At 25.4% G+C, this 122185-nt stretch overlaps 4 protein-coding genes across 4 annotated transcripts; all 4 read left to right on the top strand.

Annotated features, from left to right (window-relative positions):
* The first annotated feature begins 2221 nt into the window (after nucleotides 1-2221).
* On the top strand, nucleotides 2222-5074 carry LOC145841683 (uncharacterized). The gene is made up of 7 exons (XM_082949034.1): nucleotides 2222-2343; nucleotides 2654-2820; nucleotides 3116-3406; nucleotides 3668-3804; nucleotides 4145-4301; nucleotides 4542-4644; nucleotides 4960-5074. The coding sequence occupies exons 1-7, from the start codon at nucleotides 2222-2224 to the stop codon at nucleotides 5048-5050; spliced, it is 1068 nt and encodes a 355-aa protein (XP_082805160.1). The 3' UTR covers nucleotides 5051-5074.
* A 3240-nt stretch (nucleotides 5075-8314) lies between these two features.
* LOC145840982 (uncharacterized) lies at nucleotides 8315-9917 on the top strand. Its single transcript, XM_082948342.1, has 3 exons — nucleotides 8315-8510; nucleotides 9323-9458; nucleotides 9609-9917. The coding sequence occupies exons 1-3, from the start codon at nucleotides 8318-8320 to the stop codon at nucleotides 9883-9885; spliced, it is 606 nt and encodes a 201-aa protein (XP_082804468.1). The 5' UTR covers nucleotides 8315-8317; the 3' UTR covers nucleotides 9886-9917.
* Nucleotides 9918-13217: 3300 nt separating this feature from the next.
* LOC145840513 (syntaxin-16-like) lies at nucleotides 13218-17549 on the top strand. Its single transcript, XM_082947798.1, has 7 exons — nucleotides 13218-13502; nucleotides 14419-14468; nucleotides 14922-15071; nucleotides 15473-15598; nucleotides 15895-16027; nucleotides 16444-16598; nucleotides 17170-17549. The coding sequence occupies exons 1-7, from the start codon at nucleotides 13320-13322 to the stop codon at nucleotides 17333-17335; spliced, it is 963 nt and encodes a 320-aa protein (XP_082803924.1). The 5' UTR covers nucleotides 13218-13319; the 3' UTR covers nucleotides 17336-17549.
* A 916-nt stretch (nucleotides 17550-18465) lies between these two features.
* Nucleotides 18466-106833, top strand: LOC145840954 (uncharacterized). Its single transcript, XM_082948311.1, has 16 exons — nucleotides 18466-18573; nucleotides 19037-19118; nucleotides 22253-22442; nucleotides 23452-23629; nucleotides 24017-24114; nucleotides 24915-25016; nucleotides 25933-26117; nucleotides 26601-26692; nucleotides 27064-27194; nucleotides 47412-47483; nucleotides 47707-47841; nucleotides 48796-48885; nucleotides 52512-52572; nucleotides 104698-104840; nucleotides 105639-105821; nucleotides 106082-106833. Exons 1-16 carry the CDS (start codon nucleotides 18507-18509, stop codon nucleotides 106232-106234), a joined length of 1962 nt encoding a protein of 653 aa, XP_082804437.1. The 5' UTR covers nucleotides 18466-18506; the 3' UTR covers nucleotides 106235-106833.
* Nucleotides 106834-122185: the final 15352 nt, after the last annotated feature.

The following is a 122185-nucleotide window of genomic DNA, read 5'->3' on the forward strand; positions in this document are numbered from 1 at the left end:
TAGACTGGTTTTTTAGATAAGAGTAAAGTTTTAAACTTTTATTTTTTTGAAAGTAACTTACTTTCTTTTGATCAGCAGTCAAAATGCTGCATCACGAATAATTTATAAAAAACATCAAATAAATTTTTACAGTTGTGTTTTATAACTTTTTTTTGTATTTTTACATTTATATTAAACTGTTCAGCAATTTTTTCATTTTAATTGTTAACCTATTGAACCTACACATAACATTCTACGCTGAAGAAAATTTTTTAAACTATCAAGTTTTAATGTTTTCGTACTAGTACATCTGAGTTTGTTCCTTAAACATTTTTTGTTGAATTGGTCAAAATCTAAAGTTTTACTTTTTGAAACCGTCTGCTTTCTTTTTAAATTTTTTCGAGTTAGGACATAAAAAACGTTAGAGATCTTCAAAGCTCCGTTAATGTATTTTTTGTTGATCATTTTTTTAACATGTGAGTAGTATGTCAATCAACACGTTATGTAAGTTTGTGGCTTTGTACTTATTTTATTTTTTCTAAAGAAAGTAGTTTTGTTCGATTACAAGTTTTACGATTGTGGTACAACATATGATAAAATTGTTTACTCCTGTAGTATATATTCATGTTTACGTAAAATCTTCTTTTTCTTTTTTTCTAATAATTTTTACTAAAAAGGTAGAACATTTGGTTTGTGATTATTACTTTTTTAGAAGCTTGTAGTAAAACTTTTTTTTAGAAAATTAAAATGTTAGTTTATTTTTTGAAGTAGAGATAAACATTTTTTTATAACTAAGTAATCAAAGTTTTGGATTGAAAATAGTTGATGAATTAAATAAGTTTCAGAAACTGTTATAAAAATTTATGTTTTTTTATATAAAAGTTTTTAAGCGGCTGAGTCTTAAAATAAAAAACAGTTTTTACAATAAAATTAAAGTCACTAAAGTTATTCGATAAAACAAACTTTTTAGGTCATCTTACTAAGGTCAAAATTTGTTGCTTAAACTTTCTTCATTTTTTTGTTAAAATGGTAGAAATACAAAGCTATATAAAAACAGAAATATCGGAAGCACTGCTCATAAATTTTTTATAAGCTATGTATGACTTTTGACAGTTTAAAATGTTTTTGAATTATTAGCCCAAATTCTCTAAACATAACAATAAAATAAATACGGAAAAAAAAAAAAGTTTTAGCACTTAAAACGACCAAGTTTACTATTACTTTCTGAGGTTACTTAAGCTCTGACCTTACACAGAAGTTAGTTTCCATTTAACCAACTTATTGATTTTGGTCTTATTGATCAGAATTAAGCTGTTTATAGAGAAAGGTTGTAAAGGTGAAATGCAACTTTTTATATTGTATTAATTTGTATAGTAGTTTTTGCGGTTTTTAAAGGCATATGTTTAATGTTTGTTTTGGTTAGAGTTAGTTATGAAAGTTAGAAAAAATGTTTCAATATTTGCTGATATATAAGTTTGAGTGTGAAGAACTACACATAAGGCTAAGTTTATCTTTCAAAAAAAGTTTAATAAAACAATTTTTTTTGATTTTTTACAAGTTACAATAAAACAGATAACTTAAAGTTTGTTCAAAACTAATAGGTTTAGGTAACCTTGAATTTTTCAAACTAGAAATAAAAACTAGGCCTAGTTTTACGCTTATTTGTTACTTTTTGAACACAAGCAACATTGTAAAACGTTTTAGAGTGAGATTAAATTAAATGGGTATTCTAAACTACAAAGTTAAATATTTTTTTTTCAAACATATCAAAACTTTACGTTAATGGGGTTGCAATTGTGCTAAGGTAAATTTTCTTAATTTAATTTATTATGAGTCAAGTCACAAGTTTTTAATTGCATTAACTCACTCTATAAGTTTTTTAAAATGCTTTATAGTAATAAATTCTCTTAATTAGTTTTGTTTAAAGTATACTTTTTGTTATTCTAGTTTGTAAATGTTTATTTTCACTTTTGAAAATATTTCGATGCCAACGCAGAAAAGTAACGTTTTGAAGTTTTTGTTGAACAATATCTTTGTTAGAATAATATTGATGCTATTATCTACAAACTTTACGTTTATTACTTTATTTATAGCAAGCAAAGGATCTGATTTATAAATACCAAAACTACTTGTTTTTAACATATAATTTAGAAGAAGTAATAAAGTTGATACACTTTACTAAAAGGTTTTAGTTAGTTAATACTTTTTTCTAACAGACGTTAAATTTATTATTCCAGCAAACATGGGACAAACAAACTACATTTTACCAAGATACAATTCTTCCTGCGAGATTGTTATGGCTTTTTGCAGCAAAGAAATAGTTCAGTACAACAACACAAAAATATCAGAAGGCACTTACTGCAAGTAATACTTAATATTAATGTTTAAAGTTTTCAACGATGTTCTTTTAAACTAAACTAAAGTGATAATCATTTCTTTTGAATAACTAAACACGAATGTTTTATGAATAATTAGTAATTTTCATAAAAGTATTATTAAATTTTTATTGGAAACATGTTAATACTTCTGTGTTTAATAAACTTAAAGTTTCAGTTTGTTAAGGTACAAATGCTGTACTAAAATTGTTTTATAAGTGGTATAATTTCGTTTCAGATCAATAAATGTGGTTATTTATCTCTTTTAAGATAACCCGCTTGAACTCGATTTTTTACAGTGTGACGTCAATAAAGAACTTTTTAGTGTTCGTAGTAGCATTGAGCTCGGCGATTATTATTTCCAATTTTGTAATTATCAAACAAAGCTGGAAGAAGTTAAGAATAGAAGAGGATAATTGTTTTACAACTTTGAAACTGTCTCTGGCTGTCTGTGATCTTATAAACGGTAGTTATTATTAAAGTCTAAGATTTTGTGTAGAATTTTATTTTGTTAAAAATGTTCCAATTTTATTGTACATTGAATAGGGATAGGCGACTTAAGTTTTCCATTTAGCTGTAAAACAAAAATAAAATACATAGTTGAAAACTTAAATGTTTGAAAAGTTTTTAGCTTTTTATAAATATAAATAAATCAACCAAATATTCAAACAAAAATTTATTTTTTTAATCAAACATGACTTAAGTCTAAAATATACAAAGTGATTAATATACATAAATACTATTCGTCATTGTTGTAACAGGACTGAACTTGGCCATAGTTGCCATCCCGAACATAATTCTCACACTTAACTCCACTTACTCGGAGCTCCGAATGAAAAAGGCCATTTTGGACGAAGGAGCTTTGGCGGTAATTTCAGCCACTGTTCTGCTGTTCTTATTTTCTTCTCACTGCTACCAACTAGCGCTTATATCGGTATTGAGGCTGTACGGAGTAATGAAACCATTCAGAAGTAACGTGATTTGCAAAAAAAGAATTTCATTTTATTTAATTGTGACGTGGATTGTTGCTTTCATTGTTGCTACAATACCAAGTATGTTCCATAAACTTGTATTTAGTTTAAGCAGTATATTTTACAAGTTTAAATCTGTTTGATATGCCTCGTTATTTATATTCGTTGTTCACAAAAGCGTAAAATAAATATAGTACTTAGCCTGAAGGAAATTATCAAATTTATATTTTATTAAAACTATTTCAATTAAAATTCAAATTTAAACTTTTAAGGTTAAAGCCGTTTCATTGATATAATTTACAAATAACTAAATCCACCATTAGAGTTATTTAAACTTTCCAGGCTGGTTCAAGAAATACTTCCGACTGGAATACCAATTATCAACTTTTCTGTTTATGTCAGGGCTTAAAATGCACGAAGACAAATTTGGCTTTTATATTTCACTGGTCTTCATTGTAATATTTCCTTACATTGTGATGGTAGTTTTTTAAATATATATTTTAGTTCTACTTTTAATATTTGTTTATTTGTAATATTTTCCTACATAATGTTGGTAATTAAATATTTATAAGTATTTGAGTACGTTAAAAGAATACTACATTTGTTTAAATAGTATAGCTATGTTGTTGTTTTTTGTTAAGTTTTATTTAATTTGTAATATATCCGTTCACATTAGTTTTGTTGCTTGTATATTTTCATAGTCTTTTTATTTGCTGCGCGTTTAGGTAGTTTAATAGCTTTTGAATTAAATTTCTTTTTTAGTTTGAAACCAATAAAAGTTTTCATGGTGTGCAATGCAACATTAAATTTTGCTTTTAGGCAACTACAACATTATTAACATGGTGCATAATAAGAAAAAAGAAGATTGACGAAAGTTTTTATGTTGACAAAATTTCAGGTAAAGTTGTTAAAAAACGAGATGACAAAATTTCCAAAACAATTGTTACTCTTGAAGTTGGCTTTGCTATCACTACTTGTTAGTTTTATTACTTGGATTAAAAAGTTTTACATTTTGTTTTGTTACATACTAATTGTTTATTTTTAAAATATAAAAACTGTTTAAAACTTGTTTTATAAAGTTCTTGGTCAAAATTAAGCATTTTATTTAACTAAATACTTTTTGACTGTTTTGATCGTAAGTTTCAGTTTTTTGAAAACCAATTCGTAGGATTTATGTAAAAAAAACTATTTTTTATAATCTGTTTTATTTCCACAGTACCATACCTAATAACACTGACGTTAATCAACAACGGAATATTAAATTGCGATACATTACCAGTACCAAATCTTATTACTTTTTATCTTTTCTACGCTAGAAGGTGAGCTTAACCTGTTTAAATAATGCATATTTTTACATAGTTGTTTACTTTTTGTTAAACAAGCACAAGTTTTACTAAAAATAACTTATAAAGTTTTAACTTAATTTTCAAAATAAACACTACTGTTTTGTTTCAAAATTTGGTTAAATATAACATAATATTTGTTAAGATATGCTGTAAAATAACGTTGATACTGAAAATCTCAAAAAATATCAACTTAAAGTTTTTAAACAGAACTTTTGAAAATAGTTAAAATCTTTATATTGAAGTAGATTAGTAAACATTAAAGAATATAATACAACACAAAACGTCTAGCCTTGTAAATGTGATCGTGTATTCAATATCGAGCAAGAATATTATGAAGATATTCAAAAACGAGAAAGTAGAAAATGAAGCAAAAGTATAGTAGAAAAACAAAAATTCTTTTTTTAATTTAAAACAATAAATTTGCAAAACAAAAAGTAAAAGCTTTTATTTGCAAATGACACCTCATAATAAAGTATTACGTTTAACTTTTAGTTTTTAAATACACGAGTGCTGATTTTTAAAAAATAAAGTATGCAACCTTTATAGATTAAAGTATGTAATACATTCTTTTGCTTTATAAGTGTTTAAACTTTATCTATGTACAAAAAAGAGTGAAGTATTTTTGCTGGTTCTAAAATCCAATAGTAGTTTTTAAAAATAACTAGTTTTGTATTTTTTGATGCTGTTTTTAATTGATTAAAAAAGTATACGTAAACATTAAGTGATAACTTTAAAAAAGTACACTTTTCATTCACGTAATGTTTTTATATGTGATCAACAGATAAATTTTCCAAATAAATAGTTTTGAATGTAAACTTGATAAGTATAGTTATGTTTCCTATTATCAGTTTTAAGTTAACCATCGACTTGTTATTTAAAGAATACATATAGTAAATTGTTTGTTCTATAACTATATAATAATATTAGATTTAAGTAATTTTAAACCAAACCTTAGCAATCATTTAAGAAATATTTACAAATAAAGTATGAAACCGTTTTAATTAAATTGTTTTTTGATTAAACATTTAAAAAAGTGTTTTACAGATTTCTAAATAAAACAACTGTAGTTTTTAATGTTAAAGTTGAGGGTTTCAAAACTTGCATACAGATTACACTAAACATTTTATTCATTAAACAATAAAACAATTTCTATAGAATAAAAAAACTTTTAAAAAATATGCATGTGTTTTTAGTCATTGAAATAAACTCAATTATACAAAATATTAGTTACTTATGTTTACATTAGCTAATTTATTTTTTTTTAGAATTATTAATTGTTATTTTAAATACAAATACAAACAACTATAATTTTAAAAAGCAAAAACAAATAAAAAAATTGTTGATATTTAAAAAATAAATCTTTAGAAACTAAAGTATTTCAAAGTAATAAAGTGGTTTAATTTCATACTTAAAAAAACACATATATTTCAAACTTAATATCCTGAGAAACACGAAAAAGTAATATTTGTTACTAACTACTTATAAATTACTTAATATTACTTCTTAAAACTTTTTTTGGCTTAGCCTAGATCGAAATTCCACAAACTATTTCATAAAAGACTTTTCTCAAACTAAAATATATTTATATATAATCGCGAAATAAGTTGAAAAATATATTTTAGATTTGCGTTAGTGTATTTGTAAAACGTATTTATGATATTTTTTTTGATTTTTTTGAAAATCAGATATCTAAGATTTATTCTATTTATTTTTAGACAACTTGGTATAGCAATTTGTAGTTTTGATAATTTACACAAAATTTTGAATAACAATTGTGTTGAAAACATATATTTTAATAAAAAGGTTTTCAGTTGTATACCCAGATAACAGTATTTTTAATAGACAGTTTAAACATATTATTTAGTTACAGCAAAAAAAAAGCAGTCATTTGGAGTGTTAAAAAGCATATACTTAGTTTAGTACAAAAATAAACTAAATATAAATGAATTAAAACGTGGGTTTACTGCAGTTTTTTCTTTTTTTTTTCTTTGTAGTAAGTGCTGTAAGATGATAATTCTAGCTACTAGCGCTAGACATAGTTTCATTTTACCTTATATGAACTTTTCCTGTGTGAACTTAATCGCACGAAAATCATTCACGAATTACATTATTACGTCATAACTAGGTGTTCTTACTAATTGAGTTTATAATCTTTTCCAAAGCTGACAAGTGCTTAGTATTACTTTCAACTTTTGATTGAAGCAGTTTGTTTTCATTTAGTTTTTTCAAATAAATTAATAGAGTTTTATCATAACATCGTTATAAAACATAGAAGAAACTTTTTTATACTTTTGTTTTATTTTCTCATGTGAAATAAAGTGTTTTATTAACACTTTATAAAAATAAATAGAGTTTAATTTTATTTTTACTTTTTTATGAGTTTAATTGACAAAAAAAAACTGTTATATTTGGTTTACATCTGAATTAGTGTTACTTGTGAATTTAGTCGTTAATTCTAGTAAAATTCTTTTAAATAAAACTTTTTAATAAAATTAAACTGTTAGAAACACTAAAAACTTGTTGCTATATTGCTAGTTTTTGATAAAAAATTTCAAATCGAATAAATTTATTTCTATATACTTAGTTTATAAGGAAAACTAAATAATTAAACCATATTGCTATTTGGTTACTTTATTCAGAGCAACTTTAAAATATTAAAACCTGTAGTAAGTAAAACAAGTAGATTTGTCTTAGATTATGTTTGTTTTAAAATGAAATCACAATCTTATCAACTAAATTAAACTAATATGTAATTTGCATATAAAAACTTGTTTTTGAGGCTTTGTCATTCTTTTGCTCCCCTATGGCACCGCCAAGTAGGGAATTGCTACTTTTCGAAAGCTTAAGCAATTTGCAAACAGAAAAATGTATAAGAAATATTAAAATAAAAAAATTATTTACATACAAACATACGCGTCTTATACTACAAGCATTTAACGTAAGATCTAAAACGTAAAAGTATAGTTGTTATATTTCTTTATTGAGAAATACAAAAACACAGTGATTTTTTAAAAACATTATAAATTATTTTAAGTATACTATCCTTTTATTTACACTTAATAAAAGTTTAACTTACCTGTTTATATTTTAATAAATTTAGTGAGTGTAAGAATAAAACTTTATTGCAAATATACTTTGTTTGCAACAATTTGTCATAGAAACTTTAGTAATTAAATAAAGTTAAGTAAATTAAAAGTGGTAAAAAGGTAATAATTCGATTTCTAACGTATACTTTTAATAGACAAGAATTGAAACAATACTCAAATCTGTTCAGGACTCAGTCAAATCAGTTTTTAAATAAAGTTTTATTGACAAAAAGAGTAAAGCTCTTGAAAACATTTTGAATTTGAATGTGCAATAAAAACGTGTAGATTTAAAACAGGAAGTCTAATGAAATAAAGTTGTAATGTTTTTTCTACAACTAATAGTAAGTACATTCAATAAAACAGTCGCTAGTACAATTGAGATCATGACAATGAACTTACCACTTCTCGCTTTCTACTCAATTACCTAATTAAATCTAAAGTTCTACGAAGGATTATACTGAAATTATCTATAAAACATTAACTGTATATTAAATATATGATAAAAAAAACAATATCTCTTTAATAATTTATCTATTTTTTCTACAACCTAGGTTTTAAAAATGAAGTATTACTTACCAGTGCTCGTCTTCATACCGTTTGTGACGTCACTCAAAATAAAGTGCTACGAAGGTCTTGATTGGAGCGAATCGAACGAGAAACCGCAGTTAGTGGAGTGTGACGCCACAAAACTCTGTTTGTTCGCCAACGCCACTTTGGAGAGGGTGGACCCGGTCAACAGCGAGAAAGTTACACGTTAGTTATGACGTAGTTTTCGGTTTTACGCGTTATGACGTAACGGATATTTAACATTTTCATGTTAAAAACATTAGGCGAATAAACATTTGATATAGGTTATTTAGGTATGTATGTAAATTGTGTTTAAGATAATTGTTTTTGCTCTATTTTTCAATGGCGTCATTACGCTTCGCCCTATGACGTCATATCCTTATGACGTCAGATTCGTTTGAAAATTTACACTAAATATAAAATTGTTAAAGTTAAAGTTGTGAACGTGTAATCTATATACATGTAAGGTATTTAGTTTAATTTAAGTTTAGTTAAATAATGTCATCTGAAATGGGCGATTAAACCGATTTAATTGGGTTTCATACTGATCTTAACTGTTTGAGTAATTAAACTAATAAAGTGGCATCGCCATGAAAAAATTTGTTTACAAGTTTCATAGAAAGTTTAGAAAGGTGTGGCGATAAAAATTAAAAAGTAATATGTATTAAACGTTTTAAATATATTTTTTCACTAAATCTTAGCGCTTTATGAAAGCAAAACAAAAATGTATTTAAACAGTGTTTTCATCAAAATCTATATATTCAATACGTTTTCAAACGAGTGAAACATTGTATTGTTAATAAAATTTAAAATTATCATTCTCCTTTTATTTAAGTTGAGAACTTTGATTGCCACCTTTAAAGTATAAAGTCCGCAAAATCCATATATTAACTAATCTGTTTATAATCAGTTTGTTACAAGTTTAAAACTATAGGTTAGTTAATTTTTTTAATGCAATTTTTATTCTGACTCATTTTATTCAAATTTCATCCAAACAGTCGAAATACCGATGGTGGGAAAATGCACCACAATAGACCAGTGCACCAACTTGGACCAATTACAAGTCAGTGACGTGGCCAGTGAAGTTAGCAGCCAGTTCAAAATTTTCTTCCATATTGCTGCTTATTCTGTGAAGTTAGTTGCTTTATTAGGTTCTTAAAAGTACAATAACTTATACATGAAAAATAAAATATTAAGATATATTACTTAACTTTTACATAATAGAAAAATTTTCATAAAAACTATAAAAAGTTTCAAACAAATCTAACTCTGTTTCATGTTCAGAGAGCAACACTTTCAATGCTGCGTCAATGACTACTGCAACAGTATTGAAAACATAACCAACGAAGCAATTGTTCCTCAGACTCCACCGAAACCTGTTGTGACTCCTACAACCACGCTTAAACACCAACCTACAAGTTCTACTGCCGAATATGAGGCTGAAACCATAGCAAGTGAATATGAAGTTACTACAAAAAGCAGTGCTGCTTGTTTGAATACCCAGTACAATATTTTATTTTTAGTTACTTTTTATTCAACTTTTCTGGTTTGTTTTGCGTGAAGTTGTTTTATTTGTAATAAATAAACTTTAAAAATGCATCTCACGTTTGTAAGTTTACCAAAAACACGATTTTTAACTTTAAACATGTCTAATTTCATATTTGGAATTTCAAAACAAAAGTTGTACAATTGTCACTTTGAATTAAAAAAATTTAAATACTCAAAATCAGCTTAACAACTAAAAAATCAAAACACTGTTCTTAATTTTTGTAAATTTGTTAAGACAGTCGAATGTTTTCTCATGATTTAAAGCTTATAAAGTTCTTACTTTAACTGTAAATTAAAAACAGTTTTACTTTGCTATACGATGGTGTTTTAATTAAAATTTTTCTCAATAAGCAAAATAGAAACTATATTAAATTTATTAAAACGAAGTTAAGTTTTTAGTTTTATCTAATATATTTTATACACATTACTATTATCTTACTTCATTAATACAGAGTTTTTAAGAAAAAAATGTTCTAAAGTAAACATAAATAATTTAAACTAGGTTTTGTTTAGGACTAATATTAAAAACTTAACAACCAGGTAGTTAATAACAAAAATATTTCTAAGATATTCTATTTGTTGTTTATTTATCAAGTTTGTTTTATTTATGAGAACAATAAACTTTTAATAAGTTATAATATTCTAAAAGTTGAGCAACAAATTTTGAAAAGTACAACAAGTAAGGATCTTTAAAATGTTTTTAGTTGTTTAAAATAGATAAGTATAATAAAAATTTTACATAAATAAACCTATATTAGTATGAACAAAAATAAAGTTTTTAACAATTTTTTAATTTTATCTAATTTTAAGAGAATTCAAAGAAAGTTCTGTTGAAGCACTTCACTTCTATAATTTATATAGCTTTTACCTTTTTATTTGTAAGTTTTCTTAAGTTTTTAGTTTTTTTTAAATGAAGTTTTTATGGTTTTTCAATTTCCATAAAACTTTCTTTATATTGTCTTAATTTGTGCACAGTGTGATTTGTGATAATTGCAACACGTAAAAAAAATTCCAGCTAAAAACTCTAAAGGTGCATTATGTAGTTTGCATTAGGGTATGTAGTTTAAAAAAGTCGAGGGTAAAATTTTCTTCAACGCATCTGAAGTTTTGCACAGGGTGTTTTTACGGTATAACTCGGCCAAATGTAAAAAAATTGTAGAAAACTCAAAGATCGCCGTATTTATTAGCTTCCTTATGTACGTAACTGTGCCAATTAAAAAATCTCGCAACTCTAATGAGTGTATAAAATACAGTCGTGAAAAAATTTTATTATTTAATTTGGTGTGTAGCTCGATGATCGAAAAGTATTTCTACTTTTGACCAAACAATTGAGAGTTTTTATACTGTCAATAAGCTAAACTACTTATTCAACTTTTAATTTCTAAACTTTGCTTGTTGTAATTGTAACTTTTTGTAATTAGTTAGTTTAAAAATGTTAAAATTTTCCATTTTTATATAATGTTAGAAAAAAAAACTTAAAAAACACGTGTGTTTAAGTTTTGCTGTAAACATATGTAGATAAGGTAAGTTGCTAATAAGCTTTTTAATTGTAAAAACTTGAAGTTTGAACTCTAAAACAAGTTTTTTATTTAAGGGAAATTACCCTTTTTCATGTAACAAACAAATATGCAATAGTTTCTTCAGTTGAACTTTGATAAAAAGTTAAAATAATATTAAATTAAAACATTAAAAATAAAAAGAAGGTGTAAGATGAGCTAAGACAAGTGGAAAGATACGCACTAATTAATTTTTATTATACACCCTAGCATTAAAAGATTAAAATTTAGTTGAAAAAATAACACATATATTATAAAAAACTAAATGAAATTACTTATAAAAAGTTTCTTGCACTAAAAATTTTTATTTTCTTCTTCTTTATTTCTGTAATGCTTAAAAACATCAGTTTAAAACTGTATAAATTTTAACAAGTGTTACATAATGTTTTGTTCAAATCAGATTCTAGGCCACTGCCTAGGTTTTGTGTTTGATAGAGTTTTTTTTAATTATCAAATAAAAAAGTTGATTAAATAAAATCCATCATTTTAACCCCTACTCCATAAGGCCACACAATTAATTTATTACGTTAGCTGTATTAAAATGTATTTCAAGTCAAAAGTTTTAATTAAAATAGCTAACTTAATGTAAAAATCATAATAAAAATTGCTGTTAAGTTAGACTAGTAAGGAAATATAAATAAAGTTTTTGAATCTGTTACATGTTTCAACCTGTTTACAAACGTTTTATGTTGACATAATTTATTTTAAGTATTAAAATTTAAAGTTGTATATAAAATATAACCTACTATATTTTAGTCATATTAAATAGTATTAAAACAAATTTTATTGAGTTAAAGTGTTTACTTTGATAAGTTAATATTTAAAGATCAAAAAAAAAAAGAATTGTTTGTAAAAACACAATAATAGAGTAACAAAATATGTTTGAAGTACTTTAACATTTGATTTGTCAACTGAAAGTAAAATTGTATGATATTCAAATATAAAAACTTTACTACAACTGTTTTTTCATATCATTAATAAAAATATAAAAATTCACCAATAATATGAACGGAAACAAAAACAAAGTGCATAAAAATTTTGAATGAAAATTTTTCAATAAAAACTCTTGTAAATAAAAAGGTATTAATGCTTGTCAAAAAGTATTAAAGCTTAACAGAAATATTTTCATCGTAAAAGAAATGATAAAACTTTGTTTGATTATTATTTCACATAGGTATACACTAGTTTTTTATACTACACACAAATTGTATTGAAACTCATTTTAATGTGAAAATTAGATTGAACTAACCATTAAGTAGCAAAAATTAAAATAATCATTAACAGCAAAAATTTAAATAAAAATAAAATAAGTCTATAATAAGTAAATTCATACCAGGGAAAAGTGTGGGATGTAGCAAATGGTCCATCAATAGTATGAAAAACTTAACATATTAGAGTAAAACTTCTAAAGTTGCTATCTCTCCAAAAGTTTTTGATAAAAAACAATTTGTTTTAATTGTAGTTTTTTTTAAATTTTCTAAATTAGTTAAAAAAACATCAAATTAAGGTTTATTTTGAAAACACTTTTATATTTTTTGCACTTCTAATAAAATTACTGCTTTATACTAAAATAAGTTTACATTTTTTTTCTCCTACAGAGCTCAAACTTCAAGTAAATTTCCTTACAAATTACAATCTTCAAAAAGCGTTTTTAATTAGTTCAGAAAAGAAATTTGTTATAATTTTAATGATCAATTGAACTGTACAAGTTATACACTATACTGAAACAAAGTTTGATAATAACAATTAAACCAAGTATAAAGTAAGTGACAAAACAATCATATTTAAGATGATATAAAATAAAAATAGGGTCACAAGATAATGTGTACATGATTAAATTTAACTTATATAGACATATATAATAACTTTTACTTTTAGTATAAAAAAAACTATGGCCACAAGGTCCTTAACATCAGTTTTTATAATGATGCGTAACAACGCGCTTCAAAACAAAAACCTTCAAGGGGGTCCACGGGGAGATGGTTACTATGACTACGACGATGATGATGACACTGTGGCGTTGGTTGGAACTGGAAAGCAGAAGTACAAGAAATTAAAACAAACAGAAATACAGGTTTTTTAAGTTACATATTGAAAGTGGCACTAGCTTGTTTAGTTGTACATAAAGTAAAAAAAAACATCTTACTGCCTTGTTAAGAAAGAGTTTGTAATATGTATAAACTAACAACCAAAAATGTAAGAAGCTGAAGAAAACAGAAGGACAAGTTTTTAAACTTAAAAAGTTGTACAAAATTACTTGTGCAGTAGGCACCTTAGAAAAAATGGGTATTCAAATAACTATTCAAATTCAGACAATTCAAGTTCAAACAATTAAATTTCTTTAAAAAAAGTTTTTTGGTCAATAATAAAAAAGTAATGTATATTTGTAAAATATAAAACATAAATATGTAGGTCATATTAATATCTACAAGCCATTTTTTTCATTTTGCAAAACAAAACATTATTTTAGATATGGCTTAAGTATAGTAAAAATTATAGTTATTTTTAGTAATTTTAAAGTATTTAAAAAATATTTTAGGTTTTGCAAAAAATAAAAAAGTGGCTTGTAGATATTAATAAAATCTACATATGTATATTTTATTTTCTTCAAATTTATATTGCTTATTGAGATATAGTTTTTAAAAAATCTATTTAAGAATTTGAATAGTCCGAATTTGAGTTGTCCGAATTTTAATTGTCATGTAACCAGAAAAAATAAATGTTCAAAATTTTTTTAAAGTTGTTTAGATTTTATTTAAATCTTCAAAGTTGGTTGTACATAGTTTTTAAAATAAAAATAAGTTAGTTACTCATATGTTCTATATTTTTATAAACATTTTTGTACTAGTCATTGTTATGAACTTTACTATGCAAAAAATCTTGCTAGAAATTCAGATGCAAAATCATAGTTATCATATTACATATCGGTTTGTAATTTCTAGTATGTCATTTTTGAGTTCCTTTGTACTTAATTTTTTTTTTCCACACAGATAGAGAAGCCGGCTTTTGTGGAGTGGGCAGAGAAGATGAACATGATAAAGTTTGTAATACAAAATTTTTAATTTTTCCAGCTTAACATCATACATTTATCTAGCTTTATTTGAATGGTAAGATAACACCAAAACTACTTACTAATCTACAGACTTGAGTAGATCAGTTTGTATCTACCTATAATTTTTTATGTTAGCTTTGATAACTTTCTTTGTTTAGGTTTTATTTACTATGATCACACTAATGGGAAAAAGATTTGTCGTTTTTAAATTAAATATTTTATATACTTTGAATAGTAATTGAATAGACTATGAAAACAAAATATTTACTGTTTTGTAATATTAAAAGTGGTAACAATTTTGATATAAATTATTGATAACTACACAACCAATATTGATAATGATTTTGTTATGTTTTGTTACAAGTCTCTGAACTTTTTATCTAAATTCGAATGTGATCAGATACTGGTGTTGTGTTTTAATTTCTGAACTTTTATTTCCAGGTTTGAATGTGATCAAATAACAGACAAGATGGTCGAAATGGAGGAAATCCACGGGAGTCTTCTGAGGAGACCCGGGTTCAGTGATGACAAAAACGAGGAAGAAGAAAAAGTTGAGAGGATGACCAGAGAGATCACTCAGATATTTTTTAGGTTTCTTGAGGAATTACTCAGATATTTTTAAGATTTTTTAAACAATATACCAGAGATATTTTTAAAATAATTGTTAGTAAGTGACTCAGATATTTATCATGCTTGTTGGAAATTACTCAGATACTTTTCAGGTTTTTAAGGAGATTACTAAGTTATTTTACTGGTTTGTTGATAAATTATTTTGAAGTTCTTAGATATATTATTAAAATTATTAGTTTTTAGGTTTTTTTAAGTAATGTTTGGTAAACTATGTGTTCCTCAGGTATTTTTTAAATTATTAGATGTTGTTTGTGTATTTTTTTTGTTAATCATTTTTTTTTTTAAGTTTTAAAATCACTTTGAAACTTTTATCTGAGTGTCAACTATAAGTTTAAGCAAGCTTATTGATGTAACTTTAACAGATGCAAGAACACAGTAAAAGTGTTGGAACAACGCAAAAGAAACCTGCAGCCCCACGAACAAACCCTTGCGCAGAACATGCTGTCATCAATTGTATCCAAACTTCAAGATCTATCTACTGAATTCAGGTAGCTTAATAGTTTTTTGAACTAATAAAAGAGACCTTAAACTATATGGTAGTTATACTCTTTTTTACTTAGATGTGTTAAATTTCAAATATTAAAACATTTTTCCTCTTGGAAATTTGTATAAGTGATGTTTTCAAAGTTCTATAAACTTTTATATTCCTGAAGGGCCAATCAAAATACCTGGACAAGATAAAGCAAAAAAGCATCTTATTAGCTTACATTCTATATTATACTAAAGTGTGACATTATAACAATCAACTGAAACTAATCTTATTTTAATGGTATTGTACTTCTAGAAAATGCCAGTCAAAATACCTTGACAAAATAAAATCTCGTGAGGAGAAAAGTCATCAGTTCTTTAGTGATGTGGATCACGATCTCATGATTGGTCAAGAGGAAGACGACGAAATTGATGACATCATGTTCCAAGTTAGATTTATTTCAATTAGTTTTAAGATTATTATATTTAGATAATAATAACAAGAAGATGAGATCGATGACATCATGTTTCAGGTGATTCAAAAATTATTATTTTATTAATTTAGTTTAATTACAGAAGAAGATGACCGCATCATGTTTAAAGTTAGATTTATTTTATTTATATATATTTTTATCAACATTTTTTTTTAATAATCAAACTGAATTTTTGATAGTAAAATAATCTTCAAAACTATCGGTGTCATCTTGTTTAATTGATGTTGATGAGGGGTTGATATTATGTTCCATATAGTTAATATTTTTATTTTTTTTTATTGCTAACATATGCTTTTTGGGTCATTTGTATAACTGAACTATTTAGTTTTGTCCAATTAGTTAATCTTATAGTATAATATATACACCTACAGAGAGGGATTAATACGCAGATAGTAGACAAGAACACTAAGTTAATTGAAACGAGGGAAACAGAAATACAATCTGTGGTGAGGTCAATCACCGAACTTTCAGAAATATTTCAGGATTTGGGATCCCTCATCACTGAACAGTCGGGTATCATTGACAGGTGAATAAAATTTAAAAACAAAGTAAAAAAAAATATACCGTTAAAGTAGCCATTAAGGTATCACTAACAGACTATTGAAATTGTATGAATATTTTGTGAAATAAATTTTAACAACTATATTTTAATGAAAAACAAAATTTTTATAGCCGTTTTCAATCATAGACTTTAAAATTTGTGGTTTTAAAAACTTTTAAAAATATATTTAAATTGCAGTTATTTAGTATTTTTAGCAAAATGTTTGTATTAAAATAGAAATAACATATTTAAAATAAATTTAAAGCTGTTAATATATTTTGAACGGTTATGAGTCTATGCTTATAGTTGTATTAATGGACTTAAAAGATTGCAAAAATCATACATCTTTTTGTTCAAAGTTTTTAGTGTTCATGTGATCTATACTTACACTAAAAGTTTTCAAAAGGTAATAAGTTTCACTTATTTTTTATAAGTAAAAGTATAGATCACTTTACCAAAACAGATGTACACCTTGTAAGTCATTGTTAGCTAATTAATTTTTACAAAAACTACATAAAAGTAATTTTAAATTTGACTTACTAAATGTAATTTACAGAATCGACTACAACATCGAGAACACGGTTGTCCAGACTGAAAAAGGTTTGGATGAGCTGAAAAAAGCAGAAAACTACCAAAAGAAGAGCAATAAAATGATGATAATATTTGTCATGGCTATCATATTAGTTGTCATGTTTCTCACACTTGTTATAAGCAAGAGCTGATAAAATCAAAAAAAAAAATGAAAAGAATAAATAAGAGAGACTATTCAAACTCATGTTTTGATAAATTATTGCTTTTAAATACTGTATTTCTTACCTAAAATATAGTAGCTTTGATACACTTTTTTAACGAATAATTTTTTCTCATTGAATAAGTGTTTAATAATAAAAAATGGTGTTAATTTTTATTAAAAATAATGTTGCAAACCTATTATGAGTGTAAATACACTAAGATGTTCAAAAAACATTCAAAAGTTTCCACAGTTTTTTAATTTTCAAGTAATGTCACTTAAAGCTGTAAATTTTTTATTGAGTTTTATTTTTACAGGTTGCTATGTTATTTATTAGTTTTTTGTTATTAAGTTGCAATTTTTATAAAATTATAAAAGCCTTCCACAGTGTGTATTAGCTATTCATTTATTTTTATTTTTGTCAAGTTATGATTTCAATTAAATTATCTTAGACATTCTTTTTGTAATTTTGAATATAAGTTCACTTATTATGCAAGCTTAGTTGTCAAAAACTGCTTAAAAATCCAAGTATAAAATAATTACTGCATTTTAATATAATTTTAATATAATTATATAATTATATAATTTAATATAATTATTAAATGATTTTTCTTCAAAGTTGCTCAAAATAATGTATATATTAGTTTTTTCCAACAAACTTCACAGACTTATGTTACAAATTTTAAATGTAAATTTGTTTAAAAAGAAAAGAAAAAACGCTTAAGTTTAACAATTGAATTTTAATATTTCTATTTATTTTGTTTTCTGCCTACTACTTGATGAAAACTAAATTTTTCTATCTTAAATAAAGTTGTTTTTGCACATTCTATCTGGGTACTAATAAATACTTATTGATTTATTATTAATTTTCAATATTATTGTCTACTAACGGTAAAAAATCTAAACACTTTATCTGTGCAATAATTAACACCTCTAAATTTATTATTGTTACGTTTATTTTAGAAATTTTGAGTTTTTTATAGAACTAAAAATAAGGATTCCAAATATAATTTTGTTGTTTTAGTGTACTGCTAAAAAATTGAAATAATTATTTTTGACCGGATAGCTTTTTATGTTCTTTTTTTGTAAGAACCTTTTGTAAGTTTCTAATATAATTTTTCACACTGAAATTGCAAAAATTCTTCAAAACAGAATCAATTAAAATGTTATCAAAACAATTTATTAAATTATCAACTGCAAACAAGTCTTTGCTGACAGGAGCGTCTAAAAGTTAGTTTTGATTTATATTATAAATTACTAAAAATGTTTTGACTTTATAATAAAAAAGTTTATAGTATTTTATTGGTGTTCTTTAAATTAATATTTGTTTTTCAGTATAGTGTTTTATTCCACAATTAGAATGCTCTAATAGTGATATTTATTACCTGTTTATTTTATTTTTTCATTGTAGTTTAAAAACAGTTTTATAACAAAAGTTCATTCTATTAACATTTTTAGTTTAAAAAACATTGTATAACATTAAAACTTACTTAAAAAAAAAGTTAAGTTTATCTAAGTTTTATAAAACTTAAATTTAATACTTTACCCAAAAAAATGTTTTACTATTTTCGAGTTAAGGGATTATGATTTGCATATGCTAACTGTTCTTTTTGTTTTCAAACTTAGACATTTCACTAAACGTTTGTTTTCAAAACATTTACAGATTTATATATTTAATTAATTTTTTTTAAAGGATTATTTGCCACCAGTGGGGTTGTGAGAAAACCACAAGAGAATGTTAAGATTAACAACAAATTGCCACCAGAGCATTTAAGGTAATATTTTATTTAAATAATTTTTAATTTAAATACTTAAAAAATGTTAAAATAAACAACAAACTGCCTCCGGAACATTTGAGGTTATCTGTTTTATTTAAACTTTAATACAAATAATCAAGAAAATGTTAAAATAAACAATAAGTTACCTACAGAACAATTGAGGTTATCTGTTTTATTTAAACTTTAATACAAATAATTAAGAAAATGTTAAGATAAACAACAAATTGCCTCCGGAACATTTGAGGTTATTCATTGATTTGTTTTATATATTTAAAATTACGTGATTAATAAAAAGTTACAAAAATAAAGAATAAGTTGCTACCTGATAAATGAAGGTTATTTATTTATTTTATGTAAGTTTTATTTTAAAAGTAAAGAAATTGTAAAAGTAAGTAACAAATTGCTACCAGGACAATTAAGGATATATTTTGATAATTTAAACATCAGACTTTATTTTATATTTTTTTAATGAATAAAAGAACACTCAAATTTTTTGATTCCAATATATTTCGTCAAATTCTCTTCAGGGAAACTACAATTGAAACAATAAAATAAAACACAACAAGTATATATACAAAATAATATTTTTTTTTTACAAACTAATTAACTGATCAATTAAGTAAACATAAATGTAATCAACGAAAATGTAATCAACAAAACTTTAAAAATCAACACAAAATGGTCTTAACTAAATAAGGCTAGGGTGTAATCAAATTCTTTCTTTTTGCATAAGTTTGGTTTGTTTAAATGTATTAAAATGGCTTCAAGTCTGATTAATTCCAATGTATTTGAACATTGTCGCATTACACTGAAATTAGATAATGCAAATTTTTTTCCACAACTTGGATTATTCACAAGGTGTTCTGCTATTGCAGATTTTTTTATTGCATTTTTGACTGCAATACTCTTTTCGTCTTTTTCATCTTTAATATATGAAGTGATACACTTGGGAACATGTTCCTTTATTCTAGTTGTGAGGTGTCGAGAAGTTTGACCAATGTAGCTGCTGTCACAGCAGCATTTAAACTTGTAAACTACAAGACTCTTTTCTTGAGGTGTCATTAGGTCTTTTCCCGAACGTTGAAGTATTGGTTTTGACATGAACAGAACCCTAGGATTTACCGCATGATATGTTTTACTTGTTATATCCACTATTTTCTTCTCAATTAGTTTCGATTCGACACCAATATATGGAAGTTTTGACAAAATTGGGCATTTATCCGGTCCATAAGGTTTGGCTATATTTGAATTGGTAGATTGTAACTTAATTACTCGGTTTACCAGCATTTCGGGATAACCATTGAGTTTAGAATTGACTTTATATTGTTAACTTCATTGGATAAGTATTCTGGTGAGCAGATTTTTTGTGCTCTACTGTATAGAGTCTTAATCAAACCAATTTTTCTACGTTTACTACAAAATGATTGGAAGTTTAAGTAGTTGTTGTTGAAGGTAGGCTTTCTGAATACTTTAGTTGTGAATTTTCTATCTTTCTTAACAATCAGAACATCGAGAAAAGCTAATTGGTTACTTGTTTCAGATTCTTTGGTAAACTTAATGGATTGATGTGCTTTGTTTAGTTCTAGGAAAAAAAGATTGTTTTCTTCTTCACTGGTTGTTATTATGAAACAGTCATCAACGTACCTCATATATTTGGTGTTTGGGTGCTTAGTTATGAATTTGGGTATCACTTTATACTCAATATATCCCATTAGGATATTTGCTAATGTCGGTCCTAGAGGGGATCCCATTGCAACTCCATCAATTTGAGAGAACATTATGTTATTGAAACTGAACTCGACTTTATTCGTGGCTATTTTCATAAGCTGAATGAAACTTTCTTTTCTAAGTAAAGGTTTATCAATTTCATATAACTTTTCCAACTGATTTCAATTATCTCATTTAAAGGAACATTGGTGAACAAACTCTTGACGTCAAAAGATGACATAAAAGTATTTTCAGCATTTAGCTTTCGAATGATTTTGTTTAAATAAATTCTTAAAAATGTAAGAATAAAGACATTTTCTTTCTAATTCAGTTGTGATCATTCACTATTTATTTATTATTTTGTTCTTAAATATAAAAAGAGAAGAAAATAAGTACTGAATTACCTTCTTATTGTTTTTTTATTTACGAATCTAAATGCATAGTACAAAATAAATAAATGTGATCCTCAGTTTTTAGTTGTAGTTTTTTTAAAATATTAATATTTTCACAAGACCCAGTTAAAAACCAAACAGTTTTTAGTTTAATGGAAACTAGGTACTTATTTTTGTCTAAAATTTTCTTGAGTTGGTGTAAGAAAGTTGTAAGATTATATTTTAAACATAAACAAAATAGATTTTTAAGGTTTTGTAACAATCTCAGTAATTTATCATAAATACTCTAGGACTAGATAACAGCAAAAAGATAAACAAAAAGGGCAGCATTAAAACTTGAGGATTTTTTACTTAATTGCTTTATCTAAGCTTGGATTTCCCAAACTTTTTTTACAAATTGACCCCATTAAAAAGTTTAAAAAAACTACTGCCCCCTCCAAAAAAACTACTCAAAAAGCTACCATTTAAAACACTCAGACCGTTTTTTTGCCCTTCATCTGCAACTCAAGAATGTCTAGTGTAGGTTTTACAATTTTAAAATCGCCCCCTTTTGCCCCTTACTAATTATTGCCCACTTTGGAAAACCCTGATCTAAACTGAACAAAATTCTACTTCAAACTACCTTATATTGAAATAAAGTATTAATTTAATTTGATGTTTTTTAAATATAAAACAGCAAACATACAACAAAAATTTAAGTTGTCTGACAGCTGCTTGAAAATTTAGTTTATAAAACTCAAAAGTTATATAATGTACAAACATACACTCTTATAATGTTTTTGAGAAATACATTAGAATCAAGCTATTTTGAAGTTTAGTTTAGTTTTGAAAGTTTTGAAAATTTTGATGTTGAATTAAAATAGCACTAAAAGTTTATTCCTCCACAGGCAACTAAAGAGTTCACTTATTAAAAACCAAATGAAATAATTGAAATTTCAAATTAACCAAATATTTTTTCCCAAACAGCACCGTGTACAATGGTGAAAATTTTAATTAGAAAATAAAAATTAAAACAAACAACTCCCCAAACAGAACCGTCCACCAGGGGGAGCCGATTATGGACGTTGAAGCCATGGCAACCCTGCTGGACCATGACAACCACCAGATGCGTAGTGATTTCAGGGATTTTGTTTCGATCAAGGGGAACATGGAACCCAAATACAACATTCCGCTGGTTGAAGAGAGGGACATGGCGTTGGAGAGACTGCAGAGAATTTGCGATGTTTGATATTTTATTAATTATTTAAAACCATATATATTAATTTGATTTTGTTTTTTTTAATAACATCGTACTTTGTTTAGAGACATGGGGAGGTAGAAATATTTCAGAGTATTTGTGTTGTTTGACTTAATTATGTCTGTGAACTAATGTTGTAAATATACTATATTTTAGAAAAAAGACATTAAGATTACAAATTGTTTTATGAAATTTAATAATTTGTTTTATTTTTACATGTTTATTAAATTCTTAAGGGTGATATTGACTTCCAACTTCGTTACTACTTTGTGCTGAAAATTAAATTAAGAGCGCATATCGAAGTATATTTTATATAAAAAAGCTCAAGTTTCGCACAAAATTTTTTCAAGCAAAACGTGAAGGGCCAGAGATTTTTACTTAGCGGGGGTATGTACCCAAGCCACTTTAATTCATAATACCTGAACAATTTACTTCTTTCAAACTAGTTTTCAATTTCCTTTATACAACTTGATGATACCAGCGAATGATTTAAAAAATAACTTTTTGTTACAATCAGATATTAAAAAAAAAGAAAACTTTACTTTCTTTTCAAAAAATTTTATATGAATGACTGAAAAAAAAGGAAATTGTTTATTATAAATGTTATTTGCATATTTCAGTTTAACTTTCATTATTCCACAGAACAATTTCGTAGTCATACGAGTTGTTTAAGTAATTTTTAGTTGATAAACTAAGTAATAAATTAAATAACAAAACATTTCCACAGAACAACTTCATATAGGTGACTGATTTCAAGTGACTGATAATATAATAATATAATACTTCTATAAAATTAAGTTTTAATTACGTTTGCTAACTAGCTTGACACCAGCGTCTAATATTTAAAACAACCATAGTTGTAATAATAATTTCAAACTGATTTTTTTTCAACAGAACAACTTAAAAGAAAATAAAATATGTATATATTATTTAATAAAATCATTAATATTCCACCAATTTAAAAAAAAAATCAAATAAATAGTTTTTTCCACAGAACAACTTCATATCGGTGACTGATTTCAAGGACAACCCGTACAGAATATTCGCCTGCCACGAACTTGCAGCCATTATAGACCCAGCCATGACTGTCAAGATGACCGTTCAGTTCAATTTGTTCGGTGGTACCGTGTTCAACCTGGGCACAAAGAGGCACCACGACCAGTTGTTGAAAGGTTAGTTTGTTACAGAATATTATCAGTATAATTATAAGTAATGTTTTGATGACTGCTCGGTTCAATTTTTTAACTATGGTTCTAAAAGACATCACGTTCAGTTGTTGAAAGGTTAATAAACGTTTTATAATAGATATACATATTTTATAGTGTAATTTATAAGTTATAAATTGTAAACTGTTTTCAACCTGGGTACTAAAAAACATCACGACCAGTTATTGAAAGGTTAGTTTATTTAAGATGACCGTCTACTATTTGTTTTCCAAATGGGCTTGGCACTAAACTTACTTGACTTTTATAATTTATAGATAGCTTGATGTGGATCTATTGTGGTCGTTTTTCAGGAAAAGATAATTTAAACTATATTAAACTGAATAATTTTTTTAGGTATTGATAACCTTAACGATGTTGGTTGTTTCGGACTCACAGAGTTAGGTTATGGTAATAATGCTGTTGAAATGGAGACCACTGCTGTATATGATAAGGTAATTAATAATTTATTATGTATATTACATAATAAAATATTGCTATAGAGGATAAGATGACTCATTTAGTTAATATTTAATAATGTGCTGTTGTATATAATACTACTGGCAATACTGCATTTTAGATGGAGATCAATGCTTTATTTGATAAGTTAATAAACTTTATAGATTTAAAATATTAACATTAAATACTGCTGTATATGAAAAGGTATATTTTGAAAATATAAAATTGTACACTGCTAAATATGATAAGGTAATAAAATAATGTATAACTTACAAATATAAATTGTAAGTTTAAGATGAAATTGATGCATATAATTTGATTTTGAGTTTTATGAAATTTGTAGTACTGTCAACGATAAGTTTGTAATAATATAAGTTTAATATATTTTAAACTAAATGATACTTGTAATTTTTAAGTGTAATTTTTTAGGAAACTTAAAATCAAACAAATATGTTTTACTCTTTTTTTGTAAATATAAATGTAACTTCAACTCAATTAAGTTAGTTAGAAAGGAAATATTTATAAATAAATAACTAACACAAAAAATATATTATAAATTAACACAAAAGTATGTGAAAAATGTATTTATGGTTTCAAAAAAATTATAATATATACTTTATAGAAATTTTAGAATTATATTTAAGTATCCAAACCAAAATGTATGATAAATATTATACTTATTTATTTCAGCTATTGCAAATATTTAATTCATAATCAGTACACTAACAACTCTAGCACAAAAATATTGTATAAATATACATATAATTTTTTCTTAATCATTATAAAAATTTTATAGGAAACAGAAGAATTTATCATCAATACACCAAACACTCTTGCACAAAAATATTGGATAACCAACGGAGCCGTACATGCTAAACATGTAATTGTATTTGCACAAGTAAGTAAATATAATTATTTTTAAAGTTATTGGTTTTATTTGCTAAACATGTTATAGTATTAGCACAAATTAATTAAGTTAATTATAATTATTACTTTTATTTTAGATGCTAAAAATGTGATAGTGTTTGAACAAGTTTGTATAAACGTTATAAAGTTATTTAAAAAAAAAACTATATGGGTTACTAATAATCCAAAAACAATAGTAATTAGAAATATCAGAAAACAGTCATTAATTCATCCGCTTGGGCCTGCTAAGGAGTTGTTTCACTGTAACGCAGTCTTGGGCAATCGAAGTGACGTCTTTCAACGACTAAATAATTTATAGTAAAGTTCTTGTCGTTTATCCTTTAAACAAGACCGAGCAAGCGAAGCCCTTACTGGCTTACGGTGGTGTGATGATAATGTAAAATAATGATAATTACAGCTCCAACAATCGATTCAAGGTATAAAACCTTTGCCGTAAGTTAAAAATGTTTCTGTTTACATCTTCAAAACTTTTTAATTTAGATTTTGGGGCGTTAGCTAGTGAGGCAACAAAAAATTAAATGGCTAGTTGACTAGTAAATTGACTAGGCAATTATTAAAAAAAAATTCTTTAAGGGACCGTCTCAGTCTACTGAGAGCTTGTGGTCTGACAGTCGAATTGGTATGGTTAAACCTTGTAAACTTGAGCTTGTCTCACGGCATATGAAAGTCCAGGCTTCTGTTCTGTAGACTGTCGCCAATGTTTTTGTTGGTTGTAAATATGATAATATCAAACAACTTCTATAAACGGAAGTGGGCAATAATGACAGAAGTATTCATGCCATATAAGTTAAAAAAAAGGAACACAAAATAAACTACAAATATAATGAATATGATTTAAAATAAAAGAAACACAAAGTAAATTATAATTATAATTTAATATTTTACAGATGGAAGTAGCTGGAGTAGACAGAGGTATCCACGCCATATTAGTGCGCATCAGAGACGACAATTTGCAAGTAGTACCCGGTGTTAGAGTGGAAGATATGGGCCATAAAATGGGATTGAATGGGGTTGACAACGCTAAATTGGTGTTTGACAATGTGAGAGTACCAAGGGAAAATTTGTTGAACAGGTTATAGTTTGTTTTGTTTATATTTTATTAATTTAGTTATTTATATCTTAATGGAATGGATGATGATAAATTGGTTTTCGATAACGTGAGAGTACTAAGGAAAATTTGTTAAACAGGTTGTTATTATTAGTTTTGTATTTAAAACAGTCTTTTATTTATTTTAATTGTTATTAATGTGATGGATAATGCTAAACTGGTATTTAATGATTTTAGGGTTCCAAGATTTTTTTTAACAGGATACTATGTGTTTTAAATGTTATAATATAAGAGAGGTTAATATGTATTAATTACTTGTTAAACTTACTTATCTCAAGTTTAGACAAAAAATTAAACTCTGTATAAAGTCACTTACAGTAATTACTTTAACCTTACATAAAAAAAGCTAATGTAATTTTTTTTAAATACCTTAAAACCTCTCTGTGCCTTCAACTGATGAATATAAAATAATTTTTTAGTTATATTATTATACTTATTTAATTACAGATATTCGGATGTAGACGCAGATGGTAATTTCACCTCATCAATTAAATCAAATAGGGCGAGATTTTTGACTGTTGCAGATCAATTATTAGCCGGTTGGTTTGTTTTTATTAAATATTTACATCAATCAAATCAAATAGGGCGAGATTTTTGACTGTAGCAGATCAGTTACTAGCTGGTTTGTTTTTATTAATTAAATATTGTAACTTAACAATTTGTTCGCTGGTTAGTTATTATTATGATATTTATCTTTAATCAGCTATTAGCACGTAAAATGATACTTATTAATTAGTTTGACTTAAAAACTAAAATGAGCGTTTAGTTTACATACGATTCATCAATTTTAACAGACTAAATATTTTAACCAATCTAATTTTAGGGCGGATTTTTATCGCTTCAATGAGCATTTTATTTATGTAAAGTTTACTTGAACTTTAATAAATAGTAACAAATAAAACAATTTAAGGACGAATCTGCATCGCTTCAATGAGCATGGGAGGCGCGAAAGCTTCCCTGGCAACCGCCCTTAGATACGCCGCAACCAGATTGACCGTGGGACCCACCGGGAAATCTGACATGGCGATATTGAGTTATCAGGTTTGAATATAATAATTATTGTATATATATGTATAATAATAACTGAATACAAGCCGGGAAATCTGACATGGCTATATTGAGTTATCAGGTTTGATTGTAATGATTAATAATATATATGTAATTAAATACAAACTGGAAAATCTGACATGGCTATATTGAGTTACCAGGTTTGATGATTATAATTATTAATATATATGTTTAATAATAATTAAATGCAAGCCGGGAAATCTTACATGGCTAGCTTATATTTACAAACCATACACAAAACAACGGCCTTTTATTTGTGAATGTTCTTAATTGACTCGAACATGGCCTGAAGCCGTTTTACAAATAATCATTTTGTGCTTGAAATATTATCGCTTAAAGATTACTTTTTCACCTCTGTGATCACATTTAAGTCCTTTAATTATTACTTAAATTACAAAAACAAAATCCGTGGAAAAATGAGTCTTTACCATTTTAACCGAGGTCAAATTTTTATTCAGGTTTAGGCAATCTGCGGCCCGCAGAGCAAAATTATGCTTTTCATAAACTTTTCAGCTAAAATTAATCCAAAAATATTTTTGTGGTAAAAATTTACAAATATGCTCTTAATTTAAAAACTAGTATTTTTTGTTATCATTGCATGTTTGATCACATTTTGGTTTAAAATAGAAATTTTGTTGATTAACATGATTGTTTAACTTCGGTCCGCGAAAGATTGTTTTATATAAAGCGAGCAAATTTTTATAAGAAAAATTGCTCATTACTAATGAAGGATTCGATTGAAACAAAAGCGATCAGAAATTTTATCGTAAAAATTACAAGTCGACCCTCGGAAGTTTAGTGACGTCATTTAATCAAAAGTTTGATTTTTTTTCTCAAAAATTGTATATAAACTTTTATCTTATTCATTAAAATCATGTCTTGTAAAAACTCAGTTAAAACGAAAACTGGAACTTTCACACCATTTGTAAGCTTGTGTAAACAAGTTATACTTACCCCAATATAATAACAACTAAACTTATTAATATATTACATTCTCACAAGTTGACACTTGCATGGTCTTGTCACGATCACAAAAATTAAACATTTGTTTTAAAAATTCAAATAATGTTGAAATTAAGTTTTAATGTTTACATTTCCACAAGATGTTCATACTTAAGGTAAAGATTGGCTCATAATAGGGTTACAATAAAAACCTGGAATTTTGGCTAAAAAACCTGGATTTTTTAACATGTTAAGTACTAAAATTTCGATTTGACCTTAAAAATTCTATCATATATGCGTTTATTTTGTCATCATCAATTTTTTTTTAATCTGATATGGCTATATTGAGTCATCAGGTATTTTACTAATTTATATAAAAATTTTTTTTATGTATGAGCAAAATTAAGCGGAAAATATAACATTGCAATATTGTGTTATCAGATTCGATTATGATCGTTTATTTTTTAGAAATATAAAATAAAATAGAAATAAAAAACCTGGCATTTACTGCATGGCTATACTGTTTCTATGGTTGTATAGTTTTACTCCTAGTAAAAAGCTGTTAAATATCAACACAGAAAATAGCCAAAAAACACAACATTGACCAGGTTTAATTGCATATATTTACAAACCATACACAAAACAACAGCCTTTTATATGTAAATGTTTTTTGTTGATTTGAACATGGTCTTGTTTTACAAATAATCATTTGGTGCTTGAAATATTATCGCTCAAACAATACTTTTTCACCTCTTTAATCGCAGTTAAGTCCTTTAATTATAACTTAAATTACAAGAACAAAATCTGTAGAAAAGTGACCCCTTACCTTAAAAACGGAGGTCAAAATTTTATCCTGGTTTAGGCAATCTGCGGCCCGCAGAGCAAAATTATGCCCGTGATGTACTTTTCAGCTAAAATTAATTCAAAAATGTTTTTGTGGTAAAAAGTTACAAATATGCTCTTAATTTAAGAGCTAGTAACTTTTGTTATTATTGCATATTTGATTATTTGATCACATTTTGGTTTAAAATAGAAATTTTATTGATTAACAAAATTGTTTTAAATAACTTTGGTCCGCGGATGACTATTTTGTATATAGTGAGGATTTCTTATGAAGAATTTGATTGAAACAAAAGCGATCAGAAATTTTATCATAAAAATTACAAGTCGACTCTCGGAAGTTTAGTGACGTCATTTAATCAAAAACTTGATTTTTTTCTCAAATTTTGTATATAAACTTTTATCTTATTAATTAAAAATATGTCTTGTAAAAATTCAGTTAAAACTAAAAGTGGAACTTTCACACTATTTGTAAACTTGTGAAAACGAGTTAAATATATCTCGATCTATTAACAACTGAACTGTTGTGGTATTTCGTTCTCATAAGTTGACTCTTGCGTGATATTGTCATTATCACAGAAATTAAACATTTGTTCTAAAAATTCAAACAATGTTAAAATTAAATTTTGATCATTTCAACATGATATTTATAATTAAGCTAATGATCGGCTTATAACAGGGTTACAAAAAAACCTGGGATTTGATAATTTTGGCTAAAAAACCTGGGACATGAAAAATTGAAAAAAAACCTTGAATTCTTAAAATGTTAAGTAGTAAAATTTCGATTTGACCTCAAAAATCTGTCATATAGGCATTTATTTTGTCATCATCAATTTTTTTAAAATCTGATATGGCTATTTTGAGTTATCAGGTATTTTACTAATTTAGATAAAAAAAACTTTTTATGTATGAGCAAAATTAAGCGGAAAAGCTAACATTGCAGTATTGTGTTATCAGATTTGATTATAATAGTTAATATTTAAAAGAAAGTAATATAAAATAGTAATAAAAACCTGGCATTTTCTGCATGGCTATAATGTTTCTATGGTTGTACAGTTTTACTTCTCGTAAAAAATTGTAAAATATTAGCACAGAAAGCGGCCAAAAAACACAACATTGATTAGGTTTAGTTGTTTGTATTTACAAACCATACACAAAACACCGGCCTTTTATTTGTAAATGTTTTTTGTTGATTTGAACATGGTCTGAAGCTGTTTTACCAATAATCGTTTGGTGCTTGAAATATTTTCGCTTAAACTAGTAAAATTTTATTGATTACTTTAATTATTCAAAGTAACTACGGCCCACGGAAGACTTTTAATATAGAGTGAGTTCCGCAAGCAACTATTTGTAAGAACAATTGGTTCGTTTTTTAAAAAAGGTTGCCGATCTTTTGATTTAACAAAAATGATAAAAATTTAAATTTCAAAATCACAAGCTGCTTTCAGGCAAGATTAGTGACGTCATTTTAACAAAAAACGAGTATTTTAGTGTCAAATTTTAAATATATACAAAAAGCTTTTTACAATGTAAATCTATTATGAGTTATAACTTTTGCCTTATAATCTTATGTAAATTTGTAAACTTGTAGAAACAAGTTGTATACTTCTAATCTTATTACATTTAACTTTCTGCAAAGCTGTTTACAATTTGACTCTCGGTGATGTTATCATTTAAGAAAGAAACTTTTGTTTAAGAAAGAATTTAATTGCAATTGATGTAGATTTACCTAACAATTTATGATTAAAAGTTATAATACATAATTTGTGTTTAAATATGTTGATCTGCGTTGTCCTTGTTTAAGAAAATTAATCATCAATATTTATATTCAAACGTTCAATTAAATTGAAAGCTCTTTACGCGATAAAAATATAACAAAATTGAAACTCAATAGTTTCTTAATAAAAACAATTCACTTAATGCTTAATTAGTGCAATTCCACTCTTCGAGGCATAGTTGGCCTCAATTTCATAGCCACACCGAAATTGTTTGAAAAGCAGACTTGTTATAAGTAAATTTTCTTAAACCAGACAGTTCTAAATATCGGACTTTTTTTACTTAACTTATCAATACTAGACGATTTCACTTTTTAAAAAACCATAGTACTTACAGCCAGTTTCTCTCTCAAATTTTAAGTTATGACAACTCTTTAAAAGCCCAGTTGCTTTATCAACTGTGTTTCGAAGTTTTATCAAGCTACGGCCCTGACAATTCTGCTGTAGACTTAGTTGCTAATTTCAACTAATTTTCGTTTTTTGACCGCGTTTTTTAGAGTTGTTATTTGCGCTGCTGAAGTCGGCAATTATTTTATAAATTTTCTTCAATTGAAATTTATCAAGCTACGGCCAGCAAAGCATAAAATTCTGCATCCCGCGGTCTACTTTTCAGCTGAAAACATACTCAAAAATTACAATACAATCATGATCTTAATTTAACAATTAAGAGCATGATTGTAATTAGGATTAATTGTTACTATTACTTCATTGTCGTATATTTTGTCATATTTTTGGTTTAAAATAGTATTTTTTTATATCGATTGCTACAATCATTTAAAACAATTGGAGCCCGCGAGAGACTTTTCTGTACACTAATGTCCGCAAGCAACTTTTTATAGGATAATTGACCTATTATTAATAAAATAAACGGTCGAACCCTGTGTTGAACAAAACGGTAAAGTGTAATCGTAAAATTTTCAAGTCGACTCTCGGAAGTTTAGTTACGTAATTTCATCAAATTTTAAATATAATTGTTAAATTTTATTTATGAACCTCGTCAGTTAGACAATGTCGTGCAAGCGTTCTATTGATACTAAGTCTGGGACTTTTACAATTTGTAAACTTGTATTTACAAGTAAATTAATCCTCATTAAAATCATAATCATCTTTTTGCATCTTTAGATTTATGAAAATTGACCTTCGGGCTTATAATGATATTTTTACACGATCGCAGAAATTAATAGGATGTTGAAAAAATTCACAGCAATTTTGTGATAGAGATTTAATATTTACTCTTGCACAAAATGCTTATTGTTAAGCCAAAGATAGGCTGTCTCTAGAATAAAAGTTTGCTGACCCATCGCTTACGAAGTTAATTCACAAAGTCATTATATTTAAAAAAATATTAGTTTAATCTACAATTTTCAGAAAAAATCACTATGCACTTTTCTTGTTTATTAGTATTATAAATCTAGCACATAAGTTAAACCCTGTATTAACTTTAGTTGAGAAGATAATCATAGTATACTGGTTATTCTACCATGTAATTTGTTAGAACATAGAATCGCACAGTAATTTAGTTGAAGTATTTTAAAGTTATTTAAATTTGCTTATATTTAACTCTCCTGTATTGTTGCCACTTGATTGATGTGCGCTTAGTGTTACAATTAAGTAGAAATAAAATTTTAAATGCAGTTGGCCATAGTTTTTGTTAGAACTTGTAAAGTAAAGCTGTAATTTGTAAACTGCTTTGAAAACGAATTAATATATAATATGTGAACATAAACTCAAAATATACTACATACTCAAAAACTTTTCAAAGGTCTATCACTGTTTTACAAAAAGTCACTCGCCGCTTAAAGATTTTTTGCTTAAACCATGCTGTACAGTGCCATTCTGTCAAGCCGATTTGCCGTTTTTGCCCCAATTTTACGGCCAAATTAAATTTGTACAAATCAAAGTCGTGTTAAATAAATGTTCATTCTTTTTTGCAATTAACTCATCAATGTTGTACGCGAAACGATTTTAGTACAACAAACTAATTGAAAAAAAGTTTCAAATTATAACAACTCTGCTACATAAAATCTAGCTGCTTTTACTGCTGTTTTATGAGTACATTACTTTTCAACCGTGCGCTGTTTAGATTTGCATCTTTTGACTCGACTGTCAGAAATTTAGTGACGTCATTTAAATAAAAATTGATTTTTTCTCGAATTTTTTATATAATACTTAAACTTATCTATCACACATTAATGGTTTGTAAGCGTTCTGTTTAGATTTGCATCTTACGCCCTGTTCTGCGGCCCGCGAGCGACTTTTTACAGGATTTATGACCCATAAAAAACTGCCGACCACTAGATTGGAACAAAATTGATAAGAAATTTGATCGTAAAATTTTAAAATCGACTCTCACAAGTTTAGTGACGTCGTTTTAATTAAAATTTTTATAATATTTTCGAGTTTTATATATAATAATCAAGCTTCTCTATTACAAATATGGTTTAAAAGCGTTCTGTTACAACTAAGACAGGAAATTTTACAATTTATAAACTTCTGTAATAACAAGTTGACAACATCTCACTAAAATAGCAACTAATTATTCTCCGGACTTTACAGTTTCTAAGTTGAATTTTACTTGATTTTTGCATTATTTTTCAATGAAGTCGACTCTGACAAGTTTAGTGACGTCATGTTTAAAAACATTGATAATTTTTGTCAAATTTTGTAAATAAACTTTTACCTTTCAAAAGTAATGAAGGTTTGTAAAAACTCAGCTACTACTAAATCTGGTACTTACGCATTTTGTAAACTTGTGAAAGCAAGTTATTACATCTCAGTTTAAAATCTATCTAACTGCTCTCCGATTTTGATAGTTTTTAAAAAGGTTCTTATTTTTATTTAGTATTTCTATACGATTGCCAAAATTCAATAAGTTTATCAAAAAAAACACAATATTGTTTAAAGTTTTAATATTTATTTACCCACAAAATTCTCATACTTAATCCGGTATAAGGTGCTTCTAAAAATATAGTTTTTTACGTGATCATCGCTTTAAGCGTGAAACAGTTTGCAAAGAAATGATCTCATCTAAAAATTTTATTTATCTTTGTTTTAAATTAAATATCCCAATTTGCTTGAAAAACGTATTTTGCGCAGGTTTTTTGAAAAAAAATTGTTAAACCGATTAGTTTGAAAAGGTTACACTTAAAAATAGAAATATATTTCTAGGAACAAAACTATTATAATTAAATTAAGATAAAACTTTAGATAAGTTCCGCAGTTTACTGACCCATGACTTATTTATAAAACGTGTTTTACATCTTCTAAATCTATTTATAAAAATAAAATCTAAAATTCATAAACTATTTTACTACGAGTATTATTTTATTTAGTATTATAAATCTAATAAACAAGTCAAAACAGGTAGTCAATATGAAACTTTACTTGACTAATTCATAAATTTGACGATCATAATACTATTTATTCTACCATGTAGTGTATAAGAATATAGAGTTTAATAGTAAATTAATTTAAGTAATTTATATTCGTTTAAATCTACTTATAATTAAGTTTAAATCATACTAGAAAAACCTTAGAAACACGTTTAGTATTTATTTTAGAACAATAGAGGCAAACTGCACCCCGAAAGCATGTGAATCTGGGCCGTTAATAATTTTTTTTGTAAACTTACGTTTATATATTCTGAAATTCGGAGTTAAGTGTAAAAAAGAATAAGGTGCAGTCTATGAGAGATTTAAAACTTACAATAGGTGTTCTGAGGTTTATGTGTAGAGCAAAAACTGCGACCGCGAATGTTTTTATTTTTTTAATTTGGCCACTCAATGCCTGCTGGCTCCTGTCTTAAAAAGCTAGAAGTTCTTGTGGTTTATTTAAGGTTCTAAATTTAAGTAAGTTTTATTTGAAACAAAAATACTTCAAGAATTCATGTTGACACTCTGACAAGATTAGTGACGTCATTTAATCAAAATTCGCACAAATTTTAGTCAAATTTTGAATATAAACGATCACCTCCAACACAATTATTTATAAATATCTTTACTTTTTTCGTATGTGATGCATATTTAATCTTTTGTAAACTTGTAAACACAAGTTTTTTGAATCATTTCTAATTCTGAAACTAACTTCAATTTTTATTGTCAAGTCAGTTTTAAAAATTTTCTTTTCCGTATTGGAAGATATTTTTTATGAAAATTGAGAACAATAAGTTTTATTCTATGAATAGTTTCAATACGCTTGGTTATAGTTTTTTTTATTTTTTATTATCAGGATTGAAAAAAAACTGGAATTAAGACAAAAATAAAACTTAAAGAATTAAAAAAAAAACCGTAATGTTTAACAATTTTTACATATAAAATAATGATATTTAGATTAAATACAAAAAATCTATCCCATACATTTTTTCTTTGTGCTGTTATAGTTTTTCAATTATAAAGCTTATTTAAAATAGCATTACAGTAAATATTCATTATTTTTATCCATATATTTACGTTAATTATAATTTTATACTAAAATTTTACCTAAAAAAATTTACTTTCAAAAACCTGGAAAAATTTTTGAAAAACGTTTGGCAACCCTGTAAAATTTATGAGATAAATCTACGATTTATAAAACAAACTATCTAGCAAGTCATTGAATCAGTTACTGACATGGACTAACTCACATGGTTTATTTGCACAGTTTACAAAACAAATATATTTATATATTTGAAAAAAAAGAAAACAAATTGTACAGTAATCTTCCTTTATTGTACCAACATATGTTTCTGTGTGTTAACGAATCAACACACTTATACTGGGTTCTGTAAAAAAATATTTACTGGAATGAAAAAATAGAAGCATAGAATAAAGTAGGTGTATACATGTTTTCATTAAAATGAAATAACTTCTACAGGTAATAGTTAATAATAGGTAAAATACTTAATATTAAATCCGACTGTTATAAAATTATTTATAACAGTCGGATATATAATACATTTATAACAGTCGGATTTAATATTAAGTATTTTACCTATTATTAACTATTACCTGTAGAAGTTATTTCATTTTAATGAAAACATGTATACACCTACTTTATTATATGCTTCTATTCTTTCATTACAGTAATTATTTTTTACATAACCCAGTTGAAGTGTGTTGATTCGTTATCACACAGAAACATATATTGGTACAATAAAGGAAGATTTATGTACAATTTGTTTTTATTTATAGTCTAGTGAAGTTATTTCACTAGGACCTTTTGTTAGCAAACGATTAATATATTTTTGAACAGTTATATTTGAAAACATAACTTTTTGTAAAACTTATAAAAAGCTACTTATACACGGCAAACTCAATACTTTTATTTAACCAGGATATCCAAAAAAAACTATAAAGCTAAGAACAAAATAAATATTTTAATTTGAATACATATGAAGAACTACTTCTTCTATAACAGAGGTTTACAGTCTTATATAAGTCGCATGCCAGTTTTTATTTTAAAAGTTGCGGGCTGTACGCTATAGAACCAAGTATTAACCATGTATTTCTTTGGAATTCGGTTGTATCATTGACTATTTTTTCTTAATAGTTATTGGTTTGTTATTATGTGAGTTTGTTTTTGAATTTCATCAAAATTATAGATTATTGAAGTTTGTAGTTAACTTATTGAAAACTAACTATTGAATTTACAATCATTTCAAAATGAAATTTAAATTTATTTTCAACATCAAAAACAAAATAAACATTTCAATTTGAATACCTGTGAAGAACTACTTCTTATATAAAAGAGGTTGACAGTCTTATATAAGTAGCAAGCCAATTTTTAATTGAAAAGTTGCTCGTGGGTCGTACTTTATAGAAACAAGTATTAAAACTTTTGTATTTCTTTGAAAATTGGTCATATCTTTGAGTAAATTATTTTTAATAGTTGTTAATCAATTTTTATGTGAGTTTGTTTTTGAATATTATCAAAACTTATTGATTATTGAAGTTTGTAGTTTACTTATTAAAAACAAACTATAATTAAAATTAATTTCAAAGTGAAAATTAAATTTATTTTTAACATCAATTGTCAAACTAGAAACTACTTGAACATGATTGTTTGTTAAAAGTTTTTTAAAATCTATGAATATAAAAACTATTTACTCAAAATAAAATATTGACAATTATACAATACATTTAAGTAAACACGAAATATTTTTACAAATGTTTTAAACTATCAATTGTATTTACTGTTTACAAATAGTTTTCAAATTACTTAAAAGCAGTAAAGATAGGCAAGAATATTTTAATAAATATTGTTTAAACAGTAGAAAAATATTTTCAGATTGAAGCTACATAAAATCTTTTAATTTAGATCAAAATTGTTCTATTTAAGTAATTCTTAATTAAATCTAGAATTAAATGAAAATTTGGCTCGAAGTTTTTATTATTGTTTACTATCTAATAACAAAGTTAAAAAAAGTGTTTAGTTTCAAGTTTTACTTGACTGTTTCACTAATTGATTTTATATTATAAGTTTTTTTATTTTTTTAAGTGATTTGTATAACCAAAACATAAAAATATTTAAATTAATTTTAATCATCCTTATATACAACTTAAACTTAATTTTAGAAAAATTTCAAAAACTTTGTTTAACAACAAATGAACATAGTTAGAAATTAATGGATAAATTCTCAATACAAAAAAAAACGAATTACGTAAGGTTTATTCAAACAAAACGGTAGAAGTTTTACAAATGAATTCTCTTAGACTGTAAGTGACGTAACTTGAAAAAAAGCGCACATTTTTTTGTCAAATTTATATATAAGCTTTTATCTTCAATCTACAAATAATAAATTGCCCTACAAGTATAACCACAAAGATAGGTACTTTATTTGTGAACTTGTGAAAACAAGTTAAATGGAACAAAACTTAATTAACTACAAACCTATGTAAGTGAACATTTTTTTTTGCATTTTGATTTTTTCTAATGGAAAATTAACGAAAAGTTTTATTTTAGAAAAACTAAATTGCAATTGGTTATTTTTCGAGTTGAAGTCATAATTACAGTTTATTTGTGAAATAGTCAAACAACTAAGTTAATCATAAAAATAAAAGTATCTCAACTGGTTTACTGTTTATGCACAAATTTTGTAAATTCTATTATTTCTTGTTTTTTTATCTAGAATTTGTTCTTTATATTATAATACTAGTTACTTAAAGTAGGATGATGAAAGATGAAACTGCTTTCTTTAAGTAGAAAGAATTGAAAGTTACTTGAGTTTTTTTGTGAGTTTTTCATAGAATTTCAAGGAATACTTTTATACTAGAAAATAGTTGTTTTTTTTGAAAATAAAATTAAAATTGTTTATACTAGAAAAATACTTCTACATTTGTATTGTAATAAAATGTTTTACAGATCTATATTAAAAAAGATAATTAAACCTTACTGTTTACAATTAAGTATTATAATAAAAATGTTTAACTATCAGATTATATATATTTTGTTTAAACTTCCTTAGAATTCATTAACTTATGGACAAAATCATTTTATTTTAATACTTCTTAATTAGATATAAAGTCGTGAACAACTGAAACATATTTTTTGTCGTACTATCTAATGCGCGAGTTAGACCTACTATTTTATATAAAATTTTCTTGGTTGCTAATAAAAATAATGTATCTTATACTTTTCATTCTATTTTAATTAGTATTTTAACATGTAAAATTACACAACATAGTTGTTGAAGTTGTTTGAACTTGCTTACATTTAAATAAACTCATTCTAGAAAATGTTTAGCAAATTTTGTTCTAAGATACATAGTTTTTTTTGATTAGTTTCAAGCACCAAGGCTTCTATTTAAGGTTAATTTTGAACGAAACGATAAAAAATTAAATTTCGAAAAATTTTAAGTTAGCTCTCAGATATTTAGTGACGTCATTTAATCAAAAGTATTAATTTTTTTTGTCAAATTTGTACTTAAACTTATACCTAGTTATTTATGTTGTTACACGGTCAAATGTTTTGTCTATGTATATGTTTATAGAATTGTGGAAATCAAGTTATAAACGCATCATATTAATCAATCAACTTTTATTCTAATATCTAAGTTGACTCTCGCATGCTTAGTCATTTATTTAATTAAAAAAAAAACTGCAAGTTTTGTATCATGAGTAAATTAATTGGTTTCAGTTTATTTATCCTAAATGAGATAAAGCCATAGTTTGTAAAATTGCAAACTAATATAGCAGTTGTGAACATTAATTATTGTGCAATTATTTGAACAATATTTTAAATTAAGCTATTCAAGTTATAGATTAGATATTTTTTGTTTAAACCCGCACAAGCTTCCTTGACTAAGGACAAAGTTTTTCTATTTAATTGATACATCCTAATTAAGTCTAGATTTGTAAAAACGATATAGCAGAACGTTTTTTTAATTAGTTTTTATTGTCTACTAACCAAAGTTAGCAAATTCTTCAAATTTAATTTTCTTTGACACACTTATAAATACACATACCATTTTTTTTAAAGTAATATATTAGCAAATAGAATTTCACAGTAAATTATAATTGTTTGGTTAAACTTGTTTACAGTTAACCTAAATTTTCGTGTTAGAAAGCGATCAGAAAACTTTAATTTGAAAAATAATGAACATAATTGAAAACTATCGAATTGATTTTTGAAAGAAAAGCGGCTTGCAAACGGCTGAAACTTATTTGAGTCAGCTCTCACAGCTAACAAGTTAACTCGCTCAGATTAACAGTGACGTCATAAACTAAAAGAACGGCTAAAACTTATTCGAGTCAGCTCTCACAGATGGTCGGTGACGCAACTTGAAAATAGCGCACAATTTTCTGTCGAATTTTGTATATAAACTTATGTGATAGGTTCACAGATAAATGATTTGTAGTTTTTCTACGACAACCTCTTCAGGAACATTTACATTTTTGTAGACTTGCAAACGCAAGTTAAAATCGATTCATCTGAATTACATGATAACTTTACTCAATATAGGTATTTTACATGTTCTTTGTTATGTTGTTTATTACAAATCAACAGCAAGTTTTATTTTACGAAGAACCGAATTACAAGTAGTTTTAGTTTGTGTTGCAGACATAGTTTTTTATTGTGAAATCGTCTATCAAATTAATCAATCATTGAATCAATTCGAGTCAGCTCTCACAGACGGTCAATGACGCAACTTGATGAAAAACGCACAATTTTCTGTCGAATTTTGTATATAAACTTGTGTCATCGGCTCACTAATTTTATCTAATTCTATAAAAACTTCATCGGGTACATTTTTGTAAGCTTGCAAACGCAAGTTGTTTTGAAATCATCTCATTTAGCTTATGAGTCAATGTTATCCGTACAAGTTTTTATCGCACTTTTAATTATGTTGTTTATTACAAATCAACAGCAAGTTTTAATTTACAAAAAATTTAATTACGAAAGGTTATATTTTATGTTACTGTCATAGTTTTTTATTTATAAAATTGTCTCACAGGTTAAAAAATTATAAAAGTGTCCTATCTTATTTACTTGCAAGGTTTACTATTAATACAACAACTATTATAAACACCTTGTTTGTTCATTTGGAAGCTTTTAAATTATAAAACAAATGTTTACCATACATTAAGATACCCTCGACTTTTTAAATTTTTGTAGAAATAAACTGTAATCTTTGAGTAAAAAGAATTGAAACGTTCTGGAACTTTTTGTGAGTTCGTTTATTGAAGTTCAAAGTTGGTTTTCAGAAAACAAGTTTTTTGATTAACATTTCTCAAAGAGTAGAAATTAATTTATACTGAAGTTCTGTTATTTGCAAACCCAGAAAATCACAAGTTTGTTTTTCTTAACATTTTTTATACAATTTAACTTTAAAGGAACAACTATAAACCATAATAAAAATTTCCATGAAATTTTATTAAAAAAATTAAGTCTAAGATTATTTATAGTCTTTTGCTTTTATTTTTATCTAATAACTAAACTCAGCAGCTTATTATAAAAGCTTATTTTATTTACGCATAAAATGGAGAACCAAAATATTGTTTGTTGTATATTGAGCTAAATATTAATGTTATGAAAATAAAACGGGCTGATTTTGTTTTCAGCTTCTTAAATGAATCTAGAATGTTATAACAACTTTATTTTAATTTTAGTCTTTTTATATAATAAACGAGTAAGGCAGAAATTTCATTATAATGATATAATATGATTGATACATAAAGTTGATAACCGTAATTCCATTGTTTAGTATTAAGTAGTACTTTTGTTATATGACTACACAACAAATTCAAAAAATTTTAGAGTTATTCAAATATTCTCAACTTTCCCATAATAAAAATATAAAGAAATCATTTTATTCTAAAGTTTATAAACATGGTAAAAAATTCTCAAAATAATTCCCAAAAAACGAGTTGCTTGTGTAAAGTTTATTTCAACAAAACGATTAAAATTAAAAATTTCAAATTAACTCTCAGAAGTTTAGTGACGTCATTAAATCAAAAATCGCAAAATTTTTGTCGAATTTAGAATATGAACTTTAATCATAATATATTAATTTATACCTTTGTCATAGATTTTATCTACATGTAAGACGATTTGTAAACTTGTACTGGCAAGTTGCCTATAAAGTATTAATATAAATTTTATCATTAAAATCTGTATACAAGTTGTATCTTATGTTGTAATCATTTGTAAACTAAAAGAAACAAGTTTGTTCATTAAACAAGTTGGCTTTGGTTTATCGTATAATTTATGGGATAAAGTTTGTAAACTTGCGCTGTAAACAAATATAATATTTGAGAAAATTAGTTAAATATTTTATCAAACAATTTGTTTATATTTATTTAAATTTAATCGAAATTTCATCTTTTTAAAACTTTTTTTCTAAAACTAAACAATACAGTTAGAAATTACTGAACTATTCTCAAAAAAAAAAACGGTTTGTATGAGGTTTATTTTAAACACTAATACAAAAAACGTTGAAATTCACAAGTTAGCTCTATCAGACGAACAGTGACGTCACAAACTTAAAAGCGCGCAACTCTTGTCGAACTTTGCACATAAAGTTTTGTCATCTGCTCTGAAATAATGTCTTGCGAAAGTGAAGTGACTACAGCTTCAGGTACTTTTTTTTATAAACTTGTAAAAACAAGTTAAACTCTTTGCACTCAAATTACTCACTTATTGAATATATTTCTTGTTGTACCTCTTAATATTAAATAAAGATCGCCAACAAGTTTTGTTTTACGAGGAACTAAATTACAATCGCTTAAATTTATACCGGAGTCATAATTTTTTATTAGTAAAATTCTATTCAATTAAATAAAAACTAATTTACCTTATTTAGTAGCAAGGTTTACCATTTATACAACAAGTATTACACACTCCTTGCTTATTTATTTTAATTTTATTTTGAATTTTTCATATTATATAACTGATGTTTACCACATATTTGAATATCCTCAAAGTTTTGTATTTTTTTCGAGAAAAATTTTGTAATTTTTATTTAATTAATTGAAAAGTCCCGAAACTTTTTGTGTCAGTTCTTTAATTGAAGTTAAAAGTTTGCTTTTCTAAAATAAACTATTGGGTTAACATTTATATCAAAGTAGAAATTAAATTATATTTCAAGTTCTATTATTTGCAAACCTACATATGTTTGTTTTTCTTAATAATTTACAATTTGATTTCAAATGGACAATTATAAACCATATTGAAAATTTTCATGAAATTTTATTTAAAAATATAGTCTAAATTGACTTATGCATAAAATTGAGAACTATATCGCTGTTCATTGAATGTTGAGTAATATATTAGTATTAAGATTAAAAAGGCTGTTTTTGTTTTAAGCTTTTTAACTAAATCTAGAATCTTATAACAACTTTATTTTGATTTAGTCGCATTAAATTATAAGCAAGTTAAGCAAAACATTTAATATAATGTTGTGCGCTACTTGATTGACACATAAATTTCGTAATCGTAATACAATCGTTATTTAAATATTCTTAATTTTAGTTTCTAAACTAAAAAATTAAGCATCCATTTTAATAAAGTCCATGAACATAGTTAAAAATTCTCAGATTAATTTTAAAACACGAGTTGCTTGTGTAAAGTTAATTTCGAACGAAAAAAGTAAAAAATTAAAATATACTCTCAGAAGTTTAGTGACGTCATTAAATCAAAAATCGATTTTTTTCTAAATTTTGAATACAAACTTTTATTGCATTATTTCCCAGATACCTCTGTCATAAATTTATATACATCTATCATGATTTGTAAACTTGTAAAAACAAGTTATGTACAAAACATTTCATAACCAAATTTATTTTTATAATATACCTACAAGTTGTATTATGCATGCTTAATCATTTGTTTAATTGAAAACAAACAAGCTTGATTAAAAAAAATTGGTCGATTTTAGAACATAATATAATTTATGAACTATAGCTTGTAAACTTGTGCTAAAAACAAGCATATCATTTGCAAAAATTAATCAAAATATTTTATTAAATAATTTGTTTAAAATGATTTGATTTTAATCTGAACAGCATTCTAATATACGTTCAGAAAGCTTTGATTTAAAATTAATGAACATACTTATAAACTGTTGAAATATATTAAAAAAAAAAAGCGGCTTATATAAGGTTTGTTTCAAACAAAACGACAAAAAACTTGCGAGTTAACTTTCTCAGACGGTTAATGACGTAACTTGGTGAAAAAGCGCAAAATTTCTGTCAAAATTTTGTACGTAAGCTTTCATTATCGCATCCCAATAAATGTATCAATACCTTTATTACAAAGACAGGAACGTTTACATTGTTTGTAAACTTGCACATGCAAGTTATACTGATTACATTTTTGTTAACTATTGATTATTGATGTCGTAATAAATTTAACTGCGTCTTAGTTGTTATATAAATTAAAAATCGACAACAAGTTTTATTGTACGATCAACTGAAATACAGCTGGAATTGTTTTAGTCTTATTTACAAGGTTGTCAAAAACCTGGAACTTTGAACAAAATAACTAGAAAATCTGTAATTTTAAACAAAAATCACTCAAAAACCTGGAATTCTAAGCAGTTTTTACATGTTAATTAGTTAAATTTTGGTTTGAAACAAAAAGTCTACTGTATAGATATTTTTTTTTGTTATAATCAAAAGTTTTTTATTAAAAAAAAACACATTTAAAGTGTCTTTACAGTATCTTTTTAATGTCTTTCTACTGTTTAACTTAGTTTTTTACCTTAAACTTAATTTTAAAACGACCCTAAAATGTGTAATCTTAAAATCCTGAAAATTTTTTTGTAAGTCTTGAGAAAGTGTGCTAAAAACATTTGGTGAGCCTGTATTTATAAAACCGTTTAAAAAGTCAGTATGTCTAACATTAACACAAACAACCTTATTTACTAACAAGGTTTCAGTATTTATACAGTAATATAAATTTTCAGATTATTTATTTTATTAGAACACTTTAACTATTTTAATGTTTGACTACTATATTCTTAAATATACTCAAAAAAAGGTATTATATTGAGAAATAAATTGTTTTTTTTTTGAGTAAATAGAATTGATTTTTTTTTATGAGTTTTGGATTTTTAAAGTTTATTTTTCTTATGACATTGTTTTAACAAACCTGTTTTTAGAGTTTAATAAATATATTTTTCAACTTATACTAATTTCGAAAATAGAAAACCACTCATGTTTATTTTAATTTTTCATAAGGTTAGTTTGTAAAAAACAACATGTTCAAACTTTATTTTGTAAAGGTATAACTCTAATGAGATAGTGCATGAATTGTTGTTGAAAAATAAAGCTTTTGGGTTATTATCAAAAATCGTTTTATACCGATAAGCTAAAAATTAGTAAAAATGCATAACAGCATTTTATTTTTAAAGTTAACACTTTAATACACATTTTTTATATTTCAACGTCTATAATTTTTTTTTTTAAAGGACTGCTAAAAAACAAAATCGTTTGTTTTAAAGTTTCTAAATACCTAGAATCATAAAAAGTCTATAGCGTACATTCAGAATTTTGTTACTTTTGTAAACCTAATAAGCAATTTAAACCAAGAGTGTTTTATATGCAATTTCACTTGATAAATGCATAAACTTGATAATCATAATTATCTCTTTTCTTTAAAATTCAACATAATTGTATATACAAGCTTTAGTATTTAAAAGTAGTTTCATTTTTAATTGAAGCATATTTCAAAATTCTTAAATTATTTTTCAAAAAGTGAGTAGGTTTATCATAAAAATAAATTTCTTTAATAGTATTTAGTATTTTTATACTTACTTCAACCAAGACGGGACGGATTCTGTGGATTGTTTGAATTTTACTTTTTCTTTGTCATCATTTTCCCGACAAGCAAAAATGAAGATTCGGTAACTGAATATAACTAAAATGTGATTTGTTTTGTTTGCGAAGTTTCAACCAGAACTATAAAATATTTCTAATATGTGCAATGTTTTTAATTTACTTAAGTAACATATTTTCTTTTTCTAAGCTTACCGAGAAGACCAACTTGAGCAACCAAGAATGTTTTATACTACTGTTTTTAAATTTGCCAATTACGGGTCAACAGCTTTTTATCAGTTGTAAGGAAATTTTTCTAGAAAAACTTGCTCGCGGGCTGCACTGTATAAAAAAGTTCTTCCGCGGACCGCAGTTATTTTGAACAATGCAGTAATCAACGTATAAACACGACTTTGAACCAAAAGAGTGATACAAATGAGTAATTTTATAGCAATAGTAATTATTAGTTATATTTAAAGCCTAGTTGTAAGCTTTTACCACAAAAAGTTCCCTATAACTGCTTTTTTTTAAATACGTGTTTTGGGCTGAAAAGTACCACGCAGGCTGCAGATTTAGACAAGGGCCTCGGTTTTCCGACCCCTGTTACACACTGCTATTTGAAACTTTGCAAATAATTGGCAAATGAAATACTTCGACCCAATTTTTTTATTACACAGTTATTTAGCTAAAAGTAAAATTTTCTTGTAGCCAGTTTACAAGATTATGATATTAAAGAAGTAAGTCGAAAATGATATTTGCAACAAGAGATAGCTTTTAGCACCTCAAAGTTGTAAAATTTTTAAGTGTCTAAAATTTCTGCGCTCCCGAAAATAGTGATATTACTAAAACCACAATACCAACAGCAAGAGTTGTTATCCGTCCTAACAAAAGGATAAGAATTTTAAAATTATGTCGAAGTTGAATCTGATAAGTTTGATGACGTCATTTAATAAAATTCGCAAAATTGTTATAAAGTTTTATATAATTGTTTACACTTACTGTAGCCACCTTAACGTGGTAGATTGAAGTGTTATACGTTAATTTGAAAACTTGTTAAACACAAGTTATATGGAAAACATATTTGTATTAGCAGTTAAATAAGTATACATTAATTGGGGACGGGTCAAATATGCACGAAGAGTCAATTTTGCACAAGAGTAAAAAAATTAAAAAAAGTTATCGACTGAGGGTTAGGGGTATCAATGATAGTAAATTGAGATTTAAAATTTAAAGTAAAAAAAAATCAACCCGCGCAAAAGTGACCCCTCGTGGAAAATTGACGCCGTGTAAAAATGACTTCATGCAAAAGTGTCCTTTCGTGCATGTTTGACACCTAACCACATTTATTACATCTACAATTAGGTTTTTGAGTCACAATGTTACATGTAAACAGTTTTGTTTTATAAATAGTTTTAATTCAATCGGATATACTTTGTGTTATATATTATAATGAATTTATTATGAACATATTAACGCATAAGGTTTACATTTTTATTATTTATACAACAAGTTGCTTTGCGTATGCAAACATAAACATTTTCGTTAAATCAGAGTTGAAAGTTTAATTGTCTAGCAACATAAAGATGATATTGGTTTTAAGTTAATGTGATACAAGTTGTATATTTGATTAGAAAAAAAATTGATTCTTTCTATCCAATACTGTCTAAAATATTAGTAATTATAAAACTGTCTTTAGCACTTTTAAAGTAAACAACTTTGTTTTTAAAATCACATTGTGTAAAACCAATAATAGACAGCTAATTTTAAACTATTCAGAACTTTTAAATAAATTTATATAAACTTTGAATAAATATTAACTAAGCTTAACCATAAATGAACCTTGAAGCCGAAGTTTTTAATAGTAATTATATATTTTTCTTAAAAATTTATAGAATTAAGTTTATTATAAACAAGGATATAAATAATATTAACTCTCAAATGAGAAAACTATCATTACTTCTTGTTGTTGGAACCATTATATGTAAACTTATGTTTATTTAATTCTATGTGTTGTCAACACCACTCGCTAAATAATTTCTCAAACCATCTCATCTTTCAATAAGTTAATTAAATTAGTTACATGATGATAGTCTTTACAATATACCCAGATCACTGTTGGCCGAAATTTATATTCAAAACTAAAAGCATATAGTCAGTAGTTAAGTAGATAAGTGTATATATAACAAAATCTTGTAAATTAAGACAAAATTAAAAACTGGCATACCTCCCGCTTTCGACTTAAACTTTTTATTTAAAATTAAAACTATCAAATAAAGTTATGTGATTAATCAAACAATACCCTTCGTTGATTAGTATAAAATTATTCCACCCTTTTAAATCTTTCCAATGAAAATAATATTTTACAAAATAGATATATTAATTTTAAAATATTTTTTTTACAGTTGCAACAAAGAGCCCTCTTGCCACTATTAGCCAGAACTTTCGCCCTCAACTTCGCTTTGGACCACGTAAAGGTAATATAATTTTTCAAATATAGTTTGAACAATTAATTAAGACTATTTCCAACAAAAGTTGGGTTTATATCTAATTTAACAATTAATTAACCACCAATGGTGAGTTTTAAATCCAAAATAAATTTGATATTATTATTAGGTGAGTTTGAATGATTAACCACTGATTATTTTTTTCTAATAGTAATATTATTGTTTAAATGATATTTATTTAATAACATTAAAGGTACGTTGGAACGATCAACCTGCTGACGGAAGTGAGCATCAAGACGTAGTCAGTCTCTGTTGCGTCATAAAGCCGTTGGTAAGCTGGCATCTGGAAAAGTGCGCCTCCGTTGCTAGGGAGAGGTGCGGTGGGCAGGTTTGTTCTATTGTTATTGAAACTTATTATTTTATTGTAAAAAAAATATTTAGTTATAAATAAGAGTAGATGTTTGCTATGTACTGATCAAAAGTAACGAAAATTATATTTTTTTAACCTGGTGGACATGTTTGTTTTTATTATTTATTTATTAAAAAGTTTATAAATGTGTTACTCAAATAAAGTCTAATTTTTGAATCAATTAAAAAGTTATATTGCTGTGACAACAGGATTTCGCGGATAGTTGTAGAGAGCTATTTAAATTAATATAATAAAGCGCTATAGTTTGTGCTATGTGTTATATATTTAATATTCAAAATAGTAATGTTTTTTATATTAAAAAATACTTAAGTTTCATAAATCTATTTTTATAAAAATGTTGTCATGCTTTTAAACTGTGTTACTTTTATTACGGCTTTCTTTTTTGGAGAAATATATTTTAGTATGGTATCAGGAGCACAATAGAATCATAACTATGAGCTTGAAGGCTGGAGGTAAAATAATTTGTGTAAATTTTAAGAATGTTTTTCATAAAGAACGCGGAAGGTTTTTTGGAAAAAGTTCAAAGTTAGCCACAGTGTTATTGAGAAACTTTCTTTAAAATAAGAAAACTGCAAATGACGACAATTGTGTGAAAAAATAAACGCAATATATGTATGTGTAGTTAGGGGTTGAGTTTTGATTGTTAGGGCGGAGTTAATGGTTAAAAAATGAAAAAAAATGTAGTGGTATTTAAACTATAACTTTTGATTCAATAGTAAGATCTAGAAAGAGTTTAAGAAACATTAGTTCATGTATAGAATTTAAAAACCTTTATTTTTCATGTAAAAATTTTGGTATTTCTAATATTTTTGGGCTACTTATTTTGCAACAGACTTGAAACTTTCATTAATTTTATTTTTATTATTTCCATGATTACCTGTATATCAACAGATATGAAACTTTTTTTTTCAGGGTTACCTCTCCTGCAATAGATTTGGAACTTTCATTGGACTTGCTCACGCCGCTATGACCGCAGAGGGGGATAACTCAGTACTAATGCAGGTAAAATTTTATTATTAAATATAAGATAAGTTTAATTATTATAATTTTATTTATCTTTTATAGTATTTATCAGGTAAAGTATACATAACATAAATATAAAATAACATATATAGTTAAATTGTTTATTGGACTGGAAGAGGTAGTTCTGTTTTGATAGAGGTATAAAATAGTATGTATAATAATAAAAATAATAGTTAAGAAGTTAGATATACTAAATATAGACTCTAAACAAAGACATAAAAAAACTACTGAATAAGAAAATGATTATAGTCTTTTCAGATAAAACATCAAACTTATACTATATGAATGCAAATAAATACAAGAAGCTAATGAAAAATAGCATAACTAGCGAATATTCAATTGACAACGAAAATACCATTAATGACATTAACAACGAAGCAGCACAAATCCTAAGTAAACAAATGAGCTTAAAGAACAAAAAAGTTCCAAAATATGAAGTCAATGAAGCATTCCTTTCTATCAAAGACCACAAAGCGAACTTTCCACACGATATCAACTGTAGAATAATTAATTCATCTAAAACCCACTTAGGCAAACTGTCAAGAACCATCCTACAAAAACACATAACAACCATAAGAAAAAAATCCATGCTTAGCCAATGGAAAAACTCTGGAGAAGTGATAGATTGGTTCGAAAAAATCAACAACAAAAACCACAAATGCTTCGTTAATTTTGACATTAAGAACTTCTACCCAACTATTAAAAGAAAGCACTTAATAGATGCAATCAACTTTTCCAACTCTTATTCAAGGTTCACAGAGTTTGAGATAGAGACTATTTTGCACACATGCAAATCAATAATGTTTTACGATAATAATATGTGGAAAAAAACCAACTCCAATGACAACTTCGATGTACCTATGGGATCATTTCACGGTGCCGAAATATGTGACCTTGTAGGTTTATACCTATTACACCATTTGTCTACGATTATAAACATTGAGTCAATTGGACTCTACAGAGATGATGGACTTGCCGTTATCAATCAAACAAATAAGAGTAATATTTGCAAAATAAAAAACAAAATTACAAAAAAACTAGCAGACATAGGATTCGACATTACAATTAGTGCAGGTGAAACCTCCACCAACTTCTTAGACATACATTTAAACCTCCTAACTGATGATTATTGCCCATATGTAAAGCCAAACGCAAAGACCATCTATATTGACAAAGATTCTAACCATCCTAGAACAATTAAGAAAAATATACCAAAAATGATCGAAAATAGAATTTCAAAACTAACAAAAAGCAAAGAATCATTTGATAACGCGAAACAAATCTACCAAAACGCTTTAAGCAAAAGCAACTTCCATCATAAGCTCAAATATAATCCAACAATTAATAACAACAAAGCAAAAAACAGAAAAAGAAAATGTATATTTTACAACCCACCTTTCTGTGAATCAGTGAAAACCAAATTCGGAAACCTCTTTTTAAAACTGCTTGACAAGCACTTCCCAAAATCAACAGAATTACACAAAATCTTCAATAGAAGTTCCACCAAGATATCATACTGTTGTTCCCCAAACATTAAAGCACTAATAAGTGGACATAATAAGAAACTGCTAGAAAAACCACAAATAGAACCGAAGCTATGCAACTGCAGAAACAGAGAGCAATGTCCAGTAATGAATAAATGTAAATTAGAAAATGTAATATACGAAGCAATCGTCTCATCTGAGAAAAATAAGAGAATGTCATATATCGGATCCACCCGAAGAGCATTCAAAAACAGATTGTACGAACATAGAGTATCATTTCCAAAACCCAACAAGAAGAAACCCGCCAACTGTACACAACTCGCCAACTACATGTGGAAATTATATGAAAAAGGCGAGAAACCCACTATTGAATGGAAAATCCTCCGACAGACAAAAAGCAGATTTAAACCAAACTTCATGTGCTCGATATGTAACCTTGAAAGACTGTTTATAGCAAATGCTAACCAGAGAAAAATCCTTAATAAAAGAAATGAACTTGTCACGCAATGCCCTCATTACCCTAAGGAATACTTTTAGTTTATTTTTTATCGCATTAACTTAGTTTATTTAGTTTATTTAGTTTATTTCATTCTATTAAATTATATTGTTACATTGTATTTATGTTTGTATTGTGTAAAGATTTTGTTTTAAAGTTACAACATTCCCGTAAAAAGACCATTTCTGTTTTCTAAAAATCCCCTACAAATCTTAGTATTTACATTTTTTCAAAATCCTAATATATTAAATGTTTAGTAAATAAATTTTCAAAATATATAAAATCTATAGTTAATAAATTATTTAAACTAAACTTACCTATATTTCATTTTAATTTAACTTAACTTTAAAACTTTAAAATTTAACTTTTGTAAACCACATATTATTTAAAACTCATATTTCAAATGTAAATATTATTTTCATTTATGTGTGTATTTTTATTTTCCAATTCATCGCCCTGTATACTTTTGTTTTCAGCTTTTTTTAGCGTCTGATGAACTGCTCTGCAGGGAAACGGCGTAACGCAATAAAAGTTTAACAATAAGTTTATATAAGTTAGATATATTACATAACCAATTTAAAAGAATAAACACATAAACATACACCTTACTTTGGTAACTTATTTTGATACAGCTTAAGAATAATCACAATATGTAGGTTAGATAGATATTGGAAATTTTTTAATTCAGTTTAAAAATAATGTAAAAACTTTAAATGTACTATTAATTATAAATTTATTCTTATATAAGTTAGAAGTATAAAAACAGTTTATTCTGTCTAAAGTCAGTATAATTCAAACAACAAACATTTATTAGTTTTATATCTTTCTTTACATTTAACTATATAAAAGGTCAAGATTTTTGTTTCATTACAAGTTGATTTTAAAATTAAATTTTGTTTATTTTTAGTGTTTTTCAAACAGAATGTCAAGTTTCTAATTCTTTATTTTTAGGTTTAAAATAAATTTTTAAGTTAATCAACAAATACTTTGCATTAACACTAAACGAAAAACTGACTTGAAAGTTTTAGCTAGAATTTGGACCTACAATCGTTTATACATTCCGTTGCGTCTATAACAACGTAGATTGAATTATAGAAAATTTATGATACATAATTAATAGTTAATGCTTATTATATAAGGTTTTATGTTATTAAGTATAACTTGTTTAAAAGTTTTTTATAGCTTTTATCTAAAGCTTAAAATGTTTACAAAATTCATATTTTTGTACATTTCAATTCATAAACAGCTATTTTACAATAAGTATTTTTTCTAATTTGATTCATATAAATGTAAATAAGTACTAATGAATACGTAATTGATCGTTTGAAGTAGATTTAGAAAAATTATATTGCCCAAAAAAAAAAGTAAATAAACAATATTAATTTTCAAGATTTTTGTTTACAACTAACACAAGTACTAACTATTAAATAAATCTTACATAAGTGATAAATAAAAAGAAAAAAAAACATAATTATTTGTGACTACAAATAAACTTTAAACTTTTCGACTATAAAAAATACTTATCTTACAGTTGTAAATTTACAATTACCAAAAGTATAAATTTTATAAAAAATTAAAGTAAGATATCATTATAAAAGAATATAACGAAATATTAATAACAACAGAAAGTAGCAAAAGAAAGAATGAGCGTATTCAAACCGAACAAAATCGAAGAAAAACCAGAAGGTTAGTATATTTATTGTAAAATATTTTATTTATTTATTTGTTATTATTATTTAGTGTGTTTGAAAGTGTGCTACGTTTCCTAAATTTAAGCAGGCCGCAGTTTGCCGATTCCAGGCATAATAAATGCTTCTTAAATGTTTGCGATCGCATTCTAAAACCTTTTTTACAAAATTTTTGCACACAAAATACTTTATCAATATAAATTTGAAGTTGACTCTGAAGTTTTTCGTGACGTCGTTTTATAAAAAATCACTTATTATCTTATTAAACTTTTATATATGAACCATCGGCTACACGGGATGGCGAGATATTTCCCCACAATTTAATTATTTGGCATTTAATTTGAAACTTGTAACTGCAGGTTGAAATAACAATTAGCACATCGACCACATACTGTTTACGTGTATGCTAGTATTAATAATAACTTATTTATAAATACATGAACTATTTAAACAACAAGAGTTTTGTAATTAATTCAGCTTCAAGTTGTACTAATTCGTATTACAAAAATATATCCTGAAACTAAAGTTTTCATTAAACAGACCTTTTTATACAAAAGCATGTAACCTAGAGAACAATCAATTATCTATTATGAATAAAACGCTTTTGTGAATAGTATGTCATTAGTTAGTATAACACAAGGAAAGCAGCCTTATAAAAATTATTTTACTTAAAAAAAAATCATTAGCAATGAAAGCATTTGTTTTTTTATACAAATATAGTCAAAGAACAAAGTATTATATTTTCCACATATTTCTTCAATTTTCTTAAGGAAATACAGTTCATTAAAGATAAAAGAAATTATATACTTCATAAACTATCTATACTAATTATAAAAACTATACTTAATAAACATAGTATAACTAATCAACAAAATGCAATTTAATTTAACACCAAGTAGATTTGACTAATACTATTTTTTTTTCAAAATAAAGTTTTAGTTTGTTTTAGTTAAATGGATCAGAATAGCTATGAGTTTATCTAAACTAAAACCACCCATACTATGCCTCAAAACTTAAAACGATGAAATTTTATATTTACCCTTCTCGGGTTTGCCACTTTACCTGGAAACCTGGAAAAACCTTAAAAAACCTGGAATTCGACAATTTAGGCAAAAATAACCTGGAAAAACCTGGAATTTGAGAAATTTAAAAAAAAACCTGGAAAAACCTGGAATTTTTAATAATTCTAACATTTTCAGTAGTAAAATTTCAATTTGTCAGAAAAAATCTATCATATAAATAAGATTTTTTTGTCATCATCAAAGATTTTTTTATTAAAAAACAAACACATTTAAAGTAACTTTACAGCATCTTTTAAATGTTTTTGTACTATTTAAATGTTTTTGTACACAGTTTCTTTTATAGAAATTAAATTAAAACTAAAAATAGACCCAAAAATGTTTACTTTTAAAAACCTGGAAGAAATTTGGAAAACCTGGAAAGATTTTAGAAAAAACGAGTGGCTACCCTGCCTTCTACTCTTGAAATCTATTGTTTTTTCTTTGTTAAAAATTTAAGATTTGTTATTAATTTTCCAGCCATATTCTAGGTTCGTTGCATTTTTGACTACTGAGGTGGTTTTCTTTTGATTAAAACCATTGTACTCATTTTAATGCACTGCGATCAATATTTTTATTATTATTGTATTTTAATGTCTAAATGAGTTCAATATAACTACTCTTGCAGAAGTATTTGTATTTATAAACAGCAAAGCTTTTTTTGTTCTTAGCCATTTGATCTTTTACCGTTTAATTTTAAAATAAAGCAATCAAAACTGAAATTTAAATATAAAGTTAAAATGATGTTGAGCTGTAAAAATGTTTTATGAAACTATCAGCATATGTCGGTATTTTCTTATAAGTTGCAGGCTGATTTAACTTTGAAAATTTTGCTCGTAGGCCGCAATTTATAGAAAAAAAAGTCTATTTGAATTCGTAGTTATTTTAACAATGTACAGGGTTGCCACTCGGTCAGGAAAAAATGAAGGTTTTTGAAAAAAAGTCAGTAAAAGTCAGGAAATTTGATAAAATTTAAAAAAAGTCAGATTTTGACAGTTTAAATTTACATAATTCCTTGTTTTCCAAAGCCTTCAAATGGTAAAAATTAATTAAATGTCTTTTAAAGTCAGAAAAAAATTCCAAAGTTTTCCTAGAGATTTACAAAAATATTTGATTTTATTTCCAATGCCTTCATCCGGTATAAATTAGTAAAATATCCTTTATAAAACTGCAAAAATTTTCTATTAACATATTGAACAAGTACCCTATACTTAAACAAGCAGATTTTGTAAGTTTTTTAGTATTAATGATCTGTAGCAAGGACACTTCCATAGTGAAACTGTGATATATACACAAAAGTTAATCTAGCATAATTTTAGAATCAAAGTGTTTTTTGTTTAAGTAAATAATTGAGTTCTTTATAACTAAGCAGTTAGTTGAGTATTTTTATGTAGTAAGTTAATGTGTATACTGAAGCGAAATGCAAACCAGATGAAGGAAACCATATACTCATTAGATGAAGAGGTTGAAGTGCTAATAAAAAACAGAGATAATAAATTTTAGTACATATATTTAAAGAAACAGTATTTGATTAAGTTCATTATAGTTTTAATGTTTTAACTGTAAAAGTTCGTTATTGATTTAAGGTTTTAATTGTAAAAGTTCCTTATATGTCGTTTGTTTATCTAGATACATTTATGCTAGGAAATGCTAAAAAATTGTGTCTTTTTTCAGACAAGCTGTGTTTATAAGGTAATATTTTATAAAGTATTTTGCTGATAAAGCAATTTATTACAAACATCAATCATGCACAGATGGTTTAATTGATGTACTGGAAGTTTGATGATAGAATTCAGCAAAAACTGTTATTTTTAACCTGTATTAAAAATAGATTAAAAGCTTTATATAGTTTCAAGTGCTAGATTATGTATTTTAAAATAAGTTTAATTTAAGAGTTTGATTTAGAAAAGTCAGGAAAATTTTGGTAAAAAGTCAGGAAATTTTTCTCAGCTTGATCAGTGGCAACCATGAATGTAGTAATAAACAAAGAAGTATAATTTTAAATCAACAATTTGGTAAAATATGCAGTAATGAAGCAACAGCAATTAATAAACTTAGACCTTTGTTGTTTAAAGTATTAGATTGATAAAATGTTTATTAAAATAAATGTAACTGAGGCAAGTTCGTTGGAGTATAATTTTAACAACAATTTAAAATATACTTGCATTATTTAAACTGACGTGAGTTTCAATAAAGCAAGTACTTTTCAAAACGTTGTTGATTCCAATTCTAAGGTTTTATAAAAACTCTTTTATCCATAATTAAAGGAGTATGTTTAAAAAATACAACGCGGGCTGCAGTTTGCCGATTCCAACATAAACATGTTGTTTTTTATATGTTAAACCAGATTTTTTAAATATTTTGATAAATAATTTGATTTTTCACATAAATTTTTAAGTTGACTCTGAAACTTTTTGTGACGTCATTTTACAAAAATGAGTAAGTTTTTTTTTTAACGCTTTTATATATCAAGCAATCTGTGTATATATAGCAATGTTTTATCAAAATAAAGAACAATTTTAATTTATAAACTTGTAACCACAAGTTGAACTATCAATTAAATTATGATTATATTGATTAATAATTTTATTTTGCTCATAAATTTTAAGTTGACATTGAAACTCTTTGAGACGTCATTTTAAAAAATAAATAAGTTTCTTAAAGTCTAAAAATATAGCTATCTTTAAAAAAAAGTTAAGTCTTATTAAAGTTGAGGAATTTTAATTTTTGAACTTGTCACCACAAGTTGAAATGTCGATTAAATTACCAACTACGCACTGTATTGAGTTTCAGAAAACTTTAAATAATAACATGACCAAGCTCAAGCATCAAGAATTTTGTAAAATTTTAAGTATTTATAATACTTATTAGTACTCTCTAGTGTTGTATGCATTTGAAGGTAACTATTTTGTAAGCTTTGGTATTTTATTAAGCATAACCCTCAGTGGACTTCTTACCAAAAAAAAAAACAAGTTTATGTAATTTTAAAATTAAATTGTAAACATCAGCTGTATTTTTTCTTAGCAAGTTGCGTCTAAGGTGCTTGAATATAGTATCAACTGAAATTTACAACAACAATTTGTCATAACAATTCAAAGCATTTCGTGTGATACCAACTAGTGTTGTAAGCATCTATAACGTACTTGTAAACTTGTTGTCGCAAATTAAGCTATCAAATCACTATCGCTGATTTCGATTAAAATTTTTTTATGTAATTTTTTGAAATGAACTTCATTTTCAAACTATATGTTTTAGGTTTGTACTTTTGTTACGTTACTAGATTTCGTATAATTTTTTCTACTGTATCACAATAAGTATTTTTCAAATATATTTACTTATGATAAATAAAACCAAATCGGTCACTCAGGCTAATTTAAATAACTTTTTAGTAATCTATCTATATTTTACCATTATTTTGATTATGTTATGTCATTGTTTTTTTGTGAAAGTTTTGATCAATTAGAGCTCTATTGTTTTTTTTATAAATCAAGCTTTATCACCATTTGTGATGCTTTAGTTTTGTTTAAAAAAATCAAATAAAAAAAACGTTAGTTTAAATTTTCTCAGATTATGTTTTTATTACGTTAAATACAAGCAATTTGCAAATCGTTTAATGTGTCATTAGACAATATATTAAAAAACGGAGATTCAATTATTGCTACAAGTGTACTGTTTTCATACCAGAACTTAATAAATCAGCTGTTTTCAAAGTTTCGAAAATCTTATTAGGCGAAAAGTAGAAATGTTTGAAATATCTTGTAAGTTTAATTTTATGTTTAAGTTGTACTAAAATGATAAAGTTGTATAGTTAGAACTAAAAATTTAACTAATAAATTTCAAATCAACAAGCAAAAAGTTATTATCATTAGAGCAGGGTTGCCAAAAAACTTTAAATCTTGAAAAGACTTGGAATTTTAAACTATTTTTACGTGAATATACGAAAAATCTATGGTAAAGACAGAAAACAATTTGTATTTTCTTTCATAAAACTTCTAAAAGTAGCTTTACAGTATCTTTTCAATATTTCGTTATACTATTTAAGACAGTTTTTTACATTAATCTTAACTTTAAACTAAACACTAAAAAACTTGATTTTGAAATACCTGGTAGAAATTCAGAAAACGTAGTAGAAATATATTAAAAATCTTTTGCAACCTAGTCAAAGTAGTTTGCATTTTAATATTTTTAATTATAATTTTTTTTACATAAATAAAAATAGAGCTTAATTTAAAATTTAATGAACATCTAATAAGTTAAAAATGTTATAAGCGATGCAAATAAAATTACCAAGTTGTTTTAATCAAAATAACTTTCACTTGGTTATAAATAGCTTAGAAAAAACTGTTGATTTTTAAGTAGCAAGCAATATTTGTTTCCAAGTGTCATTCGAAAAAAGTTGACTTTCAGTTGTTTTGTGACATCATTGACTAAAAATGCAAAACTTTTTGTAAGATTTTATTCATAAACAGTAGTCTCAGTGAATAAATCGGCTCTTATAATAATTTGTTTTTTTATATTTTTAGACTTGTTTTCACAAGTTATATGAAACTCATCCGAATTACTAATTACTTATCTGTAAGAAGCAATAATTTATAATAAAGTTCGTTTGAGAAATAAAAATGTAAAAGCAAATAAGTATTTGTAAAATTTGAGGATTAAGATTATATTTATAACAATATTTTTTTATGCGCAGGGCTTAATTGCACGAAGACAAATTTGCACGAGCGCACAAAATTGCACGAAGATACTTTTGCAGGAGGGCACTTAATTGCACCAAGGGTCAACTTTGCACGAGTCACATTTCTGCACGAGAGTAAAAAAATATCAAAAAATATAAAAATTATGAAAAAAAAATACTAAAGGAAAAAAAAAAAGTTACTGACCGAGCGCAAGGTTAGGGGTAACAGTGATAGTAAGAAAAAAAAAACTTAAATAAAAAAAAAAAACAACCCGTGCAAAAGTGTCTCCGTGAAAAATTGTCTGCTCGTGCAAAGGTATCTTTGTGAAATTTAGTCTTCGTGCACTTTTATCCCCTCGTGCAAAAGTATCTTCGTGCAAAAGTGTCTTCGTGCAATTTTGTGCACTCGTGCAATTTTGTGCACTCGTGCAATTTTGTACGCTCGTGCAAGTTTGACAGCTACCCGTTTTCTATTTATTGATGTCAGTATATAATTTGTTTCTAGTGTGTTTAATAAAAATAGTAAATTATTTTATCAAAAAAACTAGTTTATTTTATTTATCTTTCCACGATGCCTAAGATGTCTTCATTTCATGAGCAACTATAAAAGATATATGCAAAGTTAGTTTTACAAGTTTTATCACCAAATGTTTATCACCATTGAGTATAAATCACCAAATTAGATTAGTTATATATTTAAGTCTTACATTTAATTAAAAAAATATACGCTAACTGTGCACTGCTTAGCGACAAAGTTGAACAAAATATTTATAAGAAATAGTAAACAACAACGATACGCATTTCTTGAATCAAGCATTAAAAACAGTCGAATTTAATTATAAGCTTGAGGAAGCGAGTTAGCGTGTTTAATCCATTGGAACTGTTTAAAAAGTAAAGTTTTATTTACATCTAAATATTGATGATATAGTGTTGTTGTAGTGTATGTTGAGTTATAAATTGTGAACTTGTAAAAAAAGTTCACAAATAAAAATTCACACTGAATAACTGCTTAACATCGTTGATTATCTACTTTCAATTTACAGGTTGTTTCTGATTACCACAGTGGCATTATTTAATGGCTTATTTTCACATTTATTTTTTTTATTATTCTTTGGATGATAGTAAATTGAAACTGTTTGACCTTGTGAGCAGTTTAAATGTGTCCAACTTTGTATCACAAGTTAAAATGTCTCATCACAATTGCTTATTAGAAATTGCTTTTAGACTATTTTTCAAACGATACTTTCAAAGATGTAGAAGTAAAAATCTAAATTTTGCTCATTCATTTGATTTCTTATCAACACTTTTACTCGACAGCAACTGTTTTCTTATTTTTGACTACAAATCTTTGCTTACTGTAGTTTTTTTTAATCTTTTGTTATTTATAAAACAAGGGTCGCCGCTCATCCAAGCCAGTTTTACATTTATTTATCAAAACCTGTTTTTCGGTATTGCTTTAAAAATTATCAACAAATCAAAACTGAATAACCACTTACCAATCGACTAACTGATGCAATAAGACTGCAAACACTTGGAATTATTCTGAGAAAAAAATCGTCATGTACCTGAAAATATTTTGCCTCATTAACTAACCTAATCCTGATGAAATTTCACCAAACAGTTTGAATTTTTTACCATCGTCAAGCATATTAGCAAACAGTGTTTAAGATTCTGTGGTTCAAACAGTTTAAATTAGATATTTTTCATCATCTTCTCTGCAACCAATATTGAAGTTTCTCTGGTTGCAGATCCTGAATCTTAGAAATATCTTGTCTCTTTTGTGTAATTTAGGAAGATTTCTTTTTTTTATCAGCCACAGTGTCATTTTGCCACAATTTCGTTTTAGGTTTTTCCCCTAGCGGTTTTTGCGGGCGTGCTTTAAAAATCGATGTCATGAATATAAGTTTTAAAGAATTTTAAGATTTTTTAAATTTCGCTAAGCTTATATAAACAATGTGAAAATATTGTTAATTGAAGTTTAAAGTTGACTCTCAGACATTTAGTAACGTCACCAACTAAAATTCAAATTTTTTTAAATCAAATTTCATATATAAACATCTGAGTTTGAAATGATTAAATTTCAAAACCTTTCATCATATATGTTAATTTGATAACTTGTCTTCACAAGTTGCCTAAAATTTATAAAAAATAAATACCAACTCTAAGATGTTTCCTTCTCTTCATTAGACTAGTAGACAAATAAATTGAAATAGTCAAAAATTTGGAAGACCGATTTAAACCGTTTACGTTGAATTGCTGTATATTTGTGTTGTTATTTTCAATATACAAGTTGTTTATACATGCGTTGAGGCTAGCATACTTAAAGGTCAGGCTGAACCGAAAAAAAAGAGTTGGCAAAAACAAGAAACTTTTTTCATGTTGATTTTGATTATTTAAAATTTATTTTTTGATTAATTTTTGATATGTTTAGGTAAGGTGGGTTAAGGATAAGGGTATAAGTTAAAAAGATAAGCTTTAAAAATTTGGTGACCCATAATTTTTTCAGCTCAGACTGACATTTAAGTATACTTTTCGTGTGCTTGGTAAAAATTCTGCCATAATTTCATTTTAGGTTTTTCCCTTAATAAGCTTGGCGTTTTCAAAATTGATGCTAGTAAAACAGATTAGAATCTTAATTAATTTCAGTTGATTATTAAATTTTTTGAAAACGTTGTTAATTTTCGACTTTAAAGTTGACTCTCAGAAGTTTAGTGACGTCACTAAGTAAAAATAATAATGTTTTTTGTGAATTTTTGTATATAAACATCTGAGTTTGGTTACAATAAAACCATTTCCCTGCGTATGTGTTATTTTGAAAACTTGTAAACACAAGTCATGTAAAACTGTTAAATATCAAGCTACATATAATAATTAATTGATCCTTTGTTTTGATCTCGAAAAGTAAACAAATGAATAGTTTTTTAAATTTATATATTTATAAGATAAGGTGAAATTATCCAACTTCATTGAACAGCTTTATATTCTGTTATTTTCAACTCACAAATTGTTAATAGTGTGCTTAATAACAATATCTAATTAAATTGAGATTTTCCATTAATTGTTTAATGTTGCCGACTACAACTGTTTTATTTTATAATCAATTATAAAGTGCCTTGTTTGTAAATACATTTTTAGAACTTAAATAAGTTCAGTAGCTTTGCCAACCAAAGATAGTGTTCACAAAAAAAATATTAATTAAATCTTTAAAACATTATAAATATTGCAAACTTTAATTTATGTGTCCTTAGTTAATGTTTTTAAATGCTTATGTGTTTTAAACAGGGTTGCACTCATAAATATGGCAATTCTTTTATTTTAAATAAATTAAAAACTATACACTTTTTTATATTTTTGTTAGTATTTAATTTAAGCATGTAAAATTGTTTTCACATAAATATATCATATTTTAACAAAGGTTAGTTAACTTATCTTTAGTATTTTAATTCAAGTTATTAGCACACATACAAAATTCACTGTTACTGTAATATAGTTAATAAAAAGTTTAATTAAAATAAATCATTTGTTTATAAACAAATCTTAAATCTAGTTCTAAGTTGCAACGCTTTCTGCGAATTTTATTTTAAAAAATTTTCCAACTATCAAAATGAGTTTGGAAAATTTGGTTTAGAAACTTGGTTTAGAATTTCATTTGAGAAAAATTCATTTCCAGATCTTTAGTAATAGTCGTAAAACCATCATTATGATTTTAATGTGAAATTCATACAATTTTTTTATTTAAATTAAATTTAATTGAAATTTAGTTAGAAACTTGTAAAAGCAACTTAATGCTTTAATTCAGACCTTACAGCTACTTTTTTTTTTCATTAAATTCTATTAAGTGCTTACTAAATCATAAAATTAAAAAAAAAAGATGGTTTTAACAAAAATTTAGTATATTTTATTTATCTATCCATGATGTATGCTAAAATTATTTGGTTTATAAGCATCCACAAAGTACCTTATTAGTTTCAGAAATTAGATTATCTCATATTTATTCCTAAGTAAAACTTTTTATGATTAAGAAAGTTTTAAAAATAAACGTTGAAACTATTGAACTAGTTTACATGTTAAATATGTATGTGTTTTCTTTTAAATTGATAATACAATAAACTTAAATAAATTTTTTCTGCTCATAATTCTTTTAATAAATACAGAGCTATAAACTTTGCAATACGTAAGCTGTACATAGTAACTGTGTTTCAAAATTACTACAAAAATGTTATTAATCTATTGAATGACTCTGATGAGTCTAGTGACGTCATAGAATAAAAATTACAAAAACTTTTGTAAAATTTAATATATATACAAAAAAAAAAATATTAACTTACTAAGTAATGATAAATCGAGGTATTATTATTTGTAAACTTGTGGATACAAGTTTAATATAACACATTACATCCAGTAACTAATTTTCATAAGGTCTGAAGTCGTATCATGTGTATTAGGAGTTTACACATGTTGTTTTTAGTGTGTTCAGTAGTAATACTAAATAAAACTCACAAATAATATTTTTATTCTTTCAATGGTATCGATTATAATTATTTGATTGTGTGAGAAATTATAAAGTAAGTTGTTTGTAAACTTGTTTTCACAGTTAGTTTTAAAGTCCAGCACTACTGAAAATTAAAAAACTTTCTTTAATTAGGAAATAATTTAAGGTTTACCTTAAAACATATTTATTTATAATATTTAATTAGTTAGTTTATGTTTAGTATATCCATATGTGTTCTTGTTAAGTTTTAACTCAATAAAACAACAAAATTTTTGAGAATACTCTTGTATTATTGAAACTTGCTACTTATAGTTGTGTAATTTTTCAACATAAAACTACCAACTTCCAATGCATAAATCTTATAAATTTGTTTCAAAAAATCACTAGAAATTAAAATGCATATTTACAAGTTGACTCTGATAAGTTTGTTTATGGCATCTAATTAAAAATAGGAGCATTTTCCTGTCAAATTTTTGAATATAAAGTTTCATCTGCTCAAATACCTTTAAATATGATAATGAAGTAGAATAAGATACATATTTGTAAACTTGTAATCAAAAGTTTTATTTAACATATGCTATATGATAATTAACTGTTTTGCACATTGATAATTTACAAATTGGTTTTTGCGTTTTTGGTTTTCAAAAAACAAAGTGGTATTGTTATATGAAAGATCACAAACAAAAATATGTTTTAATAGTTCTTAGCTATATTACTGACAATTGGTTTTAAATAGTTTTTTAAACATCTGTAGATTACCTATCTGGTATCTTTTTATTATTGTTGAATAGAAATAACTTAAATTTAAACAAAATCTGAATAAGTCTAAAGACATCTTTAAACAGTTTAATGCTGTAAACTTATATTTATGTGTGTTCATGCCAATTTCGATTTGTTAGTACAATGAAAATTTCTACTAATAATTTCTGTATTTGGCTTTTAAAAACCAAGGCTAGTACCCTACCAAGTCATATTTTATTTAGTTTGAATGTTTTCTATAAAAGCTAACAAGTTGTAAACAAATTATATGTAATTAACAATGTTTTTATTTTTATAGTGGTTACAAATTTGGGTATATTGAGGTTCAGATCAATCTAGATAGTTTTTGTGACGTGCAGCTTTGTTTTTGTTGAAACAACGATTATTTCGGTTTAAAAAATTTTTGATGGGAGTTAAAAATAACTAAAGCTGTTCAGAGTAAAAAATATAGAATATTAGTACTATTAAACAACTAAATGATTTTGCTTTACATCAAATCACATCAGTAATGAGCTTTTTTAATTATTTTAATTTTCCGTATTAGAAATTTTCGTGCTTATATGGTACTTAGAAAGCTCTTTTTCTCTTCAGGAGTTGTTTCATTCAGCCACAGTTTCGAACTTGGGTTTTTTTTTTACTTGCAGACTGCGCACTAGAAAAGTTGATGCAGGAAAAATTAATTACAAGTTTATAATTAAATGTTAGTTGTTACAATCGATTCTTACATCAAATCATTTTGATTTGAAAGCAGAATCTTAGATGTTAAGTGAAGTCATTAACTGAAAAATTAAAAAAAATATTTGATTTTAGCATAATGACACTTGTTTATAATTGCAACATGTAAACAGTTGAATTGTGACAATTAAAATATTTAGAAGCTTGTAAGAAAAAGTTCAAAACACTCAAATGTCGTAATCACAACAGTGTCTGAAAATAATGAAATCTGTAGATCATTAAATGATTTATTTCAGTAAGTAATGATTTATTTCAGTAAGTAAGGTAAAAATAGATAATATTAGTAAGCTCCCCATATGGCAGCAAATAAATATAATAAATATATCCGTCTTACTGTAATAAACTCAAAAGTTGCATTGAAACAAACTGTCAAATACTTACCTCTGTCTATTTTTTAGAAATTTAACGATAAACCGTTTTTCTCCAACGTAATATATTGAACTAGTTTTAAATACATTAAAATTGCACTTTTGATCATTAAATGTATTCGATTGAAAAAAAATATTTTAGTGGTTATAATCCACAAATCATTAACTTTTATAACTTCGAATATAAACTTTAATTTTCCTATAGACTTATAGAGATGTAAAAGAAATGACTGGAAATACTTGTTTGTAAACTTGTAATCACAAGTTATATTTTACATATATTATATGATAATCAACTTTAATAATTTACAAATTAGGTTTTGCGTTTTCCCTGATACTAGCGTATGACAATTCACAAATATTTTTTTAGTAGTTCTTAGCTGTATTAATTTTAATTGCTTTTCACTGGTTTTGTTAGCACATGTGTTGAGTTGGTGTAACAAGTTGAATCATCTTTTTACTATCGCTGACTAAAAAGTAGTTTTAATGCAAAAGTTTTGAATGTAAATATTATATTTATCAGTATTCGAATAAAGTTTTACTTAATAATACAAAGGAATTTTTTGAAAATGTTTGCTTTTCAATGATACCCACTCAGGATAGTTAGAATACTATTTTTACTGAAGCTAGTCAGCTTAATTGTTTTTTTAAATTATTAACAGACATTTTTGATAGTATTTCAATGTAGTTAAGACCATCTTATCATAATAAATTTGTTTTTATTAAGATATTCACAGTTTTGTTACTCAGTTTAAAATATTTTTAAAGAATGAAAGGATCTAGGCTGTATTGAATCAATCTAATTTTTATTTTGCTCCAAAGAGGGCAACTTTGTAAAGTGAACAACAACAAATTTGATTCTATTTTCAACTTAAGTTGTTAATTTTTTAGTTTAAATTGACTCTGACAAGTTTAGTGACGTCATTATTTATTAATCACAGCTTTTTTTAATCAATTTCAATAAATTCCAACTTGTCGTTCAATTGACACATTATTTAATTATTGACTGACTGAAATATTTATAAACTTGTAAACACAAGTTAAAACAATCAAATCACTTTTAGTGAATATATGCTCATGACGTTTTTCAAATAAGTACTATAAAATTGGAATTCTAAATTATTTTTTTAATGGGTTAAAAATATTTTATTTTTCTAGAATAGAACTTATTCATTTCCTTTTTTTTGTAAGGTTTATTTCAATCAAAACGATTTAACATTTAAATTTTATAATTTTATTGACTTTATTTAATCAAAAGCCGCAAGATTTCTAGTCTAATTTTGAATATAGTTTTTTTATTTTGTATATTGAACAAATAACTGCAGTAGTTGATTATATATTGAGGTTTAAACAATAAATTTCTAGAGAGCTTCACACTTAAGGAGCATTTATACAATTAAGACAAAAGTTAAATTGGTGTGTTTATCCATTGCAACTTGTTAGTTTAAAATATAAAATATTAATGATTAACTAAAAATAACAAAAAATATTTGTAAAATTTTAATTGTTAACATCTGTGTTCGTTGTTCATCAAACCAATTTTCAACATGGGTGTTTATTTGAAAACTTGTCTACACAAGTTATACGAAATTTATAATTAAATAATCTCAATATTTAAACTTGAACTTTATTTTCGATTAGATAGGTAAACAAATAAGATGTTTTATGTTTCCAAGTTGATTTTGACAAGTTTAGTGTCGTCATTTAAAATTTAATTTTGTATGTAAATTTGTATCTTTGTAAAGATATTCATGAAAAAGATTGTTTTAAAGATTGTTTTTCTATTTAAATGTTGTTAATTTACTTGTTTTCTTATCAACATTCTTACTCGGTAGCACTATGTTTTAATATTGTTTTTGACTATAAGTTCATTTGAAGACATTTGTACTTGTTGTTTATAAAGTAGGGTTGCCACTCACTCAGGCTAGTTGAATACTTTTTTAAGTCAAGCCAGTTTTTCAATTGGTTATTGATTGAAAACTGTTTTTTTGTTTTATTTAAATAAATTATCAACATATCATTAACATTAAAACTGAATCACCACATATCAGTTGCCCGATTGGTGCAATTAGACTGCAAACACTAAAGTTTAGAATGATTCTTTGAAAAAAATTATTGCCCTGTACATATAAAAGTTTGCCTCATCAACTAACCTAATCCTGATGAAATTTCACTAAGCAGTTTTAATTTTTTACCATTGTCAGGCATATCTGAAACAACTGTTTATGATTCTCTGGTCAAAATTGTTTAAATTAAATCTTCTCTGCAACCAATATTGAAGTTTCCCTGGTTGCAAATCCTGAATCTTAGAAATATCTTGTCTCTTTTGTGTAACTTTAGGAAGATTTCTATTCTTTATCAGCCACAATGTCATTTTGCCACAATTTCGTTTTAGTTTTTCCCCTAGCGGTTTTCGAGGGGGTGCTTTAAAAGTTGATGCCGTGAATATGAGTTAGAGTTTTGATAAATTTCACTAAGTTATAAACAGTTTTAAAATATTGTTAATTTCAAGATAAAAGTTGACTCTCAGACATTTAGTGACGTCACTAAGTAAAATTTACAATTTTTTATTGTTAAATTTTCTCTATTAACAACTGTATTCGTCTGCAATAGAGCCTTGTTTTGTAATGTCTGTAAATCTAGAAACTTGTATTTCCAAGTTGTACAAAATTTTCAAATTGTAAATATCAACTCTTTAATGTTTCTCTCTATTCATTAGAATAGTAGACAAAAAAGTTGAAGTAGTCAAATATTTGCAAGACCGATTTAAACCGTTTACGTTGAATAGCTGTATACTTTTGTTGTTATTTTCAATATACAAGTTATTTATAGTGCGCTTGGGGCTAGCATACTAAAAGGTCAGCCTGAATCAAAAAAAAAAGAGTCAGCAATTTTATTTATTTAAACTTTATTTTTTGATTTATTTTTTATGTTTAGGTAAGGTGGGTTAAGTATAAGGGTATAAGTTAAAAAGATAAGCTTTAAAAAATTGGTGACTCAGATTTTTTCAGCTCAGGCTGACCTTTAAGTATATTTTTCGTGTGATTAGTTAAAATTCGGCCATAATTTCATTTTAGGTTTTCCCCTAATAAGCTGGGCGTTTTCAAAATTAATACTAGTAAATCATATTATAATTTTATTAAATTTCAGTTAATTATTAATTTTTTGAAAACGTTGTTAATTTACAAGTTTAAAGTTGACTCTCAGAAGTTTAGTGACGTCACTAAGTAAAAATAACATTTTTTTTGTGAATTTTTGTACATTAACATCTGAGTTCGATTACAAATAAACCAGTTCTCCGCGTGTGTGTTAATTTGAAAACTTGTATACACAAGTCATATAAAATTTTTTAAAATCAAGCTACCTTTCAAAATTACTTGATCCTTTTTTTTGATTTCGAAAAGTAAACAAATAAATAGTTTTTTAAAGTTATATATGTATAAGATAAGGTGAAATTATCCAACTTCATTGAACAGCTGTTTATTCTGTTATTTTCATTGTTAATAGTGTGCTTAATAACAATATTTAATTAATTGAGATTTTCTATTAGTTGTTTTTATTGAAAAAAATGTTAATTAACTATTCAAAGCATTATAAATATTGCAAACGTTAATTTGTGTGTCTTTATTTAATGTTTTTAAATAACAATGTGTTTTAAAACAGGGTTACCACTCTTAAATATGACAATTCTTTTATTTTAAATAAATTTAAAACTATACACTTTTATCTATATATATTAGTATTTAATTTAAGCATGTAAAATTGTTTTCACATAAATATATCATACTTTAACAAAGGTAACAAAGTTAATTTAATATACGTTAACTTATCTTTAGTATTTTAATTCAAGTTATTAGCACATATACAAAATTCACTGGAATTTAGTTAATAAAAAGTTTAATTTTAAGAAATTTTCATTTGTTTATAAACAAATCTTAAATCTAGTTTTATGTTGCAATTTAGCATGTAGTGCTTACTGCGGTTTTTTATTTTCTGCCAGCTATCAAAATGAGTTTGAAAATTTTGATTTAGAAACTTGATTTAGAATGTCATTAGAGAAAAATTCATTTCCTGATCTTTAGTAAAAGTCGTAAAACCATCATTATGATTTTAAATATGAAATTCATACAATTTATTTAGTTAGAAAACTTGTAAAAGCAACTTAATGCTTTAATTCAGGCCTTACAGCTACTTTTATTTAATTAAAGTATAATTCTACTAAGTGCTTACTAAATCATAAAATTTAAAAATAAGATGGTTTTCAAAAAAAAAAGTATATTTTGTTTATCTATCCATGATGTATGCTAAAATTATTTGGTTTATAAGCAACTGTTAAGTACCTTATTATTTTCAGAAGTTAGATTATCTCATATCTGTTTCTAAGTAAAATGTATTATGATTAATAAAGTTTAAAAAATAAAAGTTGAAACATATGAACTAGTTTACATGTTGAATATTTATGTGTTTTCTTATTTAAATTGATAGTACAATTAGGTTATATAAAAACCTGCAGCTCTTATTCTGTTAATTCTTTTAATAAATACAGAGCTATAAATGTTTCAAAGCGTTAGCTCTACTTTATAATTCTGTTTCAAATGTGCTTATTAACACCATTAAACGATATTAAGAAACAATTTATATATATCGTTAATTTTTTTATGATGTAGGTTGCAATTGATCTTATAAGCAAGTATAGTAAATTATCTTCATTGATTTTAGAAAACAGATCTCTATTTCCGACCAAAGTTTTTGATGAAATGTACAAAACTAGTTTGCATCTTGTATACTTTTTGTGTTTTTATCAACTTGTAAATCAATATTTCAATTAAGTTTTATAAAAAATGTTCACTCATAAACCTGGTATTCTTAAACACAGAACTATAAACTCTTCATTGTATAAGCTGTACTTTATAATTTTGTTTCAAAAATACTTGAAAAATGTTATTTAACTTTTAAATGACTCTTATAAGTTTAGTGACGTCATGTAATAAATATTACAAAAACTTTTGTCAATTTTAAAATAAGTATAAACAATTATCTAACACAACAAGTTTCGGTTTATCTATGTCAAATTATTTGAAAACTTGTAGGCACAAGTTGTATATAACACATTTCATTCTAAACTAGCTTTCTATATTTATCAAGTCGTATCTTGTGTGTTAAAAGCAAATACATACTGAATTGTTTGTCTTTATTAATTTACATGTTGCAATTAGTGTGTTGAGTAAGAATATTAAAAAAAACTCACATATGTTTTATTATTATTTCAATGATATCGATTATAATTATTTGATAGTGTAAGCTAATATGAAGTAATTTATTTTCGAAGTAGGTTTTACAATTTTTTTATCTTTAATTTTTTTAAATAAACTGTTTGTTTCTTTTTAATGTTGTTGTACTATTTTAGACTGTTTTCATACCTTAAGTTTAATTTTGTACTAAAAACGAACTAAAAAACTTTTGGCAACCCTGTCAAAGTAATTTAAATTTTAGACATATTTGTTTAAATATAATTTTTTTTTACATAACTATGAAAATCGAGCTTAATTATAAATTAAATGAACTTCTATTAAACAAAAATACAATTAAGCGTTGCAATTATATTTATCAAGTCCTTTTAATCAAAATAACTTTCATTTGATTATAAATAGCTTGAACAAAAATGTTAGTAAATATCAGCAAGCAATACTTATACTCAAGTGTCGTTTGAGTAAATTTAACCCGTTTAAGCCGTTTAGTTACGTCACAAACTAAAAATCACAAAATTTTTTGTAAAAATTTATTTATTTACTGTAGCTCTATTAAAAATTTTAGATTTACTTTTAACTGCGCTAATAATATTATTTGTATAATTGTTTTCACAAGTAATATGAAACTCATCTGAATGTTTAGATAGCAAATTGTAAGAAGCATTGTTTTTTGGTAAAGGATTTGATATTTTTTGAATGAATAAAACTGTTGAAGAAAGTTTTTTGTTGTTAATTTTGAGGATGAAGTTTAGATTAAAAACATTATTTATTGATGTCAATTTATTAGTTGTTTGTCTACTACTGTTATTAATAAAAGTATTAGATTATTTTAACAAAAAAAGTGTATTTTATTTATCTTTTCACGATGCTTAATCATATCTTGATTTTGTAATCAACTAAAAAATACCTTAATTGACGTGACTAAATAAAATTAACAAACTTTTCTGTAAAAACAATTTGACTCATCGAAAAACATTACTTAGCATTTATAAACATGTCGTAATTTTTGTAAACTTGTAAACACAAATTAATAAAATCACTTCTCAATTAGTTCTTAACTTTTTGGGTGTATGTAAGTTTATCTTCGCATGAGAAGCATACAAATGAAGTTAAATCAATTGAACTACAAATGAATTTAAATCAAAATTTTAAGTAGAGGTTAAAGTTCACACTACATAGCTTTTTTTGATTATTATTGTATTATCATGTTGCTTCTAGTTTATTTGTTAAATAAAACTAACAACCAACAAAATTTTATTATAATTCTTAGTTATTGTCGATGTTAATTAATTTTCACTAGTTTTTGTAAGCATTAAACAGGGTTGCCACTTAACCTGGAATCCTGGAAAAACTGAAATTTGACAATTTAGGCAAAAATAACCTAGAAAAACCTGGAATTTGAGAAATTTTGAAAAAAAAAAACCTGGAAAAACCTGGAATTTTTTATTAATTTTAACATTTCCAGTAGTAAAACTTCGATTTGAGACAAAAATCTTTCATATAAATAAGATTTTTTTGTCATCATCAAATTTTTTTTATTTAAAAACACATTTAAAGTAGCTTACAGTATGTTTTCAATGTTTTTATAGTATTTAAAACATTTTCTTATATACAAATTAACTTAAAACTAAAAATAGACCCAAAAACAGGGTTGCCACTCGGTCAGGAAAAGTCAGGAAAAATTTGAAAAAATTACAAAAGTCAGGAAAAAATGGGGGGGTTTTGAAAAAAAGTCAGGAAAAGTCAGGAAATTTAATAAAAATTTAAAAAAGTCAGATTTTGTCAGTTTAAATTTACAAAATTCCTTGTTTTCCAAAGCCTTAAGATGGTAAAAATTAAATAAAAGTCCTTTAAAGTCAGAAAAAAATTCCAAAATTTTCCTAGAAATTTACAAAAATATTTAATTTTATATCCAATGTCTTCATCTAGTATAAATTAGTAAAATATCCTTTATAAAACTGCAAAAATTTTCTATTAACATAATGAACAGCTTTATATAGTTTCAAGTGTTAGATTATGTATTTTAGAATAATTTTAATTTAAGCGTTTGATTTTAAACGTCAGGAAAAATTTTGGTAAAAAGTCAGGAAGTTTTTCTCAGCTTGATCAGTGGCATCCATGCAAAAATGTGTACTTTTGAAAACCTGGAAAAAAATTGGAAAAAACTAGTGGCAGCCATGATTGAAAAACTGATGATGGTTCAGTATAATTTAAATTTTAGTTTTTAAATTTTTTAAATAACTTACAAATATAAATTCAAACCAAATAATTTCTATACTTTATTGATTCTTTTCTGTCAACAAACTGTTTCTGGTTAGCACAGTTGCATTATCAAACGGTTTTCACAATTAATAGTTTCTATTATTCATTCAATAATATAAAATTTAATCTGTTTGACATCGTGAGCAACTTAAAATTATCCTGCTATGTATCACAACTATTGCTAACAAGAAATTAGTTTTTTTTTAAACGATACTTTCAAAGGAGTTTAACTAAAAATTTAAATTTTGCTCATTCATTTGATTTCTTATCAACACTTTTACTCGACAGCAACTGTTTTCTTATTTTTGACTATAGATCTTTGCTTACTGTAGTTTTTTTTAAATCTTTTGTAACTGTTAAGTTTTTGTACGTTTTGTTAATTTATAAAAAAGCGTCGCCGCTCACTCGGGCCAGTTTTAAATTTATTTATCAAAACCTGTATTTCGGTGTTGCTTTTAAAATTATCAACAAATCAAAACTGAATAACCACTTACCAATCGACTGACTGATGCAATCATAATGCAAACACTTGGAATTATTCTGAGAAAAAAAATCGCCAAGTACCTGAAAATATTTTGCCTGATCAAGTACCCTAATCATGATGAATTTCACCTAACAGTTTGAATTTTTCTCCATTGTCAGGCATATTAGCAAACAGTTTTAAAGATTCTCTGGTTCAAACAATTAAAGCTAGATTTTTCATAATCAACATCCAATATTTGAGTCTCTCTGGTTGCAGATCCTGAATCTTAGAAATATCTTGTCTCTTTTGTTTGTGAATGAAGACTCTTTTCTTCTTGAGTCAAAAATGTCATTTTGTCACAATTTCGTTTTAGTTTTTTCCACAGCAGTTTTCGCATTTAGAAAGTTGATGCCAGTAAAATAGATTAGATATTTAATAAACTTCAGTTGATTATAAAAAGTTCAAAATTTTCTTAACTTCCAAGTTCGAACTCTCAGACATTTAGTGACGTCACTTAATAAAATTTACAAAAAATTCTATCTATTTGTTGTATAAATCCAGTTAACCTTTTATGAAAACTAATGGTTGAAATGTAACATTACAAATATTATGTAAAAACTTATAAACACAGGTTAAACATGCTCAATAATTAAAGCTCATTCAAAGTAACATAAAATCACGTAAAATTTTAGACATAAAGTGATCAAATAAATTGAAGTTACAACTATCACCATAGTAAGCATCTATAATGTACTTAGTTGTTTATCAAGCTTAATTGTCTCATAGTTATTGATGACTAAAAATATTTTTGTTAAAAATTTTTTAATAATTGTGATGAAGTTTTATCTTCTATTTAAATATTGTTAATTTATTTGTTTTCTTATCAATTTTTTTCCTTTGTACCACTATGTTTTCTTTATTTTGGACTACATACATTTTTTGATAATACTTACAAAACAGGGTAACCAACTTTTCAGACCAATTATGAGTTTATTTTGTTATACTAAACATATATATACTTAACCCTTTGTCTATGTAAAAGTAGTAAACAAATGAATTACAGCAATTAAATATTTGTAAGATCAGATAATATTCGCCAACTAACTTTAAACTGCTACGTTTTTTGTCAATTGTCAATTATTAACAAGTTGTTTATAGTGTGCATAATAACAATACTAATGACATCTTACAAACAAAAGTTTTTGTTAATCTTACAATGTAGTAGAATACAACTATTGGATTTTGTAAACATTAATTAAGTAATAGCAAAGCATATTATAAGTAATAAAATTTAATATTTAAATTCAAACACAATTTTTGCATTGTTGTCATTTCAATTTTTGTTTCATTATCACAGTTTAAAATCCTGTTTGCGATGAAACTCAGTAACTGAATAAATTTTCAGTGAATACTTTTTAAAGCAATTGTAAAGTTCTAATTTGTAAACTTGATTTCACAGATTTAGTTAGTTCAGCACTAATACAAAGTAAAAATTAATTTAATAAGAAACTTAAACAAACCTTTAACTATTTAGTTAGTTTAAATTTTGAATAAATATATGTGTGTTCTTGTCGAGTTTAAATAATACAATTTAATTTTCCGGAAAAAAAAACAACAATAAACAAAATAGCCACAAAACCAGGAATTTGACAATTTAGGCTAAAAAAAGCTAGAATATAAGAAGTTTTAAAAAAAATAAATTTGAACATTTTCTATTAATAAGTAATAGAATTTTGATATAACACGAAAGTCTATCATGAAAACATAACTTTTTTTTATAAAAAACATTTTAAAAGTAGCTTTGCAGTATCTTCGCAATGTTTAATACTATTTAACACGGTTTTTATCTTAAACTTAACTAATTATTGAAATTAGACCCAAAAACGTTCACTTTAAAAACCTGGAAGAAGTTTCTAAAATACCAGTGGCAACCCTGAATGAAAAAAACTTGCTACTTATATCTCTGGTTATTTTTTCACACAGAAATTTTTAACACACAAACTGTAATTTATAACTGTTTTTCATAAAAATTAAAGTTTTCAACTTGATTCTGACAAGTTTAGTGACGTCATTTAATAAAACATAGCAAGTTTTTGCTAAATTTTGTGTATAAATTTTTACCTTTAGACAATAATTTGGATATGAAATTGTAAGAAGTAATTTAAACTTGTAAGTACAAGTTATGTTTATTACATTGGTGCAAATAGCTAACTTAACTTTTTTTTGTTTTTTTGATAAATTACAAGATGATTTTTACGTGCTTATTAGCTTTTGCAACTCACAACAAACAAGTTTTCATTATAATTCTCAGCTATCATAAATGTCAATTTTCACTTGCATTAAGCAGATAGAAATTAATGATGGTTAAGGCCATAGGGGGTCCAAAATTTTTTTTTTACAAAAATTAACTTTGGATTTTATATGAAATTTTAAAGTACAAACTACAAGCCAGTTTTTATAGAATTCAAAAATATCATTTAACTTTTGAGATATTTAATTTATTGTAAAAATTTTCCAATATAAACGTATAGACCGCAAATTTTTCGGGGTCATTTTTCTCGGAAATTTTAAAATTCACTAAAAATATACCTTCTTCATTTTTCAAGCAATCTTCTTCAAATTTTCAGTAAGCATTCCTTATGATAAAAGGAAAAAACGTTACTTTAGAATTTTAATAATTTAAAAAAATAAAAATTTATTACAAAAATAAAAAAAAAAGTTGAAGAATATTGCTTGAAAAATGTAGGAGGAGATAGATTTTAAATAAAATAGTCTTTTTTCGCTGTTTTAGTTTTCCCTTCCCATAAGGAACCTATGATGCGGACCGACTTTGACTGGTCATATCTCAAAAAGTTATTAAAATTTTTTAAAACAATAAAAAGCATCTCGAAGCTTAAAGATATCTATAAAATAAGATCAACTTGTAAAAAACATGGTTTACCCCCCCCCCCCTCCCCTATGGCCTTAATTGTAGTTGTTATCAAGTTTTTCAACAAGTTACAAACAAAAGTTCACACTAAATTACTGGTTTTATTTTTTACTGTCGATTATGTTATCTCATCGCTACTGCTGACTAAAACTATCATTGTTTAAAAAAAATGTTGTTAATTTACTTGTTTTCCTACCAACATTTACACTTGATAGCACTGCGTTTTAATTTTTTTTTACTGAATATGTTTGCGCACTATAATTAATTTTGACAACATCTGTACTTTTTATTTATAAAAAGCTTTGTCACTTATCCAAGCCAGTTTTACATTTATATTTGGATTAAAAGCTGTTTTTTGGTATTACGTTAACAATTATCAACAAATCACTAAAAACACTTACGCTCAATAACCACTTACCAATCGACTAACTGATGCAATCATAATGCAAACACTTGGAATGATTCTGAGAAAAAAATCGCCATGTACCTGAAAATATTTTGCCTCATCAACTACCCTAATCCTGATAAAATTTCACCAAACAGTTTGATTTTTTCTCCATAGTCAGACATATCTGCAACCATTGTTTAACATTCTCTGGTTAAAATTGTTTAAATTGCATTTCTCATAATCTTCTCTGCAACCAATATTGAAGTTTTAAACTGTGAACTTGTTAAACAAGTTACAAACAAAACTTTACAATAAATAACTGCCTTACTTTTTTTTTATTTTATACTGTCAACTAAATTATATCCTAACTACTGCTGTCTAAAAATATCATTGATTGAAAAATTTTTGATTGTTTTAAACACAGTTTTTCTATTTAATTTACTTGTTTTCTTATGAGCATTTTTACTCGATAGCACTATGTTTTAATATTGTTTTTGACTACATATAATCGCTAACTATAAATTAATTTGAAGACATTTGTACTTGTTGTTTATAAAGTAGGGTTGTCACTCACTCAGGCTAGTTGAATACTTTTTTAAGTCAAGCCGGTTTTTTTATTGCTTATTGATTGAAAACTGTTTTTTGTATCACTTCAATAAATTATCAACATATCATTAACATTAAAACTGAATGACCACATATCAATTAAATAATTGACTCAATAAGACTGCAAACACTAAATTTTAGAATAATTCTTTGAAAAAAATTTATCGCCATGTACATATAAAAGGTTGTCTCATCAACTAACTTAATCATGATGAAATTTCACTAAACAGTTTCAATTTTTATACCATCCTCAGGAATATCTGCAACCAGTATGTAAGATTCTCTGGTTCAAGTTGTTTAAATTTTTCATCACCTTTTCTGTATTCAATATTTAAGTTTCTCTGGTTGCAGATCCCGAATCTTAGAAATTTCTTGTCTTTTTTGTGTAATTTAGGAAGTTTTTTTTTTCAGTCTCAATTTTGTTTTATTTTTTTCCCCTAGCGGTTTTCGAGAACGTGCTTTAAAAATTGATGCCGTGAATATGAGTTAGAGTTTTGATAAATTTCACTAAGTTATAAACAATTTGAAAATGTTTTTAATTTTCCAGTCAAAAGTTAACTCTCAGAAGTTTTAGTGACGTCACTAAGTAAATTATTATTTTTTTATTGTTAAATTCTGTATATTAACATCTGTATTCATATGGTTCAGAACCTTGTTTGTTATGTCTGTTAATTTGGAAACTTATATTCGCAAGTTGTAATAATATTTGATTTGACAATGATTTGTAAAATCATTTGATAATAAGTAGCTTAAGTAAAAATGTTAGTTTTAAACAGCAAGTAATACTTGTGTTCAAGTGTCGTTCGAGAAAATTTGACTCCCAGCCGTTTAGTTACATCACAAACTGAAAATCACGAAATTTATTTATGTTCTTTAGCTTTTTATAATAATTTAAAGTTTTTTACAACATACGCTTTTAAAATATTTCTATACTTGTTATCACAAGTAGTACGAAACTCGTCTGAATCTATGGTTAAACAACTGTAATAAGCATCTTTTTTAAAAAAGGAGTTAAGTTTGTTTGATAAAACAAAAACGTTGAAGCAAAAACATTTTTTGTAAACTTTGAGGATGAAGTTTAGATTAACAACCATATTTTCTATTTATTGATGTCAATATATAGTTTGTTTCTAGTGTGTTTAATAACAATAGTAAATTACTTTATCAAAAAAACTAGTTTATTTTATTTGTTTTTCCACGAGGCCTAATGATGTCTTGATTTCGTAAAAAACTACAAAGTACCTAATTTATAAACTTGATTTCACAAGTTTTATCACTAAACATTAACTACTATGAATTCCCAAATTAGATTAATAAAAAAATTTGTTTTTTACATTTAATTTAAAAATACGCGCTAACTGTGCACTGCTTACTGACAAAGTTGAACAAAATATTTATAAATAAAATAAATACATAGTTAAACAATAAACAACAACGTTCTTGAACCAAGCATTTAAAACAGTTCAATTTAATTTTAAGCTTGAGGAATCAAATTAGCGTGTTTACTCAATTATAACTGTTTGAAAGTAAAGTTTTGTCATCATCTAAAAGTTGATGGTATAGTGTTATTGTAGTGTATGTTGAGTTATAATTTGTGAACTTTTTGAACAAGTTACAAACAAAAATTTACACTGATTAATTGCTTACATCGTTGATTCTTTACTGATAATTTACAATTTGTTTCTGATTAGCATAGTGGCATAAATAAATGGTTTTCACAAATAATAGTTTATGTTATTCTTTGGATGATAGTAAATTGAAACTGTTTGACCTTGTGAGCAGCTAAAAAGTGTCCAACTTTGTATCACAATTTAAAATATCTAATCACAATTGCTAACTAGAAATCGCTTTTGGACTATTTTTTAAACGATACTTTCGAAGATGTAGAAGTTAAAATTTAAATTTTGCTTATTCATTTGATTTCTTATGAATATTTTTACTCGACAACAACTGTTTTCTTATTTTTGACCACAAATCTTTGCTTACTGTAGTTTTTTTTTTAATCTTTTGTACTCGTTATTTATAAAACAAGGGTTGCCACTCATCCAAGCCAGTTTTACATTTATTTATCAAAACCTGTTTTTCGGTATTGCTTTAACAAATTACCAACAAATCAAAACTGAATAACCACTTACCAGTCGACTAACTGATGCAATCATAATGAAAACACTTAGAGCTGTTCCAAGAAAAATATAAATCAACATGTACCTGAGAAGATTTTGTCTCATCAACTAACCTAATCCTGATGAAATTTCATAAACAGTTTGAATTTTTCTCCGTCGTCAGGCATATCCGCAACCAGTGTTTAAGATTATCTGGTTCAAACAATTTGAACTAGGTCTTCATAATCTTCTCTGCAACCAATATTGAAGTTTCTCTGGTTGCAGGTCCTTAATATTAAACATCTTGTCTCTTTTGGTTGTGTAGGAAGGCTCTTTTCTTCTTGAATCATAAGTTACATATTGCCACAATTTCGTTTTAGTTTTTTCCCTAGCTGTTTTCGCATTTTGAAAGTTAATGCCAGTAAAATAAATTAGAATTTTAATAAATTTCAACTGACTATAAAATGTTTAAACACTTTGTTAAATTTTAATTTCGAAGTTGACTCTCAGAAGTTTAGTGACGTCACTAACTAGAAATAGAAACTTCTAAATACAAGTTAAAATTACTCAGCCATTTAAAGTTTATACGTTTTATTTGGTAAATACTTAAGTGTTTGGCATAAATTACTTGATTAAAGTTACAACAATTACCATGTTAAGCATCTATAAGATACTCAGTTGTTAAATTAGTTTCAAAGCTAAAATATTTTATCACTTTTGCTGTCTAAAAATATTTTTTATTAAAAAAGGTTGATACTTTTGATGAAGTTTTATCTTTTATTTAAATATTGTTAATTCATTTGCTTTCTTATCAATTTTTTCCTTTGTACCACTATAATTTATTTATTTTGGGCTACATAACTTTTTATAGTATTTATAAAACAGGTTTATCACTCATCCGGGCTAATTACAAGTTATGTTTATTACTTTGTCGTTTATAGCTTACTTGTCTATTTTATTGATAAATTATAAGTTGATTTTTATTTGCTTATTGACTTTTCAAAACAAAACTCAGTAACAACAAGTTTTTATGATATTTCTGAGCTATCATAGATGTCATGTTGCACTAGTTTTATAAGCAGATAAAAAGTAGTGATGGTTTTTATTTTAGTGCATGATAAGTTTTAAACTTGTGAGTTTGTTAAACAAGTTACAAACAAAACTTTACACTAAATTACTGTTTTACTTTTTTGGTTTTATATTTTCAATTGAATTCCTAACTACTGCTTACTAAAAATACCATTGATTAGAAAAACTTGATTGTTTTAAAGATTGTTTTCTGTTTGAATGATAAGAATTTTTTTATATTAAAAGAAAAAAATTCTATTTAAATGTTGTTAATTTACTTGTTTTCTTATCAACATTTACACTCGATAGCACTATGTTTTAATTGTTTTTTGACTGAACATGTTTGCTTACTACAATTAATTTTGACAATATTTGTACTTTTTATTTATAAAAAGGTTTGCCACTCATCCAAGCCAGTTTTACATTTATTTGTGGATAAAAACCTGTTTTTTGGTATTACGTTAGTGAAATATCAACAAATCACTAAAATCAAGACTAAATAACCCCTTACCAATCGACTAACTGATGCAATCATAATGCAAACACTTGGAATTATTCTGAGAAAAAAATATAAATAGCCATGTACCTCAAATAATTTTGTCTCATAAACTACCCTAATCCTGATGAAATTTCACCAAACTATTTGAATTTTTCTCCATCCTCAGGCATACCTGCAACCAGTGTTTATGATTCTCTGGTTAAAATTGTTTAAATTACATTTCTCTGCAACCAATATTGAAGTTTCTCTGGTTACAGATATCCTGAATCTTAGAAATATCTTGTCTCTTTTGTGTAATTTAGGAAGATCTTTTTTTTTTATCAGCTACAATGTCATTTTGCCACAATTTCGTTTTAGGTTTTTCCCCTAGAGGTTTTCGCGGGCGTACTTTAAAAATCGATGCCATGAATATAAGATTTTAAGAATTTTTATAAATTTCACTAAGCTTTCATAAACAATTTGAAAATATTGTTAATCTTTAAGTCAAAAGTTAACTCTCAGAAGTTTTAGTGACGTTATTAAGTAAAATTTATTTGGTTTTATTGTTAAATTCTGTATATTAACATCCGTATTCGTATGTTTCAGAGCCTTGTTTTGTTATGTCTGTAAATTTAGAAACTTGTATTCCCAAGTTGTACAAAATTTTCAAATTGTAAGTATCAACCCTTAGATGTTTCTTTCTCTTCATTAGAATAGTAGACACACAAATTGAAATGATCAAATATTTGGAAGACCGATTTAAACCGTTTACGTTGAATTGCTGTATATTTGTGTTGTTATTTTCAATATACAAGTTATTTATACATACGTTGAGGCTAGCATACTTAAAGGTCAGGCTGAACCGAAAAAAAAGAGTCAGAAAAAAAAAGAAGCTTTTTTTCATTTTAGTTTTAGTTAATTAAAATTTATTTTTGATTAATTTTTGATATGATTAGGTAAGGTGGGTTAAGGATAAGGGTATAAGTTAAAAATATAAGCTTTAAAAAATTAGTGACTCAGAATTTTTGAAGCTCAGACTGACATTTAAGTATATTTTTCGTGTGCTTGGTAAAAATTCGGCCATAATTTCGTTTAAGGTTTTCCCCTTATAAGCTGGGTGTTTTCAAAATTAATGCTGGTAAAACATATTAGAATTTTATTAAATTTCAGTTAATTATTAATTTTTTTGAAAACGTTGTTAATTTTCAACTTTAAAGTTGACTCTCAGAAGTTTAGTGACGTCACTAGGTAAAAATTACAATTTGTTTGTGAATTTTTATATATAAACATCTGAGTTTGATGACAATTAAACCAAATCTCCGCGTGTGTGTTAATTTGAAAACTTGTAAACACAAGTTATATAAATTGTTAAATCTAGCTACCTACAAAAAGTACTTGATCCTTTGTTTTGATCTCGAAAAGTAAACTAATAAATAATTTTTAAAGTTATTTATAAGATAAGGTGAAATTATCTAACTTCATTGAACAGCTGTATTTTCTTTTTATTTTCAACTCACAAATTGTTAATAGTGTGCTTAATAATAATATTAAATTGAGATTTTCTATAATTGTTTGATGATGTCGATTACAACTGTTTTATTTTACAATCAATTATAAAGTGCCTTCTTTGTAAATATAATTTCAGAACTTAAACTAGTTTCAGTAGCTTTGCCAACCAAAGATAGTGTTCATTGAATAAATTTGTTAATTAAGTATTGCAAACTTTAATTTATGTGTCTTTACTTAATGTTTTTAAATAATAATGTGTTTTAACAGGGTTGCCTTTCATAAATATGACAATTCTTTTATTTTAAATAAATTTAAAATTATACACTTTTTTATATAAATGTGGTATTTAATTTAAGCATGTAAAATTGTTTTCACATAAATATATCATACCTTAACAAAGGTTAGTTAACTTATCTTTAGTATTTTAATTCTATTTATTAGAGCATATAAAATTTCACTGATACTGTAATTTAATTAATAAAAAGTATAATTTTAAGAAATTTTCATTTTTTATTAACAAATCTTAAATCTAGTTCTAAGTTGCAATGTAGCATGCAGTGCTTACTGCGAATGTTGTTTAATTTTTGCCAACTATCAAAATGAGTTTGGAAAGTTTGATTTAGAAACTTGGTTTAGAATTTCATTAGAAAAAAATAATTTCTGATCTTTAGTATAAGTCGTAAAACCATCATTATGATTTTAAATGTGAAATTCATACAATTTATTTAGTTAGAAAACTTGTAAAAGCAACTTGATGCTTTAATTAAGGCCTTAAAGCTACTTTTTTTTAATTTTCATCAAAGTATAATTCTATTTAGTGCTTACTAAATTCTAAAATTTTTAAGAATAAGATGGTTTTCAAAAAAAAAAGTATATTTTATTTAGTTATCCATGATGTATGCTAAAATTATTTGTTTTGTAAGCAACTGTAAAGTACCTTAATGGTTTCAGAAGCTAGATTATCTCATATCTGTTTCTAAGTAAATTTATTATGATTGAGAAATTTAAAAAAATAAACGTTGAAACAAATGAACTAGTTAACATGTTGAATATTTATGTATGTTCTTATTTAAGTCAATAATACAATAAAATTTTATAAAATCCTGCAGCTCTTATTCTGGTAATTCTTTCAAAAAACTCACAGCTATAAACTTTCCAATTTATAAGCTTTACTTTATAATTTTCTTTAAAAACGTTTGAAAAAAGTTATTAATCTTTTATTTAAATTATTATTTAAATGAATCTGATACTTTAAAAAGAAAATACTACAAAAATTTTATTAATTTTTGAAATGGCTCTGATGAGTTTGGTGACGTCATGTAATAAAAATTACAAAAACTTTTGCAAATTTTTATATAAATATTAAAAATTATCTAACTCAGCATGTCATGGTTAATCTAGGTAAAGTTATTTGTAAGCTTGTAGGCACAAGTTAAATATAACACATTTCATTCTAAACAAACTTTCTTTAATTTTCTGGTATCTTTTGTTTTAAGAGCAAATTCATACTGAATTACTTGTTTCTTATCAATTTACATGTTGCAATTAGTGTGCTGAGTAAGAATATTTAAAAAAAAACTCACATTTGTTTTATTATTATTATTTCAATACTATCGATTATAATTATTTGATAGTGTAAGCAAATATGAAGTGATTTGTTTTCGAAGTAGGTTTTACAATTTTTTTATCTTTAATTTATTTTTAATAAAACTATTTTAAAGTAGCTTTAATGTTTCTTTTTAATGTTGTTGTACTATTTTAGACTGTTTTCATACCTTAAGTTTAATTTTGTACTAAAAACGATCTATAAAACTTATGGCAACCTTGTCAAAGTAATTTATATTTTAGACGTATCTGTTTAAATATAATTTTTTTTACAAAATTATGAAAATCGAGCGTAATTCTAAATTTAATGAACTTCTATTAAACAAAAATATTATAAGCGATGCAAATAAAATTACCAAGTCGTTTTAATCAAAATAACTTTCGTTTGATTATAAATAGCTAAAGTAAAAATGTTAGTTTTAGTTAGCAAGCAATACTTGTGTTCAAGTTTCGTTCAAGTGTCGTTCAAGTAAATTAAACTCCCAGCCGTTTAGTTACGTCACAAACTGAAAATCACAAAATTTTTTGTAAAATCTTGTTTATATTCTGTAGCTTACAAAACAATTTGTGAATTCTTGGTGACAACGTGTTGGGTAATATTTGTATACTTGTGAACATCAAGTATTATGAAACTCGTCTGAATCTTTATATAAATATGTTTAATAAGCATTATTTTTTGATAAACGGTTTAGGTTTGTTTGATAAAAAAAAACATTAAAGCAAAAAAAAAAATTATAAACTTTGAGGGTGAAGTTTAGATTGAGAAGAATATTCAGTAATTATTGATGTCAATTTATAAGTTGTTGTATTTAATAACAGTATTAGATTATTTTGTCCAAAAGCTAGTGTATTTTATTAATCTTTCCACGATTCCTGGTGGTGTCTTGATTTCGTGAGCAACTATAAAGTACCTAATTTATAAACTTGATTTCACAAGTTTTATCACTAAACATTAATTACTGTGAATATCCAAATTAGATTAATAAAAAAATAAGTTTTTTACATTTAATTGAAAAATACGCGCTAACTGTGCACTGCTTGGTTACGAAGTTGAACAAAATAGTTATAAGAAATAATAAACAACCAAGAACCAAGCATTTAAAACAGTTGAATTTAACTTTATGCTTGAGGAAGCAAATTAGCGTGTTTAACCAATTGGAACTGTTTAAAAAGTAAAGTTTTGTCATCATCTAAAAATTGATGATAATTTATTGTAGTGTATGTTGAGTTATAAATTTTAAACTTTTTAAACAAGTTCACAAATAAGAATTTACACTGATTGATATACATCGTTGATTCTTTACTGATAATTTACAATTTGTTTCTGATTAGCACAATGGCATTATAAAATGGTTTTCACAAATAATAGTTCATATTATTCTTTGAATGATAGTAAATTGAAACTCTTTGACCTTGTGAGCAGCTAAAAAGTATTCAACTTTGTATCACAAGTTAAAATATCTCATCACAATTGCTAACTAAAAACTGCTTTTAGACTATTTTTTAAACGATGCTTTCAAATATGTAGAAGTTAAAATTTAAATTTTGCTCATTCATTTGATTTCTTATCAACACTTTTACTCGACAGCAACTGTTTTCTTATTTTTGACCACAAATCTTTGCTTACTGTAGTTTTTTTTTAATCTTTTGTACTCATTATTTATAAAAAAGGGTTGCCGCTCACTCTGGCCAGTTTTACATTTATTTATCAAAACCTGTTTTTCGGTATTGCTTTAAAAATTATCAACAAATCAAGGCTGAATAACCACTTACCAATCGACTAACTAATGCATTCAGACTGCAAACACCTGGAATTATTCTGAGAAAAAAAATCGCCTTGTACATAAAAATATTTTGCCTCATCAACTAACCTAATCCTGATGAATTTCACCTAACAGTTTGAATTTTGCTCCATCGTCAAGCATATTAGCAAACAATGTTTAAGATTTTGTGGTTTAAACAATTAAAATTAGATTTTTCATAATCAACATCCAATATTTGAGTTTCTCTGGTTGCAGATCCTGAATCTCAGAAATATTTTGTCTCTTTTGTTTGTGAATGAAGACTATTTTCTTCTTGAGTCAAAAATTTCATTATGTCACAATTTCGTTTTAGTTTTTTCCACAGCAGTTTTCGCATTTAGAAAATTGATGCCAGTAAAGTAGATTAGAATTTTAATAAACTTCAGTTGATTATAAAAAGTTCAAAAATTTTGTTAACTTCCAAGTTTGATCTCTCAGACATTTAGTGACGTCACTTGATAAAATATACAAAAAATTCTATCTTTTTGTTGTATAAATTCAGTAAACATTTAATGTAAACTAACGGTTGAAATGTTACATTACAAATATTATTTGAAAACTTGCACACACAGGTTAAACACGCTCAATAATTAAAGCTCATTCATAATAACATAAAATCACGTAAAATTTCAGACACAAAGTGACCAAATAAATTGAAGTTACTATGATGTACTTAGTTGTTTCACAACCTTAATTATATGATCGTTATTGCTGACTAAAAATATTTTTGTTAAAAAAATTTTGACAATTGTGATGAAGTTTTATCTTCTATTTAAATTTTGTTAATTTATTTGTTTTCTTATCAAATTTTTTCCTTTGTACCACTATGTTTTCTTTATTTTGGACTACATACATTTTTTGATAATATTTATAAAGCAGGGTAACCACTCATCCAGACCAATTATGAGTTTATTTTGTTATACTAAACTTATATATAATTTGTCTATGTAAAAGTAGTAAACAAGTAAATTATAGCAATTAGTTATTTGTAAGATCAGATTATAGTCGCCAACTAACTTTAAATTGCTACGTTTTTTGTTAATTGTCAATTATTAACAAGTTGTTTATAATGTGCTTAATAACAATACTAATGAAATCTTAAAAACAAAAGTTTTTGTTAATCTTACAATGTAGTAGAATACAACTATTGGATTCTGTAAAAAATTATAATGCATATTATAAGCAATAAAGTTTAATTTTTATATTCAAACACAATTTTTGCATTGTTGTCATTTCAATTTTTGTTTTATAATAACAGTTTAAAACCTGTTCGCGATAAAACTTAGTTACTGTATAAATTTTTCAGTGAATATTTTTTAAAGCGATTATAAAGTACTTAATTTGTAAACTTGTATTCACAGATTTAGTTAGTTCAGCACTACTGCAAAGTAAAAATTAATTCAATAAAAATAAATAAACAAAAACTTTAACTTATTTAGTATATTCGTGTGTGTGTTTTAGTCAAGTTTAAACAAGCAAGTTTTTGCCAAATTTTGTGTCTAAATTCGTATCTTCTTAACTTGGTGCATGAAATATTAGTAAAATATTGTTATTTGTAAACTTGTGAAAACAAGTTGTGTTTATTACGTTGTTACTAGTAGCTGACTTTTCTGTATATTGATAAATTACAAGTTTATTTTTACTTGCTTTTTAGCTTTTTAAGACAAAACTCAGAAACAACAAGTTTTTGTAATAATTCTGAGCTATAATATATATATCATTTTACACTAGTTTTATAAGCAGATAAAAAGTACTGATGGTTTATTTTAGTGCACGTTAAGTTTAAACTTGTAAACTTGATAAATAATTTACAAACAAAACTTTACACTAAATTACAGTTTTACTTTTTTGATAATAAATAAATAAATATTTTCAATTTAATTCCTAACTACTGCTGACTAGAAATATCATTGATTAGAAAAACTTGATTGTTTTAAAGATTGTTTTCTGTTTCAATGATTAGAATTTTTTTATAATAAAAGAAAAAAATTCTATTTAAACGTTGTTAGTTTACTTGTATTCTTATCAACATTTATACTCGATAGCACTGCGTTTTAATTATTTTTGACTGAATATGTTTGCGCACTATGATTAATTTCGACAACATTTGTACTTTTTATTTATGAAAAAAAGGGGTTGCCACTCACCCAAGCCAGTTTTACGTTTATATTTGGATTAAAAATGTTTTTTGTTATTACTTTAATAAAATATCAAAAAATTACTAATACAAAGACTGATTAACATCTTACTAATTTATGCAACTAGACTGCAAACACTAAATCTCTAATTCTTAGAAGTTTTTTTATCGTCTTGTACCCAGAAAAAATTGCCTCATCAACCAACCATATTGTCCTGAACTTTCACCAAATAGTTTGAATTTTACTCCACTCAGTTTAAATTTTGTTGAAGTGTTTCCGGTTGCAGATCCTGGATCTTGAAAACATCTTGTCTCTTATGTGTAACTTTTGGAGATCTCTTTCTTCTTAATCTTGAAATTCGGCAATTTCATTTTAGGGTTTTCCCCTAATAAGCTGCACATTTTGAAAATTGATGGTTGTAAAATATATTATAATTTTAATAAATTTCAGTTGATTATAAACAGATTTTTAAAACTATGTTAATTTTCAAGTTAAAAGTTGATTCTCATTTAGTGACATCACTAACTAAAAATTACAATGTTTTTGTGAAATTTTATATATAAATATCTGTGATTGCGTAGTTCAGATCCAATTTTACACATGACCATTAATTTGAAGACTTGTGAGCACAAGTTAAATTAAAAATCATTATCAAACTATTAATATTATAAATGGTCTATTTATTTCTTTTAGAGAAGTAAACAAATAAATGGTTTTAGTTAAATAACTGTAAGATAGGTGAAATTATTCATTTACATTGAACAGCAGTATTTTCTTTTTTATTATTGTCAACTCTCAAGTTGTTTATAGTGTGCTTAATAAAAAATTTTGTTAAAACTAACAAATGTGATTTTCTTATTAATTTTTTAATGATATCGATTACAACTGTTTTATTTTATCAGCAGTATTTAAAATTGTTTTTTATAAATTTGGTTTCAAAAGTTTAATTAGTTCAGCAGCTTTGCCAATCAAAGATTTTTTTGATTTTTATGATTTATTAATTAAATGTTGTACATTTGTAAATATGTGTCTTTTTATTATTCTTTTTTTGACATTCATGTGTTTTAAACAAGGTTGCCACTCACGAACGAAAGTTCTTGTTAGTCTTACAATATTGTCAAATACATCTAATATTGTGTGAGAAATTATAAAGCATATTATAAGAAAAGAATTTTTTTTGTTAGATTAAAACGTAATTTTCGCATTGTTGTAGTTTTAGTTTTTATTTCATAATCTTAGTTTAAAAGTCTGTCGCGATAAAACTCAATAACTGTAAGTTTTTCAATGTTTATTTTTAAGGCAATCTAAAAGTAATTTATTTGTAAACTTGATTTCACTGATTAAACTAATTCAGCACTGCTGCAAACTAAAAATTTATTTAGTAAGAAACTTATAAATAAACCTCAAACGCATTTAGCTAGTTTACATTTTGAATAAACATGTGTGTTCTTTCGAGTTTTAACTCAATAAAACAATTTTATGAAAAACACAATGAACAGGGTGGCCACAAAATCTTGCATTTGACAATTTAGGCTAAAAAAGCTGGAATATGAGAAATTAAAAATAAAAAGAATTTTGAACAGTTACTATATGTTATTATAGTAATAGAATTTTGATTTGACACAAAAAATCTATCATAATGACATAACTTTTTTTTTGTAAAAAAACATTTTAAAAGTAGCTTTGCAATATCTACGCAATGTTGTTATTCTATTTAACACGGTTTTTTATCATAAACTTAACTATTAATTGAAAATAGACCCAAAAGTGTGTACTTAAAAAATCTGGAAGAAATTTCTGAAATAATCAGTGGCCACTCTGAATGAAAGACAGTTTTATAAAAACTTGCTACTTATAGCTCTGGTTATTTTTTCACACAGAACCACTAACTTTTTAACACTTAAACTGTAATTTATAACTGTTTATCATAAAGATACAAATTTTCAAGTTGATTCTGACAAATTTAGTGACGTCATTTAATAAAATATAGCAAATTTTTGCTAAATTTTGTGTATAAACTTTTTACTTTTGTAAAATAATTTGGAAATGAAATTGTAAGGAGTAATTTTAAACTTGTAATTACAAGTTAAGTTTATTACATTGGTGCTAATACCTAACTTCAATGATTTTTTTTTTTGATAAATTATAAGTTGATTTTTACTTGCTTATTGGCTTTTGTAATAATACTCACAACAAAAAAGTTTTTATTATAATTCTCAGCTATCATAGATGTCAGTTTTCTTTAGTTTTATAAGCAGATAAAAAGTAGTGATGGTTTATTTTAGTGCATGTTAAATTTTAAGCTTTTGAGTTTGTTAAACAAGTTACAAACAAAACTTAACACTAAATTACTGATTTTATTTTTTTAATTTAAGTTTTCAATTGAATTCCTAACTACTGCTGACTAAGATCTCGTTGATTAGAAAAATTTGATTGTTATAAAGATTGTTTTTTTTTTAAGTGATTAGAATTTTTTTATGTCATTAATTTTTTTTTTCTTATCAACATTTTAACTCGATAGCACTATGTTTTAATTTTTTTTGACTACATATACATTTGCTCACTATAATTTCTTTTGACAACATTTGTACTTTTATTTTGTAATTAAAGGGTTGCCACTCTTTAAGGCCAATTTTGAATTTATATTTGGATTAAAAACTGTATTTTGTTATTACGTTAATGAAATATCAAAAAATCACTTCTATAAAGATTAAATAACATCTTACTAATTGATGCAACTAGACTGCAAACACTAAATCTCTAATTCTTAAAAAATTTTTTTGTCGCCATGTACCTGAAAAAATGTTGGCTCATTAACCAACCATATCGTCCTGAACTTTAACCAAATACTTTGAATTTTACTCCACTCAGTTTGAATTTGTTGAAGTTATTCCGGTTGCAGATCCTGGATCTAAAAACATCTTGTCGCTTTAGTGTAACTTAAGAAAATGTTTTTGAGGTTTTGAGGTTTTTCCCCTAACTTGTATTTTCTTAATTGATGCTATTAAAGCAGATTATAATTTAATATATTTTAGTTGATTAGAAACAATTTAAAAATATTGTTAATTTTTTGTTAAAAGTTGACTCTCAGACATTTAGTGACGTGACTAACTACAAATAACAAAAAGTATTTGTAAAATATTAAATATAAACATCTTTGTTCGTTGTACATCAAACCAATTTTCAACATGGGTGTTTATTTGAAAACTTGTCTATACAAGTTATACGAAATTTATAGTAAATTAATCTCAATTATTTCAATTGACCTTATTTTCGATTAGATAGTTATAAATCATGATAAAAAATAAATCAAATAAAATGTTTTATGTTTCCAAGTTGATTTTGACAAGTTTATTGTCGTCATTTAAAATTTAATTTTGTATGTAAATTTGTATCTTTTTAAAGATATTCCTGAAAAAATGCCTAAAAGATTGTTATTTGTAAACTTGTGAACACAAGTTGTGTTTGTTTAATTAGTATGAACAACTAACATTTTTGTTCTTTGATAAATTACAAGTTGATTTTTACTTGCTTTTTAGCTTTTTAAAACAAAACTCAGAAAAAACAAGTTTTTATTATAATTATGAGCTATCATAGCTGCCAATTTTACTAGTTTTATAAGCAGACAAAAATTAGTGATGGTTAATTGTAGTGTATATCAAGTTTAACTTCTAAACTTTTTAAACAAGTTACAAACAAAAGTTCACACTAAATTACTGATTTTATTTTTTACTGTCGATTAAATTATCTCATCGCTACTGCTGACTAAAAATATCATTGTTTAAAAAAAAAATAAACGTTGTTAATTTACTTGTTTTCTTATCAACATTTACACTCGATAACACTACGTTTTAATTATTTTTGACTGAATATATTTGCTCACTATAATTAATTTTGACGACATTTGTACTTTTAATTTATAAAAAGGTTTGCCACTCATACAAGCCAGTTTTACATTTATTTGTGGATAAAAACCTATTTTTTGGTATTACGTTAGTGAAATATCAACAAATCACTAAAATCAAGACTGAATTACCACTAACCAATCGACTAACTGATGCAATAAGACTGCAAACACTTAGAATGATTCCAAGAAAAATATAAATCGCTATGTACCTGAAAATATTTTGCCTAATCAACTAACCTAATCCTGATGAAATTTCACTAAACAGTTTGAATTTTTCTCCGTCCTCAGGCATATCTGCAACCAGTGTTGAAGATTCTCAGGTTCAAACAGTTTAAATCGTATTTTCATAATCTTCTCTGCAACCAACATAGAAGTTTCTCTGGTTGAAGGTCCTGAATCTTAGAAATATCTTGTCTCTTTTGTGTAATTTAGGAAGATTTCTAATTTTATCAGCCACAATTTTGTTTTAGGTTTTTCCCCTAGCGGTCTTCTTGGGCGTATTTTAAAAATTGATGCTATGAGTATAAGTTTTGAAGATTTTTATAAATTTCACTAAGCTTTTATAAACAATTTGAAAATATTGTTAATTTTCAAGTCAAAAGTTAACTCTCAGAAGTTTTAGTGACGTCACTAAGTAAAATTAATTTGGTTTTATTGTTAAATTTTCTATATTAACAACTGTATTCGTATGCAATAGAGCCTTGTTTTGTTATGTCTGTAAATTTAGAAACTTGTATTCCCAAGTCGTACAAAACTTTCAAATTGTAAGTATCAACCCTTAGACGTTTCTTTCTCTTCATTAGAATAGTAGACAAACAAATTGAAATGATCAAATATTTGCAAGACCGATTTAAACCGTTTACGTTGAATTGCTGTATATTTGTGTTGTTTTTTTCAATATACATGTTATTTATACATACGTTGAGGCTAGCATACTTAAAGGTCAGGCTGAACCGGAAAAAAAGAGTCAGAAAAAAAAAGAAGCTTTTTTTCATTTTAGTTTTAGTTAATTAAAATTTATTTTTGATTAATTTTTGATATGATTAGGTGAGGTGGGTTAAGGATAAGGTTATGAGTTAAAAAGATAAGCTTTAAGAAATTGGTGACTCAGAATTTTTGCAGCTCAGACTGACATTTAAGCATATTTTTCGTGTGCTTGGTAAAAATTCGGCCAAAATTTTGTTATAGGTTTTCTCCTTATAAGCTGGGTGTTTTCAAAATTAATGCTAGTAAAACATATTAGAATTTTGTTAATTTCAGTTAATTATTAACTTTTTTGAAAACGTTGTTAATTCTCAATTTTAAAGTTGACTCTCAGAAGTTTAGTGACGTCACTAAGTAAAAATAACAAATTTGTTTGTGAATTTTTGTATATAATCATCTGAGTTTGATGACAATTAAACCATTTCTCCGCGTGTGTGTTAATTTGAAAACTTGTATACACAAGTCAAATAAATTGTTAAATATCTAGCTACTTATAATAGTTACTTGATCCTTTGTTTTGATCTCGAAAAGTAAACAAATAAATAGTTTTTTAAAGTTGAATATTTATAAGATAAGGTTAAATTATCCAACTTCATTGAACAGCTGTATATTCTGTTATTTCCAACTAACAAAATGTTAATAGTGTGCTTAATAACGATATTTTATTAATTGAGATTTTCTTTTAATTGTTTAATGATGTCGATTACAACTGTTTTATTTTACAATCAATTATAAAGTGCCTTGTTTGTAAATATAATTTCAGAACTTAAATTAGTTCAGTAGCTTTGCCAACCAAAGATAGTGTTCATTGAAAAAAATTGTTAGTTAAATATTCAAAACATTATAAATATTGCAAACTTTAATTTATGTGTCTTTAGTTAATGTTTTTAAATAATAATGTGTTTTAAACAGGGTTGCCACTTATAAAATAGCAATTCTTATATGTTAAATAAATTAAAAACTATACACTTTTTTATACATATGTTAGTATTTAATTTAAGCATGTAAAATTATTTTCACTTAAATATATCAAACTTTAATAAAGGTTAGTTAACTTATCTTTAGTATTTTAATTCTAGTTATAGTCCATATGAAATTTCACTGATACTGTAATTTGATTAATAAAAAATATAGTTTTAAGAAATTTTCATTTTTTTATAAACAAATCTTAAATCTAGTTTAAAGTTGCAATGTAGCATGCTATGCTTACTGCGAACTTTATTTTTATTTTTTGCCAACTACCAAAATAAGTTTGGAAAATTTGATTTAGAAACTTGGTTTAAAATTTCATTAGAGAAAAAATCATTTTTTTGTGTATAAATTTTTACCTTTGGAAAATAATTTGGAGATGAAATTGGATAAAGTATTTTTAAACTTGTTAGTTCATTGAAAAAAATTGTTAGTTAAATATTCAAAACATTATAAATATTGCAAACTTTAATTTATGTGTCTTTAGTTAATGTTTTTAAATAATAATGTGTTTTAAACAGGGTTGCCACTTATAAAATAGCAATTCTTATATGTTAAATAAATTAAAAACTATACACTTTTTTATACATATGTTAGTATTTAATTTAAGCATGTAAAATTATTTTCACTTAAATATATCATACTTTAATAAAGGTTAGTTAACTTATCTTTAGTATTTTAATTCTAGTTATAGTCCATATGAAATTTCACTGATACTGTAATTTGATTAATAAAAAATATAGTTTTAAGAAATTTTCATTTTTTTATAAACAAATCTTAAATCTAGTTTAAAGTTGCAATGTAGCATGCTATGCTTACTGCGAACTTTATTTTTATTTTTTGCCAACTACCAAAATAAGTTTGGAAAATTTGATTTAGAAACTTGGTTTAAAATGTCATTAGAGAAAAAATCATTTTTTTGTGTATAAATTTTTACCTTTGGAAAATAATTTGGAGATGAAATTGGATAAAGTATTTTTAAACTTGTTAGTACAAGTTATGTTTAATACATTGGTGCTAATAGCTAAGTTTACTGTTTTTTTTTTTTGTTGATAAATTACAATTTGATTTTTACGTGCCTATTAGCCTTTGTGATAAAACTCACTACAAACAAGATTTTATTATAATTCTCAGCTATCACAGATGTCAATTTTCACTTGTTTTAAGCAGATAGAAATTAATGATGGTTAATTGTAGTGTATATTAAGTTTAACTTCTAAACTTTTTAAACAAGTTACAAACAAAAGTTCACACTAAATTACTGATTTTATTTTTTACTGTCGATCAAATTATCTCATCGCTACAGCTGACTAAAAATATCATTGTTTAAAAAAAAAAAAAATAAATGTTGTTAATTTACTTGTTTTCTTATCAACATTTACACTCGATAGCACAGCGTTTTAATTTTTTTTTACTGAATATGTTTGCGCACTATAATTTCTTTTGACGACATTTGTACCAATCTTTTCTGCAACCAATATTGAAGTTTCTCTTGTTGCAGATCCTGAATCTTAGAAACATCTTGTCTCTTTTGTTTGTGTAGGAAGGCTCTTTTCTTCTTGAGTCCTAAATGTCATATTGCCACAATTTCGTTTTAGTTTTTCCCTAGCTGTTTTCGCATTTTGAAAGTTAATGCCAGTAAAATAAATTAGAATTTTAATAAATCTCAACTGACTATAAAAAGTTTAAACACTTTGTTAAATTTTAATTTCGAAACTGACTCTCAGAAGTTTAGTGACGTCACTAACTAAAAATAATAAAAGTTTTATATATTTGTTGTATAAGCACAATTAACCAATTGGTGTAACACAAGATTGAAAGGTAACCAATTAAATTTTAGAAACTTGTAAATGCAAGTTGAAATTACTCAACCATTTAAAGTTTATACGTTTTATTTGGTAATTACATAAGTGTTTGGCATAAATTACTTGATTAAAGTTACAACAATTACCATGTTAAGCATCTATAAAGTACTTAGTAGCTAAATTGGTTTCACAAGCTAAAATATTTTATCACTTTTGCTGTTTAAAAATATTTTTTATTAAAAAAAGGTTGATACTTTTGATGAAATTTTATCTTTTATTTAAATATTGTTAATTCATTTGCTTTCTTATCAATTTTTTCCTTTGTACCACTATAATTTATTTATTTTGGGCTACATAACTTTTTATAGTATCTATAAAACAGGTTTAACACTCATCCGGGCTAATTACAAGTTATGTTTATTACTTTGTCGTTTATAGCTTACTTGTCTATTTTATTGATAAATTATAAGTTGATTTTTATTTGCTTATTGGCTTTTCAAAACAAAACTCAGAACTAACAAGTTTTTATGATATTTCTGAGCTATCATAGGTGTCATGTTACACTAGTTTTATAAGCAGATAAAAAGTACAGATGGTTTTTATTTTAGTGCATGATAAGATTTAAACTTGTGAGTTTGTTAAACAAGTTACAAACAAAACTTTACACTAAACTACTGTTTTACTTTTTTGGTTTTATATTTTCAATTGATTTCCTAACTACTGCTGACTAAAAATATCATTGATTAGAAAAACTTGATTGTTTCTGTTTGAATGATTAGAATTTTTTTATATTAAAAGAAAAAAATTCTGTTTAAATGTTGTTAATTTACTTGTTTTCCTACCAACATTTACACTTGATAGCACTATGTTTTAATTATTTTTTACTGAATATGTTTGCGCACTATAATTAATTTTGACAACATCTGTACTTTTTATTTATAAAAAGCTTTGTCACTCATCAAAGCCAGTTTTACATTTATTTGTCAAAACCTGTTTTTTGGTATTACGTTAATGAAATATCAACAAATCTTTAATGTCAAAACTAAAAAACCAATCGACAAAGCTTAGAATGATTCTTTGAAAAAAATTATTGCCATGTACATATAAAAGGTTGTCTCATCAACTAATCTAATCCTGATGAAATTTCACCAAACAGTTTGAATTTTTCTCCATCGTCAGGCATACCTGCAACCAGTGTTTAAGATTCTCTGGTTTAAACAGCTTAAATTGGATTTTTTATAATCTTTTCTGCAACCAATATTAAAGTTGCTCTGGTTGCGAATGCCGAATCTAAGAAATATCTTATCTCTTTTGTTTGTGTAGGAAGGCTCTTTTCTTCTCGAGTCATAAGTGTTATATTGCCACAATTTCGTTTTAGTTTTCCCCTAGCGGTTTTCGCGGGCGTACTTTAAAAATTGATGCCGTGAATAAAAGTTTTAAGGAGTTTTTATAAATTTCGCCAAGTTTTTATAAAGAATTTGAAAATATTGCTTATTTAAAGTCTAAAGTTGAATCTCAGAAATTAAATGACGTCACCAACTAAATTTTACAATTTTTATGAAATTTTATATATAAAAATCTGAGTTGGTTCGTCATTAAAAAATTTCAAAACCTTCTATCATCATTTTTTAATTTGATAACTTGTCTTCATAAGTTGTTTAAAATAAGTAGAAAGAAAATACCAACTCTTTCGATTCATATGTTTCTTTCTCTTTATAAGAACAGTAAAAAAATAAATTTAGATAGTCAAAAGTTTGGAAGACCAATTAAAACCACCCCTTTACGTTGAATAGCTGTACATTTGTGTTGTTGTTATTGTCAATATACAAGTTATATATAGTAAGGGGCTAGCATGCTTAAAGGTCAGCCTGAAACGAAAAAAAAGAGTCAGCAAAAAAAAGAAACTTTTTTTCATGTTAGTTTTAATTATTTAAAACTTATTTTTTGATTTATTTTTGATATGTTTAGGTATGGCGGGTTAAGGATAAGGGTATATAAGTTAAAAAGAAAATTTAAAAAAAAATGGTGACTCAGATTTTTTGCAGCTCAGACTGACATTTAAGTATATTTTTCTTGTGCTTGGTAAAAATTCGGCCATGAATTCATTTCAGTTTTTCCCTAATAAGCTGGGCGTTTTCAAAATTGTTACCAGTAAAACAGATTAGAGTTTTAATAAATTTCAGTTGATTATTAAATTTTTTGAAAACGTTGTAAATTTTCAAGGTTAAAGTTGACTCTCAGAAGTTTAGTGACGTCACTAAGTAAAAATAACAATTTTTTTTGTGAATTTTTATATATAAACATCTGAGTTTGATGATGATGAAACCATTTCTCCGCGTGTGTGTTAATTTGAAAACTTGTATACACAAGTCATATAAATTATCAAATATCTAGCTACCTATTAATAGTACTTGATCCTTTGTTTTGATCTCGAAAAGTAAACAAATATATAATTTTTAAAGTTATTTATAAGATAAGGTGAAATTATCCAACTTCATTGAACAGCTGCATTTTCTTTTTATTTTCAACTCACAAATTGTTTAGTGTGCTTAATAACAATATTAAATTAAATTGAGATTTTCTATAATTTTTGAATGATGTCGATTACAACTGTTTTATTTTACAATCAATTATAAAGTGCCTTGTTTATGAATATAATTTCAGAACTTAAACTAGTTCAGTAGCTTTGCCAACCAAAGATAGTGTTCATTGAATAAATTTGTTAATTAAATATTCAAAACATTATAAATATTGCAAACTTTAATTCGTGTGTCTTTACTTAATGTTTTTAAATAATAATGTGTTTTAACAGGGTTGCCTTTCATAAACATGACAATTCTTTTATTTTAAATAAATTTAAAACTATACACTGTTATCTATATATGTTAGTATTTAATTTAAGCATGTAAAATTGTTTTCACATAAATATATCATACCTTAACAAAGGTTAGTTAACTTATCTTTAGTATTTTAATTCAAGTTATTAGCACATAAACAAAATTCACTGTTACTGGAATTTAGTTAATAAAAAGTTTAATTTTAAGAAATTTTTATTTGTTTATAAACAAATCTTAAATCTAGTTTTATGTTAAAATGTAGCATGCAATGCTTACTGCGAGTGTTGTTTTTTAATTTTTGTCAACTATCTAAATAAGTTTGGAAATTTATTTAGAAACTTGGTTTAGAATGTTATTAGAGAAAAATTCATTTTCTGATCTTTAGTAAAAGTCGTAAAACCATTATTATGATTTTAAGTATGAAATTCATACTGTTCAAATTTTATTTTGTTAGAAAACTTGTAAAAACAACTTAATGGTTCAATTCAGGCCTTAAAGCTACTTTTTTTTCATTAAAGTATAATTCTACTAAGTGCTTACTAAATCATAAAATTTTTAAAATAAGATGGTTTTAACAAAAAAACTAGTACAATTTATTTATCTATCCATGACGTATGTTAAAATTATTTGGTTTATAAGCAACTGTAAAGTACCTTATTGGTTTCAGAAATTAGATTATCTAAAATATAATTGTAAGTTAAATTTATTACGATTAAGAAAGTTTGAAAAATAAACGTTGAAACAAATGAACTAGTATACATCTTGAATATTTATGTGTTTTCTTATTTAAATTGATAATACAATAAACTTAAATAAAAATTTTGCAGCTCATAATTTTTTTAGTAAATACAGAGCTATAAACTTTTCAATGCGTAAGCTGTAGATAATAACTGTGTTTTAAAATTACTAAAGAAATGTTATTAATCTATTGAATGACTCTGATGAGTCTATGTGATAAAAATTACAAAAACTTTTGTAAAATTTAATATATATACAAAAAAATATTTAACTTACTAAGTAATGATGAATTCAGGTATTATTAATTGTAAACTTGTGGATACAAGTTTAATACAACACATTACAACCAGTAACTACTTTTCATAAGGTCTGAAGTCGTATCATGTGTATTAGGAGTTTATACATGTTGTTTTTGGTGTGCTCAGTAGTAATACTAAATAAAACTCACTAATAGTATTTTTATAATTTCAATGGTATCGATTATAATTATTTGATTGTGTGAGAAATTATAAAGTAAGTTGTTTGTAAACTTGGTTTCTCAATTAGTTTTAAAGTCCAGCACTACTGCAAATTAAAAAACTTTCTTTAATTAGGAAATAATTTAAGGTGAACCTTAAAACATATTTATTTATAATATTTAAACAGTTAGTATACGTTTAGTATATCCATATGTATTCTTGTTAAGTTTTAACTCAATAATACAACAACATTTTTTGAGAATACAAGTTGACTCTGATAAGTTTGTTTATGCCATCTAATTAAAAATAGGAGCATTTTCTTGTCAAACTTTTGAATATAAAGTTTCATCTGCTCAAATACCTTTAGATATGATAATGAAGTAGAAGGAAATACTTATTTGTAAACTTCCAATCACAAGTTTTATTTAATATATGCTATATGATAATTAACTTTTTTATACATTGATAATTTACAAATTGGTTATGCGTTTTTGGTTTTTATGTAACAAACTGGTATTGTAATATGAAAACTCACAAACAAAATTTTTATTAATAGTTCTTAAATATACTACTGACAGTTTGTTTTAACTAGTTTTGTAAGCATCTGTAGATTACCTATTTGGTATCTGTTTATTAATGTTGAATAGAAATAATTTGAATTAAAGAGAAATTTGAAGTAATTGTTAAGACATCTTTAAACAGTTTAGATGTTGTAAACTTATATTTATGTGTGTCCATATCAGTTTCGATTTGATAGTACAATGGAACTTTCTGTAAATATTTTTTTACTTGTCTTTTAAAAACCAAGGCTACTACCCAACCAATTTAATTTAAATGACTCTGATGAGTCTAGTGACGTCATAGGATAAAATTACAAAAACTGTTGTAAAATTTAATATAAATTCAAAAAATTATCTAACTAACTAACTAATGATGAATCGAGGTATTATTATTTATAAACTTGTGGATACAAGTTTAATACAACACATCAATCCAGTAACTAATTTCATTAAAGTCTGAAGTCTTATCATGTGTATTAGGAGTTTATACTGGGCAGCTTGTTGTATTATCAATTTATACATGTTGTTTTTAGTGTGCTGAGTAATAATAGTTAATAAAAATCACAAATAGTATTTTTATTCTTTCAATGGTATCGACTATAATTATTTGATTGTGTGAGAAATTATAAAGTAACTTTTTTGTAAACTTTGTTTCACAGTTAGTTTTAAAGTCCAGCACTACTGCAAATTAGAAATTTTTCTTTAATTAGGAAATAATTTAAGGTTAACCTTAAAACATATTTATTTATAATATTTAAATAGTTAGTTTACGTTAGGATATCCATATGTGTTCTTGTTAAATTAAAACTCAATAATACAACCTTTTTTTTTGAGAATACTGTTGTATTATTTAATTATACTACTTATAGTTGTGTAATTTTTCAACACAAAACTACCATTTTCCAATGCATAAACTTTATAAATTTGTTTCAAAAAATCACTAGAAATTTAGTTTGCATATTTACAAGTTGACTCTGATAAGTTTGTTTATGCAATTTAATTAAAAATAGGAAAATTTTCTTTTCAAATTTTTGAGCATAAAGTTTCATCTGCTCAAATACCTTTAGATATGATAATGAAGTAGAATACATATTTGTAAACTTGTAATCACAAGTTTTATTTTGCATCTGTTACATTATAATTAACTTTTATGCACACTAATAATTTACAAATTGGTTTTTGCGTTTTTGGTTTTCAAAAATCAAATTGGTATTGTTATATGAAAGCTCACAAACAATTTTTTTTTTTAATAGTTCTTAGCTATATTACTGACAATTGGTTTTAAATAGTTTTGTAAAAATCTGTGATTACCTATCTGGTATCTTTTTATTGTTGTTGAACAAATATAATATTAATTAAAGAAAATTTTGAAGTAGTTCTTAAGACATCTTTAAACAGTTTAGATGTTGTAAACTTATATTTATGTGTGTTCATACCAATTTTGATTTGATAGTAGAATGGAACTTTCTACAAATATTTTTTGTACTTGGCTTTTAAAAACCAAGGCTACTAACCCAACCAAGTTGATTTGAATTTTTTTTTACAAAAGCAATTTCATTGGTTGTAAACAAATAACATGTAATAAACAAAGAAGTTACCCTTCATTAATTTACCCTAAAATTTGCGTATATTGAGCTTCAGATCAATCTAACATACTTTTTGTGAGTATATTAGTGGCTGCAGCTTTGTTTTTTAAAACAACATTTATTTCGGTTTTAAAAATTCTTGCCCTTAGTTTAAAATAACTAAAACTGTTCAGAGTAAAAATATAAAACATTAGAATTTAGCACATTTAAAGAGAATTGAACTGCTGCAGCTTAGTATTAAGCTAAATCCGTGGTGAGCTTTTTTTTATTTCTTTTAGTTTTCGATCTAGAAACTTTATATGGTATTTAGAAAGCTCTATTTTCTCTTCAGGAGCTGTTTCGAACTTGGGGTTTTTCCCTTGCAGACTGCGCATTGTGAAAGTTGATGCAGGAAAATGAATTAAAAGCTTATTATTTAATACCAGTTGTTACAATTGATTCTTAAATCATTAAATCATAATTAACTTGAATGCAGAATCTTAGATGTTAAGTGAAGTCCTTCACTGAAAAATTAAAAAAAAATATTTGATCTAAATATAGTGCCACTTGTTTATAATTGCAACATGTAAACAGTTGAATTGTGACAATTGAAATATTTATAAACTTGTAAAAAAAAGTTCAAAACACTCAAATGTCGTAATCATGACAGTGTCTGAAAATAATGGAATCTGTAGATCATTAAATGATTTATTTCTGTAAGTAATGATTTATTTCAGTAAGTAAGGTAAAAATAGATAATATTAGTAAGCTCCCCATATGGCAGCAAGTTAATATAATAAATATATCCGTCTTACTGTAATAAACTCAAAAGTTGTATTGAAAGAAACTTGTCAAATACTTATCTCTGTCTATTTTTAGACACTTAACAATGAACCATTTTTCCCAACGTAATGTATTGAACTAGTTTTGAATACATTAAAGTTGCACTTTTGATCATTAAATGTGTGCAATTGGAAAAAATATTGTTTTATTTTTGTTATTTTAATCCACAAACCATTTACATCTGTAATTTTGTATAATAAATATAATTTTCTAATAGATTTTTTTAAATGCTAAAGAAATGTCTAAAAATACTTATTTTTAAACTTGTAATCACAAGTTATATTTTACATCTATTATATGATAATTAACTTTAACAACTTTAAGTCTGCACATTAAAAATTTACAAATTAGGTTTTGCGTTTTCCCTGATACTAGCGTATGACAATTTACAAATAAAAAGTTTTTTTAGTAGTTCTTAGCTGTATTAATTCGAACTGATTTTCACTGGTTTTGTGAGCACATGTATAAATTGGTTTAACAAGTTGAATCATCTATTTACTATCGCTGACTAAAAAGTTGTTTTAATGAAAGAATTTTGAATGTAGGTCTTATATTCATCAGTATTCGTATAAATATATTGATAGTACAAAAAAACTTTTAAAAATATTTGTATTTTATAAAATAAAGGTTACTACCCACTCAGCATAGTATTATATAAAATATTATTTTTACTGAAGCTAGTCAACTTCATTGTTTTCTTTAATTATTTACAGACTTTTTTAGATTATATTAATATAGTTGAGACAATCTTATCATTAAAAGTTGGTTTTTATTAAAATAATCACAGTTTTTTTACGCAATTTAAAAATATTTTATAAGTTTGGTCGGATCTAGGCTAGGTTGTATTGAGTCAAGCTTGTATTTATTTTGCTTCAAAGAGGGCAAATTTGTAAAGTGAACAACAGCAAATTTGATTCTATTTTGAAATTAAGTTGTTAGTATTTAGTTTAAAACTCACTCTGACAGATTTAGTGACGTCATCTAACTATTAATCACAGTTTTTTTTAATCAATTTCTATAAATTCCAACTTGTCGTACAATTGACATATTATTTAATTATTTGCTGACTGATATATTTGTAAACTTGTAAACACAAGTTGAAACAATCTAATTATTTTTAGTGAATACATATTCATAACGTTTTTCAAACAAGTACTATAAAATTGGAATTCTAAATTATTTTGTTAAATGAGTTAAAAATTTTTTTTTTTTAAATAGAACTTATTCAATTCCTTTTTTTTTTTTTTGTAAACTTTATTTCAATCAAAACAGTTTAAATTTTACAATCAAAAGCTGCAAAATTTCTAGTGTAATTTTGATTTTTTTTTTGAATATTGAACAAATAATTGCAGTAGTTGATTGTATGTGAACTTGAAAAATCAAGTTATACATCCATATCTTATTTATCTTAAATAACATTTCTCAATATTGACAATTGGTTCATGCGAGCTCAGCGCTCACTGATATTATTACATAAAAACTCACATACAACACATTTATATGATAGTTCTTAGCTTTATTTGGAAGCCAATTAATTTTCAACATTTTTGTAAACATACCTATCTGGTTGAATCACAAGTTGAATTATTTTTTCACTGTTACTGACTAAAGATCATGTCAATAAAAAATATTGAAAGTAAATCGTAAAACATTTTAAGTTTATATTTATATGTGTTCCTACAAATTTCTACTTAATACAACGATGAAACTTTCTAAAAATATTTTAGTTGTATTTTATGATATTTGAAGTTTCTACCCAATCAGGAGTGTTTGAATATTTTTACAACTTAGCTATTTTTTCATTATTTGGACTTTACAGCCTTTTTTGATTTTATTTAATGTTGTTGAGACCATCTTACCATTAAAAGTTTAGTTTTATTAGAATAATCAAATTTTTATTATTCAGATTATTTTATTTTATGTCTTAGCTAAAAAATATTGCTCTATTTACTATAAATAATTACTCAGTTTAGAAATATTTTAAACTTATCCACGAATCTAGTCTAGTTCGTATTTAATCAAGCTAATTTTTGTTTTGCTTAAATTTTCTAATGCGCACAACAATTCATGACTTTGAAGAAGTAAACTCTGATTCAATTCTCAAAAAAAAAATTTTTCAAGTAGAAAGCTGACTGTGAAACCTTTAGTGACGTCATTTACTATTAAGTACAAATTTTTTTAATCAAATTTTATAAATTCCCATTTGTCGTTGATTAGATGCCTTTTTAGATTATATTTCCTACTAAAACATTTTAGAACTTGTACGCACAAGTTAGAATTATTAAACAGTTACTACCAGACACTTTTATTGGACGTCTTCTGATAAACATATAAACTCTGGAAGGCTTAATTACTTTGTTAATTTAGTTTAAAAACTTTATCATTTTTAAGTAAAACTTATTCAAATCCTTTTTACTTTAATTAGTAGAATTAAACGTAAACCTAGTATTTATTTTGTTTCAATAGTGCTTTAAAGTTAAGTATACAATGATTTAATGCTGGTTTAATAATTATAAAGTTTCAACTTTATTTTTCTACAGGTGTCAGTTTTATTTTTGCTTCTAAAAATAAGCTAACAACCCTGTTTGCAATTCTAAAATCTACTTCTTCATAAAAATTTTTATAGGTTTAAAATGAAACCTCTGTTTAATTTGGTTTTAAAAATCAACAAGTAGAATTTAAATAAAATGTGTTATAGTTTAGCTTATGAATATTTTATACTTATAATAAATTCTTGCAGAGTTTTTTAAACAGTTTTTTCTTTGCAGATTTGAACGATGTTGAATTCCTGTTCAACTTGCTGGCGAAGCGGGAAAATATGGAGTTTATGGAACTTGGCGGGAAACTGAAAAAGGCGGGAAAAATCGGTTTGTTCGATGAGTGGATGCTGAAACAGAGCGACCTCGTACAGGTTTGAACAAATGTTTATACAATATTTGTTTTTTAAGTTTTATACAAATACATCGAGTATAAATTGAAAATAATTTGAAATTGTTGCCACATGGTCAATTAAGGTAAAATTTGTATTGTTTTTATTGTTTCTAATGAAAAGTTTAGAGTGCCATTGATAACAAGGTCGTTAAGCTATTTAAAATGTTTCTGTTTTTAAAAGGATATTGTTTTTAATTTATCCTTAAATCATACATTTTATTGAAAATTTAAACAAAATAACCAAAGATTAATGATGTTTTTTTTGTTGACAATATCTATCAACTTGAGCCTTTAGATTGCGGACTGTTTTTACAGAAAGTTATTTTTAAAATTGTTTTTAAGTGTAAAAGAATAAAAAGGTTGAACTTTTACAAATTCTGACATAATTTTAGGAAAAGACAAGTATTTTTTAATTTTTCTTGCTAACCTAAATAAATCACTTGGTTGCTTTAAACAAATTGTTTAAACTTCATTAAGTTATTAAGTCTCTGCTTATAGAATGATTTACTTAAATTCTTAAAATAAAGAAACAATAAATTCACCAGTAAAATTTTATTTAAGAGCTTAAGTGCCTATTAACAGAGCTACATGATAAAAACTTAATTTTATATAAGTTAATATTTTAGGATTATCTAATTAGGAGTCATATAAATACATAAAATTAGTTTTGCTGACTAAAACCGATTGTCCCAGACTCACCCGAGCTTTATGACTAAAACCAAAACTCAGCTTTGCTAAAACCTTACAGCTGAAACTTTTACGAATAAAACCATTTTAGAGTTGCGCGCGAAGATTCGGAGAGAGGCTTGTAAGCGAGAGGTTCTCTCAAATTGTAGAAGAGAATTCAGCGAACAAAGAAATTTTGAGCAAACTTCACCATTTGTACTTGCTGGATGTCGTCCAGAAAGATCTCGGATATTACGTGGCTAATCAACTAGTGACCCCTAAGACTGCTAGAAACGTTAGTTTTTGTTTAATTTACTTTTATTCACATTTAAGTAGTTGTGTCTTGGCTATTTCGTAACATTAGTTATCAGTTGGTCACTCCTAAGACTGCTGGGAATGTCAGTTTTGTATTTGTTTTTAAGCTATCTTCATTTAAGTAATTAAATCTTGGGTATTACGTTGCTAACCAGTTGGTTACATCTAGAACTAATAACGAACTAAATAAGATTTATACCATAAAAGTTTATAACTATAACTAAAAAATATAATTAACAGCTGAACAACGTAGTAGCTGGTTTATGTGAAGAAATATCACCATATTCCTTACAATTGGTAGAATCTTTCAAAATTACTGATCAGATGTTGTCGGCTCCTATTGCTCTTGATTGGGTTGAGTACAACGCGAGGGACAACCAGGGCGAAGTTTGATGTGACGTCATAATAACATGTAGTTGTTTTTTCGTTGAAAGATTTTTCGTTTAAAGTTTAACAAAACTAACTAGTTTTTTACCTTTATTCTCTAAAAAGTTGATTAGCTTCCATGTGATTAAAATTCAGACAAAAAACTTCAGTATTTACTTTTGATGTAAGTAATCTATTTTTGATAGCACTTAATTGATATTTTACTCAAGAATTTATTTGTCGAACTTGAAATTTTTTTTTGAAAAGAAGTAATCATTTGCTTTTATTCTTTATGAAGAAAACTAGCTTTGGTGTTAACTTTAAAAACTCTAAAACTGTCGTTTAATCACATAATTGATCAACTTTAAAATAGAGTTAAGTGTTATAGCAAAAGTAACTTATGTGTAATTTTTTATTTTAATTTTAAACAATCACAAAAAAAATTTGTTGCCTTTTTATTTTTCTCTAATGCAAAATTTAAAAAGTATTCAGGTCAATATATTTTATTTAGAAAAGCTTTTATAAGTCAAATTAGATTCTTCAATTTTTCTAGCATCATTAAAGACTACTAAACATACTACTAAAATTTTCATAACATTTGATCAGTAAAATAAACCTGTATATTGAAAAAGAAGCATACATTTGTTTGAAATCAAATAAAAATTAAATTTTGTTATTTTAATTTTACAACATACGTAATGCAATTAAAAATTTTATTTTACTATGTAATTAAAATATGCCAAAATTTAAAAACTATCAATATTGTTTCGTTATTACTCTATATTAAATTTGTAACTTTCTTTTATAATAAACTACTATTTTCTTTAATTTTTCTGCGTAAATTTTTGTATTATTTGTTTGTCTGTATGTTTTGAATTACGAGTTTTATTTTTTTTATTGTTTGATTAGAAGGTAGTTGATTTATCATATTTTAAAATAATATTTTGACCGCAACGTAAAGCAGTAAACTTTAGTTTCTTCTTAAAAACACTTTTAAAATTAACTTCAATCTATTTCTATATTAAGTTTTTATTTAAAGTTTCTGGTTCCTTAGTTTTTTTCCTTACCAAGTAGCTACTTGGTCTCTAAAGATAAAAGCATTGACTGGTACATATCAACAACTTGATTCTTATTAAAACTTTATCAGACATAAGTAAGGTACAAGGTTTTTTAGTATAAGAACACTTTTAAGTTTATGATGATTATAAAAAAACTTGATAAAAATTTTACATATGATCATTTTAATTTTGTAAATATTTAGAAAAAGTTTATGTAGGCGGACTTAAGTTAAAACTTTTACTAAAAAAAGGTTATAATCTTGAATTGAGCACTCAGTTTTATACTTGAGAGTTTTTAACATTAAAAATTGTTGCTAAACCATCAAGCATAAATTCATCTTACATGTATATTTGGTTGCATATTTGAAACTTTGTGATGCTTTTCAGCTAAGTTACTATAAATTCAAGCAAAATAACATTTTCTAGTTTGTTATACAAGTGAGAATTATGACAACCCTGCATTTGTTATCTTATAAGTTGATAGTTTATCTACTCAGTTAATATTGTTTCTTTCATTTTTTTTACAAACTTTATTAACAGTTTTAGAAATGCATATTTTAGATTATCATAATCCTTAATAGAGTTGTTTTATTTAATTATCAAAATAATTTGATCAAGAAAATTAGGTCCTTTTGAACAATTGAATATAATTAAATTTCTGTGTTATAGTAGTTTTATATTTTTCAGTTTGCAGTAAGAGGTTGTTTCAAGTAACACCTAATTATAGTTAATCCTTAAAATAAATCTAAGATCTTTTTTGAATGAACTTTCAATTTATATAACGCTAAAAATGTTTTTTTATAGTTCTAAATAAGTTTATATCATTAAGTATTTTAAGAATTTTCAGTAAATCAATAACTACTTTTCAAATTGTAATTCTAAAATTCGAAAGTGTAAACTTAGTGAAGTATTTCTACTAACTTATTTGTTGATTTTGTAAAATATTTCACGTATTTACACAACAAAACAATCTACTTAATATTTTTTACTTTTGTTTCTAAAACTTTTAAAAAGCTGTGTGCAAATCATTGTGAAAAAAATATTCTACAGCAACAGGTTAACGAAACTCATATTTTTCTTGGCAGAATCTTTAAAATTTCACTTGTTTGATAGTTGCCTACCCAGTTAATTTTTGTCGTATTACTAATTATTGCACCTTTGTAGCCAAAATCACTCCTAAAGGGGCGGGTTTTGTCCACTTTGGGAAACCTTGTTTCATTAACATAAGTTAAAAATAAAATCTAAAGCATACTTGGGTTTATTAAACAACAATAGTACAAACTAAATTTGTTTAGTATTTTCTCAACAAAATGATACTCATGTTCATAAACGCCTTCTTGGCAGAAACTTTATAAATAATCGCTTACTTAACAGCTAACTACCCAGTTATTTAGCCTTACTAATTAACGCACCCTTGTAGCCGAAATCCCCTTTAAAGGGGCGGGCATTGTCTTGGTTGGGAATCCCTGTATTACTAAAACCACTTAAAAAAGAAAATCGGAAGCTTACCTGGGTTTATTTGAAACACAGCGTTAAAATCTAACAATAAAAAAAATTATCTATTTTAAATATTTTCTCATTAAAATGAAACAGTTTTAAAATAAACTATTTTATTTTTCCAATAATTAATAACCACTGTTATATTAATATAAATTTAGAAAGAGGAAATCTGAATTACACCTGGGTTTAATTAAAAAAACAGAGTCGAACAATAATACAAGTTGGTTGAGTTTAATATTTTCATGAGATACTTATAAAACAAATTATTTTAACTTGTCATTACAATTAGCATTTATTGCGTGTATTTTTACACTAAAAAAAACTAATACAAAATGTTCAAAAAGTTACCATTAAAAAGTTAAATGTAAAATCATTTGAGAACCTAATTTTTCTCAGTTTTTTATCTATGTAAAACATATAAGTGTGTATATACTGATGATATGAAAAACTTTAAGTGCATATGACATTCAAAGTCAAGTTATATATTAAAATTCTGTAACATCGAGAGTTTTTCATTCTACAAGTAATAAATAGCTATAAAAGAAAAGAAACTAATTGAAAAATGCATTTCACATTAATGAACATTTATTACAACAATGTTTCTTACTATGCTAACCTGATCATTCAAGAAATACGTTCATTCAGAAACGTTTTATCTTTAAAACTACAAACATATGCTACACACAAACTGACAAAACCAAAACAATTATATGTAATGCTTTTTTAATTTTCTACTAAATCTGTTTTTGTAGTCATCTTCAAGTCTTTTTTCCTTTCCCTTTTTTTTAGTTGAAGATCCTTTTTTTATTTTTCAGTGTTTTGTTATTTATAAATATACATTTAACTAAAGCTAATAATTTCAAATTTTGCACGCTTTTTGCATGATCTTTTACAACTTGTACCTATGTTAAATATTATTTTTTAGTTTTTGTTTTATGAAACAGTTTTTAAAACCTGTAAGGGCTTTCATAAGTTCCACTCTATGATTTAGAATATATAAATGATTGTTACATTTAAAGTGTGGTAGATGGTCGTTTTAGGCTAATTTAATTGGAATAGTACCGATTTACAATTTAAATAATAGAATACTTGCTAAAATTTTCTATATAACACTGAATAAATTGTTTAAGTGTCAAGTAAGTAATTTAAAAACTTGTTTTTTTTTTGATAACAAAAGTAAGTGCCTTTTTAATTTCTATAATTATTAGTATTTTCTAATTGATTATCTTTTTTTTATTTGAATATTTTTAATAAATTGCTTTATACTTCGCTTTCACAGTTTATTATAAACAAATAAATCTTATAACAGTTATAATATTTGTTGTTATAATATTGTGAAACTACTGTTAAATCTATTTGAATAAGTTTTATTTAAAACAACTGATGATCTCTTATATCTAAATATAAAATGACATGGTTAATTTTTTGCAAACTATCAGAATCAAAACTTGAAAAACTAAAATTTAAAATAAATATCAAAAAGAAAGTATGAATATAAAAGACGTGCAGTAATCTTACTTAATTTAAACCAAGTTTAATTGTTTCTTGTTTAAATACTTGCTGTGCACTTTTCGAAAACAACTGAAACAATTTTTTAGGACAATAAATTAAGACTATCTACTATTTTCAAATAAAAAATGAAATTTTACTTCTACTAACAAAGTTATCAAGCTTGTAGAAAAAAAACATACATAAACTTTTGTCTTATTTAAACAAGATAAATATCATATTTTTGATACTTTTAATTTGTTGTTATACTTATTTTAATTTTATATAGATTTAACCAGGGGCGTCGCGTGGGGTGTTGCACTGCCGCAACTGCACCACCTTGAAATTTTGTAAGAAAAAAAAAAGTATTTATAACGTTTTCGTTATTTTTTTGAACGAAATTTCTTTTAAAACTTCAGTTTTGAAAACGACCATTTTGCTCACTTCACTGCCGCAAACTCTTAGCTGACTGCCGCAAATGAACTCAAAAAAGCAAAATTTCTTCAAGAATTACCGCAAAATCAATATCTTGCGGTAAGTAAGCTAAGTTGAAAACTCCCTAAAACAGGACTGCTTAAGTATCATCTACAAGCTATTGTAAACATAGAATAAAAACAAAGCTAAGCTACTGCAAAGGATTAAACTTGAGTTTATGTACCCACATAATTTTTTAAATTTAACAGATCACTTCTATTAAAAAATTTGCCATAAATTGCATATTTTGAAAAAATATAAAAACCCTAAATCACCAAAGTCTTAAAAATTTGATTTTTTATTTTAATCTGCATACATAAACTTAACTATAACTGATTATTGTTATCATAAAGTTAATAAAATAAAGAATAAAATTCAAGTTCTGAAAAAAAGAATTAAGAAGTTTATTATAGACTTCTAGTTCACTCTTACAGAAAAATATTTTAGGTTTATATTAAATAAAAAATAGTATTATTTAAACAATCACATATTTAAATAAAGTAAATAGCCTTAACTTAGAAACTTTGATTACTTAGAGTAGTTTAACATTTTAGGAAAATTTAGTCTACCTCTACTTTATATGAATTTTGGTTTAATTTTTTCATAAACAAAGCAAAAAATTTAGATAAAATTGTTGAAACATGGTTGCCTTGCCTCATAATCAGGATAACTTAGAAATGTTAAAAACTCAAGATGACCCAAGATAAATTAAAACAGACCAAATTAGAAAAATATTCAGGCTGACTAAAGCAGTTTTAATTTTTACTCTGAAAATAACAAGCTTATTTAAAATTAAAAAATAAGTGTTTTACTCCTATGGCCACATGAAAACTAACTAACTAAATTTTTACTTCAATAATGGTTACATATTTATAAGTTATCTTTAAAATTTATGAAAAGTTCAACAGCCTCACAAATAAACTTAAAAAAGTTGAGCTCCTGACAAAAATACTGTCATCAAAATGAAAAACAAATTAAAATTATGTAAAGAAAAGATACCCTTAAAAAACTATTGAATTTTAAACCTCCAAAAAAAAAACATTAAAATTAGAAAAAAAGTTAATAAAAATCTTAATGTTTGTAAAAAAAAAGTGCAAAATAGTGAGGGGTAAGGGGGGATAGGAAGGTTTATAGGCACTTTTTTAAATGTTGTTCTTATTTTAACTTTTTCAGAAAGCTAATAGTTACTCTTTAATAAAGTTGAAATTTCCAATTAAACTTTTAGTTACAACCAGTCAAAGCCAGAGAGTACAATAATTTATTATACAAGGAGCAAACCAAAACAGCAAAAAATACAACTTTACTGAAAACCTATATTCTCCATCATTTTTAAAACAATTTTTAATTAAACTTTTTCATCCTAATTTTTATAAAATTTTATACTTTTGTTGAAGAGAAATTTAAAATTTTCAAGTATCAATATATATTTTTATATATACAAAAAAAAAAACTTTTGTTATAACTTTTTTTTTGGTGTTTTAAATATCTAATTTAGCATTTTTTTTTTGTTTTATAAAATAAACATCTAAAGATTTTGAGGCCAACTTATAAAAAAAGATATGATTTTAGTGATTTGATTTATTTGTTGTTTGAGTTTATATTATAAAAATAAGGATTCATTTGTACCTCTGACTGTGAATTACCATATCTCAAAAATTTTAATGAATTTTTAATATTGATAAAAGATGACTTGTAGTTAAATTAAAACTGTATAAAGTAATTTCAGTAAAATAATTCTAAAGTAGATGTTAAGGGCATAAAGGGGAGGAGGGGGGGTTAAAACATTTTTTTAAACACTGTTTTAGTTTGTGCCTCCCATTATGAACCTTTTGTTGCCTTTGACTTTGACCGGCTATATCTTAAAACATGTACTGAATTTTTAAAATCTGTAAAAAGCATCTTGTAGCTTAGTAAAAACTACATAAAATAAGATCAAATTGTGAAAAAAAGTGTTTTATCCCCCCTATGCCCTTAAAAGCAAAGCTTATCTTCAGGTGTAGCAAAAGTTCAGTTGTTTTCAAACTTGACAGTAAAAATATATTTTTATTAAAACAATTGATTTTTTTTTTAATTCTGCACCACCTAAACAAAATACCACGCGACGCCACTGGATTTAACTATTAAAAATATATCGACTAAACAAACGTTAGCTTACAATGAAAATTTAAACCAAATCTGAAAACTATTAATTAAACACTTAAATTAAAAGCCTTGTTTTAACGAATAAAAAATTCGAATGTGTAATTTAGTTTTTATACAGTGATTTCAAATTAATTTACAAACGACTAACTACAAAAGTTAAAGTAAAACATAACTAACAAAAAATAAAAAGATATTCTGAAGTTGCTCACAAACGTTAACATTTAGGTGAACATTATATTTAATCATAGTCTCAGAAGACTCAGTACACGCGGCATATCAAGTTTTAAAAAGCATTACTGCGTACAACAAACATTATTTGTACATTTTATAAACTTTTGTCTTTATTTTCTTTAACTTGTTTAAAATCAATATAATGTAACGACACATACACTAGCCTGCAATGAAAACATAAATCAAGTTGAAAACTTAGTTTAATTATATTCAAAGAAAACCCACAACCCCAAAGCTTTAAATATTAATTTAAAAATTCTTTACTTCTGTGTAAAACATGATCTTAAGTAATTATATTTATAATTTATTTTGAATTTTCAACCTTAGTTCTATATTTATTTTATTTATTTGTTTCAATTGAACACAGTTTTATCAATTTTACTATTAATAAAATAAGAAAAAAAGTTTAACAAGTAGAAATTTAATCTCCTTTATTTTCAAATACTGTTTTTGGTTACAATTTTTTTATCTAATATATAACATTTAATAAAAAGTTAAAATAAAGGTTTTAATACGATAAAATCACCTATTTAAGTTAAAACATAAATATTATCTAACAAATTAAAAATTTTATGATATATTCTAACGTTACTCACGAACGTTAGCATACAGAAGAAGTATATATTTATTTAGAAAGTTACAACAACTAAGAAGTTTTTTAAAAACAACACTGCGTGTAAGAAGCTTGAACTTTTACATGCCTGTTTCGTTTTTGTGTTTAAGTTTTTAAAACTAAAGGAACTAATTAACAGTGTGATGAGTAAAAACTTACTTTAATGACGCTATGTCGCTATCACAAACACTAGACTACAAGCAAAATATAAATCAAAATTGAAACACTAGGGCGGAGTGGGTGGGTTAGAGTAAAAGGATCAAAAGCGCCGAAGGCACCAACATGTCTTTACAAAAAAGTACTCAACAGGATTAAGACCACTGTTGTTTTAACTTTAGTTTAAAGTTTATTATATAATGCAAATTGCAATTATGATACAGAATATACTGCCTATATAAAATGGTTTCAATGTTGGTGCTCAAGCAAGTTCTTTTTAGGAACTTACAATGCACCTTGCTGTGAACATGCAAATAACCTTTATATATATACAAACAACGCAAACATTTGTTTGTTACGTCACTAAAGGATAAAAATAAGTAAATGTAATTATCATCTTTATTTTTGAGAATAAATCAGTAATAAGAGAATGCTCATACAAATATGTGTTTAAGTGCTACGTTATTTGAATACATATCCAGGTAAAAATAAAGAAAAACTAAACTAGTTATTGTGAGTAACATTATTTTTGAATTTTTTACTAGAGTAAAAGTCTAGAAAGTTTAAATAAAGTATTATTAAGTTTATTACATTAACAGACTCAGGTTATACAGTAAAATGATTATTAAACATAATAAATTTGTTTTTCAATACTGTTGTCCATTGCACATGTACAAAAATTAAAATTAAACAACATTTAGATTCTAAGTGTAAACGTTAGCAATATAAACTTATAAATTTAATATTTTTAACAAGCCAAGGAATATTGCTATGTGTAATAGTACATATATGTTTTCAATAGAAACTCTGTGTTTGATTTTAAAAATTAATGCGTCATTAGGCTCATAGAAGTAAAATTTGTCGATTAGCTTTGAACAAAAAGAAACTAATAAACCTCTTTTTTAACTTTTTTATTTGGAATTAAGTTACACGACTGTATCCAAATGTTGTTAAAAGTAGTCCATATTAAGTTAAGTACTAAGATTTTAACTTATAGTCACTTATGTATATTAAAAAACATGAAAAGTTTTGTTTGTTAAAACTCAACAAAATTAAACTGAAATAAAACAACATGTAGACGCTACAGTTTAAAACAGAACTGAAATTTTTAATTTTCCATAAACATTAATAAATTTAGTTTATAGAATATGTGTATTAAACATAGTTTAAAATAGACAATAACGTTAAAATGTTAAACGATAGTTTTAAACTAGTAATTTAAATTAAGCCATTATAAAATGTTATACTAGCTGAAAGTAAGTAATAGTTTTTAATTTTTTCTTATAAGATCTGAGTTGCCAAGTATAAAGTAACTTAAAATTATGTTGTATGTTTATGAAAGACAAACCAGCTTATGCTGTAAGCTTATAAAACAAAAATTGAAGCTGCTACTTGCTGGTGTTTTTTTTAGATATTTTTTACTTATATTTTATATCTATTAATGTTTTTGTATGGCTTTATTAACTTTAAGGTGAGTTATAATTCCACAATAAAGAGCTCAACTAGAAAGGAGCAAATAAACATTAATTAGACAATTTCAGATTGAGAGTTTTATTCAACACGGTGTTTCATGCAAAAGCAATGATCAAGATTTAAAAACTCTATAAAGTAAGATGCTAATAAAGCATCTAATAGTAGTATATATAGCTTTGTCTGTCTTACTTTATAGAAATTTTAAATCGTGATCATTGCGTTTGCATGAAACACCGTGTTGAATAAAACTCTCAATTTTAAATTGTTTAGTTAATGTTTATTTGTACCAGTTTACTATTATAATTTTCTATAAGTCTGAAATTTTAATCTAATTAAATCAAAACGATAATTGTAGTTGTTTACTTTAACTATAAACTTTAAGTCGTACAAAACTTTTTTGCAATCTTTAGTATGCAACAAAAATGCATGTAAAGATGTTTTTAAAGTTTATTGTGTATTTTATTTTATAATAACTTAGGTTTTGGACATGAAAACAAACCTAAAGAAGTCAAAAATTGACCACAATAGTTTTGTCTTTATTTGTATTTTTTTTCTTATTGTTACAATATTAAATCAAAATGTTCAAAATAAATTTAAAATGAAAACAGAAACTTAAATGCCGTTTGGAGTTTAAATTTCATTTAACTGGGTAATTGTACATTATCAAAATTTTTGTAAATATATTTTCAATTATTTTAGGATAAGTAATACTTCTATTTAAAGTAACGCAAAATCTGTAAATGTGTTTTATTGTATTTCTAGTATGGTCATAAACAATTATTTATATAGTTATAATACAAACCTATTCAGTTTAAACCGTTGTATTGGTAAATCTTGAAAAAATAGTTGTAGTATGTTTTTATTTTGCATACATAAAAAAATTATACAAAAGTTAATGAATTCCTTATGATAGTAACTTATAGCTTAAATGTTAATATTGTTAACGCTGATGAACTAATGGTTTTTGAATCAACTTTAGTTGGTTAAAATATTTCGATTACCTTTTAGTTAATCACATTAGTAATTTTTAAAATGAATCACAATAAAGTTTTAAGATAGTTAAGAATCAGTTAGTTTAACGAATCATTATACATAAATTAACTTGGGTTTCAAATAAATGCCCTTCAGTTACTTTAGAAAGTTTATATTCATTCTACTTAATCCAAATACAATTTAAATAGTACGCTTACAGTATAAAACTAAAATTAAGTACGATTTTTATCAGTAATTAAAATTATCAAAAAGAATAGTTTTTAATATTCTGGACTTTTGTTTTTGCTTTAGGCTTTTTATTGTCTTAGTATGCTTCAATCAAAACATTTTATCTTGTTAATTGCTTTGTATTATTAATCTTAAAACTGCAAAATTATGTTTTTACAGAAGTATAAGCAAACTAGAGTACTATCGAACATGTTGAAAGGTGTCTTTATAACTATTAAAACAGCAACTCTTTCACAATTAAGTAGCCAAGCTATTTAGACTTACTGATTAGCTACTATACGCTTGACCATAAAATTACTTGTAAACTTTGCTTTTATTTAAAAGTGGTTAATATATTAAATTTATTTGGTATTCTCGTATAACATGTCGTTATTCTACCAAAGTATGGCTTTCATATCTTGTAGTAAAACATAACACAACTATAATTCTGTGTAACATTCGTAAAGAATTGTTTTAAAGTTAGTACATAGCAATATGTAAATTATGGCACAAAACTCAATATGTTATAGGCAGCAATACATAAAAACTTTCAACTGTACTATAATTCTACAAAGTACAGAATGGGGTCTACTAATAATAGTGATTAAAAAAATAATTGTAACCCATTTGTTCAAATTTGGTCTTATTATTTTTAATATTTCGTGTGTACTGGAAACCTGTAGTATTCAGTTTTTCAAATCGACAGAAATATATTGATTTTAAATTTTACAAATGTTAAAAAGGAGTTGACATACTACGTCCAGCGATGTACTTTTCAGCTAGGACATACATTTTGAAATAATTGTATTAATGTTACCAACAGTTTGTGCTTTTTTGTTCAATTTTAGATTAAAGTACTTTGACTTGCATTAAATTATACAGTTATCTCAATTAAAACAGCCCAAGATTTAAAAAAGGCTGTCTAACCTTGCTTTGAAAGCTACGTTACTAATATTTTCAGCGTTAAACTAACATAAGTTTTTTATTGTTTTGCTGAAAAGTATATTTACTAAATAAAACAAACTAATTATGCCATAATTTGGATCCAGATAAACAATAACTATTTTTCTTTTAATATCTGATGCATATGTGAAGTGCTGCAAATTAAAAAGTCTTTGAACCAGTTTAAAAGTACATTAACAACTTAAAATTGCATTCAATTTTAAATTAAACATATAAAAAATTTCAGTCTGTTAAACATCAATCCTTCAGCTTTGTTGTAAAGTTAAGTTTTTCATGTTATATTAAATAGTTTATTCGCTCAATTAAAAAAGTAATTATACCCAACGGCTTTGGATCCAGATAAATACTATATAGGTTAGGAATGGGCAACAGAAAATGATCACAAATCTTTGGCACAGGACATTTTATCAAGCTGGTAAACATTTAATTATTTACAACTGTAATCTTTATAATTGTATATGATTTCTAGAACAGTGAATTGCAAAACACAATCTATGAACTTATCCTCAACAAAATTGGCACGCAAAATACTTTTTGTAAATTCATTCAATAGTTAACAAAATTGTACACTCCTGCAATATTTATAACAAAACGGTTATCTGGCAGTTATTAAATAACAGTGATTGAGGCTAAAAAGTGCATTACATGTATGTTCAATAAGACAATTTCCAGGTAAAAGTGGGTAATTATTTCTCATGATAACTCTAACCATATATTTTTTGGTAGCTTTAGAATTATGCAAGTCAGTAGCATGTGAGCAAATTATATTTGCTGAGTAAGCAAAAAAATATTTCATGTTATTTTTAAACATTAAATTTTTTTTAAATATATTTGGGTAAGATGGGTTATGGATAAGGGAATAAAGTAATAATAAAAAAGAAGCTATAAAAAATTTGCTGACTCAGCAAATGGCTAACACAATTCCCAAATATAACAGCTAAGCCTTTAATATAGGGTCTACCTTAAACAATTTAGAGTTATTGCTTACATTAAATAACAATCCTCACAAAGAAAAGTATTTTAAAATATTGTTTTAACGAAGAATACCTTATTACCTGTACGAACCCTTAATTGTGCCATAGACAGATCTCTTTAAATTTTCTTTACAGTATATCACTGTATTCAAATCATTATCAGTTTTATACAAATTTAAGAGCAAATAATTTAAATACAACGAGGGTTAAAAATTTCCCAAAGACTCTAAGGAGAATATAACACTTGTACCAACTTAAAGAGCATCATTCAGTTGAGAAACTGTGATGAATATAAGCTAGTTAACAAATGAGGTGATAGCAAGTGTCATTTCATGTTACCAACAAAAATGACACTGGGTTAATTGGTCATCCGTGCTTAAAAAAACACAAATGCAGGGTTTGAGAAGTCTATCTAATGATAAAAGCAAAAAAAAAACGACATTTGTTTGAGAGTCACTTGGGTTAAAGATAAAAGTTTGAGGTCGGAAGAAGAAAGTTTAAAATGAGTAAAAATGAATATACGTTGGGTAGTAAAAATTTCTAGATATTTTAAACTACACAACAATTTTTACGTATAAATTTAAGATTTTACTCGTAATAAAAGATTTACTGTAAAGAAGGATTAAGTCATTTTAGCTTTGGTGTCGGAAGTGGCTTTTAAATAGATATGTGGCTAGTAACTAACTACTATTACTGTGATGTTAAATACGGTCAATATTTTAAATTACATCCAATTTAGGATAGAAAACTAAATCTTTCCGAAATACAACATTCTAAAATATGCTTAAGTACCGAGAAAATTACTAAACCTTAATACTTACTACTTGTTAACTTAATTATACACCAAACTCAGACGGGTACAAGAAAAACAGCGACAACAAAAAAAAAAGAATTGTAAATAATGTGTGTTAGTTAGAGCAAAAAGCTAGAAAATAATATTAGTACAATATAAGTAAAAAGCTTCATAACAAATAATCAATAAATGTTGACTAGTAAAAATCTATAAAATAAACATATATTTTGTTAATAGCTTTAAATTTTTGTTAAGAAACAGTATATATCAAACAAGCAAGTATGTACCAAGTGTATGAAAATGCAAAAAACCATTTGGTCTACTTGGATGGAAATAAATATCTTTGAACTAGATGATACTAAGACATGTTAAGTCTTTTTATACATACATAATAGAAAAAGTAACTCTAAAAAATATAACTTAAGTATTTGCTCATTGAGTTATAAAAAAAAATTAGTATAACAAAATTTCAACAAAATTAATATTTCATGTTTAGTTATTATATTACCTTAGAAGATTTATTATGTTAATTAAAACATCAAATAATTTCTATATCAGCTTCAAAAGAATTGAGGCATACTTAAAGTGTACAAAAATAATACTAGTGTAATACCATACAGAAAATTCTTTAAAAATATTAATTGTTGTCAAGCTTCTTGCTGTAAAAACAAACAAAACTCAAATGTTAATTTGAATTGGTTTCTTTTCCAGCATCTCGGTTCACATTATCATTGAAGATTATTGCCACTTCTCAATACTGCGCTACTTCAAAAAGGCTAGCTTTTTGATGATTGACCTCAGGTTTGCTCTCCACCTCCACCTCAACGAAGAAGCATCTGTTAATTTGTTTTTTGTAAAATAAGTTTTTGATGGGGTTTGATTGTGTTTATAGTCAATGGGTATGTAGATGAACACGAGGAAAATATTTAATTTGTTTTAAGACTTTCTAAATTTTTATAAATAAGTTTGTTTTGATTATTTCGATGCCAAAGTCAGTTCTACATAATTACTTACACTCAAAAACTAAGGAAACAAAATGTAAGTTACTAAGAACAATATTATCTAATTTTACAGTAATTTCTAGTTACAGCTACACACTAGAAATAACAACTATTCATTATCTCAAATAGTTCAAACAGTTCCCAAACTATTTAGTTGTAGTAAAACCTATTTTAGGACTTTATTGATTCCAAACTAGAATTTGGTTGGGTAAGGTTTTATTCAAACAACTTTAATATTTCTTATCAGTTTTGTAAAAATTTTGTAAAATTCTGAAAGATATACCGTTAGCTTCAGGAAAACTTTATAGAGCTATCTAACATTTTTTCATAAAGTTTGCACAAGTTCACTGAATTATGCTATTCTTTAACTAATAAATATTGTCTGCTGACTAAACAGACTTCCAACCCCTACCCTAAACATTCGTATTAGAAAAATTTCTTAAAACTTACTAAAAAATAATGTTTTTAAAAATATTTTGTTCCTAATATTTTAGTATTTAAATAAGGTATAGTGTTAAATTTTGTAAAAAACTATTGACACCAACTATGACTTAAAAACACTGAAAATGATAATAATGAAGGATGAGTTATGAATAACTTTTTATTTAAACAAGACTAATTATGAATAAAAAAAATAGAGGTTAACCTTACTTTACAAAATTTGACCTTTTCTTGCAAATTTTTATTTTTAGGTTTTTGGTGCTTTTATAGTTTGGAAAATTAAAACATATTTTAATTATTGCTTTTAAAATATTATAATTTATACAATTAAACCATGAAATAGGCTAACTAAAAATTCCAGGAAACATTACTGTATCTTTTCTTGAAAAAAAAAAAAGTTTGTGTGATATCAAGATCAGTATTTAAAAAATGTAATAGGTAAGTTTTAAAAACAGGGAGATGATAAAATTTTAAACAGTATAGTCGTTTTTGGACTTCTTATTCTGAACCTTTAGTTTATCCTCACAAACTTTGAATTCTCATAAATAAAAAAATACAACAATATTTGTTATTTGTAAAAACCATACAGTAGTTAATACAAAAAATTTTGAAATTAAACCAACCTGTAATAATTTGACTAAAACTTAACTAAAAATAGCTGTTTTTAAAGTAGTTGACCTAGAACTACAGTTTAGTTTCATATAAGCTAGCAGATCGTATTTATCAGAGATCAATAAAAATGTAAGTAACTCTTTATATGCAAGACATTAAAAAAAGAGTTAAAACAGAAACTTATGAAAAGTTTTCATTAAATTCTTATAAACTTGTACTTTTTAAAAGAATTTATTTACGCTTTTTTTACTAAATAGAAACTATATTATTCTTATTTATTTGCAAAATAGTTTAACAACTTTGATTTAACTTATTCAAACTTTCATAATTTCCTAAAATAAATCAAAAAAAAGTTTGAATAATACAACATCTTTCTAAACTTATTATGATTTTTTTAAACTAAAATCATTAGTTTACTTCGAAAATAAAATTTAGTAACTTATTCTCAAAATAATTGTACACTACAATTTTCTACATACTTAAGTGTTATTGTAGTGTCCTAGGTAGTCATAAGCATAGTTTAGGTGTAGCATTTTTTTAATATAATAATACAAAGACTCATTAAAAATTAAAGCAATCAAAAGACTAAGTGACAGTTATTTACAACATTTAAAAATTTAACAGTAAACAGTTTAATGGTTTTGCAAATATTATCTTGTAAGACTACAAAAACTTTTTAGTAAAATGTTTAGGAGTTATCAAGTAATCCGGTTTATACAAGTTTAGTATTTCTTATTACTTATAAAATAAATTATATATTAGACTACACTTATAGTCATATCATAAGTTTATAAAGGTTCTATTTTTTCATACAGTAAAATACAATTAACAAACCTGTATAGGAAGGTGAACTTATGAA

Source organism: Thalia democratica, chromosome 7, assembly GCF_965202585.1.
Source record: "Thalia democratica chromosome 7, ktThaDemo2.hap1.1, whole genome shotgun sequence".
Lineage (NCBI taxonomy): Eukaryota > Metazoa > Chordata > Thaliacea > Salpida > Salpidae > Thalia > Thalia democratica.

Excerpts from the sequence above, each read along its gene's own strand:
- LOC145841683 (XM_082949034.1), top strand. The coding sequence starts at position 2,222 with ATGGGACAAACAAACTACATTTTACCAAGATACAATTCTTCCTGCGAG. Across the intron at positions 3,407-3,667 it reads CATTGTTGCTACAATACCAA|GCTGGTTCAAGAAATACTTC; the intron begins GTATGTTCCATA and ends TAAACTTTCCAG. Across the intron at positions 3,805-4,144 it reads TATTTCCTTACATTGTGATG|GCAACTACAACATTATTAAC; the intron begins GTAGTTTTTTAA and ends TTTTGCTTTTAG.
- LOC145840982 (XM_082948342.1), top strand. The coding sequence starts at position 8,318 with ATGAAGTATTACTTACCAGTGCTCGTCTTCATACCGTTTGTGACGTCA. Across the intron at positions 8,511-9,322 it reads CAACAGCGAGAAAGTTACAC|TCGAAATACCGATGGTGGGA; the intron begins GTTAGTTATGAC and ends TCATCCAAACAG. Across the intron at positions 9,459-9,608 it reads ATTGCTGCTTATTCTGTGAA|AGAGCAACACTTTCAATGCT; the intron begins GTTAGTTGCTTT and ends TTTCATGTTCAG.
- LOC145840513 (XM_082947798.1), top strand. The coding sequence starts at position 13,320 with ATGGCCACAAGGTCCTTAACATCAGTTTTTATAATGATGCGTAACAAC. Across the intron at positions 13,503-14,418 it reads TAAAACAAACAGAAATACAG|ATAGAGAAGCCGGCTTTTGT; the intron begins GTTTTTTAAGTT and ends TTTTCCACACAG. Across the intron at positions 14,469-14,921 it reads GAGAAGATGAACATGATAAA|GTTTGAATGTGATCAAATAA; the intron begins GTTTGTAATACA and ends TTTTATTTCCAG.
- LOC145840954 (XM_082948311.1), top strand. The coding sequence starts at position 18,507 with ATGTTATCAAAACAATTTATTAAATTATCAACTGCAAACAAGTCTTTG. Across the intron at positions 24,115-24,914 it reads CCACTGCTGTATATGATAAG|GAAACAGAAGAATTTATCAT; the intron begins GTAATTAATAAT and ends AAAATTTTATAG. Across the intron at positions 48,886-52,511 it reads ATAACTCAGTACTAATGCAG|AAAGTAGCAAAAGAAAGAAT; the intron begins GTAAAATTTTAT and ends TAATAACAACAG.